The following is a 144,179-nucleotide window of genomic DNA, read 5'->3' as shown; positions in this document are numbered from 1 at the left end:
CATATTTTTATAATTGACATGACATTGATATGTCAGAGATTGAAATTATAATGCATTGAGTTTGGAAAATGTGATATTTTACCATGAATATTATTTCGGGTATGAACTGCCCAATGTTAAATTTTGATAATATACTTTGCCATGGATGGATCAAATAAAATAGACTGTATGCCCAAGTCAGTTATTGAGGGACAGGGTATAGTTGGCATGCCATAGAGTCCAGCAGCAGGCTGCATATTCGGGAATACACTAAAGGATACCTAGTGTATATGGTGGGCACGACCTTATGTGTCATATTCGGGACTGTACTTAAGGATACCTAGTACAGATTGTGGGCACGACCTTATGTGTCATATTCGGGATAGCACTACAGTACTTATATTTAACTCGTGTACCCAGGGTCCTCAGGGTTGTATATTAGGCTATTGTCTATAGTTTATTGGTTAATAAATGGTTAGTTTTGCAAATAAGCTTACGAGTTATTGGAATGAATGGCAAGTATTTTGGAAAGAATATTTTATATTCAATTATAATATGTTGATCATGGTAAAATAATGAATATGCTATTAGCATGGTTTTATGGCATTGGATTTGAAATCTAAATTCATGCATGAATTGTATTGCACTGTTAAATGTTTTAATTGCCTCACTAAGTTTATACTTAGCGTGTGATGATTTTCACGCGTAGGTAAAAAGCAAAGAATAAAAATAAAGAGTTCAGAACGACATCAAGCATCGAGAGGTATATTTCAATATAAGTAAGACATCCTATTGTGAAATTTGATTTTAGATAGTGGCATGTAATTTGAAAATGTTCAATTTATTTGTTGAATTAATTTTGGAAATTTTTATAGTGATGAAAGGTTAATTTTTATAAATTTATATGTAAATTTTAGGAAGTTACTGCAGCATGAACAGTAACCACGAATTATGAAAAATTTTCCAGAATACATTTGGGGTATCGATTCCCCTGCTACAGGGAATCGATTCCCCCACTGTTCACTGTTCATGAGTACTATTCACTATTCATATAAAAAAATCTTTTGAATTAAATTGGTTATAATGAAACTTACTTTTTATGATATGGTATTTTTACAATATTAGTTACCATTTTAAGGAAATAAATTTTAAATCGCTCTCAAATTATGAAATGGTTTTAGAAAATACGGGTGACATCTATAATATGTATAGGTATAATTATACGGGTTATGGGTGTTACACTCGCAACAATGTCAGACCTTCAAATTCACAAGAACATCCACCTTCACCAACATCATCAACTTCATCACATTACCTTACCATACCATCTGAAGAAGAGTTACGAGGCTACTTGGAATTGAATGACGATGAATGAATATGATTTAATAATATCCATAGTCGAAATTGTCAAGCTTGTAAGTACATTCCTACTTGTACAGGTTTCTTGGAAGATCAAATCGAATTAGAATTAGAAATTTCTAAATCCCTGTGAACCGACACCATTCTTCTCTATATTACTTTCTTAGCATAATTATTCAAGGAAAAAAAAGATTATTTATTTGACAATTACGACGCTTGTCAATCGTATTCCATTAAAAAAATCAAAATTAAGTCAACAATCTCTAGAGCAAGTGGTTAAAAGTTCTTGGTGGACACTTCTTTCTCCCCTATGTTTTGAGTTTAATACTCATTAGGAGCAAAAGCCTTAAAATGTTTTTCCCCAACTTAAGATCGGTCACCAATCGTCGGTATTTTTAATTTTTCCTTTATTTGTTATTTTTAAAAATATAAAAGATATTTATGTACTTAAAGTTCAGGTTCAAACTCGAGTATGAGCATGAACCAATTTCTTAAGTTTCAATCTAACTAAATCTAAAATGTTTTGAGTTTAATTTTTTAAGCTTGAATTTAACTTCAATTTTTAATTTAACTTCAATTTTTAATTTTTAAGTTGGGTAAAATTTAATAACTTTAAGCTCAAAAATTTTAGAATCAGAGTCGAAATCAACTTTAAATTTAATTTTTTTTTAGTAAAGTTGAATAATACTGGAATTCGACTCGCTTACAACCCTTCTAAACCATTAGTAATTCCCACATGCCAACCCCACCACCTGCTGATGCTGATCGAAGCAAGACACTTTAGCTCATAGTTTCGAGTGCAGGTTGTAATGCAAATGGCCCACTGGATCTGGCAACATGTGGACATCCCAACACAAACCAGCCAACAGCTTTAACCTATATCCAATGTTCCAATATAAAGTAAATGCACACATTTCACTTTCCCTATAAATTATCTGCCCTCCATTTCCTCTCAATCTCAGTCTATTCACTTCACCTACTACATAACAAAAAGGAACAAAGATGGGGGCATTTCAGTGTTGGGTTTCACAGCACAAGCTCACTGCCATTGGTAACTTTACATCTATTTCCTTTTTTGTTTAATGGGTTTTCTTCATTTGTCTTGACATGATGCACAATTTGGGTGTCTCAGGAGCAGTATGGGCATCAGCAATTGGGGCATCACTTGCTTATAACAGTGGTGGAAGAAGCTATCTTAAGCCAAGTCTGAGGCTTATTCATGCAAGGTTCTCTTCTCTCCATTTTCATTCTCAAAACCAAATTAAACTCATCTCAATTTGTTTCGTTTTTAATCAGTATTTCTGTGTGTGTGATTTGATTGGATGTAGGATGCACTCGCAAGCCTTAACACTAGATACCATTACTACGAAAAGAATGGCAGCAGTTAAGACAAGGTCACCACCATTGCCTAGAACAGAATCATAGCTCATATTTGAAATATTTTTTTTAGTTGTTAATGGTTTGATGAGGATGATAAAAATATTGGAATGAATGACATATCAGTTATAGTTCCTATTTCTCGTTCCCCTGGTCCCCTACTTCAATAATAGATGAAGCTGAGAAAAGTAATATTAAGCTGCTAAAAATGGAACTCACTGCCACCATTAACACTTGCTTGAACAAGTGTGTGAAGCTGCTGCAATATAGAAAACATCAAACATAACCCAAAAATTGAAGCAAAATGCTCGAGTGAAACCAGCTTTAACGTCGTATAACCATTCTGTTTTCGTTCCCTCTTTTGAAGCTTGCAAAACGAAAATGGAAAAAGGCTTGCGATGAACGTGAATCGAACACGTGACCTTCAGATCTTCAGTCTGATCCTCTCCCAACTGAGCTATCCTCACACTTGGAGTTTAATAGATTAATAATATTTTTATTAAGTATGTAATATATGGTTCTCATAACTGGGGAATTGAGAGAATAGAATACTGCCGACTGATGAAATACCCAAATCCCTTTTTTCCTGTTTGAATGAGACGATGAAAATACCCAATTCAGTTCCGACAATAAGAGAATGGAGTAGAAGAAGAAGTGGTGATGGTGAAAGACGATTTAGGGATGCCAACAGGGGAAGGAGCTTTAGGTATGCTTGTGCTTGGTGTTGGGGGAAGGAAATTGCGGACCCTCTGAGTTGCTCATCCGAAACAAGATTTTCTTTTGACCATTTTGTGCATTTCGTGTTGTTTTGATGCTTTATAGTCTTTGAATAACTTTGATCACTCTTGAAGGCAAAGGATACTTAAAAATTGTTAGCAAAATTAGAAGTGTAATCACCTAGTTGAAATCCGACAACTTTTGAGTTCTGACAGGTAACAACGTCAGTCTTATGCTGGTCACCAATAGTCAGTATTTTTAACTTTTCCTTTGTTTTCTTATATTGCATCTTCATTTTCCTTTACTTTTTCGGTTTGGTTATTTGGATTTTTTTTTCGTGTGCTTTTGGATGATTCTTCGTACTTAATTTATGGATTTGGATGATTTGGGTATTTATATGATTTTATGAATATTTATGCTAGCTTGATTGATTTATGATATTTGATAATTGTGACATGCCTAATTTTAAGTTATGACCATGCTTATTGTTTAAAGAATATTTATGTTTGTTGACTATCCTCATTTGGCTATTGATCTTCACAGTTTATATATATATATATATATATATATAGGTGTTTATCTTGTTTTTTTCTTCTTTTTTTTAACAAAAAGGGAGAGAAATATTAGAGTAAGGGGGAGTAAGTCTTAAAAATCTTAAAATTTTTCAAAGATTTTGTTATATCAAAAAGGGATATTGTTGAACCATGCTTTGTATTTTGATATACCAAAAATGAATATTATTTTAAAGAAATTTTAAGATTATTTTATATTCGATTTTCAAGTTTATATTTGATTAAATTGTTCGAATATTGAAATTCTTTTAAGGTCAAAAACTCCATTTTTATTTCCTACTCTTCTTGAAAATTAAAGTTATATAATGGAATAATTTTAAAACAATTTTACAAAGGGTTTCGGATTTTAATCGAGTCAAAAATCATTTTTAAACCTAGTAGTACAGATACTGCAAGAACAGTACTGATATTGTTCATGCAGTACCGTTACCAGTATTGATATTATTGTGTAAAAATAGGCAGTAGTATCGATACTCGATATGGGAGTATCGATACTCCCTCAATGGTTTTGACAAAAATGAACTCTAGTAGCCAATTTTGGTACTGATACCCCCCTTTTCTAACAGTCAAATTTTTTGTAATTAATGTTGGAAGTATCTATACTCCAAGCCCCAGTATCGATACTCAAGGCGTCTAGGCAACATTTATCGCGGGAAACTTCATCCCAATGACTCTATTAACTTCCACAATAACTCAAATGGCTAGAACTGAATGAAGAGGTATAAAAACAAGATTTCAAACCATATGAAGATAAGGAATCACAAAGAAAGCCAAAGCAAACACATTGAGCCAAAGTCAATATTCTTCAATTTTCTTTTTTGATTTCAAAGAACACTATTGTACTCATTTGTTTTATTTGTTGAATGTTCTTATTTGTTCTTGAATTGTGCAAACACATTCCTAGTGCGGTTTTCTAACTTTGTAAATTTATAATTTTCTCTTTGAGAGAGTATTCTCTAGAATTTGTGGTAAGTTCTTGAGGAGTTGTAAGGTTGCACCTTGTCCTCAAAGATTGATACAAATTAGTGAATTTGTGAAAATCCTTAGTGTGGATAGATAAGGTAGTGGATGTAGACTTTGATTTAGAAAGTCGAACCACTCTAAAATTCTTGTGTTCAATTTCCTATTTTTTTCTTTCAAGCTTCTGTCAAATTTTTTAATTGTCAATTCACCCCTCTTGGCTATTTCATCCTCTTGATTGACTCAATAATTTATAATATAATTGATCACTTAATTTATGTCATATTTTATGATAACAATATATATTAAAAAGTATGTGTTCATAATTATGGGTTTTAATCCAACATTAAATTCTTGCTATCATAATGTAAATCAACAAATGAAGTTCATTTATTTAGCTATCCACCACCTTATTATTATTTTTTTTACCTTTAGAAGGCACATCAAACTTTTTTAACTAATCAAACAAGTGTATAAAGTATTTATACACCAACAAAAGGTTAGGAGAAATAAAACAACATATTTATAACATAAAAAGATCTAATTATGCATTTAATTCATGTACTCCCTGAACTTTTGAACTTCAATCCTTTTTTTTTTTTTGCAAGAGGGATTAAATTGTAAAATTTCAAATAGAAGAAAAAACTAACACATTGCTATAATTATTTGTTGGGAAGGCGCGAGGCGTAAATAACTTGGATTAAGTGAGTGGGATTTGTAATTTTCTAGGTGGAGTCGGATTTTTCATCCTAAATTTAATCTAATTCGGTTTTATTCTTTAAACAATTGATTTGGTTTAAATATGATTTTTTAAGGTTAACTACACAGATGATCACTTATGTTTGTATTTTGTCCACTTTTGGTCACTGATTTAAAAAAATAAGATATAATCACTTTCGTTTTTATTTAATTAAGATGTGGTCACTCCAAGTTAACTACTGTTAACAGTAATTAAATATTTTGCTATAAGTATACATTTAGTCCTTTTTATTTACATATTCTCTCAATTTAGTCTTACTTTTAATAAATTAAAATAAATTTAATTATACAATTGAATAATGTCACATGTTACCATTTGGTTGGAGGGCTAACTTTATTTTAATTTAATATATTTATTTCATCCAATCAAAAAGTGACACGTGACCATATGATTGAAAGAAAACAAAGGAAAGTAAATTGGAGCAAAAAATCCAAACCTTGGTCACTTAGGAAAGTAAACATATATTCAACCATTAAGCCAAGACCATTGCTTGTCTAAAGTAGACAATATGGTGTATATATTTTGTATCTTAGTTTATAAATACTTGAATTGTAACCCCCTCAGACCAATGTGGATAGCCCGATCCGATCTGAAGTGTCACATTAGGCCACCGGAGCGACCCACTGTAAAAATAGCGAAAAAATTAAAACTTTTCTTAAAACATGTAAAATCATAAAATGATTTATTATTATTCATAAAATAAATAGGTTTTTCATACTCAGATATAAAACGAAATACAATCTACATGCCCCCTAATCACATGTATCATACTCTGCAAGCAACGCCGAAAGAACTCCCTTACTGATGTTGATAGCTATACTGGTACAATTCTTTTAACCTGCAATTGTAAGTAATAGAGTGAGCTTCGAAAAACTCAGTAACACAAAACTACCAGATGATGCTATAGGACATGCAAATAAATTGAAAGCCATAATTTCCTTATTCAATCAGATGTATACAAATTTTTGGAATAATCTGAGGTTTCATCGTAGTTCATCAAGTTGAAGCCAAGAATATCACAGCTCATAGGAATCATTCAAAGTATGACATTTTCAGGAGATCGAATAGGATGTCTAGTGTGTTCCAATAAAAACCAGTGAAAAGATATAAATCTTTTAAAACCATAGTTGAACCCCCAACCAAACTCTAGGAACTGCATCCATAGGGCTTGCCCTTAGCACACAACAAAAAAAGGAGCCAACCTAAGGATATACCTTGGATCTACCTAAGGACATCCTTAGATACGTAGGGTTACCTTAAGAACACAGCAAAGGGAACCAACCTAAGGATATACCTTGGGGCCTACCCAAGATATCCTTAGGTCCGTAGGGTTACCTTATGCACACAGCAAAGGGAACCAACCTAAGGATATACCTTGGGACCTACCCAAGATATCCTTAGGTCCGTAGGGTTACCTTATGCACACAGCAAAGGGAACCAACCTAAGGATATACCTTGGGACCTACCCAAGATATCCTTAGGTCCGTAGGGTTACCTTATGCACACAGCAAAGGGAACCAACCTAAGTATATGCCTTGGGGCTACCTAAGATATCCTTAGGTCCGTAAGGACTTACAGTCAGATCAGGGTTGTGCCTCAAAACTCCAGATTCCTATCCATATAAAAATCCAGTAGAAATCAGTTTTATCCGTAAATCGTAATACATGGATCATGATCCAGTAATATATCATAACTGAGATAATAAAATAAACCGTATAACCAATTTCCACCTGTACACCATAAGTAGTCAAATGATTAACCCAAAGGAGTGCCTTGGGGCCCGAAAGCCTACCCAAAGATCACCTTAGGTCCGTAATAAATTTCCAACTTGATCAGAGCTGTACCTCCAGTCTACCCATATAATATCCCAGAAAAAACAATTTGAGTATAACCAATGAAACCTAAAACCATAGTTCATAAAACAGAAATTTCTGTGATTCCATAAATCAGAATCAATTCACATTTCTCGATAAAAACCATATTCATAATCATATACCATGTTGCCATGGTTCATAAACCAGTAAATCAATACTTACGTTAAAACTCATTTCAAAACATATAAAAATCGTCATGTAGTATATATATGGAACACACTAGAGGATCCAAGTATCTCTCAGAGTCATTTTGTAATCATTATTATGGATAACAGGAAACTTATGCAATTTGATTGGATTCCAGGAACGAGGTTCTATTGAAGAGAATTGATTACTAACCGATCTAATTAGACCTTTAAGTTTGATACTTTAGAATCCCACTATGTTTTCATGTGCATCAGGAATAACCGGAGTGATTTGAGTTGATAAAGAAGAAACGAATATTCAGGGAAATTATCATATATGTCAATCAATCGGATTATCGAACAACTTGAGCTGAACAACTCTTAGAACTGATGCATGTCGGCTGGTCAATTCATTGCCCTTCCTATATTCACTCTATAATACCAACCATTATAATCCGTAGATCATCTTCATAATCATCGCTGAATAGATCTTTCAATGTTCTTTATTTTATTTCCATGTTTCAACGATATCAGGAAATACATACGTACTTGATTCATGGTTCGTGACCCATAAGGACAATTCATCATGTAAATTCAATAATGATTCCAGACTCATTTAATCACTTATTTAATCCTCAATCATTGAGGTTACTTCATTCATTTAGAAATCAAGTCTATCCCGGTTACTACAGAGTTTTCCAGAGTAATTCAGATGTTTCTGAATTTCCTATATATATTATACTTCCTTTCAGTTTAATATAGTTATATAATAAAGTCATTCTGATATTTGTGGTTGATTTATCATACGAATATCCATTTTTTTACTATCGAATGTGCTCTAACGTTGAGCTGAACTGAGTACTTCCAAAATTATCATCAATTCAAACTTGATGAAATGAACAAGCATTCAAGTGGTTCCTATGCCATTCAAGTACTGATACATCACTAACATTGGTTGATCGGCTTAAATTGTGTTCCTTAATCTTTAAGAGCAGTACAACATCCATATTTATTTGAATTTCTTAAATAATCCAAGACATTTACTTAGTCTAGGACATAAGGGTATTTTGGTCCTTTTTATGCTCAATGATCTTCCATTCATTTCAAAGCTTGAGGATATCCATTCATTCCTGGCTTGGTGATATTATTTAATCATTTTCATTACAGGGGTATTTGATCATTTCCTTCCGTCAGATCTTATTATTTAATTCAAACTTATCATTTATGTCAGTCCCTTCGAACTATTCCGACAAAATATCACCATCGATAAATTATTATTCTTCATGTACTTACTCAAGTCAGAGATTTCCAGGTTAAATGCCTTCTCAGATGTGACTAACGGATTATCAGGAATTTTCCATACAAAAATAGGATCTCAATAATCAAATTAGTAATTTATCAGTTTAAAAACAAATTCTCATGTTACTTCCTCATTCAGAGTCAACTTGAACTATTTTTACCTCTCAAGGGCATTTTTGTAATTTTTTAACTAGAGAATTTCGATATTAACTCTTAACAAAAATAATTATACTTTAGAGGTCCAATGGTTAATTCTTTTCCCAAACATTCTTTGATCTCGAAATGATTCTTTAACATACTTCTCATATCTTATACAAACCCTTTTGGGGTTAAAAACCAGTTATCCAAATTTTCTAAGCAAAACTAGCATTTCTTTTGTACATATGTAATTTTATCAGAGTTATTAACCAACTTCTAGGAATAATTATTGTCATCTTACAACATAAGGGTATTTTTGTAATTTTACCATACCGGAGTATTATCATAATTTCTCATCCAAGTACCTTTAACATTTAACCTTTGATTATATGCTACAAATCCATGATAATACCTTTATCACTAATCACAGAACTCATAATTTAATTCTAACAATCCATCCATTTATTATATCAGTCATCTGAGCCATATTCATTTACCAAATTTTTACTGAATTCGAATCATGTGTAGAACTTCATTAATTACACATATGAGATCAAACATTTCCATTCATGCATTTACCAATATCAACATGTTTAATAAAGTATAAAAATGTAGTAATGTATTACCTCGATTTCTTTGCCATACTGATCGACCATATAAATTCCATTCGAACACCCTCGATCTTGAAATCATCTTCCAATAATTCCTCAGATACATATCAACATAAATTATATAAAAAAACGGAGCTTAATTGCGATAAACGGATCGAATCGGGTGATAAATCAGTCAAATACAGCTTATCGGGTTCGAGTTTGGCAAAACGGGCCCCAAAAACAGATTCAGGACATTGAAAACATAAAATATGACTTTTCGAAAATTTGGAATTTTCGATCAAAATCAAAGTCAACGGGTTTGACTTGCAATTTCAAGGCCTTCGAGTCCGAATTTCGAAAAACAGACTGTGGAATTGGATTTGGATCGTCGAAAAATGCCAGGATAGGTATATTTGGTCAAAGTCAAAGGTCATTTAATGCCCGGTCAATGCCGGTCAAAGTTTTGGTCAATTGTGGTCAACGCTGGTCAACGGTCAATGAGGTCAACAGTCAACATTCGACCATTTTACACAAATATCACCCTAACATAAATTAATTACAAAATTAGCTACATTCTGTAAATATTAACGAAACTGACACCCGAATTTTACACAAATAGCACCCAAACAGAAATTAATTACAAAATTAATACCCAGATGATGCCCACTATCGGGGGTGGCGCGTGAACAGTAACACGGTGTTGAAAAATTCCCGGAAAATTTCCTAAAAATTATTTTAAGGCATTTTGAGACACTTACCAAGCTTGGTTCACAATTTTGAACGGCGGAGAGCCCGATTCTGAAACGTCAGAAACTTTTACGGTCTCACCCCTCCACACACCGGCGACGATGGAGAAACGGAAAACACCGGTTGACTCGGAATGATGCAAGGAACATGATGGTGCGGGAGGTATCGAAAACGGATGACCGGATCGTCGTGAATCGACGAAAACCCAACAAAAATTGAGTTAAAACCAACGATACTTCCGACTAAAATTAACGACGAACGACGATGATTCACGACAAAAGGCTTGAGGGGTTTTGTTCATCGAACAACAACGAACATGATGGTGGTTTTGGTTCGTCGATCGGAGGTCGGACAGCGAGTAGATCGGAGTTGAAAGTGAGTTGATTGTAAGAGAGAAACTGAAGTTTTTCTGTAGAAAAACATACGGGAATGGGTTATAATTCATCCCAAAAGAAAAATGGTCAAACCATGAGTTTAGCCATTAAATTTCCTAAACTTCTTAAAACAGTCTGCCAACTTTAAAATTTTACAATTTAATCCACCGCTTCTTACAAAATACCAATTAAATTCACCACTTTATAATTTTTGAAATTTAGCACCCAAATTGGGGTGTTACAATTCTCCCCTCCTTAAAAGAATTTCATCCTCAAAATTCATTCATGTCACATAATTAGATAAATGAAACTTCCATCAGTTCTTTCATATATTTCATGTAACTCTTATAGAAATACGGATCCTCCACTAATCCTTAACCAGTTGGGTATACATTATTATCACAACTCTCCCTCATTTCAATAAAAGAATCCGAACGAAAATTTCTTTGAGTAATCAATTCAGTGTTGGTTATGAGAATATGCTCATAAAGCAGTAGCATATCCAAATTTCATTTCCGGATTCGAGTCAGAATTTCTCAGATGAATAACTCTCACATGGCTCGTGAGGTACTTTACAGCGTTTAGACAGATGTTACTGGTATTCCCTTATGCAAAGGTAGAGTCTTAATGGATAAAGTTTAGGTTTTCTTATTACAAATAAGGACTCAACCTTGGAGTTCCGGCTCAGAGAGGTACGATTGCAATCTAGGGGCATGTACTGATCAGACATCTTTTGACATTCGACCGACCGATCTATCTTGAAAATTTGACTAAAACCAAAGCTCTGATACCACTAAATGTAACCCCCTCAGACCAATGTGGATAGCCCGATCCGATCTAGAATGTCACATTAGGTCACCGGAGCGACCCACTGTAAAAATAGCGAAAAATTTAAAACTTTTCATAAAACATGTAAAATCATAAAATGATTTATTATTATTCAGAAATTAAACAGGTTTTCCATACTCAGATATAAAGCGAAATACAATCTACATGCCCCATAATCACATGTATCATACTCTGCAAGCAACGCCGGAAGAACTCCCTTACTGATGTTGATAGTTATACTGGTACAATTCTTTTAACCTGCAATTGTAAGTAATAGAGTGAGCTTTGAAAAGCTCAGAAATACAAAACTACCAGATGATGCTATAGGACATGCAGATAAATTGAAAGCCATAATTTCCTTATTCAATCAGACGTATACAAATTTTTGGAATAATCTGAGGTTTCATCGTAGTTAATCAAGTTGAAGCCAAGAAGATCACAGTTCATAGGAATCATTCAAAGTATGACATTTTCAGGAGATCGAATAGGATGTCTAGTGTGTTCCAATAAAATCCAGTGAAAAGATATAAATCTTTTAAAACCATAGTTGAACCCCCAACCAAACTCCAGGAACTGCATCCATAGGGCTTGCCCTTAGCACACAACAAAAAAAGGAGCCAACCTAAGGATATACCTTGGATCTACCTAAGGACATCCTTAGATACGTAAGGTTACCTTAAGAACACAGCAAAGGGAACCAACCTAAGGATATACCTTGGGGCCTACCCAAGATATCCTTAGGTCCGTAGGGTTACCTTATGCACACAGCAAAGGGAACCAACCTAAGGATATACCTTGGGACCTACCCAATATATCCTTAGGTCCGTAGGGTTACCTTATGCACACAGCAAAGGGAACCAACCTAAGGATATACCTTGGGACCTACCCAAGATATCCTTAGGTCCGTAGGGTTACCTTATGCACACAGCAAAGGGAACCAACTTAAGGATATGCCTTGGGCCTACCTAAGATATCCTTAGGTCCGTAAGGACTTACAGTCGGATCAGGGTTGTGCCTCAAAACTCCAGATTCCTATCCATATAAAAATCCAGTAGAAATCAGTTTTATCCGTAAATCGTAATACATGGATCGTGATCCAGTAATATATCATAACTGAGATAATAAAATAAATCGTATAACCAATTTCCACTTGTACACCATAAGTAGTCAAATGATTAACCCAAGGGAGTGCCTTGGGGCCCGAGAGCCTACCCAAAGATCACCTTAGGTCCGTAATAAATTTCCAACTTGATCAGAGCTGTACCTCTAGTCTACCCATATAATATCCCAGAAAAAACAGTTTGAGTATAACCAGTGAAACCTAAAACTGTAGTTCATAAAACAGAAATTTCTGTGATTCCATAAATCAGAATCAATTCATATTTCTCGATAAAAATCATATTCATAATCATATACCCTGTTGCTATGGTTCATAAACCAGTAAATCAATACTTACGTTAAAACTCATTTCAAAACATATAAAAATCGTCATGTAGTATATATATGGAACACACTAGAGGATCCAAGTATCTCTCAGAGTCATTTTGTAATCATTATTATTGATAACAGGAAACTTATGTAATTTGATTGGATTCCAGGAACGAGGTTCTATTGAAGAGAATTGATTACTAACCGATCTAATTAGACCTTTAAGTTTGATACTTTAGAATCCCACTATGTTTTCATGTGCATCAGGAATAACCAGAGTGATTTGAGTTGATAAAGAAGAAACGAATATTCAGGGAAATTATCATCCATGTCAATCAATCAGATTATCGAACAACATGAGCTGAACAACTCTTAGAACTGATGCATGTCGGCTGGTCAATTCATTGCCCTTCCTATATTCACTCTATAATACCAACCATTCTAATCCGTAGATCATCTTCATAATCATCGTTGAATAGATCTTTCAATGTTCTTTATTTCATTTCCATGTTTCAACGATATCAGGAAATATATACGTACTTGATTCATGGTTCGTGACCCATAAGGATAATTTATCATGTAAATTCAACAGTGATTCCAGACTCATTCAATCACTTATTTAATCCTCAATCATTGAGGTTACTTTGTTCATTTAGAAATCAAGTCTATCTCGGTTACTACAGAGTTTTCCAGATTAATTCAGATGTTTATGAATTTCCTATACATATTATACTTCCTTTCAGTTTAATTTAGTTATATAATAAAGTCATTCTGATATTTATGGTTGATTTATCATACGAATATCCATTTTTTTACTATCAAATGTGTAACAACCTCAATACCGGGTTAGTGACTAAATTATAAAACTTCAAAATGTGGTGATTAAAATAGAATGATTGAATAGTGTTGAATTTGGTATATGGTTAAATTGCAAGGAAAAATGAAATTGAAGGATAGAATGGTCATTTGTAAGGGGAAATAATTAAGATTTCTTATATTTATATTAACTCCATGTGGAAGAGAGAAAAGAAAAACAAGGTTCCAGAGTTCTCTTCCTTTTTCTTCTTGTTCTTCACGTGTGAAGCTAAGCAAAGGTGAGATTTCTTTTAAGCTGATTATGTGCTGAAATTTAAGTTAGGTTTTGACTATTAGGTGATAAGTAAGATTAAGGAAAGCTTAATCTGTTTCAAAACAACAAAATGAAGAGGGTAGGAGGATTTAAAGATTTGGAGTGTGTGAATAAAATTTCGAAATAGAGTTCATAATTAGAATAAGAAGTTGAATTTGACTTGTCATCTACTTAATTAAAGGATATGAAGTGTCGAAATTAGATTTTGAACATGTTGGAATTGGGGTGAAATTCTTGAAGTTTATGTGGAAGATTGGATTTTAAGATTAAAGAAGTGATTATTGAGTAGTAATGAGTGTAAGTATATGTATGCAAGTTAGAAACAATAAAAGAAGTGAAATAAGAAGAATTGGGGAGAAAAATGGATGAATTTCGTGATAAAAATAACAATTTTGGGCTATGTGCATCGATGCACATTCAATATGCATCGATGCATCAGGGATAAATCCCAGAAATTGTTCAAGGTGTATCAATGCACATGAAGTGCATCGATGCACTCTGATAAAATAAAAACATCGAATGCCATTAGTGCATCGATGCATAAGGAGTGCATCGATGCACCCCATTAAATACAAACATCGAATGTGATTCATGAACTGATGCATAAGTAGTGCATCGATGCACCCGTTAAGGAATGCATCGATACACTGTAGAGTGCATCGATGCATACCCTCATTAAAGATAAAGTTATCTTTTCTTTTAGACTAAGAAGTGATAGTTTAGCATATATTAATTAGTATACTGATATGTATTAATGTATTACTATGTAGATATAGAACGTAAGTCTGTTTCGGAACAATAAAAAGGATTAGTAGTGAGTCAAAACAAGCAAGGCTAAGGTGAGTGCATTTTATGGTTTAATTGTATGGAGATAAGACTTGTGATAAGTCTATCTCTGATAGTTGAATTCATAATTTCATATTCATGTAAATGCATACATGCATTATTGTTATAGTGATTTTGTGCACAATTTATTATGCTTTAATATGATATTATGTGAATAAATGTCATTGCAAGGGTAATTGATACCGGTATGTGAATATTTAAAAGAATCATGTGTATATGAAATGGATTATGTGCTATATGAGAAGTGATAGTAGTGATATGTTAATGAGAATTTTAATTAAGCCCATGTTCTTTAATATGAAAAATGTAGGTATAATTGGCATGCCAAGAGTAAAGGGATATACAGTGGTCCTTCGGGACATAGTGGTTCTTCGGAACAATCAATAGTCCTTTGGGAAATAGTGGTCCTTCGGGACAAATACTGAACGAATGTTCGGTGCCCCATGAGGGAATTTATTGAGTTGTGGTGACAGCATTAGTGCACAACCTCAATGTACTCAAGTACCTTTGTTCTCATTAATATATATGGGCAATCTAAAGATAAATGGAATGGAAAACTGTATAAGAAGTAAAGTTCATACATGCATATCATGTTTACATATGTTATCATATAATATATATATGTTCATTGAAATATCATGATAAAAAGGTAAGAGTGCATATTCATGAATTTATTGTTACATGTTCATTTATTGCCTCACTAAGTATGTGGCTTAGCGTGTAAGTGATTTACACGTAGGTACCAAGAAGCAAGAAGATCATAATTAAGAGCTAAGTGGACAGTATACTTTACAGGAAGGATCAGATCAGGAGTAACTTGCAATGTAGGTATTTTGTTGTAAGTAGTGTGTTGGCATGTAAACAACTTGTGAGTTATAAATGCTCTGATCGGTTTTGTGTAGTATGGTCAATTTTTGTAAATTAACAGTTTTATTTGAATGAAAGTTTTAAATTTCCTTGTTTTTATATAAGTGTCAAAGTTTGAAAAGTCAATGTGACACCTCAGACTCGTACTCGGGTCGGATACGGGTTAGGGGTGTTACAGAATGTGCTCTAACGTTGAGCTGAACTGAGTACTTCCAAAATTATCATCAATTCAAACTTGATGAAACGAACAAGCATTCAAGTGGTTCTATGCCATTCAAGTACTGATACACACTAGCGCCGGTCTTATTATTTAATTCAAACTTATCATTTATGTCAGTCCCTTCGAACTATTCCGACAAAATATCACCATCGATAAATTATTATTCTTCATGTACTTACTCAAGTCGGAGATTTCCAGGTTAAATGCCTTCTCAGATGTTACTAACAGATTATCAGGAATTTTCCATACAAAAATAGGATCTCAACAATCAATTTAGTAATTTATCGGTTTAAAAACAAAGTCTCATGTTACTTCCTCATTCAGAGTCAACTTGAACTATTTTTACCTCTCAAGGGCATTTTTATAATTTCTTAACCAGAGAATTTTGATATTAACTCTTAACAAAAATAATTATACTTTAGAGGTCCAATGGTTAATTGCTTTCCCGAACATTCTTTGATCTCGAAATGATTCTTTAACATACTTCTCATATCTTATACAAACCCTTTTGGGGTTAAAAACCAGTTATCCAAATTTTCTAAGCAAAACTAGCATTTCTTTTGCACATATGTAATTTTATCGGATCAATATGTCTTTTCATAGTTATTAACCAACTTTCAGGAATAATTATTGTCATCTTACAACATAAGGGCATTTTTGTAATTTTACCCTACCGGAGTATTCTCATAATTTCCCATCCAAGTACCTTTAACATTTAACCTTTGATTATATGCTACAAATCCATAATAATACCTTTATCACTAATCACATAACTCATAATTTAATTCTAACAATCCATCTATTTCTTATATCAGTCATCTGAGCCATATTCATTTACCGAATTTTTATTGTATTCGAATCGTGTGTAGAACTTCATTAATTACACATATGAGACCAAATATTTCTATTCATGCATTTACCAATATCAACATGTTCCATAAAGTATAAAAAGTTAGTAATGTATTACCTCGATTTTCATACCATACTGATCGACCATACAAATTCCATTCGAACGCCCTCGATCTTGAAATCATCTTCCAATAATTCCTCAGATACATATGAATATAAATTATATAAAAACGAAGTTTAATTACGATAAACGGATCGAATCGGGTGATAAATCAAACAAATACAACTTACCGGGTTTGAGCTTGGTGAAACAGACCCCAAAAACAGATTCGAGACGTCGAAAACATAAAATATGACTTTTCAAAAATTTGGAATTTTCGATCAAAATCAAAGTTAACGGGTTTGACTGGCAATTTCAAGGCCTTCGGGTCCGAATTTCATAAGACAGACTGCGGAATCGGATTTGGAACATCGAAAAACGTCAGGATAGGTATACTCGGTCAAAGTCAAAGGTCGTTTAATGGCCGATCAATGCCGGTCAAAGTTTTGGTCAACTGTGGTCAACGCTGATCAACATTCGAGCATTTTACACAAATATCACCCTAACAGAAACTAATTACAAAATTAGCAATATTCTGCAAATATTTACGAAATTAACACCAGACTTTTACACAAATAGCACCCAAACAGAAATTAATTACAAAATTAACACCCAGACGACGCCCACTCTCGGAGGTGGCGCGGGTGGCGCGTGAACAGTAACACGGCGTCGGAAAATTCTCAAAAAAAATCCTAAAAATTATTTTAAGGCATTTTGAGACACTTACCAAGCTCGGTTCACAATTTTGAACGGCGGAGAGCCCGATTCCGAAACGTCAGAAACTTTGACGGTCTCACCCCTCCACGCGCCAACGACAACGGAGAAACGAAAAACACTGGTGGACTCGGAATGATGCAAGGAACACGATGGTGCGGGAGGTGTCGAAAACGGATGACCGGATCGTCGTGAATCGGCGAAAAACCAACGGAAATTGAGTTAAAACCAATGATACTTCTGACTGAAATTAACGACGAACGACGACGATTCATGACGAAAGGCTTGAGGGGTTTTTTTCATCGATCAACAATGAACACGATGGTGGTTTCGGTTCGTCGATCGGAGGTCGGACGGCGAGTAGATCGTAGTTGAAAGTGAGTTGACTAGAGGAGAGAAACTGAAGTTTTTCTACATAAAAACATACGGGAATGGGGTTATAATTCATCCCAAAAGAAAAATGGTCAAATCATGAGTTTAGCCATTGAATTTCCTGCACTTCTTAAAACAAACTACCAACTTTGAAATTTTACAATTTAATCTACCGCTTCTTACAAAATACCAATTAAATTCACCACTTTATAATTTCTAAAATTTAGCCCCTAAATTGGGGTGTTGCATGAATTCATAATATTTTATATATATTAAATTAAAAATATTTTTATATTAACTTATTAAATATATTTTATTGTTAACTTAATTTAAAAATATATATTTTATGTTAAATTTATTTAAAAGTATGACTATATTTAAAAAATATATAAATAACATGGACCAAATGTGTGATTATACCAACTATCACATCGCATATTTTGTTACTTGTTAACAACAATTAACCCATGATAACCACATTTTAATTAAATAAAAACAAAAGTGACCATATTTTAATTAAATAAAAACGAAAGTGATCATATCTTACGTTTTTTTAAAATCAGTGACCAAAAGTAGACAAAACACAAACGTAAGTGATCATCCGTGTAGTTAACCTTTTTGGAAAAAAAAAATAATCTTATTAAATTGAAGGTAAACTACAGAAATGACCACTTTCGTTTGAGTTTTATAAACGGTTCCTCATTGAATTCAGAAAATATAAGATTTAGTCACTTTCGATTCGTTTTAATTAAGATGTGGTCACTGAAAGTTAATGGTCGTTAAACTTTAACGGTTTACTAACGTGGAATGATAAATATATAAAATTAAAATTACATCATTTGCACATAGATAATACATGGATTAAGTTTTGATCAATTTGCTTTCAAAAGACATAAGTTTTTATCACTTATGTTATTGTTTTATTAAGTTTTGGTCACTTATATTATCATTTTATTAAGTTTGGGTCACTTGGACATATAATAACGTTAGTTTGATAATGTGACCCATTAGTAAAATGGTTTAATTTTTATTTTAACCCATAAACTTCAGACAAAATATTGATTATGTGTAACGCCTCAAATCTCTAGTTAGTAGTTTGGGTCAACCTGAGACACATAAAGTTGAGCCAAGTGACCTATTAGAATAGTTGGACCAGGTTTAGTGTTTGTTGGCTTGAGTTTGGGCCCAATAGTTTTATGTTGGGGGGGAGTGTTTTATGAAATAGAAAGTTAAGGGACTAAAAGTGTAATTTCCTTTTTTTAGTTTAAAAACTAAAAATCCTCTCCCTATAATATGATTTTTACATGAACCACCCCTTTATTTTAGCTCATCAAAAACTCATCTTCTTCTTCCATCATTTCTCCTTTCTTCTTCCATTTCAAGTTGAATGAACAAGGATTTCAAGTTAGTTTTGTAACACCCCCAACCCGGATCCGAGTCTGAGATGTCACATCAACTTTTAAACCTTTACTTGTTCAAAATAATAAAACATCCCCGTTAAAGAAAACTTCATATTATTTCAAAATAAAAGTTTTCACACTTATCAGAGCATATACAATTCAAATCGTTTATATTACATGCCAACTACATCTAAAAGAATAAAATACATATCAAATATTTCTTTTCTGATCTGAACTTTGTAAGGAAGATGCTAACCTGTCTTACTCCTCTCAGCTTCTATATTCACTTTCTGTAATATGCTTGTGAAAACTCACACGCTAAGTCGATGACTTAGTGAGGCATAAAACATATAATATAACTCTAATGCATGATCATGCATGAACAATTTCTACTAACATATTATATACAAGCATAATACACACACACACACACACACACACATATATATATATATATATACACACACACTTCATATCATCTCATATATTCTTTTATAAAACATTTACTTATATACCCATGTCATCATTTACGTATTTATCATACTCTTATATTATTATCCTTTATATCTCTTATCTCTTTACACCTATAGTCTCTTACATTCATAATTTATATCTCATAACATATTCTTATATCATCCTATAAGTCATTTATATTCATTCACATATACATTAACATACATTCATATATATCATGTAACATATGCAATCACCCATAACACACATATATCATATCATACAATTCATATTACACATCATATATATATATATATATATATATATATATATGTTGTATTCAAAGTTATCCCTTTATTAGCCCATGTACTCATGTGAGAACTATAGATATATGAGTCTATAGAGGTTATGTACTAATGTTGTCACCACAGCTCGTATAAATACACCGAAGTGCCACGTAGAATTGCACCGTAGTGCCATACAAGATTGTCCCTAAGGACTTAAGAATCATATATATATGCCAAGAATCAAGTATGTCTCAATAGACCTCACACATGTTCCAAAGAATACATATATGTCCCGAAGGACCGCGTAGACCCTCGACTCTTGGCATGCCAACTATACCTCTAGCTCTCATGTCACATAACATGGGCATTAATATTATGTTATCATACATTCACATATACACATAGTTCACTTACGCGTAGAACATTTTCATATGATTCACATATCACATAGCTTATCACATATAATTATATTTTTTTCATATAATCACATAGTCATATAATATTTCATATGATCTCGTAGGTCATATCACATAGATACGTATTCAATACTCATAGTCACATATCTTATCTTTTGTTCTAATAAGTTCATATTTATCATTTAACACATAGATTCTTATTACATATTTTATATCATATTCTTATACCACTAATTCATAATATAGTTTAGGTCAATGTCGCTTAACTTATTTTGCTCTTTCACTTATTCATATAATTTCATTACCCCAATTTTTATAATTTATTACAACATCATGTACTCCTTTTCCTATAATTGATACATTAATGTCATATAATTTATATTTCAAATTCCTATAACATCCTCACATGATTTCAAGTACTTTGATACTATACTTCATATCATATAAAAATCTAACAGTTTTAGATCATAGTTTCATTTAACATATCGACCTTCTTATATTACTTATCTAACATATTCATATACTCATATCACATAATCATTTCATCTGACTATATCTTATGTTCATTTCATGCTTAAATCATATAATATCTAATTTACCCATATATAGTTTACGCTGTATATTCAAATAATCTTATTTGAATCTTATAGGTAATTGCTACTTATCTTATCTCATTTTCCTTTTATCAATTTACATGATTTATAACACTAACCTTTACAATAACATATGACTTATATCACTTATCTCACAATATTTAAATACTAGATTATTCTATTTATTTAATTCAGTTCCATATAACTTCTATAATCCTTCTCATAGGGATTCCATAGTTCTTCATTTTATAACTCATATATCATAGTTTCTATAGTGTTTATCCTATAGGTTCGTATCACCATTATATAGTCATGCATACATACAAATCATGTAATACATATAATCACAAATAACACATATACTCATCTTACACCCATGATCATGCTCATGATTTCATGCATACTACCATAGGAAATAGACTCATCGCGATTCTTGTTTCCATTCATCATACATCACTAAAATGCACTCACCTTAGCCTTGCTTGCTTTGGCTCGATCCTAATCTTTTGATTGTTCTGGAACAATATTACATTCTGTATCTACATAGTAATACATTCATACATGTCAGTATACTAATTAATATATTCTAAACTATCATTTCTTAGTATAAAAGAAAGGCTATTTTCATCTCTTAATGAAGGTATGTATCGATGCACTACACAATGGATCGATGCATCCCTTAACGTGTGCATCGATGCAATGTCTATGCATCGGTACACAAATCCCATTCGATGTTTGTATTTTAGGGGGTGCATTGATGCACTAATTACATTCGATGTTCATTTATTTGAGAGTGCATCGGTACACCTTGAATGTGTTTCGATGCACACAACCCATAAATGTTATTTTGAGCACGAAAATCCCTTCATAATCCTCTCAATACTTCATATTTCACCTCTTTTTATATCCCTAACTTGCATACACCTTCTTAAACTAATTATGATCCATTCAATACCTCTAAAACTTAAAAATCCAATCGTCCATATAGAATTAAGAATCTCACTCAAATTCCAACATGTTCTAAATCTAATTCTAACATTTCATATCCCTTAATCAAGTTGGTGACAAGTCAAATTCAACTTCTAATTTCATTTAAACCCTCTTATTCAAATTTTCACTTGATCACCCCTTATATTAAATCTTCCAGAACTTCCTTATCTTTAGTTTTCTTTCTCCTTTAAAGTTCTCTTAATCTTTACTAATGATCCATCAATTAAAACCATTCTTTTAATTACAAGAAAATCAATTGAAAATCAAACTCACCTTAGCCATGAAGAGCTCACGTTGAGAAGAAGAAGAAACTGAAGAAGACTCTGGAAAATTATCTCATTCCCACGTGCTTATTACCCTTTATAAAGGGAAATAAAAATCTTCCCTGAAAAATGACCATAATATCCTTATTACTTTTAAACTTTGTTATTCAATCTATCATCAAAACTTTTCATTTAAGTCCCTAAACTTTCATTCTTTTCTAAAATTGGTCACTAAATTTACCAAAATTCTATTTTGGTCATTGTCCCGGATTTCGAGATGTTATAAGTTTGGGTCAAGCTAAGGTAAGATTATTAATCCTCATCCTTTTAGCTTCATTTTAAGTTCCATTTTTCAAGTTTTAGCCTTTGAAACCAAAAATGGGTTTTATGGAGAATTAAGAGAATAAAATGATCCAAGCTCTGGCTTAGTGGATTCAAATTATAGATAATGTCTTTAACTTAATCCAAGAAATTAGTTAAGATAGTAACATCTTTCCTTACATTTGTTTAGTAAATGAGGTGGGGGATAACTCAAAATCAAGAGGGAAAGAAAAGTTGACTTCGGGTTGATTGGGGGAAGAGTTCTAGCCATCAAAAGAAAAAAGGTAACCACACTTATAATTCTTTGATACTTTTTGTGGGTCATTAGAGATTTGACATTTGCTTAAGAGTTTAGTTTAAGAATGATGATTTAATTATATGTTAGATAGTATGTTTTAAAGTTATAACATGTTTAAAAGCCTTCTTTATGACCCTTATATCACACATAAAAGATTAATCATGATTGGGGACCTCACTAAGGCCTTTGGGTTACAAGAATAGGATTTTTCGTGATTATTTTGTGCACTCTGCAAATTGGGTCTCGATAGTGAATGGTCAATATCGAGATTGTTCTTTATTTTTTAGGAAAATTCATAAATTTCTGGGTAGTGGTATTGATACTCATTTAGAAGAATTAATACCGGGGTCACGATCTCGAGACTCTCATGAGTGGTATCGAGACCCATTTTCCATTAGCCTTTTTAGTATCGATACTTACATAAAGTATCAAAACTATTGTCATGAGTATCGATATTGAATGGTAAGTATCGATAGCAATAGTCTATTTTAAGCAAGAAAGTCCAAATTTTAAGGGATTTGACTCGAAGTACCCCAACACTTCAGTATATCATCAAATAAGACTATAAGTGAGAACATTAATGATGTTTAATTATATTTAGAAACGAGATCACTTAGGGGACATAAAACTAGTCTTGATTGATGCTCGGGAAATGATCAGGACACACAGTTCCTTTAGTAAGATTTTGGTGTCGAAGTATAGAATCAATCTGGATATCCTTAGGTAGTGCACGAGGCACTTTAAACCGAATAACTAGGGTTGAGGCCTGACACTCGCGAAGGGTGGTTAGTCAAGGGTGTTATGTCCGATGTAGAGATTTCGGGCCTCATCCTCGGTAGAGTAGAGGAGTGTGTGAGCTCCGATATACAAAACCCTCAACCGCACCATGATGTCTACCATAGAGTAAAGATTGTAGTATACAAGTATACTCACTATTACAGTTTATCATTTAGCTTGAGCATGACATGAACACTTTTAGTATGACTTAGTTGTTACTGTGGAACTAGGCTAGTTAGCTCAGTTTTTGGAATTTGTTTCTTTACGCAGGTTAGTCAAGGAGTAGTAAGAGGACCCTTTTTGCCAATAATGATACATACCAGACTAGTGCAAAGTACGTCTCGAGTTCATATTTAGAGGGCATATATATTCGTAAATTCGCTTTGTATATTCGAGTCATAACTTATTTTAAATTATGGTCCGCATGATTTGGATTATTATTTTGGGAGCTCCTGATGTAAACTATTTTATTAAATTGCGGTTGATTTATCTTGGCATAAGTATTTACGAATGATCATTTCAGATTTAAAAATTAAAGAAAAATTTTGGTTTGCCACTCCGGTTGTTCCGTGTGGCATTTAGATCAGTTGATTGTATGTCATATAGGTATAGGGTGTTACCTTATGGGTCTTTTTGTAAATTCAAATTAGTTTAGGAATAATATTTCAATTTACCCATTTTTAAGATTTTTTTCTCCTCAACCTCCAAATATTACTCATCTCTCCCCGCTTCTTCTCCAAATATCTCTGCTCCATTGCAATAGTCTTCTTGTTTATAATTATTAGTTGTAATTATTTGAAATCAAATTAGGTGGGTTCTAAGTTGTAAGAAAATATATAAAAATAAGTAATGAATATCGTGAAAAATGTAGAGATTTTTTCATTAAAACTCTGAAAAGATTCATTATCACGGTGATGCCACCGTCTCGCTCCGATGAAACAAGAGATTCTCCAATGGTGGCGTTATTGACGACACGGTACTAAGTTTTCATCTTAGATGTATTGTTGACCAACGAAATCCCCGTTATGTGAAAGATCATCGAGAACGTTTTGTCGTATCCGAATGTGATCAACCTCTATAATATTTACAAAGATCAAACTGACATTCACTTAGTACTAGAACTCTGCTCCAGTGGTGAGTTGTTAGATCGGGTTGTCAAAAAATGAGGTAATCAAAGGCTATTACAATGGTGGTGGTGCGACAAATCACTCAAGTGATAGGGGTTAATGATGATTCATAGGGATATAGAATTAAAAAATTATTTGTTCTTGGACAAAAACAAAGATCCGATGTTGAAGATCATGGATTTTGGATTGGGTTTAGCGGATGAATTCACATATCCAATTATCGGTTTGTTTGGATCCATTGATTATGTTTCACCGGATGCGCTTTCTCAAGGTAAAATCACCACGAATATTGATATTTAGTTATTGGGTTATTTGGATCCATTGATTTGTCTTCTTATTCCTTGTTGGATTTGGCATTCTGTAATCTCAATCTTTGCAAAATTGAATTTTAGTTTGTTTAACTTAGATTATCCAACTTCATTATCTCTAGATTCCTACCCTATCATTTTTCTCTAAATTTGTGGTGTTATTATTTGTTATTGGAAGTTAGAAATCTTTTATTGTTCTTTAAATACAACATGAGTCCTTGAAAAAAGGCAAATAGAGCAATGGGGAAAAGATGTCTGAAGAAAAAACAAGGAGAAGATGAGAAATATTAGGGGTTTGGAAGAAAAAATATTAAAAAATAGATAAATTGAAATGTTATCCCTAAACTAATTTGAATTTATAAAAAGATTCATAATCAATATTCTATTTAAAGTGTAAGGGTTAAAATAAAAATTAAACCATTTTACTAATGGGTCGGTTATCAACATAACGACACTCTACGTCCAAGTGACCAAAACCTAATAAAGCCAAAGTCCAAGTAACCAAAACTTAATAAAACAATAACTTAAGTGACCAAAATTTATGATTTTTTTAAGGAAAGTGACCAAAACTTAGTCTACAAATTATCTTCGTAGAAATGTTGAGAAAATAACCTCAGTGACCAAAAATACCTTATAATATACGATTTTAACCAACTTTTTTTGGATTTGCCAAAATGACCAACTAAATCGCAATGTGATCGATAATTCGCAACGCGATCTCTGGTATCGCAAATCAGTTTCCAGATTCGCAATGCGATTCTGACTATCGCATTGCGATTTTCCAAATTCGCGTTGCGATTTTCCTAATTCGCAATGCGAATACGTAAATCGCAATGCGAATACGTAAATCGCAATGCGAATACGTAAATCGCAATGCAAATACGTAAATCGCAATGTGAATACGTAAATCGCAATGCGAATATGTAAATCGTAACGCGAATCTGACTATCGCAATGCGATTTACATAGCGCCATTCGTATCGCAACGCGTTTTTTTTTTTCAAATTTCAAACACAAATATATTAATATATCGGAACACTGAACCATCCACAGTATATCCCGTAATCGCAACTCATAACCTAAAATCCTAAATCACAACTCAGCCTCATCTCCATCTCTCACTCTCTAAGGCGACATCCGTCCCCATCTCCGACGAAATCAGTCCCCATCTCTGACGATATCAGTCTCCATCTCCGGCGAAATCATTCACGGTCAAAAATGGAAAATCAACCAAATCAACCACCGAGGGTTAGTTTTTTTAATTATTTTTATTTTGAAAATTTTGCATTATTATTAGGTTTTTCATATTGAAATTGATGATAAGTTTACTGGTGTTTTCAATAATAGATTAACCATTTCACTTAGATTGCTTATTAAATTCATTCGATTGCTGCCAATATTGCTAAACTGTTTAGTCTTTAACCCTGTGAAGTTAGTATTTGTCTTTGTTTTGTCTTTTGGTTGGAGTAATGCAATCCATTCAAATTTCTTTCAATTTAAGTATTTGAAACCGAGAATGATTATCGCAATGCGATTATGTCGTTGCGATTTTCATTTCGCATTGCGATAGTCAAATTCGCGTTGCGATAGTCATTTTCGTGTTGTGATTTTCATTTCGCGTTGCGATAGTCAAATTCTCATTGCGATAGTCATTTTCGTGTTACGATTTTCATTTTCGTGTTGCGATTTTAAGTTTCAGAAACTATTCTTCTTCTGCAAATTGAAACTTGAATGAATTGCATTACTTCAACCAAAAAACAAAGACAAATACCAAATTCACAGTGTTGCAAATTTAAGTTTGAAGAATAAACTACTACTCTTTATGTTTATTGTTCTTGTTATATCTTCACAGTGTAGTTTTTGGTATATCTAACTTTGTATGTTTATTGTTTTTGCAGAACTTTTATTCGGCTCAATTGACCTTAAGAAATAAAGTAAGCCTGGCCAAAACAATTGCGTCGAAGCTTTCACCTGCACAAAGAAAAATATTTGAGGATACTTGCTTCGGGCCATGGCTGAAAGTACAACATCCGGGTGGAGATGCTATGTTGACCCATCTGTTTCTTCAAACCATGACTAGCGATCTACCAGAGACTATACAACATCGTGATGAAGAGATATGGTTTGATTTTCCACCGGCGTATACGTGTTTTGGGCGGGAGGAGTTTTGCTTAATCACCGGTCTACGCTTCGGACACGATGATGTAGATCGGTACACTAGACATATTACCCGCCTATCATGGTTTTCTCGGGTTTTTCCTGAGCTGTCAACGGAGAAGTCGAATTTACACGTGGAAGACTTGACGAGATTATTGAATAAGAAAGATGGTTTTACTCGGATGGATGACGTCGATGTTGTCCAAGTATGCCTTCTAATACTTTTACAAGCCGGCTTTTTAGGCAGAGAGGCCCGACAACCTATTCTTAATGATCTAATTAAATTGGTAGAGGACCTAAATGCATGGAACCTATTTCCGTGAGGTTTGTATCTATGGAAAGCTACATGAAATAAGTTGTCGTCTGCCTTTGATGATCGAAAAAGTTTGCGTGGCGATGGTTCCAAATACACTTTGTCAGGCTTTATTTGGGCCTTTAAGGTAATAATTTTTATATAATGTTTCCAAAATTATAATTAATTCTTTAACAATTACTAATGTTTGTTATTATATTGTTTGTAGATTTGGATATTTGAGGCCTTTCCCGCCATGCAGACATATGCATTAAAAACTTCTAATGATATTCCTAGAGCTATTTCCTGGAAGAGGAAACGGTCCTTGCAGCAATGAGAATATTTACTACCGTATACTACAATAAATAATGTAAGTTAACACAAATACTACCATATGTTTATAAACAAGTTATTACTAGTACACGTTTAACTTTGTTTGAGCTTTTATATTGTTGGGAGGCCAACACTCCATTACAGAGGCTGACACCCACGGAAGCTGAGCTTGCCACTGATTGGTGGAAAACTAGTAAGCGTTTTTTTGATGGCACGAATGATGAGCAGCCACCACTTCGAGAGCCATCGCCTCACCCAGAGCCATCACCTAATCGACCCGAATATACACCTCCACAATGAGAGTCATCACCTATTCTGTCACATCATCGAGCCTCTTCTCCACCATCACCTCATGATAGGCGACTGGCAAAGTTGCCACGACGTTTATCTCCCTGTTCTCCACCTCTACGTGATGAGTTAGGGGAGCTACGTAATGAGGTCAATGCCTTGCGTGAGGAGGTCGGTACTTTACGCGATGACAATGGTGCATGGCGTGTTGAGGTGTCTACTTTATGTGGTGAGGTAGCAGCTCTACGTGAGATTGTAGTATCGTTACAAAACGAGGTTCATACTCTACGCAACGAGGTAAGTTTAATATTTTTCATATTTAACTTGATGATAAATTTACTAATTTCACTTAGATTGCTTAGTAAATTCATTCCGGTTGCTGCCAATACTGTTTAACTGTTTATTCTTTAACCCTGTGAAGTTAGTATTTGTTTTGGTTGTCTTTTGGTTGAAGTAATGCAATCCATTCAAGTTTCAATTTGCAGAAGAAGAATAGTTTACTATCGCAATGCGAAAATGACTATCGCAACGCGAAAATGACTATCGCAACGAGAGAATCGCAATGCAAAATGAAAATCGCAACGCGAAAATGACTATCGCAATGCGAAAATGACTATTGCAATGCAAATTTGACTATCGCAACGAAAGAATCGCAATGCGAAATGAAAATCGCATTGCGATTCTCTCGTTGCGATAGTCAAATCCGCATTGCGATAGTCAAATTCGCATTGCGATAGTCAAATTTTGCATTGCGATAGTCAAATTCGCGTTGCGATAGTCATTTTCGCGTTGTGATTTTAAGTTTCAGATTCTATTCTTCTTCTGAAAATTGAAACTTGAATGAATTGCATTACTTCAACCATAAGACAAATACTAACTTCACAGTGTTGAAAATTTAAGTTTCAAGAATAAACTACAACTCTTTATGTTGTCATTGAACCTGCACTAAACCTATATGTTGTCCTTTTAAATGTTTATATAAGTGCTTACTTCTGGAATGTTATCTGATGCATTTTGTGAATAATGATATAATAATGACTTGGGTGAATACCGTGCAAGTTTGAAATATATTTGTCTTTGTTTTCACTGTTTAATATCATGTCTGTTTATTTACTGATTTATGTATTAATTTATTTTTAGCGGCCCGCTAAGGTGGATGCTCTACGTTGGGTTTTTCTTGCAAGACGGAGTTCACGCATCAGACGGCGTGCACGTGCCATTACATCTATGTTCACCCCAATAGTGCGAAGAATCCGTAAGAAAAAGCTCGACTCACCTGTCATCGTTCAAGAGGCCTCCCCTATCGTTCAAGAGGCCCCTATCATCCCTTAAGAGTCCCCTCCCACCGTTCAAGAGGCCATTGTTATCGTTGAAGAGGTCCCTCCCAACATTCTAGAGCTCGATTCACACGGCGTAATATATCAAATTATTGAGAAGCCCCCTCACGTGCCGGACATGATGGATGACTGTTGGCTTTCGTATAAGTTACCGGTCAGTACCATTCCGACAGATGAAGTGGAGAGGAAACAACTACCGGAAACAATTCTGGATAATACCCTTTGGGCTAAGACCGCAGTTGATTTTTATCTACATGAGCGGAGCCAAGGGTGTTACGCTGACATATACAAACTTAACGATGATATGCATTTGTTGATTGAACAGTCTTGGGGGGTGTATTATTAGGGGTTGAAGACAACGGCTATTTCGATGGGGGTAAGTCTTATATTTCTTCTTATATTTCAGTTTGATTAATTTTTTTTAAAATTTATGTAATTCACTAATATATGTCTTTTTTTGTAAAACAGCATATTGATGCATGGGTGACACGTCTTCTAATTGTAAGAAAATTGAAAAAAAATAATAAAAAAACGCGATATACAATTATGATGACGTCTTTTCACGTAGTTCACTTAAAGAATCAACGACAGGAATCATATGTGTTGGCTAATGGACAAGCTAAACTTTATCCTGCATGGTGGGAGGTCGATAAGGTTAGTATTTATTTGTTTAAATATTTTAAAGGTGTTCATAAATAAGTGCGCAATTTGAATTATTACATTTCGATGTAGGTGTTTATCCCTTTTTTGGAAAGTACTCATTGGCTTCTCGTCGAGCTTCAGCTCCCATCCCTAAAGACAATAGTATATAACAGCATGATAAATTACATATCATTGTCTGATTTGAGAGATATTATTAAGGGATGGAGCTCTCCTTTTGCTAAATTCTTGGATGCAATTAATTATTGGACTAATTCTGGAAACAAGAAGCCAAAGAAGTTCAATGTTACAGTTATCAGAGACGAGATCGCGCCACAACAAACGAAGGAAGCCAGAGGGGATTGTGGTCCTCTCGTATGCATGTGCTTGGAGCGTTTGACGATAGGAAGTACACAGTTTTTACCTCCCACCGATAGAGATAGAGGTGCAGTAGGCTTGTGGTTTCGGCATTTTATGGCTAGAGCGATATATGCGAGACGCTGCCTACCTGCATCCGCGTTATGAAAGTGTCCATAAACAATTTGCAAGTCAAATGCAAGTGTTGTTAAATATATATACTCTTTTTGGTTTGAAAATGTTTGGTTAAGTAGCTAGAATTCAATAATTTGTTGTTTGTAGGTTTTAGATGTGTAGAAAGTGTTGTTGATTCAATGTTTGGTTTCTGCAGGTTAATCCTGAAGTGAGCTGCGTGAAATGGATGTATGGGTGCAAAAGTTGATTCAATAATTGATGAGGAAATCATTCTTATTATTATTTTTTGATTGTTTAATTGATTTGTAAAAGATGATTTGTAAATGTTTATTTGTTTAATTGATGTGTACATAATTATTATTTGTGCTTGTTTAATTGATTGAAATGTAATAGTTAATTTGTTGATTTCAATTTGCATTATGTTGAATGTAAAACAGACTATCGCAACGCGGAAATGACTATCGCAATGAGAGAATCGCAATGCGAAATGAAAATCGCAACGAGAGAATCGCAATGCGAAAATGAAAATCGCAACGCGAAACCATTTTCGCGTTACGATAGTCATTTTCGCGTTGCGATAGTCATTTCCGTGTTGCGATAGTCATATTCGCGTTGCGATAGTCAAATGAATTTCTAATAAGTGATAACAACTGAATATATCATAGCAATGTTCAAACTCAAGTTACTAATACATGCCTAACTGAAAATGTTAAAAGTTCACACATAATATACACATAATACAACGTTTACATTTAAAAAATCACCTAAGTTAACAGTCCCAAAAGGTGAAGCCGGTTGTGATTGGGATTTTGATGAGGATCCATATTTTGGTAGAGGAAAAGATGATTGTGATGGCACTGGTGATCCACATGTCAACCTTGTATGACCACTTTCCTTGCACCGACTACATGTCGATCTCTTCTTCTCTTCACCCTTAGACGGTATACGATCGTGACTTTTTGGTCGGCCAGGTAGCCTTCTGTCCATGGCTGGTGGCAAAAATGTTTGTAAGTCATCTGGTATGTCCCACTCAGAAGGATGTGGAATAGGGTAGACAATCTCAACATAAGTCTGTCGATATACTTCTGTAGTGTAGCAATCCATAGCGTATGCGCTTGAATCATCTTGGTTTAGATGAAGAGCAACTTTTATAACATGGCCACACGGATAACCAGATGTTTGCCATTTCATACAACTACACGTCTTTGCATTTAGATCGACAAGCCCATTTAAGTTATTATCCAGTACTTCAAACAAAGTGTTTGAACATGGTTCAACTCTCCATGACGTTGACCCTCACAACACGTTTCGTTATCTTTTTTTCAGTCCATGGTGTAACACGATGTTCCAATGTTCCTGTAAATTTAAATAAATAATACTTAGTAAAATATATGATAAGTTACGAATTTAAAGAAATAATACCTGCATGGTTTCTTTTCTTGTAGTATCACTGTTGAATAGAGGCTCGAAAAAACTCCATTAACATAGTAATGGGTAATTTCCGGGAATGACGACTTTTGATTGATTCTGCGCTATTAGACATCATGAAACCATATCTTGCTCCAAGTTGATGTACTCTTGACCATCTTTCAAACCCGACATATTCTAGTGTTTGAGCACACTGAGGCAAAACACGTCTTAAACAGTTTATATGCTTATTAAAATCCACTTCCCGATAAGCTTTTATAACCTTCCAGTAAGTCCATTTGTGATTTTTTATACCAGCAGACCTTGATTTTAGATTTCTATACAAATGAACACCACAAAGTCCATGAAAAGCATCTGGGAAACACCTTCTAACAGCGTTGTCAATTGAGTTTGCCCTATCGGATATGATTGTCAGATTGCTAATAGGACCTATGCAATCCCTAAGATGCCCCATAAACCATGTCCATGAATCAGAGGTTTCAGATTTGCCAACCCCGTAAGCTATTGGCAGTATCCCATTGTTAGCATCCATGGCTACTGCTAATAAGTTTACTCCAAGGTATCGACCTTTTAAATGTGCTATGTCAACTATAATAACTGGGCGCATGCAAGTAATAAACGAACGAATCTACAAAATCATATACACAAGAAATATAATCATTTAAATGTGAAATGCATGTAACTAACAAAAATGAGTCAACAAAATTATATTGATTTACTAACCGCAGCACCAATGGTGATAAACAACAACTCAAAGCGTCCATCTCTATCTGTTTTGATATGAGTTATCGACCCAAGATTTTTCAGCTTTAAATTGTGACAATAAGCCGGCAGTTGGGCAAACGATGCTTCTGGCGACCCCCTCAACAATTCTAAGGCATAACATTTGGCTCTCCAAGCTTGAGAATATGAGATACTAATCTTGAACCGAGCATTCATGTCAGTCATAATTTCATGTCCCCGATATACCCTGCTATTCAAAAACATTAACTCAGCCAGAAAACCACCCAACACATTTTTGTTTGTCTGTCTATGGTGAGGAAAAACTTGGGTTCTTGAACATGTATGTTTATCAATAAAAGTCCTAACTTGAAACATTTCGCAATCTTTTATCCTCTTTGCAATCATACGCCACGTATAGTTTTTGTCAATCATACACCTTGTTTTGAAACGGTCTTTGCTTGATTTGTTAACTTTTAGTTGATAGCCATCTTCCACACATTTCGTATACAAAGCTATCTTCAAGTCTTCCTTTGTATCAAAACAATCATCTTTCTTGATACGAATAATTTTTTTGTAACAATCAACTGCTATCTTTACTAACTCTTCTTCCGTTATCTGAAGTAATTCTGGCATATTCCAGTTATACTCCCGTGGCATTTTCTTTGGGGACTTTTCTTTGGGGATTTCTTCTTCTTCTTTTTCTTCTTCAGGGTTATATGAATTACAGAATGGATGTTCAACATGTTCATTTACAGTCGTAACTTCCTCCTCATTATCATCAACAACATCTTCCTCGGCAACGGCTGTTTCATCATTAAAATTCGGGTATTGACCAATATCAAAATCATTACACGCAGGGTCTGTTTCTTCTTCTGAAAAAATCATCAAAATCCAAGTATTGACCAAGATCAAAGTCCGGGTATTGACCAAGATCAAATTTCGAAAACTGACTAGTACTCACAATTTTTTTTGTTGGCTCATCATCATCTAACTGGTCAATACGAAAACCGGAATTTGGTGCTGAAAGTTGATTGGGATTTGGATTAGGGAAAGGTTGTGGGTTTTGAGATTGTGTTTGGTATTGGAAATGTGGTGAAACAATATTTGCTTGGTGATGAAATTGTGGTGGAACCATTAAATTTTGAGCACCATAAACTGGGGTTGAAAAACTTAGTTGATTACTACCCTCTACTTACCCAACTTCACTACTTCTAGGTTCAACAACATACAATGTAACATCATCACTTGAAACAGTAATGTAAGCAATGAATCGTTCAACATCTTCATTGTCGGTTAACAAATAAACTTTACCATTTCTCTGATAAGATAGCCTAAATCCACTTAGGGGCTCTAAATTCAATTTATTTGCAACACGTAACATTAGAGTTTCATAAGTTAACTTTTTTAATGACAGTTTTAGTTGAAGATTCATGGGTAAAGGCATATATTGTAAAACACCATGAACATTCTCCCATGACCCTCCAAAACACAAATCTATCCAAACATGATCAACATTAGATGATTTCATTATTGTAAATTAATTTACTAAACAAACGAGCTGCGAAACTAAAACCTGTTGCCGGATGGGGAAGGATGTCGTTGGATATAGAAAAACAGATGTCGTCGGAGAGAGTTATAGATGGAGATGGAATGAGTTGCGATTTAGGGATTTAGGTTATGAGTTGATGCTGCTGCGTAGTTATATACCCAAAACATTTGTGTTGCGAAACTAAAACCTGTTGCGAATTCAGAATTCGAGTTGCGAATTTGAAATTCAGTATTGCGATAGTCAGAATCGCGTTGCGATAGTCAGAATCTCGTTGCGATAGTCAGAATCTCGTTGCGATAGTCATAATCGCGTTGCGATAGTCAGATTCGCATTGCGATTTACGTATTCGTATTGCGATTTACGTATTCGCATTGCGAATTACGTATTCGCATTGCGAATTAGGAAAATCGCAACGCGAATTTGAAAAATCGCAATGCGATAGTCAGAATCGCGTTGCGAATCTAGAAACTGATTTGCGATACCGGAGATCACGTTGCGAATTATCGATCGCATTACGATTTAGTTGGTCATTTTGGTAAATCTAAAAAAAGTTGGTTAAAATAGTATATCATAAGGCATTTTTGGTCACTGAGGTTATTTTCTCTTTTAATTTTAATTTTATATATATTTATCGTGTCACGTCAATAAACTATTAAAGGTTTAACGACTGTTAATTTTCGATGATCACATCTTAATTAAAACAAAACAAATATGACCAAATTTTTTTTTAATTCAACGAAGAAAAATTTATTAAATAAAAGTGACCTTTTATGTAGTTTATTAAATTAAATTGAGTCGAAATCTATTAAATTCAGGTTAAATAGGAGTAATTCGTTGGTCGATTTGTAATTATCCAGCCACGTATTAAGCAGCTCACATGCTTATTTTAACCACTCCACCGCTTGATCCGTTCTTAACGCTTCCCCTCTCTCTTTCTTTCTTTTCTTCCCCAAAACTGAAAATCTTTTAGCATTCACTACGATTTATAATTTTTTTTGAAAAAAAAAACCCAAAAATTTAACATAAAAAAGGCAAGAAGATCCCAACCATTGAAAGATGCTTTGTGGCATTCATCGTCACCGTCAAATCCAATGCCAGCAGCAATGGATGAACCGTAATCCTTTACAAGCCTGAAACCCCTCCCAAAAAAAGAAAAAGAAAAAGCACCAACCATGATCGCCTTTGATGAAATCAAGAGAATTTGAGATTTTAAAAGAAATAAAGAAACTGGGGTTTCCTTTTTCTTCATATTATCATGTCGGATTTGGTGGCCCGTACAGGCCGGCTTCAGCAAAGGTACGAGGCTGGGTTTCGCCTTGTCGCTGGGTATGTTTTTTTATGTTTATTTTTTGCTTAATCTGTGTAATGTAGATGTGGAGAATATATTTTGATTGATCTTTTTTTTATCTTCTTGAATGGTGATGTATTCTCTGTGATTGGAATGTGTTATTAAATTATTGTGTTTGAGATATTTATTGATTTATTTTGATTGATCAATTAGAAAGTGGGTTTGTTTTATTTTTTGTGTTAATGAATGCCAACGCTGCATTTTAAACTTCGAATTATTTAAATCATCTCAGGGATATTGGCAAAATGGGTATGTTTTTGTTTTTGTTGTATATTGTGGCCTATGTATTGGTTGCATTGCCATGTTAAATCATGTATGGGGGCATTTGAAGGTTGGAATGGCGCTTATTAAGAACATGCTTTATATGAATAGCAAATGTGATTGTTCTCAGATGAGGGTTTATTTTGTTTTATATGAAAATTTTGTAAAGCTTGTATATTTTTGGATTTTCGGTTTATCATTTTCTTTTTACATATGAATGTGATTTGAATGATTCACTACATTCTCAGATGAGAGTTTGTTCTCTCTTCTTCTTTTTGTCTCTCTTTTTGTGCCGGTTTTTGTGGGTGTGGGTTGAGATAGTACTTTTATGGGTTAAAGGTTTTATTACATTTTTCAGATGAAGATGGAAGACAGTCATCTTCTGTTTCTGTTTATAGGATTAGTTCATTTGAAATCTCAACGATTTTTCCATTCTTGGCATGAAAATAGAAAATGGATATATTTTGCTTTTGTTGCGTATAGATTGATTATGTCTTTTTTTAAGGGTCGAAAAGTGCACATTTTTCATTTTGAAATGGTTTATTACATTCTTGACATGAAAGTTGAAACTGCAAGTGGGAGTTTCCTGTTTTTTGTTTTTCTCTAGGACAAAACTTGGATGTTAGTAGGTGGGGGTTTTTTTTCTATGAGAAATGTCAATAATGCCTGCTTAATGGATAATGATTATTGCGTTGGAAGTAGGGTACATGTTGTAAATTACGAAGTGAAAAATATTCGTAGAATTATCTTCTTTATGTTGCCATATGAGCTTTCAGAACAAAAGGCATTGGATCATCTTCATGAATTTCAGTGTAATGGTAGTTGAAGCGTTTGGTTTGAGAAATGATATTTTCTCTTGGAGCTAATATAGGAATATCGAAATTTCATGAATGATTTGTGAGGTGGAACGGTTAGCATATCAACCTGACCTTGGGTGTGACTTTGGGTAGATATGACATATGACAAAAAGAGAGTGAGACCTTCTAGGAAATTTTGTGTGTTGCATATTAGCTATTTGTTTGATATTTTGGTATTGATGTTGATAGCTATGTTTCTCAGTAGTCAGGCAGTTATACTATCCTTTAAATTGTCTTTTTGATTTCTCAAAAAAGAAAAGGAAAGGGGAAAAATAAAGAAAGAAAAACCAGGGAAGATAAAGAACAATCTTAGAGAGAAATTTCCCAACATATTCTTTGTTTGCGGTAGATCAAGTTGCTTAATCTATGTAACTATGATTGACAGTTGAAGTTATGCTGACTTTAAGGTTGGAACTAAATCAAAAGAATTTGCCTTGTGGGTAGGACATCCTTTAATTTGTTACTGGGACTCAGAGTGCGAGAGTTAAATATGAGTACATTAAATCATAGAAGTTTTTCATGTATTTGTAGTGTCCTTAGGTCATATCCCATACCCATGTCCTGAATATTCATACATGCATTTTGGAAATGGTTACTTAGGGAAAAATGAAAAGGGCATGTTGAATTTTTCAAAAGGTCATATCCCATACCCACATCCAGAATATCTGCACATGGGTGTAGGAAATATTTACTTCAAGAAAAATGAAAAGTTACTGTAATGTAGTCCTTCAATATTGATGAGATGTGCTATTCAAGATGCCATTGAATTGATCCCCTCTATGTTTACGGTTTGTTTTTCTCTGCTTTGATGGTAATGTGACCGGATTTTTATACATACCTTTTGGAAGAATGTTTGGTCTTCAATCTTTCTTTTTCTTTTCCCTCTTTTCTTGCTATTTTGGATTGAGATTGAATTGTTTCATTCTGAATGTAATGAGATAGGCATCGACTAGTGGGAACTCTTCAATTTTGAAGTAATATGAAAATTCTATTCACCATTGAGCTTCATGTGCTAAATTTGCTCTTCCCTTTTGACAGATGTATTCCATTTAGGTATAGAAATTCAAACGAGGCAGATGATGTAAAATTTGGAAAGGTGGTTGAGGTACTGATGATTACCTCGACTAGTGGACCAGGTCTCTTGTTTCCAAAGGTACAAACTCATGTTTATTCAGGCATGCAATGTAACTCTTACTTTCTTTTCCGTGCTTCCTACCATTCTGAGCCTGATTAACTCCATTCTGCGGTAGAGAATTGTTGCATTTATTATTGCTCATATATACACTACTGTTGATAGAAATAAATATATTTTTTTTTGAAAAACACATGCATCCAGTCTTAGTTATGTCGCAGAGTATCCGTTAATATTGGATTGCATTTTGGATTACCCATTATTATTAGCCTTTACTTTTAGCTCCTATTTCATTTTCTTGCAGTTTTTTTATCTAACCAATCTGGTGTACACCATTCAAATTTCTTATTAACATTTACAACAAAATAATATGTTTACTTAGTAGTATCTGATAATACCTATGTTGCTCGCACTCCAGAGCAAGTGACGGGACTAAATGTGTACGGCATGGATATGTTCAATTTTCCTAAGGATTTTAACGTATTTGGAGATTCTTTTGAGGATTGTATCCTTATATCCATGTCAATATAGCTGTTGGACACTGGTACATAAAGAAAAGAAAAATGAAATGTTTGGAGTAACATACAATATACAACGAATAAGAATAAGTATGCTTTGCACTTGTCTCTTGGATAACAGGAGGTACTTTGGTAATCTATTAATTGGGTTGCAAGTAGTTATGACATTTTCATATTATATTAGATTGAAATGTTGTTTTAAGTTTAGAATAAAATTTTGATGATGTAACAATGTTACTTGGCCTCAGATGAATCAGACATGGGTATGATCAAATCTTATTCTAAGATTTTCATGTATTTGGTGGGTTCTTAGAGGATCATATCCCCATATCCATGTCCAAGTATGTGGCTGAAACAGTTTTAAAACACGGTACTTCAGAGAAAATGAAGATCTCGGAGTTACGTAGGAGGTAAATGTTTCATGGAAATTACTGAGGATCTTATTTGACTTTATTGAAATAGATCTTGCAAACTCATGAAAAAGTATGGCCATCTATGGGCAAGAGTTTGTTTTAGGAGAGTTAAGGTTTGAATGATTTAACTGGTCTTTGACAATTTTGTTATTACTTATTATCGTGAATGGGAATTTAAGTGATTATTCTTGGCTGAATTATTGATTAGAAACTCAACACTTGAGAAACATAACTAACGTTTGCTATGAAATTTCTATAAATAATCAATTGTGATTCATATATTTAAATCTGAAGGTTCATTTGACGGTAGAGTCTAAAATACGAGTCCCACGATATTTTTTTCTTACTGTGTTCTTGTCTACATACCGGGTGGTTTCTCTTGCAAACTCTTTTTCTTTACTTGGACATCGTTGAATTTTTGAACCAGCTTCCTTTTTTATTTTATTTTTCTTTGGAACTCCATACAAAGACATTCCTATTAATATGTTTTTTTTTCAGATCGTTGAGATTAAACTAGAGTTAGGAGTAATAAAAAATTAGTTCTAGCAAAATTTTAAGATTGATTTCCAATATTTATTCTTGAATTACCTGTGTTAGACATTCACTTCGATATACATTAAGATATGGGTGTATGTATATGACTTTTTAAAGAACACATAGAAAGACTAAGAAAAATTAATAATGCTAGTGTCAAAAACATCCATATCTAATACTCGAATCACAGTAACATAGTATTTTATGATTCTTTCCATTAAAGAATATGATAACTGCATATAAAATGTAGTGGACCTAAATGGAGTCAAAAATAGCTGTTTGGTTACCGTGTTTTCTTATTATCTACATTTTGAAGAAGAGAGTATTTTTAGAGTAACATCTTGTCATGAATATCTTTCTCTCTGATTCTAGGGAGGTTGGGAGAATGATGAAACAGTCGAGGAGGCTGCAGTGAGGGAAGCTATTGAAGAAGCTGCGGTGCGAGGGGATTTATTGGTGAATTTTCTTCCTCTTATATTTATGCGTTTTATATTGTTATCTTTCGAGTTTATGAAATGCTATAACATATTTTCTGACATCTGTTCATCCCTTGATGTATTTGATGTTTTCAGGATAGATATCTAAATATTATTCGTTATTTTGTCAACACGTGCTGCTTTCATTTTACCTTGAAATATCTCAATTTGACAGACACAAGCGCTAAGAACATACTTAAGTAAACCTATGCCGTACATATACGCTTATCCGATGATCACACTCTTGTTCAAGTAACAATGTAACATAGGTCGAGATTGTCATCAACTTTCGAGTAAGACTAAGAAAACACTAAGAAAATGGTCAAGTATACCTTAGTCGTTCATATACATGTATCTGATACTCACACCTGAGTTCAAGTGGAATGCTTTATAGTGCCATAGATCTGGTATATTTTCTACATGTCGTTGCTTTATCCTCATGAACGCATCTAACGGATGTTGCTCTAACCATTTATGTTCTTTCCAATACCCATGTCCGATATATATCTAGGCTTGGTATGGGATACGATCCTCCAAACGTGAAAAAGTTGAACAGATTCATTTCTATGATATAATATCTGATAGGTTATAGTTTTGAGCACTCTTATCTCTTTGTACAAGAAATTAGTAGCGTTATCCCTACTATTTCCATTAATTCCAGAATCTCTTAACACGGTCATCGTAAGATTTCAATTATGCCTCTGGTTGCCTTTACACCATGAGAATTGCACAAATTATTTTATCATGTGTAAGATTGTTGCATTCACCTCTTTACACTAGGTTGAAAGTGCTCTAACTTTTCTTATGGTATTTAGGATTTCATAGGATTTTATTCTTTCAAGAGCAAAACTCATCAAGATGAATTCAGTCCAGAAGGGTTATGTAAAGCTGCAATGTTCGCGTTGTTAGTGAAGGAGGAACTAAGTTCGTGGCCGGAGCAGAGCACTCGGATGAGAAACTGGCTTACGATTCCGAAAGCACTGCAGAGTTGCAGGCATGAATGGATGAAAGATGCTTTAGAGAATGGCTTTTGTAAGTGGCTTGCACAAAACAAGTGAAAAGTCCTCAAAGTTTCAATCAGCATTTTAACTTAAATGAAGCATTTGCATGAATAAAAAAAATAGAGATGTACACTCACTAGTGCTTACTCTGTGTTAACATCTCTCTCTTTTCTAAATTAGAAGACATTGGTATTTTGCGATTACATTTTTAATGCGTTTTGATTTATGCCACTCGGATTCGGATTTAGACTTGAGTGTTGGGTTTGGATTCAGATTTAAAGTTGAGTCTTAGGTTAGTAATCGGACTTAAAGTTGAGTGCCGGGTTCGGATTCGGACTTAAAGTTGAGTATTGGGTTTGGATTCAGAAAGTTGAGTATTGGGTTCGGATTCAGACTTAAAGTTGAGTTTCGGGTTTGGATTTAGGCTTAAAGTTGAGTTTCGGGTTCAATTATGTGTAACTAAATCTATGCTTACGCCTAGTATAAGAACGAAATGAGTTATTGTTCGAGTGGAGATCAAAATTTATGCAATTTTTTCACAATACTCATTGAACTAAATCTTATAAAATACTTGAAATTAATCAAACTGAGCCAAAGCTTCGAATAGCATCAAACTGCGATTGGTCACGGAACAAATTTGATGTAAACATACCCAAGAAACTCCCTTCCGACATAATTCCATCATCAAATGGACCAAACACTGATTGATCACTGTTGGAATCAAGGGAGGGCAGCTGACCAATAACACCATCATCGGCAATAGTCCTTGTCGTGTCGGAATTCGTCGGTGAATTCTCGGGTGTGGTGTCATTGTAGTTAGAGCTGTCCATGAACCAGTCAGCGACGTCGGAGTCTTTGCCGGTGAGTTCTTGGACCAAAGCTCGGAATTGCGAGGCACACGTCTGGACCTTCATGGGACTCGAGATATAAACGACTTTCAAACCTTTCTCGGAATTGCTCCTCTTCGAGTTCTTCTTGGTTCTCTTCACTTGATGAAGTGCATCCATGGAAGGAATTGAAAAGAAAAGAGATTTGAGTACCCTTTTGGAAAGGAATTAGAAGTGAAGAAGATAAGATTTGATGATGAACATGTGAAATAACTTTAATTAGGGTTTTTGGGTTTATATAGGGGGTGTGGGATTTGGATTCTTTTTCAAAGTAATCAATGGTGGTTTCGTGGAAAGAGAAAAGATATGGAAAAAATATATATTATTTGACAAGGGAAGAGGAAGGTTGCAAGAAAGAAAGGAATGGAAAATATTTACAAACAAATAGAAGATTCTCTAGAAAATATTAGATACCAAATTTATATGTAATCTACTTTAGTCTTTGACTCGAATTTTTTATATATTATAAATATTAAAAAATTATCTAATAAATATATCTTATAAAATTTATTTTTTCCCACTATCTGAATATGAAATCTATAATTTATAATTATAAACTTTAAATTCTAAATTCTAAAATTCTAAACTAAATCTTATATATAAAACTCTAAATCATTCATAAAAATAACATTTAAATATTATTATTATATTTAAATATAAATATTTAGTTATTAAACTATTATTTTGATATGTAATCGTATTTTTTATATGAATTTTGAATGAATAGAATGTAGTATTTGTTTAAAGATTCTTAATCATTTAACAATGAACGATTATACTCATACATACGAGATGCTCGAACTTAAGACCTCAAAAGATATAAATAGATCCCTTGACTATTTAGATCGTTTGGTTCGTGTTGTAATTGTATTGTTAAATAAGAATAATAATATAATTTAATATAAATATACGAATGAATTAAAAGCAATCACGTGAAAATAATTAGGTGAAGGATTGAAAGGGACGTATTTTGGTACATTGTAACTAACTAAATAAAGGGAAGAAATGGATAAAGAGCACGTGCGCAGACTCGTGTGACTAGGAAAACTTGGACTTTCTCGCTTTTGCCTTGGAAAACAAAACACTATCTTTTTGTGGCTAATATTCATTGGTCGACGAAACCTTCCTTTCTCATTTTTATATAGTTTCTTATTAGCTTTTCTTTATTCTCTCCCCTTAATTTTTTTAAGATAAAATACACAATTGATCTTCTCATTATAAGTTGATATTTTATTGAGTTATTTAATTATTAAAAATTGTAAAATAATTTTTAAGTGAAGGATGTTATTTTGTTGAGTTTCTTAATTTTTATAAATTATAAAATGGTCACTTGACTATCTATATATTATAAACTTATCTTTTTATGTTTAAAAATTAGAGGATGTTTGAGTTTGACGTTAATTGGGATATAATAAAATTTAATCTCAGAAATGTTTGAATTGTACTTTGTGGGTCGAATCTTCTTTTACATTATGTAGTTGAGCTAATACTTGAAATATTATGTCATCGAGACAGTACTTGAAAGCAACGACAGTGTCAGTATACATCATTAAAATATGATTTTTATCATGTATAGTCAACATGTTAACGTTCAACTCAGACTATTGCTATTTTTTAACGAAAAATGACAAGTTTAGAACATATGTATAGTCCGATGACTATTGTGTAACTTATAATAGTTGAGAGACCCAAAACAACACTTTATCATTAGGGGATCATTTTATAATTAATAATAAGAGATTCAACAAAATAATATCTTATAATCGGAAGATCAATTGTATATTTTACCATATTTTTTTAATATTTTATATTTTAAATGCGATTGTAGACTTATTTATAGATCAGATAAATTTTCTGATATGAATTTTCTGATTGAGCGTTTATTATTAAATGATTGATAGTATTTAGAACATATACTACTTTATAATCACTTTAGCTTAATAAAAATAAATAAATAAATAATGTTAGTCTCACATAATCTAATAAATATTGTTAGTGTTGTTTTTGTCCTACAATGGTTGGTACTTGGTGTAATGATTTTTGTTTGTATAACCACTGTATTCAATTTATTAATTGATTAATTTAAATTTATACCATAAAGGTGAGAGCGATCATTTCAATCTAATTTACTCCATTCGTAAACATTAGGATTCAAACTTCTGACCGGGATCTATTTTCTCATTTCACTACATCAACTGATTGTTTGAGGTGTAATAATTATTTAAATGAAATAATTGACACTGTTTTTTTATGGAATTTGGATCAACTATAAGTTAAAATTATAAAATAAATAAGGTTATATAAATTAAAATTTACATCGTTTGTATATTGAATAATTATATTTCATTTAATCTATGATATAAATTATTAAGTTCGGTTGAAAAAAATAAATAAATAAAAGAGTAAGCTATCTCCCCATGAATATCTTCAGATTGAAATATTTAATTATTTTTGTGTTTGTTATTTTATAGAGTTTTCTCGTGACTCAAAGTCAATCAAACACATCCCCAATTATGTGGTCTTCTTTGACATCTATGAGTTACAAAACTCGTGAGATCGGACCGAACTCGGGTGAATTTTTTAATATATTATCCATTTTGAGTCTCACTTAATTTCTAGAAATTTATCATAAGAAAGTTTTATGGATTGAAAATAATGATTTATAATTTTTCATAATACTTAAGAATTTAAAGGATGATTCCAATTTTAAATATAATTTTTTTAAATAAAGCGGTTAATTTTATTAATAAATAAAAAATTATCTAAAATTACAATAAAATTTACGATAAAAATCGTAAATTAGATACATAATTTAGATATTATCCTAAAATCATTTAAGAAACTAACCACTCAACATCATATCAGAACTATACCAGGAAAAGATGAAAATCTCATCCAGAAAAACTAGAACAATAGATAGATACGAACCTATCTGACTGCTACGGCAAACGAACCACAACATGGGATTTAAACTACTAAAAGACCACCAATAAAATACAAATTAGTGTCAATGTAACATCCTAATAATCGGGTCAATGATCAAAATGCAAGAACTAAAAAATTAAGTGGTTTAATTAGAATAATTTGAGAATTCAAGGATTTATTATGGAAATTTCTGGTCAAGACTTGATATTAAATTTGGATTAGTGGAAGGGCAATATGGTCTTTTCACCTGAAAGATTTTTATCTTCTCTCTTTTTAAGGATGGTTACACGTGGAATGAGAGAAAATTTATGGAAGCTCTTCTTTCTTTCTTCTTCTTGTTGTGCTCCTCTCCACTCCCCAAAGGTAAGATTTTGAAAGTGATAGTTTTACTTTAATTTTTGGTTTAGTAATGGTAGTTTGGATGGTATATAAGCTTAGGGAAAGCTTATATAACATTAAAACAACAATATGAGTGTTTTAAAGATGGATTTGTAAAGTGGTTTTTAGGTGAATTGTTATTATGGTGTAATTTTTTTAAGTTTTAATTGGATATTTGACTTGTCACTAGTCTAATTAAAAGGTTAGGAGTGTTAGAATTGGGTAATAACATGTTTGAATGTTGGGTACGATTTGAAGATTCAAGTGCTTAAATGAGATTATGGGTTGTTTAAGAGTTATAATTGTGTTTAAGAGAGTTTTTGGATGGATTTTAGGTGATTTTCGAGTTGGAAATGGCCATTCTGGGCCTAGTGTATCGGTACTCTTAGGAGATGTACCGATACCTCATGAGTTGAACACGCATAATTATTTGAGTGTGTATCGGTACACCGAGGAGTGTATCGATATCCTCTAAACATTGAATGCCATTTGTGTATCGGTACACTGATGAGTGTATCGGTACCCTCAAAACATCGAGTGTTATTTGTGTATCGGTACATTGAGGAGTGTATCGATACCCCCAAGTATGAAATAAAAAATAGGGTTCTTGTATTCCAAGTTATTTTGATTCGATATAATTGAGTTCAAGGACGATATTGATTTTAGATTTGTTTTGTGTAGTGATTGAACGTAAGTGACTTCCGGTCATCTTGGCATTTTGAATATTGATTCGAAAGGATTCGGATTAGACTTTAGTGAGGCAAAGGTGAGTGCTACTTGCATAATTTATTGATGTTTGACGAAAGGCTTGTGATAAGCCAACCTAAAGTATTTTGATTAAAATAAAATGGTATTATTATATGTGAAGATTTTATATATGAATATGTTTTATACAAGTAAATGAATTCGTTGATTTATGATATGTGATATTAAATAATCATGTAAAATAACTATGAAAATATGATATATGTGATTAAATAAAAATAACGATCAATATTTTGTGACACAAGATATTTCGAACCAATGTTTGATTGTAAATAAATAATAACATTTGATAATGTTATGTGATAAAGATTTATGTGAAAGATGATATGAATATGTGTTAAGTGAATATGTTCTACGGAACATAAATGATAGTGGAAATGTGAACTTTGAACAAGTGTTGTGAAAAGACTCTATGTGAGAAGAATTATGTGAATAAGAGACACTTTGAATAATGATTTAATATAATTATATGATTAATAGCCCAAAGTATATGTATGAGGATTAGATGTATAGTTGGTATGCCAAGAGTCGAGGGTCTATGTGATCATTCGGGACAAATATGTGGCACTTCGGTGCAAACCTATGTGGTCCTTCGGGATAATTATATGGCACTTCGGTGCAAATTACGAGCTGTGGTGACAATATTAGTGCACAATCTCAATGTACTCAAATACCTAGAATTCTCAGTATTATAAGTTTGGGCAAATTAAACAAATGACTATAAAGTAAAAATGTATCAGTTCTATGTAGTTTATATGAAACTAAAAGTCTATATAAGAAATGACTTGGAGATATAATCAAGAACAAAATAAGTATAAATTCTTTAGTAATTATTAAGAGAGGCTATAAGTTATAAAACTGGTGAATTTTGGTAACTTAACCTATCTTTTATAAAAATGTACACTTGTTTTGTATATTCATAGTACTTATAATGCCTCACTAAGTCATCGACTTAGCGTGTGAGTGTTTTCACACGTAGGTTCAAAGTTATGCAAGGAGTAATACATGTAAGGGGGGAACAAGACATCATACCTTTGAAGATTATCGGATCAGAGAGATTTTAAATTTTATGTTATTGTGGATGGTAAATGTTGTTGGCATGTACAATAAATATGTATTTTAATTTTGTTTTATCAAGTTTTGTTTTCATTGTAGAATTTTAATGGGATTTTTTTAAAGAGTCAAAGTGTTTTGAAAGTTAATGTGGCGCCTCGAATTCGTATCCAGGTCGGATACGGGTTAGGGGTGTTACATTTAATGGTATTAGAGCTTAGGTTTGAGTCAAGTTTTCGAAATAGACCGGCCGGTCGACTGTCAAATTTGTTTGATTTGTACATGCCAACGATATAACAAAAATCTCTGATTTGATAGTGGAAGGAGTATGTTGTCCTTGCTAATATAGTTAAATGATTATAGTTTAATAAATGTAAGACTAAGAAGTTCTTAGAAGTGAAATAAGAAATAGAGTTGAAAAGAGAGGTAGTAACTCGACAAAGTGAATAGCAGAAGCCTCAGGGAGTATTTTTCGGACATGTGACGCTATTATGAAGTGTTTTCAATCATCTACTTCCTTGTATTATTAGAATAAATGTTGTTATATATTTAAAAAGGGTTTAGGTAATTACGCTTAATCTTAAAGTTGCATCAGACAGATAAAAGTCATACGCGGTTTTGAATAAAAAAAGAAATTGAGTTTCAAGTAGGTGATAAAGTGTTTTTAAATGTATCATTTTGGAATAAAGTACTTCGTTTTGGACGTAAAAGAAAACTCAGTCTTAAGATTATTGGAATTTATGAAGTTTTGAAGAAAATTGGATATGTTGCATATCGGTTAGCGTTGCCACCAGAGATGGAAAAGATTCTTAATGTATTCCATGTGTCTATGCTTCAACGATATTGGTTAGATCCTACATGCATTATAACTTCAAATGTGATAGAAGTTCAATCTGGTCTGAATATGAGGAAGAACGGTGCAGATTCTATTATATTAAAACAAGCAGTTAAGGAATAAAACGTCTCTGTTAGTTAAGGTTCTTTAGAAGAAACCATAAAGTAGAATAAGATGCTTGGATCGTGAAGAAAATTTGTGAAAGCATTATCCCCGCCACTTTGTGTAATAAAAATTCGAGGATGAATTTTCTTAAGTGGAGAGATTTGTAACATCCCAATAATCAGGTCAGTGATCAAAATGTAAGAACTCAAAAATTTAGTGGGTTAATTAGAATAATTTGAGAATTCAAGGATTTATTATGGAAATTTCTGGTCAGGACTTGATATTAAATTTGGATTAGTGGAAGGGCAATATGGTCTTTTCACCTGAAAGATTTTTATCTTCTCTCTTTTTAAGGAAGGTTACATGTGGAATATGAGAAATTTTTAGAAGCTCTTCTTTCTTTCTTCTTCTTGTCGTGCTCCTATCCACTCCCCAAATGTAAGATTTTGAACGTGATAGTTTTACTTTAATTTTTAGTTTAGTAATGGTAGTTTGGACGGTATATAAGCTTAAGGAAAGCTTATATAACATTAAAACAACAATATGAGTGTTTTAAAGATGGATTTGTAAAGTGGGTTTTTAGGTGAATTGTTATTATGGTGTAATTTTTGAAGTTTTAATTGGATATTTGACTTGTCACTAGTCTAATTAAAAGGTTAGGAGTATTAGAATTGGGTAATAACATGTTTGAATGTTGGGTACGATTTGTAGATTCAAGTGTTTAAATGAGAATATGGGTTGTTTAAGAGTTATAAATGTGTACAAGGGGGTTTAGAAGTATAAAGGTAAGTTTATAAACTCAAAGTATGTGTTTAAGAGAGTTTTTGGATGGATTTTAGGTGATTTTCGAGTTGAAAATGGCCATTATGGGCCTAGTGTATAGGTACCCTTAGGAGATGTATCGATACCTCATGAGTTGAACATGCGTAATTGTTTGAGTGTGTATCGGTACACTGAGGAGTGTATCGATATCGTCAAAACATCGAATGTCATTTATGTATCAGTACACTGAGGAGTGTATCGATACCCTCAAAACATCGAGTGCTATTTGTGTATCGGTACATTGAGGAGTGTATCGATACCCCCAAGCATGAAATGAAAATAGGGTTCTTGTATTCCAAGTTATTTTGATTCGATATAATTGAGTTCAAGGATGATATTGATTTTAGATTTGTTTTGTGTAGTGATTGAACATAAGTGACTTCTGGTCAGCTTGGTATTTTGAATATTGATTTGAAAGGATTCGGATTAGACTTTAGTGAGACAAATATGAGTGATACTTGCATAATTTATTGATGTTTGACGGAAGGCTTGTGATAAGCCAACCTAAAGTATTTTGATTAAAATAAAATGGTATTATTATATGTGAAGATTTTATATATGAATTTTTTATACAAGTAAATGAATTCGTTGATTTATGATATGTGAAATTAAATAATCATGTAAAATCACTATGAAAATATGATATATGTGATTAAATGAAAATAACGATCAATACTTTGTGACACAAGATATTTGGAACCAATGTTTGATTGTGAATAAATAATAACATAGATAATGTTATGTGATAAAGATTTATGTGAAAGATGATCCGGATATGTGTTAAGTCAATATATTCTACGAAACATAAATGATAGTGGTAATGTGAACTTTGAACAAGTGTTGTGAAAAGACTCTATGTGAGAAGAACTATGTGAATAAGAGATACTTTGAATAATGATTTAATATAATTGTGATTAATAGCCCAAAGTATATGTATGAGGATTAGAGGTATAGTTGGCATGCCAAGAGTCGAGGGTCTATGTGGTCATTCGAGACAATTATGTGATCCTTCGGGACAAATATATGGCACTTCGGTGCAAACCTATGTGGCACTTTGATGAAAATTACGAGCTGTGGTGACAGCATTAGTGCACAACTTCAATGTACTCAAATACCTAGAGTTCTTAGTATTATACGTTTGGGCAAATTAAACAAATGATTATAAAGTGAAAATGTATCAGTTCTATATAGTTTATATGAAACTAAAAGTCTATATAAGAAATGACTTGAAGATATAATCAAGAACAAAATAAGTATAAATTCTTCAGTAATTATTAAAGAGGTTATAAGTTATAAAACTGGTGAATTTTGTAACTTAACCTATCTTTTATAAAAATGTACAATTGTTTTATATATTCATAGTACTTATAATGCATCACTAAGTCATCGACTTAGCGTGTGAGTGTTTTCACACGTAGGTTCAAAGTTTTGCGAGGAGTAATACATGTAAGCGGGAACAGGACATCATACCTTTGAAGATTATCGTATTAGAGAGATTTTAAATTGTATGTGATTGTGGATGGTAAATGTTGTTGGCATGTACAATAAATGTAAAGTTTAGATACTCTGATATGTATTTTAATTATGTTTTATCAAGTTTTGTTTTCATTATCAAATTTTAATGGGATTTTTTAAAAAAGAGTCAAAGTGTTTTGATAGTCAATGTGACGCCTTGAATTCGGATCCGGGTCGGATACCGGTTAGGGGTGTTACAACCAAGCATCACGTGATAATTATCTGCGATAGCAGGTTACGTATTCAAATTCAATTCAAGGGTCCAAAGGAGGGAATATCAAGGAGATAACAAATGAATGAAAAAAAACGATCAAAAAAGAAAAGAAAAAAGTGCTAAAAGACAGAAAAGTGTGCTATGAAAGCAGAGAAATTCATGTTATAAAGATAGAATTATTAAAAAAATGAAGATGCAAGATAAAAAAATATTGGCGACGACAACCAACACCGAGGCTGATGTCGCCGCCCGCTAAAGAAATAAAAAGATCAAGGCAAATAGAATAAGAATTGAAATATAATTAAATTATGAACAGATGTATACTTTTATTTCAGATGTCTGAGCTTGTAAAAAGCATATTAGAAATTTAAGAAGTGCAAAGTTATAAAAATTTAAAAAACAAAATTAGAATTTCATAGAAAATATAAAGAAAATTTCTAAACTATTCGAGAATTTGAAATTTCTAAACATATTTTTTCTAGCATTTTGATTCAAACGTTTTATTTTAGGACAAAAAGTACTATAATATTTATCTAGATAGTCGTTTTAGTCCTTATTTTATTTTTGAATCATTTTAGCATCTAAACGTTTTATTTTACGACAAAGATGATAAAAAAACAAATGAAAAGTCGAAGGTTATACATATTTTTTATTTTACTTAAATTAAATATGCTTCTTAATAAGAGAAAGGTGTAAAAATCATTTTATAATAAAACTCAAAACTAATGTCAACTCGATTAATTCTTTGATTTATTTTTATGATTATTACAAAATTTCTATTTATTGTCATTTTGACAAAATAGAACGCAAAGAAACGTACTCAAAAGAGAGTCTATTCAATCTTCCAAGTAAGTTATCGCTTGGGAATTAAACGTGGCACCGTATCGACCGTTGGATCTTGGGAATAGTCGTCAGTACAGTTCATGCTGACGTACGCAACGACGTCGTTGGCATTATGAAAGTCAAACGTTCTCGACCTTCCGGGGTGTAAAGCGACAAATGTGGGACCCCCTCCTTGTTTTTAAATTTTTTCAGTGAAACAAACTTTTATTATTAAGGGTAAAGTACATATATGGTCCTTTGATAATAGGACATTATTTTATTAAATCCTTTAACTATTAAAAGTTATAAAATGGTCTCTAAACTATAGGGAGTTGCTCTTTTAGTCCCTCAACTATTAAAAGTTACAAAATGGTCACTCAATTATTCATTATGTTCCAAACTCGTCATTTTTTGTTAAAAATTAACAATCAGTTGAGATGGATATTAGCGTGTTGATTGAGATATGATAGTTGTTTGAGATTTTGAGATCATATTTGATCACATCTCAGTCAAAAAGTTAACACACATCTCATGCCATCGTCAATTTTTTAACGGAAAATGATGAGTTTGAAACATAATGAATAGTTGGTGACCATTTTGTAACTTTTAATAGTCAAGAGACTCAAAAAACTAACTCCCTATAGTCAGAGGACTATCTTAATCAAGGGACCATTTATATACTTTACCCTATTATATTAATTTATTATTTACTTATTATCGATCATTGACACTATATTATTATTATTAGGGTAAATTACATATTTAATATCTTAATTATTATTTTTGTGCCATTTTATTCATTTAACTATTATTTTTTTAAAATCATATCTAACACTATATTCTAGTTTTATTTTGGTCATCCGTCATTAGGGGTCTTCATTGTTCAGCTAAAATTTAATTAACCGACCGAATCGAAATTTTGATCGGTTAATCCGTCAGTTAATTTTGGGTTCGGTCGGTTAATGGTTAATGGTTGTTTTTTCAAACTTTAGCTTCATTTAATTCGGTTCAAAATCGGTTAATTAACCGAATTAACTAAAATTATTAAATATTAAATATTATATATATATATAATTTAACTTTAGGGGTGTTTAAACTCGTTTTTTAACCGAATAAAACAAAAAATATTTAATATTTAATATATATTAATTAAATATTATTTATGAATTTCGGTTAGTTCGGTGAACCGATCAATTAATTGAACTTAATTCGATTCGGTTAACGGTTAAAGGAAAAAAATATGGTTAATGAAATTTGAGTAATTCGGTTCGATCGGTTAATCGAATTACCCGTTTGAACACCCCTATCCATCATTAAAGATCAACATAATTCTTGATGTGTGATATTTTTTTTTATTTTTTCCAATGATGACATGAAATTATCTTATGAGGATACGTTAATATTATCGTTAACTTTTTAACGGTAGATACTAAAATGAAACCAAAGCGTAACGTTAAATACGATTTTAAAACAAAAAATAGTTGGTGACAAAAATGGAACAAAAGTGATTGGGGTACTAAACTTGTAGTTTATCCTTATTATTAAACATTTTCTCCATGGTTTCTTAAGTAATATTTTTGGGTGAATTTCAAAATAGTTACTTTTGATTTATTTATATTCACTTTTACTCATTAATTCTAAAATTAACAATATTTTAATTACTTACGTTATCGATTTAAAACATTTTGATCATTGATATTAAAAGTTATTATTTAATGATATGACATGTTAAAAAAAGAGTTAATCTATATTTTGACCCCTAACTTTTAGATAGAATATTAATTTAACTAATAAACTTTATTTAGATAAAATATCAATTTTATCATTTAATTTTAAATGAAAGATCAATTTAAGCCCTAAATTCGACCAAAGTCCCTTGTCTTCGTCCGTTGCTCACCGTCATTACCGGTCATCATCTATCACCAACGTCAATGATCATTGTACCCCCAACATTTTGAGTTCGCTCCTTTTGGCCTCTTGAAAACGAATCCAATGTCTATTTCATTCAAAAATAATACGAATTCAACAAATTTAGGCAAAAACGTATTGAATTTCTTTAAAATTAAATTATTTAATAAAGTTATCATTAATATTTTTTAAAATTTAATGACACAAAAATTTCAAATCTATATCATTATCAAAATTATATATTTTTTTAAAGATTTTTTCTAAATATTTTATAAAAATTATTTGAATAATAATACTTTCCCCTAGTCTCGCCTATAAAAATGAAATCTTCATGACAGATGGTAAATAAATGAAGAATCATACAAATTCAAATGGAATTCGCAATAACGGACAACCTCTAATTAAGAAAAGGTGAAGGCTTCCATTTAAAAAGAACGAACGAATGAATTGTAGCCAAAGCTGTTCCCACGAAGGTATTAGAGCTGCGATGAAACCTGCCTTTCGATCCGAAGCTGTCTATGAAAATTAGCAATGAACGTCCTGGCTCTCTTACCATATTATCCTTCAGGGCCGGTCCAATGAGTTTTAATATCCTGGTCGAGATAATAAGTTTATGCCCCTATACTTGTACCGTATCATAGACAAAACATAAATAATTTTTTTAAAATAAAAATGTAATCGAAATTATAGTCAAACAATATCAATACTAATACAAACCAAAACCTACAAGGCTACAAATATCAACTAAAATGACGCCTTCGTGCATTTTTTGAAGCAAAAAACCTCTATTATTTTAGGATAATCAAGACTTTGTAAAAATTGACTTTCGATGCTTAGAATTTCTAATATGTTCAATCTATCTTGAGTCATCGTGCTTCGAAGATAGGATTTCAAGAGCTTCAATTTTAAAAACTTCTTTCTGTCGAAGCAACCGTAACCAGTACCATCAACAAAATTTTATATGCTATCAACACATTAGGGAACATATTCATTCTTCTTGCAAACTCTATTATTTTAATAGATTTCCATGGACTTTCACCTTTGTGTGCTTCATCCGACAACATTTTTTGCAAAATTTGTAACTCCATAAATAAATCTTTTTCATCAATATCAAATTCTTCACCATTTGTCAAATTGGACTCAAGATTTAAACAACATTTTTTTAGTTCGTCATCAAGTAATGAAATTAACTTTGAACCATCAAACAAAAAACCAAATATAGACTCGAAATGTTGCATTTGTTCAAATATATTTTTCAATTGAACAAGAGCCATATCTACAAGAATAATAAGTAATTCTTTCGAAATGCTTATTGAGAAGATTGTTGTTCTCTTTCAATATTTGGAATTTCATCAAATTGTTTTTTTCTATAAGAAATACGTTTTTTAGGAAATTGAAGTTCAACCCCAATATTATATGTTATTTCTTTAGCTTCATTAATAGCATTGTCAAACCCAATTTCCCTATATTCTTCAAAGTAATTAATTAATCCCTCTAAGTTTTTAACCGCAACATCAAGAAGCATATCTTTGGATTGTAATTTCTTACTAACCAAATTAATTCTAAACAAAATTTCATGTCATATAACTAAACTTAAAATAAATTCAAAACTAGAAAGTTCACCATTTACTAGTGATTCGGCATCTCGACACACTTTTCCATCATCACTAATTTCGGCTAATCTTATTAAAGCTTCTCTTATTTGAGAGAATTGAGTTTTTATTGCTTTAACACTTTCAATATGACTTTCCCAATGAGTAGCGAATAATGATTTAAGTGTTAGTTCATTTATATATTCAAGTAAAGCACTCCATCTTTTTGCGGAACTAGAAAAAACATTATAAATTATTTGACATGTACCAAAACAAGTTTTTTCCTTGTGGAAAGAATTTGCCATATCACACAAAACTAAATTTAAACTATGACACCCACAAGGCATATAAAAAGTTCTACGATTTATATCAAGCAACCGTTTTTGTACACCATTGTGTTTTCCTTTCATATTAGCTTTATTATCATACACTTGACCACGAACATAATTAATATCCAAATCAAGAGGTTTTAGAGCATCTTGTAAAATATTAAAAAGTTTTAGACCGGATATTTCTTCTATAATTAAAAACTTAAAAAAAATTCTTCTATTTTATTAGAACACTTGTCACATCCACGCATCTTATAATTAAAGTCATTTGTTCTTTGTGACTTGCATCCGGAGTGCAATCAAGAATTATAGAAAAATATTTTGTATATTTAATTTTTTTAATAATTGCATTTTTTACATCCGATGCCAACATTTCGATTAATTCATTTTGGATTTTATGACTAAGATAATGATTATGTGTTTCTTTGTCTTGAATTAATCGAAAATGTTATTTCATCACAAGATCAAACTCAGCAATCATTTCAAGTATACCTAAAAAATTACCATTTGAGTTTTCATAAATTTTTTCATTTGTGCCACGAAAGGCCAAATTATATTTTGCTAAACATTTCACAACAACAATAATTCTAACCATCACTTCTTTCCAATGTTCAATATCTTTTTTTTATCATTTCTTGTAACTCTTTATCAATTGTTTCATTTTTTAACCTAATTCGTGTTTCAGTCCAAGTTCTTAAATTAATCATATGATCAGAACTATTTTCATGTTGTTTTAATGTTTCGCCTAAATGTCTCCAATCATTTATTCCTTCAATTGCCAAATTACTTTTAGTCTGAGAGGTTTTAAATAACTTACAACAAAAACAAAAAACTTTATCAAGTTCTTTTGAATACACTAACCATTTTCTATTACAAGAATCACCATTTCTTAATATACGAATAAAAAAATTACAAGAAAAATGTCTACCATGTGCATCTTTTTGGAAAAATTGTATTAAGTTCAATTTCTCTATTAGGCCATTTTTCTATAAGTAAATCTTTCATTTTTGAATCTAAGTCATCCCACACTCTAGGATCAAAAATATTAAAATCACTTGATTTATCTTTATCAACAAATTCATTATTCTCGCAATCTTTAGAATTATCAACTGAGTCATTAGGTGAATCATTGGAATTTCCAATAGGATTATTAGAAGTATTAAGTGAATCATTGAAATTTCCAATAGAATTATTAGAAGTATTAGGTGAATCATTGGAATTTACAATCGGATTATTAGAAGGTTTAACCGGTCTAACAATAAATCTATCTAAAGACTCATGTAAAGAATTAGCCATTTGTTGTTCTTGTTTTTTTCGTTTTCTATTTTAGGGACTCGATGGTTGTTTTCAAGGTAACATATTTAAAAGTAATTAATAAAACAAATATAGTAGCAAGTAAACAATAAAACATATATATTAGCAAGGAAATATACAACATGACTGGTGACCGAAGTTTATGTTGTTGACTTGTTTTTTCTCACTTGTTATTTCTCACAATCAACTGATCTGGAAAATTAATGATGAAATCAAAATAATCAGAATGAATCACTCTAAAAAATGTCTTGAACGAAAATATTTAGCTACTGTTTTTTTCCATCAAACTAAGTTTGCCACTACACAATCAAAATTCAAATAATCAAACAAGCCCATGAACTCAATATTTAACCACTGTTTTTTTTTCATTAAACTAAGTTTGTCACTACACAATCAAAATAACACAAAAGTTGCATTTTGAAAAGCAATGGTTGAAAGAGGCTGATCTCCATGTGAAGCAACCACTTCAAGTGTTGCAAGAATTAATAGAATGGACAATAAAATCAAACACAATTCCGGAATTCCCTCATCCTACCAGATATCTGAAACCAAGCACCAAATCAAAAAAAAAAACACTTGCGTTTGAACAAGAAGTCAAGTAATGAAACATATCCCTAGGAAATAAATGGTTGTCCCTTTTTCCCATATGTATAGGGTAAGGGGGAGGTAAGATAGTAGACTACCCCCAACACCAGGTTGAGAGCAGCTTCCGTAAGAGACCTCCGAATTATGAAATGCCCTCCGTGGGACTCGATCCCACGACCTCAAGGTTAAGAACCTTGTGCTCTACCAACTGAGCTGGATGATCATTTCAAATAGATCCCTAGGAAGCCATGCATAAAGCAGATTAAAATAAACAAATAAAGTAACAAGTAATGGCCAACTTGTCATTATTCTATTGAGTTATATCCATGGTTTTCAGAACCGGATCGGTTAGCGAACCAGTCATGCTATCGATTCACTGGTTAAACAGGTTAAATAGGTCCGACTGGTTAGAAGAACCGGACGACGTCATAATTATTTAAAAAATTAAATAAAAATACCAAAAATATTTAATAAAAAATAATTTTTTATATCACAAGTCATATTCAAAGCAAGTCATAACATATATAAGTTAAAAATCATAAAATCAAGTGAAACAAAATGATTTAAATTAACTACAACATAATATTTAAGGTAAAACATATTAAATAATAAATATAATTATATAATTATAATTAAAAAATAAATTTGGGGTTAAAAAAATCATAACAAAATGATATTGTTTGGTTTAATTTTTTTTTTTTAAAAACAATCGCACATGGCTAAGAAACATAGAATAGCATCCCAAAAGTCTAAAGAGTAAAAATATGAGAACAAAACAATCTCACATTGCTAAGAAACATAGAAGCGCATAACAACTAACTTCTATAAATAATAGAGGTAATTTGGCATTCAAAATCATAGAGCATTTTGGTGAACATTAAGTGAACTATTCTTTCACTTCAATCAAGCTCGAATTTTAGGCTTCAATCGAACTTCTAATTTTTTTTTGAGTTCAAACCTTTTTGAGTTCAAGTTTCAATATTATATTTCGAGTTTAAGTTGAACTTGATAATTTTTAGCTTGTGAGTTTGAGTTGAGTTAAGCTTACTTTTAAAGTTTTCAAGTTCAAGTCGAGCTCACCAATACTCGAGTTCGACTTGGCTTGTTTAACAAACGACGTTATTTAATTTAAAATTTTTTATAAAAAAAACCAAAAATCCCGGTTTTTTTCGATTTTTTCCGGTTTTCAGCCGGTCTGGTTCGAACAGTTCAACGGTTCTGGCCGGCTCACTAATAACGGTTTAACCGATTTAAATTGAACCGAACTAAACAACGATTTCCGGTTGAACCGGCCGGTCCGGTCCTGTCTGATTTTCAAAACAGATGTTATATCTGAAACAAGACAAAGTATATCCCTTTATACAGAAGTTTCAATGGGGGTACCTTAAAATACACGACAGAGAAGAATAGAAGCTAAGACTGGACTCAACCTAAGTCAAAAGAATGGGACTTTAGCTTGCTGTTTGTAATGAATCAAAAGGACGAAGCAAGTGGAAGAGCAAAAGGTACGAAGAAGACAGAAGAGCACACAGAGGTCGGCAAACCAAGAGAAAAGGGTGGCTTTTTTTAAAGAAAATAAACATCGAATCTGTAACTGATGCCCCCTCAAACATGATGTCTTGGGCTAAGGCTCATCTGACACATGTATTGGGTCGGGTCTGTCATCCTCTCATGATAACTCGTTGTCCGAACCAATAGTGGATCTAAAAATATTTTTCAAGATAGATATACTAATATTAATAATATAAATTTTTTAAATGGAATGAGTACAAATAAAATTTGAAGGTGGGCATCATCAATAACATAAGTAACTAATCGAAGAAAATTTAAATTTCAGGATGAACACGTGTCCACTCTCACCAAGCTATGGTTCCGCCATTTGCCCGAACTAATCTTTCGGAGAAATAACCCAAATCATCAGTAGCATTGTTGTCGTCCATGCCCTTAACCCCGAAATATTCGTAAAGTATCATTGTTCATCGAAGAGATGAACCATCGGTTGAAATTCAACAAAAAAAAAATTTCCTTCTTCATGAAAAGAATATTAATGATAAGTTTATTATTATGGTATAATTTTTAAAAAAAGTATGGAGTTTTAGGTTATTGTGGAGTTTGAAACATTTTTCAATGAAATATACATTGAATATGTATTCACAAGATAAAAAAAAAGTGAATTAGAAATTTTAGGGTCCAAAGATCATCGACGATGACGGTCGATGGTGATCGACAATGACCAATGATGGTAGTGAGCGACGAAGGGTGGCGGGGGACTTTCATCAAATTCAGAGATGAAACTGATATTTTATCTAAAACTCATGTGTCGAATTGATATTTCATCTCAAACTTAAAATTAAATTAATATTTTATCTAAATTTCAAAATTCAAATTAAAAATCAACTCTTTTTACTGTCTTATCACATAATCAAACAAATGACATATAGCTTCTTAATGATTAAAATATTATAAATCAATAATATAAATAACTAAAACATTACCTATAATATTAGATTAAATAAAGATTTTGGTATGTCTAAATCCAAAAGGATGAATAAACTCTTGTTTCTACCTTGTTTGCTGTGATCTAGATGTAGTGCTTATGGGGTAAATGTCTTGCCTGTGATTTCCATCTCAAGATATGTGGGGAATGTTGGAGAAAAGACTGACCTGATACAGACCAAAGATAGTGTTTATGGGGTAAATACCTTGCCTATGGTTTCCATCTCAAGAGAGGTGGAGGATGTTGGTGGACAATCATCAAATCACACCGATGGTTGCAGTGAGCGTTCTGTAGAAAAAGCCACTGTCAGAAACCGCAAAAGCACTGATATTAAAGATGTAGTCGAACTCTCCATTGCCGCATCTGAAGTGTTGAATAAATCGGGTAAAGAAAACGGAAAGAACAAAAGAATTTTAACGAGGTTCATCAATGTGCTTACTTCAGGTTAAGCAAGCACGCTTGGAGAGCTCAGAATGTGCATTTGATTGCCCAACTGAGACAAGTGATGAGATGGACTTTCTTTCAGAGTCGGATGATTTCACCATGGCTGATGCATTCGAAGATGTTAGATTTTCTTTCAATTGCTTTAGTACTCTGCATGCTTGTGGTTCAGATGTATCTTTAGTCAAAGAAACTCCTGTATCCGGAGATTGTTTTGGGAGTGGGAACAGAACCGAAAATGCTGAAAAAATTTCTCCTCAGAATAAACATTCTTATGATCCAACTTCTAGCTTAAAGAGCTCTGATCCAATTTTGCTTGAGATGGTCCAGGATAGTTCACATGTTTGAGCAACAGAAGAGGTAAAAGACTTGAAATCTTATCGTCTACTGACTTCTCCATGCTAAATCAATAAAGAAGAAAAGGTGATATGTAAAACTATTTTCTTTCCCCAAATTAGTGGTTAAATTTAGTTAAGATGGGACCTTAGAATTTTTTAGAATCAGAGTGATTTTCTAGCATTTGTCTTCTGGATGACTAATTCTGGTATACTTTCAGAGAGTTGGCTTCTCAATGGAGGATGCTTCTTTTCCATCTCAGGCTGATTTAAATTGTCTCGATTTATGTAATCTGAAGAATGTTAGTGAGAATATCTATTTTTCCAAAGTTTAGCCTCTTTTCTTCTAAACATATAATCACTATGTTTAAAGGTCCTATATTTCCGTCCATTTTATCTTCTGCAGGGGAAGATAGTGCAAGTCCATTTGTCACTGATGAATTCAGGAGTCGTTGGTTTGGCGGTTGGACAGGGGAGGTACGTGCTTCATTTTCTTCTATTGATCTTTGAATCTCTCGGGCCCCTTCGTTATTGAGTTTTATTTTTAGTTTGTATTTGTTGTCCTATAAATGCCAAAGTTTGCTGTTTTAACGAACGGGGGGAAAACAACTGTAACTGTAGCCACTGTAATTATCTTAGTAATTTATGAAAATGAATATTCATGCTTTGGGGTAGCATTTTTCCAGTACATTCTGAAGTTTTCCTTGGTTTTATCACCGTATTTTCTGTTCAAATTGGTAGTAAGCTTGTTATACTTTCTCGTTTATTTCCGAATCTGTTGTCAAAGATTATTTTACTTTGCTCAGGTTGTTTCTTAATATTTGTGGCAAATACATGTATATTCATTACTCATTTGATGTCTCTCTCTTTTAATATTTAAAATCTCCTAATTTTGGCTTTCCTTTTTTGTTTCTTTGTTTATCTCATAAGCAGGAAGCTGATACTGAACAGCCAAAACCGAAAAACAAATATATCACAAAGTGTTTTGCTGCTGAGACTAGTTTCTTCTCTGAATCTGCAGATGTTGCACCTGATGAAAACTCATTGGTCAGGAAGTGTGAAAACAAGAGATCTAACATAGCTTCAGATCGAAGTGTACACTTTGAGGGTTTACCTCGCCGAGTTGACGAGGGTTTTATGTTTCCCAAGATGTGAGATGCTCTTATCCGTCCTTGGTGGATTCTCTTTGTTCCACTGTTCCTTGCAGCATTTCTTCGGAAAATACTGGCACTACATCAGGTCAGAATAAAAATTATGGAGAAGGTAGTGCGGGAAATTGTCCAGACTCGGTAGGACTTCGGAATGAGAATATGCATGTTGAATCTATCTTTGAGACCAGACAAGCTCTTTCCGAATTTGATGGTGCATATTCTGCAGCAAAAGTTCTGAGGCAGGCGACCTCACTTAAAACATACAGTAAAGTTTCGCATGAAAATGATTCTATTTTGTGAAGTCAAAGTCTTTGTGTTAATCAATTAACCTCTTTAGATTTGAGAGACAGAAGCAGTGGAATTAGATCTTGTGATAAAAGAGATTCTGAGATGTACTTGGCTCTATGCTCCATACCTGAGTGTACAAGTGGTCAAGATGCTGAAGAAACTATTGCAGTGAATAATCCAGATGGGGAAGGAATGAATGATAAGAACTATGAATATGCTAAGGATACCACTGAGGTGCAGGATCAGCCATCCATGGGAAAGAGCTCGCTTCTTGTTCTACGACAAAGGATGAGCCAGAGACTACAGGCAACCAAGCTTTTGGATTGTGATTTAAAGGCAAATGCTGAACAGGCTATTGCAGAAGATGTCTTAGTCTTTCGTAACTCGGACAATAATCGTCAAGGGATGCAAGCTGAGTGCCATAATGGTATGAGAAATCCATCAAGAAAAAAGGGTTGATTTCTCAGAAATTGAAGTCAATTTTCAGCAAAACAAAGAGCTCACCAAGCGACAATCTTTGTACCAAAAATGTAATACTTCTATATTTATAATAAGCATAGCATTTCACTACACTTTTGTTAATTTCTTGTATTTATTTTATTTGTAGCCTCTGCATCAAGACCTAGCAAAAGGGTTAAATCAGATGCTCAAATTCGAGACGGTCAGAAGAGCTCAACACTACACTTGAGGAATCAGAAGAGTTTGTTATTTCAGGATATAAAATTTCTGCTTACAGGGTTTTCTAGAGGGCAGGAAAAAGAAATTGAAGGATTGATATGGAAATACGGTGGTACTGTTCTGGTTGATATCCCATCTCCTTCAAACAGGGGGGAAAAGATGTTCAAGGAAGAAGTTTCAGCAGCTTCCTATCATTCTATGCCGAAAGAAGGTTGGTTGTTAAAATTTCCTTTCCTTTACTGATCTCTTGAGATATTACTGTCTGTTTACTTGTTTCAGCAGGAATCGAGTTGGTATGATTTCTGAGAACTGATAAGGGGTCTACCATGGTTTGGATTGTTTGTCTGGTATTTTTGTATTATATCTAGTATAGTACAAATAGAGCTGCCAATTCCGATACAAAACCCAAAAACCTGCCAAGCCCACTTGAACTAGAACTCGATGATCATGGAAAGTCAACAATTTGAACCCCAGTAAGTCCAACCTGAACCAACTTAGGTTGAATTGATCCAAATTTGAATAACCCAAACCCAAAATATCCAAACTTGAGTGATCTACAACATTAAATTTCAAAAAGAATTTGATTTGACCATATTTCCACCTAACAGTGCTGCAAGGATTCCTAAAGATAACATAACAGCTCACCATATTTCCACCTTTTAAATAGCATCGGGTAGTTTAACAACCTTGTTTCTTTCATGATTCCCTTCCCCGATGCTAAGACCTATGGTGTCAATCTCCAAAAGATCAAATAATTACTTAAAAATCGTGTAAAGAATCTTGCTGATATAGTGGTTTTTGAAGATAATAAATAGCTATAATTTGTTAATTTCATTACTTTTTTATGTTACATATATATATTGATCTGTTTCTGGTAACCATGAGTGAGGTAGTGCTATGAACTTATAAGGTATAATTTGATGAATTGATGTCAAGTCGATTAGAGACATTAGTCTATTGTAAGGCTGGCATTTTAAATGTCAGAAATCTTTTTTCTTTTTGGTCGCGGCTACAAACTATCAAATTCTTGTATGCATGTGCGGTGAAATCACTAATTCTAAAAGATAAGTGGCTTGCTGATTCAATTGCAGCCGGTTCTGCGTTATCACCTGCAAAGTAAGTTCTTTATTATCGTAGTTTTACTTGCCACTTGTTAATTTTAGGCTAGGTTTTATGTTAAAAAGACAGTTTCGTTACTGCAATTGCCTTTTTGAGATTTTAGCTTCATCTGGAACTTTAGAAATCAGGTTTAAATATGGTTTTAGTCTCTACTATACTGGAATTTGGGATATAATCCTTTAACTTTTCATATAATTTGGTCCCTCTACTTTTATAAAGTTATGAACATGTCCAAATTGATAACACCGTTAATTGCTACCATTAAATTGATGACGTGCATTCTTTTTTATCATTCTAAAATAGCCTTGAGCATTCCACTGACATAAATTTATCATAGGTTGCTATCGTGGTGTTCATGATAAGGTTGCTATCGTGGGTATAAACAAATATAATTTGCAGTAATCCATGATAAGAAGGTGGATTTGACAATTGATTCAAAGTTAAACTTCAAATGTGCCATTTTCTAGCCTTCTAATCAATATTCATGCCTTTTTTCTCTGCCGTCTATTCATTTTTCGGACTTTTATTGTCAAGTTCATTCCTCTATACTGTTTCTGATGGAAACTTCAATTTTTATTTATTTTTCCTGCAGGTACATGGTTCAACTCCATCAACCAGAAACTACACCTATCAGAATTAGGAAACCTGTACGTCATGATAACAGTGCCTATATTTTTAATGGAATAGGAGTTATGCTTCATGGGAAGCCTCATTTCTGCACCAAAATTGCAAAAGTAATCCAGGTAAATGTTATTTTCAGTTTCAGGTTTTAACGGACTAGTTAGTGCTGACACCTTGCTTCTATTTGATTATTCTTGTTGTAGCACATTATTTCTTTCTTTCTTTTTTTGGATAAGAATTGGAGGTTAAGCACATTATTTCAGTGGTTCCTACATATATTAACGCCTGTTCTCACAAGATTATCTGCTATTTGTTGATTCTTTATTGGACAACAGACGCGTAAAACAATTCTTCCAAACACCTTTTCTGTCGGTGCAAATTCATCTTCAAAGAATTGATTCATATTTACAAGCAATATTGGTTTTAATGATTAAATGCTGTTCGTCGGTTCGTATTTGAAGAACGATACTTTGCAGTTTACAATTTTTTTTAGTTTTTACACCTGTAAGGCATTTAGGCGTTCTTGTAGGAGGGTTCAGTTTATATAGCAGTTTTCTAGTCTTATTGGGAACTTGATAGATTCTTCAACACTTGGGTTAATGTAACCAAATTTATGTGTGCTTTTGGCTATTGTTTCATCCCGGTTTGAGTTATTCTTAAACATGCCGCTTTTAAAGATTTCAATTATATTTGATCGTATTGGTGTGCCATATTCCCATCTTTGTACATGCATCATTATGCTACTGCTTACATTTCATCTACATTCTATAATCCAAAAGCCATTCAAAGTTCCGTGAGTTGCAAAAGCTGCTTTATACTTGATGTGAGTATCATGTAGTAGTATTTGGGGTGCTGAAAATCTTGTTCCAACTGCAACTTATTTTCCACCTTTTTCTTTTTTTAGCTTCCGAGCTTGTAGATTTTAATATCCTTTTCTTTCACTTTCCTCAAAAGTCAAATACTATTACCATTTTCTTTTTGGGTTGGCTAGCATGGAGGTGGACGCGTTTTTGGAACTCTCCTTTGGTTAATTCAAAATCTTGATTCTGAGAAAATATCCTTGGCTGTGATCTTTTCTGAAGGTGAGAATAGGGCATCACGTCACCTACGACAATGTGCTTTAGAGAGAAAGATACCCACTGTGGTCAGTGTTTTTTTGCCCATTCCACCTTCATTGTAAATTTATAATCGTGTATGGGTCTATTATCAAGGGAGGCCGTTTTCGTAACCATGGACTGGTTCACCAATTATATTAATCTCTTACAGAGCAACATCTTTTGCAAAAGATATTTAGCCGTTCCATTCAACCTTTATTGCTCTGTTTTCTCCTCGTTTTAATTTTCAGTTTTATGTATTTATATATTGCAGCCAAGTAGCTGGATTGTAAGGAGCTTGTACTCAGGGAAGCTTCTTCCTTTCACCGAAAAGAAGCTAACCACTTTGCACGCTGTCGTTTCTCCAGACCTTCCGGTTTTCTGATAATTGGAGTCAAGAAATTTGATCTATGCCATCAGATTTTTACATCAGGAACAAACCTTCTCTTCGTAGCTCAAAATTTGAATTATTAAGGTGAAACCGTAATAGTGGTCTTGGTCTTTAAGAGTGAATGATTCCCCCTTTTTGAATCTTATTGCCCAACCCGAGATCCGAGTGCAAACAGAATTTCTTGGAAAGTAACTGTTTCATCACTATAGATGGCCTCGGTTTGATGTTGTGTTTCATCTTCTCTCTCTATGCTGCTCCGAGGCTTGATCTTAACCTAGTGCGAAGAACATGAATGTCAGAGCTCGATGATTGCACCATCCATCTCTTTGAAGTAGCAAAATATTAGGATTACCAGCACCATGTACGACGTCGAGTTAGGATTGAGGGTAAAGCTTCATTTTAGATGGCCTCCTGTATTCAAACCTAGTAGAAATTCAGACATGGTAAAAACACTGTCATCTCCTTTGATAAGAGAAGGGAAGCCATTAAATTTCAAAGAAGCAGCTAGTGTAGTTCTTCGTTCTTTCACGGTTTCATTAGACTGTTTTCTATCAAATTGCTCTTTGCTGGTTATCCTATAAGCTATTTCTCCCATTTCTCTTGTGGGATACATTATAAATAAGATGAAATCCCATAATAACTCTAATAGCAATGATCAACTATGCTTGCTGTCGTCTCTGTTTTGCAGGGGCCGAAACTGATCACCGGTTTGGAGAAGCATTTTGCAGCACGGGTTTCATCGTAAAAAAGAAGGATTGGTCCGGCAGATTGGAAATTGTGAGAAGATATCTATTTCGTTTATGGGATGGGATTACAGAGATCACCAAGAGACATACAGCATGGCCTAAAATTGATGCACAATTATGTAGTTCATTGTGGAATTCTCTTGAAACTAGGTTACTTGGTTTGTTTCAGTCTTGTAAAACGTGTTATAAGGTGTGAACAACCAATTTATATGAACAAAAAGAGGCTTCTGAAGTAACACCGGAAGTGTATAGGAAATGAAGGATGATAATTGATTAAATCGATTTTGTTTCGATTATTCGATTTCGACAATAAAATTATTTCGTTTATTCGATTGTTGATATATAAAAACTGAGGAAATGCGAAAAGAAATTCGGAATTTTATCATAAAAATTCCGAGTTCTAGACTAGAATTGTTTACCACAAGGAAAAACAATAACAAAAGCACAAGATTCAATTTCAAAGATCAGGTAGGCATCTGGAATCGACAAAGCGGACAGAGATTACTCTTCTCCAACCAGCTTAAGATGCAGAGTTGATGATATACATGGGAGCAAGGCATTTGATTAGCTTCAAACCCATCCGATATCTCTTCCAAACAAATAGCACACTGCATGTTGCCATCAACTTCAACATCCTTCAATGATCCAATGGCTCCCATGCTTGCACCCCTCGCTTCCTCGTCCTCCTCCGATGCCCATCTTTCCGGACCGAGAGTGACGATGATTGGTATGTTCTTGCGTTTCTTGTTACGCGTTTCGGTCATAGCCGAACGTGCACATTCGATGATCTTATGCATCACCGTGGCATGAAGGCTAAAAGGTACACCCATCTGCGAAAGCTTGCTACATATAGCGGACCACGATGTGCCGGCCTGTGTTAACTCGTCCTGTGGCAGGAACAGCCGTTGAACGGTGGTCGTGTTATGGCAAACGATGTTAGCAAAGATTTCGATCAAGAACACGGGACAGAGTGACGGATCATGTTCACCATCGTCTTCACCCTCAATCTGCCATGCCTCACATTGATAGTATGACATTGTCTGCTGGAGAAGAACCAGATGAAATATACTACAAGGCAAATTATAGACAACCCTTGGCTAAGAAACCAAAACCCTACAAAAGATTATATGATGGGTTCGAGGGGTACCGGTGCAGTCAATTTTCTAGAAATTTCAATTTCTTATATAGTTTATATATTGTTTTGTATTTTGTATTGATAATCTAATTTTATGCCTCTAAAATTTTATAATTTATACCCTTCGTTTCCAATATAACTCCCTTAAGTTTGTATCTCATAATATAAAATCTTGCGCTCGTAAATATTTCAATGATATTTTATTTAAATCTTTGTTGGTTGGTACTCATTAAGGTAGGTTTAAGTTACAAATCGCATAACCAACATTTGGAGAGGAGTGACTTGTAAGCTAAAAAATAGAAAGGTAGGTAGTAACTTTGCTCACCATTATTAGGTTTGGAATTGAAATGTATTGATTAAGGAGTTTGAAGAGGAGCACAGTAATTTTAAGATATGGTTGGAATTATAATGGTAATTAATAAATGTGATTAGGATATTGAGGTAAACATATTTTTCAAAAAGTTTTTTTAAAAAAAAAGTAAAATAGATGATTAATGTAAAAGTAATTACAAGTTAAAGGAAAAGTAATTACAATTTCATCTAGATATCTACAAATAATTTATGAAAAATATTTTTAGAAAATATAATTCATTTTATATTTTTTAAAAAATATTTTTAATATAACAAATATATTTTTATTTTCAAAATCTATTTCAGTAAAAACAAATGTACTTCTAAAATTATGTTTGTTCGATATTTTTTGGTTAAATAGTTAAAGGCAAATGTTAAGGCTTTCTAGCCTCTAACTATTTGCATTAGTTACAAGTGCAACAATAATGATAGTTTTTTCTAAGTGCAACAACAATGATAGCTTTTGTAGCCTTTGGGAACTCTTTATCGTCATTTGTTCGATGTTGTAAGGGATCAATTCTTCTCCTTCATCTTCTGCTCCAATGGAGACAAGTCGGAATTTTCAAAATGCGGATGGATATTGACCGAATCAGCATTCCCCAATTATAATAGAAAAAAAACGTTTAACACCTACTTTAAGCGGAAAATCCTTTAAACATCTAAAATTAACTTTAAATATAATTTAGACGTCTAAAGCCCTTCTATTATGTTTAAGTAATTCTATAATATTTTCAATTTTTCTCATATCTTAAGACTTGATGCATGATTTAGTCCCCAACCTATATTTTTTTTCACTTAGGTCTTTTTACTTTTGATGGGAGAATTGATGCAAAAAATTTTAGTAATAAGCATTTTTTTTATATATATCTTAGTTATTCTTAGAATATATATTATGATAGTTTTCAACTACAAATATCCTAAGCACTATGCCAGGGCCTTTTCATCCATAATATTACATATTGCACAAGCGTTGGATTTTGCTTTTATTTGTAACCATCCATTCATCCCTCCAAAGCAATCCCTCAAATTACAAAAATTATTGATTTTGGCCTTTGCAATGCACAATCTCATGTACCAAAAACACGTTTCCGAAAGGACGTCTTTCCTCGGGGTATTTGCCGGAGAACACTATTTGTTCGTTCCGAGTCCTTTCTGTGTTCCTTTGTTAACCTACAATATTTTTGTTGTTTCATGCCATATAACAACATAATTGGAACAGCATCATCACACTCAACTTGATGATTTACCTCTTAAAATCGGCATGCATCACGACGTCTGCAAACCTGTATTGTCGCGTAAAACCCGAAATTAGCTATAAAATGAAACGCAATCAACTGTTTGTGTGTGCACATTTTCAAGGAAATCCGAAGCCAAGAGATTAACTCTGTAGATAAAAGCAATAGTGGACGTCCATTTGTTTCATTGTAATACAAGTGTTGATGCCGACATATACAACAAAATATAATATCATCTGGTTTTGTTTTTAACCAGAGACGGGTCAGAGAGGGCAACATCATCGTCAAATCATTGTTGCCGAATATCACCCAAAAAAATTCCCACAATAGAAGAACGTATAAGCATTCATGAAACATGTCATAGGTATAGTGTATCCCAGGTGTTGATTGATAATATGTAGGTTCAGCAGTTGACATAAATGTTTTATGATAACGATTGAATTAAATTTAAAATTAAATTGATAGAATGTATAAATATTGAGGACCAAATGTATACTTATATCAAATTTTATGAACCTCATTACCTCCTCTATTAAATATTAATGGCTGGTGACTTAATTAGCAATACGTAAATAACTAAGTAACATGATTGAAACAATTGAAAGATCGGTTGTCAAAATGAAAAAGAGTAATAATTAAATGGTCATGGGTATAGTTTACCTAAAAATAATATCAAATTAGAAATTTTCAAACTTCATCTTTCTCATAGTCTATGATTGTTCCGATTCTTCTTAAATATATTATATTACACAAGTTATCCATGATATTAACACCATGAAGACCAAAAAAAATAGTATGCATAGATTATTTATGTTTAACTATTTTTTAATTTTTCAGTAACTTTAATAACTATATTACTAATACTTTACATAGTTAGATGATCAATAAGAAAATTAACACATAATTTGGTGCTTAAATGTGTAGTTAACCCAGAATTTATTTTTAAAAATTTCAAATAAAATATTCATAGTTTTATGATATCTAAATCCAGATTTAAATGGTTGCCTTAAAATTTAAATTCATTTATTACTTATACTAAATTTGATTTAATATTCAAATATTATTTTTAACGTAGATGATATTACTTTAGGAATCATTCAATATTTAGATTTAACATATCTAAAAAAATTTAAAATATATAATAGATTTGAATATTTGAATATAATCTTTTTTATTATCAAAATCAATATATTAAAAAAATTTAAATACATAAGTAGATTATTCCATAACAGCAGTATGTGCAACACGAATACATGATCACAGTGTATGTCCTTCATCACTCTCGTAGCATATGTACTTCCGCAGGGGCATCGATGTATTGAGGCTAATGAGATGACGATGACTTGAATGAGTTAAGCCAACACCAATCATCTGCCATTAGAGTTAAACAATGGAAAACTTCTGAGAGAGAAACCAAAATGATTAATATGACTGTGGTAATAGTGCTATTACGATCGTTACGGGCATTGTGATTGTAAAATAACAGTTTCGAATGATATCTTTACTATTACGTAACAGCTGTTATTTCGAGGACCGCTATTTAAATGTTTTGTTGTCGAGTTGAGCGGTTTGTGCACGCGATTCATCTTAGAACAATGACGACAAGGAGAAATCAGTGGGAAGCTATAATTCTTGAATCCAATAACAAAAGGGTGATAAATCTTTTCAAAAGTGAGAAAATGAGCTGCTTGAAAACTGTTGCCAGTGGATCACTATATGAATAGAGATGAATTCAGAGTATTACATAAGATGTACATTTGATTTGTATTTGATGAATTTTATTTTGATATTATTTTATAAGGTTGACTCTTTAAGAAAACCGATTCGGTTTAGATTAGATCTTTTTAAAGAGGTTGGATTAATCGAGTTCAAGTTTAGAGTGAATTTTTTTTACTCGATCTGAAATAATATTATAATTATTCTTTTAATTTTTTTCAATTAAATCTTTATTTTATTTAATAAAAACAATATATATATATATATTTATCGAATTGAATCGCTCTGGTATGAATTTTTACTCTAAAAATTAAATCAAACTTTAGATCAAATAAAGTCTTCCTAAACTCAAATCACATCAAGTGAAAATAAAGAGTTATAATAATTAAGTAGAGTTTGAAAAAAATCAAAAACCCAACCTTGTCATAATTGTCCCTAATGGTAGGGATGATAATTCATTCTAAAAAATTTAAATTTTTATGTAATTTAAATATTTTAAAGGTAAAGTATATAAATGGTTTTCAAACTATAGAGCGATGTTTTGTTGAGTCCATTGACTATTAAAAGTTATAAAATGATCATCTGACTATTCATATATTTTAAACTCGTCATTTTCTATTAAAAAAATTAGCGGTCGTCTTAGCTCGATACCTACTAATTGAAATATGATAAAATTTATTTCTACTAACACCTTCGTTGTTTTTAAGTATTGGTTCGACGACATAAGCACTAGCTCAAAACATAATGTAAAGAAAGACTAAATCCACAAAATACAACTCAAATAGTTATGAGATTAGATTTTATCATATCCTAATGAGTAGACTAACGTCCAGTTCAAACAATCGCTAATTTTTTTAACGAAAAATGATGAACTTGGAACATATGAATAGTTGAGTGACTATTTTGTAATTTTTAATAGTCGGGACTCAATAAAGCACTATCTTATAATTGAAAAGATCATTTTGTAACTTTCAATAGTCAAAGAACTCAACAAAGCATTACCTTATAATCGGGAGACCTTTTTATACTTTACCCTGTTTCTATTAATGACTTAATTTTTTTTATTAAACTAAGATGATTACAAAGTAGTATTTATTTTAAATTAATGACTTAATTCTATATCTTATTCTAAAAAATAGATTAATAAAAAATATAATTTCAACTTTATCCTAAAATAATGACAAGTTGTTAAAAAAGGGTTAAAAACTAGAACGTATTTTTAATATAAAAATTTATTTATTTTATACTTAAATATAAAATAAGTATTCAAAATATTCCTTATATATATATATGTGTGTCTAATGTATTTTTTTTTACTCATCCCAGTATCTAACGTTACAAACATTACCATTTTAGGTGTTCAAACCGTCAATAACATTAATTTTTTCCATTACGTGAAACATGTCATAATATGATGATTTTGAAATTTATTTATTTTTAAAAATATTACAAATATTATTATGTTTATAAAAAAACATTGATTTCTCTTGAATTATAAAAAAACTTAAAAAACTCATAAAATCCTCAAATTCTAACCTCAATCACCGTCATTTACCTTTTCGACCACGATCATCGTCGTCGACATGATCCCTACCATCCTCTTAGCATACGTTGTCGTAGTTGTCGTTGATTAACCATTGAAATCGTGTGAGATCACGATTTTCATAATAGGGTTCATGGGGTAAAACGTCGATTCACTGTCGATCAGTCACAATTTCACAGAGATTTTGATCGTCAAGGGGAGGTGAGGTCGGGTGAATCTTCATTGACTGCAAAGAGTGACGATCGACATAGATTTAGAGATTAAAATGACAGTTTTCAAAGTTTTGAGATTATTTTAATTTAAAAATATATATATATATATAATTATATTTTTTTAATTTTAAATAAATTTTTTAAAATTATCAAATTGCAAACACTTCCATTGATGAAAATCTAAAATGTTAGCGTTCATAGATAAATAAAAAAAAAATACTTTAATCACTTCTTCGTTTTGCACATTATTTTATATTTAAGCCTTATTTTATGGTATATATCCAAATTACATAATCATTGATTTCAACTGACACGTGTACTCACGATACACGTGTAAATCCTTGCGATCTGTCATTCCCTCGGGCCAAGCTTTAATCTAAAATCACTATAAAATTCCCCCAAATTCATCCGAAATCATTTTCAATTCACACCGAAATGCAAAATCCCAATTTTCTAATACCCCTTTTGTTTTCGATAGCAATCCCAATCCTCTTCCTCAGCAATTTCTCAGCTGAATCAACTTTCTGCTCTGACTCAATGGCGACAACCACCACTTTGGGCGGAGTCCGCCCTTCCCAGGAATCCCAAAACAGCGCCGAGCTGGAAAACCTCGCTCGCTTTGCCGTCGACGAGCACAACAAGAAAGGAAATGCGATGGTCGAGTTTGTGAGGCTCGTGAAAGCAAGCGAGCAAGTGGTGGCCGGGACGCTTCACCATTTGACGTTGGAGGCTATGGATGCCGGCAAAAAGAAGCTTTATGAGGCTAAAGTTTGGGTTAAGCCTTGGATGGACTTTAAAGAACTGCAGGAGTTCAAACATGCTGGTGACGCTGATGATTCCCGTTCTTTCACCGCTTCGGATCTGGGAGCCAATAAAGGTCGTTCATTCTCAGCTTTTTTTAATTACATTTTTTAGTAGTAGATTACTGGGTTTTCTTTGAAATGAAGATTCATTGATTGCTGAAAGCGGATTAAAATAGTGGAGATTTTTTTAGATGTGTTCTTTGTTGAAAAATTGTGGAATTTATGTTTTTGTGAATAGATTAAAGTATTTATAATATCCTTTAAAAACTAGGGTTCTTATTGATTGTATGTAAATATATAACACTGTTAGGGAATTAGATATGATTACTTTTAACAAGTAATTTAGTCTTATGTATAGTTTCATTTGTAACTTTATTGACAATTTGTATCTAAATTATAATCAGGTGTCCCTGAGCCAATGCTGCAAGCTGTGGCCACGGACGATCCTGTAGTTCGGGATGCTGCGGATCATGCTGTGAAGAGCATACAACAGAGATCCAATTCCATGCTGCCTTATGAACTTAAAGAAATCGTTCATGCCAATGCCGAAGTAAGCATCAAACAACTTTTCCTATTCCCTTGTTTCGTTGTCTTGTTTTGAATGTATGGTTGTTTAATGTGATCCAAAGTCGGAACTCGGAAGTAGATATTTACTGCATCCTGTTGAATGTGGTGTTTGAGAATCTTACAACTGTTGGAGCATATAATGTAATCATTCAAGGGCTCCAAATTCATGTATATTATTTTCGCTTCTGGAGAAGAATAGTTGTTGCAGGTTTGATGATTGAGAATGTGTTGTACGATGTTTTATAACCATCATTACATGCTTAATTCTTTGATATTTCATGAAGAATGGTTATATTAGTAAGTCTCTTCATATTTTGTTGAACGCCCGTGTACATCCTCTCTGTTCAACCAATATCGTGACATTCGTTTGATAATATGACCCTTCAGAGATTTTTCAGTTGCGTGGAAAAAGTTATCAATGAGCTTCTGATTCATCATCATTTTTTTTTTGTTGTACTCTAGATTCTGTTTGAAAATTTTGTTAACCTTTCAAGGTGTTCAGGGTTTAGTTCAACTATCAATTCTAGTTGACAATCAATCAAGCATTCGGTTGAAACAATCTTAAACTCAATTCTTTGTGAAAGCAATTGTGGTTTCGTTTGGGTGCTAAGTGTCTGAATTTGCAAATAGGTATTGGAAGATTCTGCTAAACTCAACATGCTTCTGAAGTTGAAGAGAGGAGACAAGGAAGAGAAGTTCAAGGTGGAGGTACACCAAAAGAGAGAAGGGACTTATCATTTAAACCACATGGAGCACGACCACTCTTGAAAGCTAATGTTATGGTAAATTGTTAGAGTTTGAATCTAAAAATTACTTAAAACCTATGTTTGTAAGAATGTTTTTCTTTATAGGGATGTTTCTAATCTTGAGAATAGTTAGGGTTTGATTGTAGAAATAGTTTGAATCTAGTATCATGTGCTCACCTTTACTCCTCTGTCAATCCTATGTCTGTAAGAATGCTTATCCTTTTATGAATGTCGCTAATCTTCGGATTATGTAACGACCTCTTGAAATATGGTGTTTTTCTTTGCAGTTTTTTTGGTGCCATGGACAATGTTTTTAAGAATCTAACATTTTATATAAATCCTCTAACCTTCTGCCGAGCTGATGGCGAGACAGATACATATGACCACTTAAATCTTTTTATATGAACGGAAAGGAGAAACAAGAAGGAATACAAGCATTCTCAAACAACCTCCTGGAAATAATTGGATCATCAGCTCTGTGCACAATGCAGTTTATTGGAATTTTGGTTGTTGGAATTGGGTCAATGCATAATACATTGGAAAGCATGTGTTCTTTTTTTTTTTTTTTTTTGTAAAATTTATCATCACTTTGGCACATTTTTCTATTCTACACCTAATTGAACTCATGAGAAAAATAACCAATTAAACCGTTGTATTAAGTGGAACGATAGTTAACTGGTAATCGAGGGTAACAGAAGGGGTAAATCAATTTTCCCCCCTTTAAGTTCTCAATTGAATGCACATTACTCATGAATCAATTTTGTAACATTTTACTAGTTTAGGTTTGGAATTGGACTAAAAAAGAAGCGTTGTATTAGGAAAAAGTGTCAAGCTGAGGTACTAAAATGCTCAAAAGAAAACAACCACATTAAGAAAATGTCGAATTCGTATATTCTTTTTTCTTTTTTAATTGATAGAAACTGTTAAAAATTGAAAATATCTAAAATTATAAGAGTTTACAAGTAACATTGTAAACAAAATACATATATTTAACATTTTCCTATAGCATTTAACTTGTCACTTTAGATCATATAAACACCATATATGAAAAAGGTTAAAAATTCAACTAAAAGACTCGAACAAAAAATAGATATCAACTAACTCGTGTATCCAAATTTAGTCTGATGGTCCATAGCAAGGGAGATAAATAAAATTTCAAACAAGTGTTATCTTGATTAGTTTGTGGTGTCATCAAATCCAACTCTAAGTAAATATAATAAAAACGATCAAATGACTGAGAAAGTAGACAAAAAATGTGCTACAAAGGTAGAAAAAACATGCTAAAAAATTATTCTTATTAAAAAACTAAAAGGAAATAAAGAAAAAAGAGAACCGACGGTTGACAACTAGTATCAATATCGTTACCTCCGCCGACTAAACAAAATTGAAGAAAACAAAATTGAAGAAAACAAAATTGAAGAAGAAAAAGTTTATTTGATATGTAAAAAAGACAAACTCTAAAGAAAAAAAAAGGAAGAGAGCGGCCAGGTTAATTTTATAGTAATATTTTATAGGATGAACTACATGTTTAGTGATAAATTATCACTTTTGTTTTACTTTAGTCACCTAACTATTTTTTAAACCATACTTAAAGTTATGTTTTGATTTTATTTTGGTCACCCATTGTTAAAACACTAACAAAATTGTTAATGTGTCATTATGATGAAATTTAAATAAAACTAAATCTAAATGTTAGGTATGGCTACAAAGTAGTATCTATTCTATATACTCTCAACCATTTGACAATGAACACTCAATCACCCTGCTGCAATCGCTGGTGCTCGAACTCGTTATCTTTGGGAATAACAATCATTCCTTTAATCACTGAGAAAATTTGATTCATGCCATAGCTAAATATAAATGGACAATCATTATAATGCATTATGAATTTGGACCATACAAGAGCCTATATTGTAAGGTTTTGAATTTCTTCTCGTAGTTAAAGGGAAATGTTATCTTTATAAGAGGTTTTGGATTCGAACAATTACATAAGTAAGATGTATGTGCGTTGTTAATGGTAAAAAAAATTCTAAGCATATATTATTTTATAATCATCTCAGACTATTTAAAACAACATCAATATATGAATCGAATTTGAACCCAAATAAAATTTGTTATTGGACGAGTGGCACGAATGATATATTTATTTAATTTCAGGGTTCATGTCTTACAGTTAAATTAAGGTTTAGAGTGTACTAACATAGGTATTGAATTCACGAAAGAAATCAGATTCCAGCTTCAATTAAATTTTGATTAAATTTGAGGAAGAACAGCTTGATGGCAACTAGGTTTTCAGACGAAATTGGGTAACATCTTAAATGTTGCTATAATTTACTTTTAACCACCTTCCTTCTTATCTTTAACGACAGTAAAATTAATTAATGACTTAAATCTCTATTCCCCTAATTTATACCTTCTAAACTCCTGTTTCCTTACTTGCGAATCACACAAATTAGAGGAACTTCATTGCCAAATTTAGATTAAAACTATATGTAGTATATACTTTATACTATACATTTTAGGATAAATCAACTTTTACATCGTGAATTTGACAACTGTTTTCGATTTGGTCCTTAATATTTTTTCTCCCGATCCACGTCAGTCTCTGGACTAGGGTTTTTTTGGTCGTTTTAATGATATAACAGCATCAGATACTGCTTATATCACAACCTTATGGTGTTGTTTTATCAAAAGGACTAAAATGTAAAAACAAGTTGTCAAGTTCAGAGAATGTGAAAAAAAATGAAGGATAAAGTTGAAAAATTACCAAATTTAGTGATTAAAAGTTGCTTTATCCTTATATTTTTCTTAAAACTCGTGTTTTAGTCTAACTAATTTACGTAGTAAAAGGTGGAATTGAGGAACACATCCTTGAAATTGAGATTTAATGCAATTGAACAAATTGATAACGTTTACATAACTTTTTGTTTAGTCTCAAATAAATCAAAAGAAAACCATGGATTTATTACTTTCAAATCAAAGCATATAGGAGTTTGATCACCATTCTTAAATGAGGTAAAATATACACGTGACCACCTAACTATGAGAGATTCTAATTTGATTATCGATCTTTTAATTATGTCAATCAAACTACATAATTATTTAAATAATATCAATCAAGCCCTTTGTCATTAACATTTGACATAAAAACCAACGTTTGAGTTAAATAATATCAATCAAGCCATTTGCCATTAATTTTATTGAATTAAAATAAAATTAGGATCAAGTTGATATAACGAGTATTGAAGATAAAATGTATGAATATATCAATTATATTAGTTGCCAAGTCAATCATTCTATCAAATATTAGCGACATGTGACTTGATTAAAATAATTCAAATAACTAAACAGTTTAATTAATAAATTTGAAAGAATAGTGATCGTATTAAAAGTAACTGGTTACGAGTATAATTTACCCTTTTAAATAATATCCACATTAAATTTTTATTATATTCTTTTTAATGAGGTCGAGTTTTAATCATAAATTTGAAGTTCAGTTATTAACCTCTACAAACATTTCAATTATCACCAAATTACACGACTCTTTAATAAAATCATGATATTTTTAAACAAAAAATCATGATTTTTATGGTAAGTTAGGGAAGATAGAAATTAGAAAGAGCAAATAGGGGAGTTGTTACTATATAAACTACATATATGGGAACTTCTCTGTTACATTCAAACAAAGTATACATAAATGCTAATTCATGATGTATATTTAAAATCATTAAATTTTACATATTATAATATATATTTTATTTACTATAAAAATGGTATAATTTCTAAGTAGAGGTAAATATCCTTGATTTTATATGTAAACATTAATTTGGTAAAAGATTCATGCATGAACGTTCACCAAATTTAATTTAATCGTTTTATAGAAATTCCACCTATTATTTAGGTAGTTGTGCTCATATATTACTTTGAACAATAACATTAATTAAGAAGAATTTTATGGAAATAATAATAATAATTCTCAAAGGTATCAAAATCTGAACAAGTGCTTAGTGTGTTTCTAAATCTTGTGTTAAAATGATGCAAGTAACAAAATAGTTTATATTTTAGATCACTAAACTTAATTTTAATTTTCATTAGATCATAAATCTTTAGTTTTAATTAAATTAAATTATTAATTTTTATTATTAATAAATTAAATCATTTATACTGATATCGTTAAATAATTATAACGAACAAAATGAAATTGACGCTGCATTTAATATATTTTCATGATTATCAAATAAAGTTTAATTAAAAATTTAAATAATTTTTTAAGTTTTATCAAACATCTTATTTCAGTAAATTCAAAAGAAAAAGAACTAATCTTTTTATAAATTATAACATAAAATTATTTAAACTCTTAATTAAACATTGTTTAATAATGATATATAAAAATATATTAGATAAAAGTCTCAATTCAGTTTCGTTAGAATTATCTAATGGTGTTAGTAAGAACTACTCAATTTATTGATAATAAAAATTAAATGATATAATTTAATTAAATTAAGAGTTTATGATCTAAAGAAAGTTAAAATTAAATTTAATGATGTAGAAGGTAAAATTACCTCACGTAAATAATTCATACTCGGATTTCTTTCCATAATTGCATGATATTACATAAATTAAGCCCTTGATGTATGAATATATATCATCACTCTCAGTATTTCACATAAAATCAAGAAATTTATAAGCTGGCAATGGTTACAATAGTTGAAGATCTTGCAGAACATTCAAGCATATCAGCAGACATGGAAGGATCGGTTTCACAGTCGAAAACGAGTACCGAAATTGAATCGAATCACGACGGTTTGCTTGATCTGAAGCTCTCGAGTCATGATGGCGGCAACGGAAGTGATTGCACCATGGAACGACGCGAATCAAAGATCGAACTCGATATTTTCGCCCAGAGGAACCCTCAGGGTGATGATCAGAAAAACAAGGGCTTCTCATGCAACTTTTGCAAGCGAGTTTTCTCGACATCTCAGGCATTAGGGGGACACCAAAACGCTCACAAGCAAGAACGTGCCTTGGCCAAGAGGCGTCGGCAAGGGCTGATCGAAGTGAACACATCTGGCACTTTCAGTCCCCCAAACTTTGCCTATCATTCATTTTCGTCCTATTCTTCCAACCCTTTTCACGGATCTTTCGACAGATCAGCCCTCGGGGTTCAATTCAACTCCATGATTCGTAAACCTTCGCACCCGTGGCCGACGTCGTTATCTCGACCGTATCATCTTCCCTATGGTTTATCGTCTCGGAAACCCCTAATGAGCTTTTTACAGCCAAGTTTAAGCTTTAACAACGGTGAACTTGGAATCTCAGGACCTTCAACCAGTGCAGTAAACAGGGCTGCTGCAAGTGCAAGTACTACTGTGAGAACTGATAATCAATACAAGGATGGTTCAGAAATTGATTTATCCCTGAAGCTTTAATTATTGTTTTATCGCTCTTTTTTTTATTTTAATTAATTTGGTTCATTGTTGTAATTGCGTGTGCCTACAGTCTAAATGTTTATGGTTGAAAAGAGGTAAGTGATTTGTGAAATTCAGAATATAATATTTGCATATTTATTAAAACTGTGCATGGTTTGGACAGTTAAATTTTATTTTATCCAAGTTCAAATGTTGTTATCATTATTCGAAAACTAATATTAAAATATAATTTATAAAATTGATAAAAATGTTATTGGTTGTAATGGAATGGGAAATTGGCTTTATGAAATATATTCTTTATTATTTTTTAGTGCGTAAAATGTTTTCTTTAGGTTATCAAACCCGAATTCTTCTCTTAACCTGATCAAACCGGACCTGGAAATCCCTCAAAAAATTTCTCTGGCATCCATTCAATCTCTAAATTTCAGCTAGCCAAAAATTGCTCTTCCAATCTCTAAAAATCTGACTCTTCCTCTTAATGATCAAGTCTTTCCCTATTTAAACTCAGTGAACTAACTACCGCCAACACACATTACAGCTACACAACAGAAAAGCACTACGCGAATGGGAGCCACGACTTCAAAAAGAGAAGTAAAAAATGAAAGAAAATTTTTGAGACTTTTTAAGGATCTAAAATGATCAATGATGAAACTATCCGCATGACAGATTTTTGAGGACCCAACAAAATCGAATTACCATAAAAAAAATTTTGACAACTCGACGACTTTACTGATGATCATTTTGAGAGTCGAGCCTCAAATTATAGAGATTATGTTGCCCCAAAAAGAGGTAAAGGCCAACAAGTAACCTTTAGAAATAAAAAAACTTTTGTAACAAAGTTATGGAGATTGTTTTATATGAAGTTATTCTTAGTGTCAACATCTTTTAAAAAGAAAATCATCCCTTACATTGGAAAAGAGTGTTGGTCCATAAATGGCCTCTAGAAATTAGCATGAACCGGAAGACTTTCTTGAAGAAACAACTTTTTTCGAGCCTCACACTCTAACTGCATATCGGTAAGAGCCTCGAGGGACACCAATTCTCTAGAAGCAATGACAATCACGGATTCAAATTCCATTGGCAGCCCAGCTAAAACCACACTCACCTGTTCTTGTTCCGGAACAGAGCTCCCAGAAAAATTAAGAATATCACAAATGAGCTTAATCTTATCTAGATATTCATTAATAGTAAGTCCACATTTCTTTTGCGTATGCAAACTATGCCGAAGTGCAGAGGACTTGGCACTAGTGCAGGCACCAAACATTCTGTTGACTGTATTCCAAAACACTTGGAGAAGCAGTGTGAATTGAACTGGTCAGAGTCGACTCGAACTGCTACAGTACAAAACAATCAAAGGAACAATGGAGGGGTACTACTTACAACAAAGCTAGACTATGCCCCAGTGAGTACAAAGGTCTAAATTTGTGCTATCTGTTCTGTTAGTATCTCTATTACTTAGAAGAGATCCAATTATATCCTTAATAGCATAGACAATTTCTGGTTCTGTTCTGCAACTTCCTCTGAAGGTCCTACGATTCCTTTCCTCTCAAATGGTGTAGTTAAAAGCGCACCATGAGAGCTTCAGAATACAAGAAATCAGTTATTTACCTTTCCATGATGCGGTCGCCCACTCCAGCAGATTGTTCCATGTTGAGAAATGCTTGTTCAAACCAGACATTTGAAGGATTGATCTCCAAATGGATGTAGTCTTCACACACTCAGCAAAAAGATGATTTCTAGTTTTCTTTGCATCCGAGCAGAAAATACAGAGATCGCTGGTAACAAGCCCAAATCTTTGTAGTCTGTCCCTAGTGGGGAGACGATCCAAAATAACCATCTAGGAAATTATGTTGTACTTCGGGACATGGAGAGGGTACCAGATCAATTTATGTAAAGGGACTTTAGTGTCTTTAGGACGTATCTCTTCCCAAATTTCTTTTGTACTTTTTGATGCTGAGATTAGAACTAATTTAGCAACACTTCTGATTTTCTGCATTTGCCTGAAGCACCAGCTTGCACTAGGATGTTCATCCATGGTCCAGAAATCTTGCTGTTTAATTATGTAATTATGGATCCACGCAACCCATAGTGAACCTTCCCCCGCGAGTAGCTTCCTGGTAAGATGAAATAGGCATGCCTTATTCCATGTCTTTATGTCCTTTAGTCCGAGGCCTCCTTCAGATTTAGGCTTACAGATTTTCCCCCAACTCACCCTTGCGCTAGTTGCAGGAATGTCCGAACCTTTCCAGAAAAATCTGGAACATAATTGTTCAATCTTCTTGATAATGGACTGAGGTAAGACAAGCTGTCTGCACCAAAAATTTGCAACACTATAGAGAACGGTTTTAATAAGCTCAATTCTACCTGCATAGCTCATCTTCTTCCTAGACCATTGATGGAGTCTGCTCTTGATATTGTCAAGAAGTGCTCGACAATCTTTTTCAGTTAGTTTTCTTGTGACAAGTGGAACCCCCAGGTAGCGAACAGGCAGTGTACCATGTTTAAAACCAGAATAATTGATGATAGAATCAAGATTATTAGCAGAGATACCAGTAGTGAAAATCTCGCATTTGTTTGCATTAAGCTTCAAACCTGAATACTCATAGAAACAGTCCAATGCAATAATAACAGCCATAACATACTCAAGGTTTCTTTTGCAAAAAATTAATAAATCATCAGCAAACGACAAGTGAGTAAGTCCAATTTTTTTGCATTTAGGATGAAAGGCAAAAATCCCTCTGATAGCAGCATTATCGAGAATATTAGAAAGGATGTTCATTACCAGAACGAACAACATAGGAGATAGAGGGTCTCCTTGTCTGATTCCCTTAGCTCCCTTGAAATATCCAACCAAGCTTTCATTGAGAGCAATGGAGTATCTATCGTCCGTATAGCAAGATACAATCCATTCAATGACTAAAGGAGGTAAATCCAAAGCTTTAAGAACAACATGAATGAAGTCCCAATTGATGGAGTAGAAAACTTTTTGAAGATCAATTTTAAGTGCACACCTCGGCGAAATGATCTTCCTCCCATATCCTTTAACAATTTCCTGAGCGAGAAGAGTATTGTCAACAATACTCCTGTCTTTGACAAAGGCAGATTGATTAGGAGCAATAATCCTTGGCAGCATATTTGTCATTCTATTGACAAGAATTTTTGTGATTGTCTTGTAAATAACTGAACAACATGAAATTGGACGGAAGTCAGATACTTTGCTAGGATTCGACTTTTTTGGAATCAAAGCAATAACTGTTGCATTAAAGGCTGGATAGATATAAGATTCTTGGAAGAAGTACTTAATAGCCTTAATAACTTCATTGCCCACCACTGACCAAGCTTTCTTAAAAAAGAGAAGTAAAACCGTCGGGGTCGGGGGCCTTGTCGTTGCCTTGACTGAAAATAACATCTTTGATCTCATCACTAGTAACTTCCTTGATAAGGTTTTCGGAATCTCCAAAGAAAGAAATAGGCTGCATCAACTCTTTAAGAAGTGTAGGAGGACATTCTTTAACATTAGGATCCTTGGAGCCTAAAAGATTTTTGAAATACTCTATTATTTCCGAGGAAATTTCATCAAATGATTCTAGTTTTTCCCCCGACTGTTGACAAGGGCCCTTATAGTTTGTCTCTTGTTCTTTGTAGCAATGATTGAGTGAAAGAACTTTGTGCATTTGTCACCCTCCTTAAGCCAATGCAATTTAGCCTTTTGTTTTAAAAACATGGACTCAACTTCTTGTAAAGAGTTGAGCTCTCTCTGCAACTCAAGTTCTTTTCCTATGGAATCAACACCTCTTAAAGTAAGAATTTGCTGCCTTTCGAGTTCTTCTCTTTTTTGTCTAACTCGAGCCGTGATGTCACTGAAGTAGTCTTTATTGAGCTGTTTAAGATTGACTTTGAGACGTTTAAGCTTTAAGAATAAAGACTTCATAGGATTGCCTTGTGCTGCCATACTCCATGATTGACTAACAATATTAATAAATTCAGGATGAAGAGTCCAACAATTGAAGAATTTGAAGGGTTCAGGATGACTAACACCTTTTAGCTTACACCTGTTGATGTCTCTTTTTTCTCTCCAAGTTTTAACATGAATTTTGAGTAAGGAGCCGTACTTTTCCCCATTTCTTGTACGAGAGCAGAGGAGAGTACGTTTCCTGTTCTATTTGGGTCTGATGCCGTAGACTCCAGTCCACCAATGAGTTGAAATAAATAGAACTTTTAATGTCTATCCATTTATATCTATTCTTGGCTTGCCTGTTTACTTCATTCCCCATGTGTACCTTCCCCAAACAGCCACAAAGGAAACCCATCTCAAGCTTCCATAGCTTGCACATTGTTTCTTGTGCTTCACAAACTGAAGCTACAACCACCAAAACTAATGGCGAAGACGTCGTCGTTCGATGATCCGCTGATTACCATCCTCCGATTTGGGATTATGAGTATCTTCAGTCACTTCAGAATGGTTATCTCGAGGTATGTATGCTTGTGTGTGAATGTATACGACTCATTTCTTCCCTATGTGCTCTTAGGATGAAGGAGCAAGTAAAGTCAAGGAAGAAGTGAGGATGATTGCTGATAATGCGGTGGATCCATCCATTGGAGAAACTTCAGCTTATTGATGCCTTTCCAAGACTAGGATTGTCCCATCACACTGAACATGAGATAACCACCACTTTCAAGAATATTATAAACACCGATGATCCAAGCATTCTTGCACGGAAGAAACACAATTTATATGCTACAGCTCTTGAATTTAGGCTGCTTATACAACATGGATACCAGGTCAACCAAGGTAAAATCAAGAAGCCATAATGTAAAATAAGTGTTAAATTTGATTAAATAGTAATTTTGGTATTTATTCTTTTTTCTTAAGAATATTTTGCTGCCAATGTTTCTTTTTAGGACAAAAAGACTTTTAACGTTTGATTAAATAAACACTTTAACCCTTATTCTTTTTGTTAGAGCATTTTGGCCCTTACTCCCTTTCTTTTGGAGTATTTTGGTCCTCAATCTTTTATTTAGTACAAAAAGACCCCTAACGACATCATTTTATTTTAGGACAAAAAATGCCCTATTTTAGAGCATTGACCACTTGTTAGCAAATAATTTCTATTCGCAGAGGGAGCATTTTTACCCCAAAATAAACGTTATAGCCAATTTTCGAAATGCTAAAAAAGAAGAGGCTAAAACGAATTTTAATCAAATTTTAGAGGTATTTTCCTTTTGTCATTATGTCAAACAACAAAGATTAATCAAACTCGGATGTCTTAGTTTACATAATAATTAAATTCATTTTACATGTAATAAATGTTTTCTCTAGTTTCATGGATGAGGAAGGAAACTTTAAAGCAAGTTATCCCACGACTGCAAGCGACTGCTCAACCTGCATGCAGGCCGGGTTAGGACGTTGGAGGACATGTGTAAATTCTTAAAAGGAATCCCTTAAATCTCAATTATTTTTAAAATTTTTATTGAATTTCTAGATCTTATAATTTTCTTAGTAAAAATTGCAAAGCTTGAATGCATATATATAGGGAGATTGGTGATATTATTAACTCAAATCCTAACGGTGTGGATAGGAGATCATGAAGATAAGCTCATTTCTCGTAAAGTGGAGTTAGACTCAAAAAAAAATGAGAATTTTATTGTAATAAATTTATTTTTTTGGGGCCCTTACTATTCTGGGACGCTGTTCTGTCGCACAAGTTGTGCTGCCTCTAGCCCCGCCTCTGCCTGCATGAGGCTTCATACCTGTTAGTAGAAGGTGAAAAAAACCTGGAGAATGCAAGAGAATCAGCAGCTAAACTTTTCAAACAATGTTCGAAGCCGGATGACGACGACCGGTATCTTTTTGATGCTTGCTTGGAGCTTCCTCTAAATTGGAGGATGAAAAGGTTGGAAATGGAAGCTAGATAGTTCACAGATGTGTATGGGCAAAACAAGGACAAAATTCCCATTATTTTAGAGCCTGCTGATTTCAACTTAGTCCAAGCCATGCACCAGGAAGAGCTAAGATGTGCTTCAGCGTAAGTATATAAGTTAATGCTAGTTGCAAATTTACTCGTATATGGATACGAGTGAGCAGAGATTTAAATTGCGGTTGTAGTTATGTTTTTTGTTTCATTGTGTTTATTGCAATTGCAAAAATAGCATATGTTATTACGATCATTGCAGGTATTATGTTGTGCAATAATTGTTTCGGATGGCACTTTTCCCATTATATATCGGTTGCTATTATTCCAACCATTGTCGTTATTTAAACCCCTGGAATTTAGTATTTGTTCAAGTCAAGTCTAATCAAATTAAAAAATTTAAGTTCATCGAATTGATTGTCTTATTTTATAATTTAAACTTTATTTGAATCTTTTCCAAATTGAATCGTTCAAATTTCTTATTTAATTTAAGTATTGAATTGATATGGCATGTATTAAGATATTTAATTTATATCATGCTATTACGATTCCATCAAATACAAACCCAAAATTATATTGCGATCTCAGATGGTCAAAAATTATGGTCATGATCAAAAATTATTTTAATTATGTTTTGATTAAACGCTTCACACTTCAATCTATTGATCATTAATTTTTAACGGAGAATATCTTAAAATTTATTAAGAGAATGACATCTCATATAACATTTTGAATAATTATATATTTGGTCCTTGTTACTTACATATGATGTCAAATTATCCTTGTTACTTCATATCAGATCTAATTAAATTGTGACACATGTCTGTCTCTAATTGATAGTTAAATTTATAAATAATTTATTTAATTATTATCTAGAAAAAATCCCAAAAATTATGACATGTATCATTTTTATAATTTATTTAAAAAACTTAAAAATATTATTATCTAGAAAAAAATCACAAAAATTACTAAAATGTCAAAAGGACCCCTAAAATCCCTAAACCCACAGTATCAACTCTGTCGCTGGTCTCCCCGCCAACCCCCTCCGTCGGCCGCCTATCAATCGTTCGTCGGATTCTACTGCCGGCCACCCCCTTCTTGTCGCCCGTAAATCTCCAAATTTACAGATTAATGGATTAGTGGAGAAAATAGAGAAAGTTCAAAGGGATAAAAAAAAGAGTGAAAACCAAACTTACAGTGAAAGAGATGACAAAAAAATCTGATGAAGAAATATGAATGAAAGAGATTCGAGAGATGGCAAAATTAGCAGGGAATGGATGGTCATAACTGCAATTTGAGAAACGATTGTCTTCTTTCTTTGAATCTTCACACAAAGTAAAAATTCCAAATTTTAACTTTAACATTCATACAAAGTAAAAACATTTGAATCTTCACTTTCTTTAAGAAAGAAAATCCTTGAATCTGTGTTTGGGGTTGCAATGGGTAAAGCAAGCGTAAAGAGAGATGCAACACGGGTGATGAGTAATTTAGAGCAATATGCAGCAACATTAATTCCTTAAGCATCCAAATGGATCATGTCGTAGTCTTTTGGATTCAAAAACTTTGTAATCCCAAACCTCTTAGCTTCTTCGAATCTTCTCGGATTCAGATCAACGATGATCCTAAATGCCTTACAAATCCTTGCATCTTCAGCAACAGCAAGGCCAACGGCACCCATTCCAAAAACTGAAACTACAAGGGCAACGGTCGGTCACTAGGTGGTCGGCGACGAGTGGGTGACCGTTTGGAGAAGGTGTCGACTATTACCTGCAACGGTAATGGGTGTTTGAAATTAGAGACTTGAAAAAGTTTGGAATATTTTTTTAGATTTTAGATAGATTTTTGGGTTATTTTGAAAAATAATAATAATTTAGAGTTTTTCAAAAAAAAAAAAAAATTAACCATCTAGTTAGAGACTGACATATGTCTCAATTTAATTAGAGGATCAATTTATTAAATTTAATTAAAATTAAGATCAAATTGACCTCTTAAATAAGTAACAATGACTAAATATATAATTAAATCAAAAAATTAATTGAGATGTCATTCCCTCAGTTAAATTATAACAGCCATTTCATTTTCTCCCTTAAAAGTTAACGGTCAGTGGATTGATTAAAGTATTTAAATAGTTAGATAGCCTAATTGATTAAATTAAAACATTGATGGTCAAAATGATTTTTTGACTATAGTTGAGTCCCTTTACAGCGAAGTGACTTTTTTTCCTTTTCCTTTAGGTATAATACCAAAAAATTATTATTATTTGATAAAAAAAATCATTTTGAATTTTTTTAGCATATTAGTTTCTAACATTTCATTTGGAGAAAAAATTCTTAATATTTGATTAAATAATTATTTTGAATCTTAATTATTTTCTTGAAACATTTTAATTATTAACATTTTATTTTAAAATTATTAGAAGAGTAGATTGAGAATGCCTGGATTTCAAAATCGGGTCCTGTACTCCTTGGTCATGCGTATTTGGCAACACATCATATAACAAAAGAGGCATGAAGGAATACTACCCTCGTATCATTCGTTGGTCTTCCAACGAACTTAGTCCTTTCCTTTCAATGTTAATAGGAATTGAGTCTCTTTTCTTTCAATTTCTGAAATTTAGTACTGACATTGATCTAACTAGAAAAACTATGGTAAACTATATCTATGACCACGGAACTATGGACATATTTTAATTTAACTATCGATCTTTTAATTTTATCAATTATCATTTAACTATTTAAATGATATCGATCAATCCACATGTTAACATTTGAAGGAGGAATTAACATGACAGTTAATAGAATTGGCTTAATTACACATTTGATCTTCCATACTTACACATTTTATTAATTTAACTCAATAAATTTAATCTTCTAATCAGATTGTGACGTATATTAATCTCTGATTGGAGTGTTGTATTTATTTAATTGGAGAAAAATAAATGAATCAAGAATAATAAAGGGGGAAGCAAACTTTGGAAAAAGATGAAGCTTGGAAAAAGATGAACGAAAATCAAAGGGATGTGTACTCAAACTGCTATGAACCTTGCAAGAGTTTCCATGTTGATATATTAGAATGACGACTATCATGGTACTGAAGATAAACTAATATGTACTTATATCGCCTGGAAAACAAAATCACAAATAAATTTAAAATAATAATGCCTTTATACTAATATATATCAATTTTGCTGACAATTGGGAAAAAAAGAATTTTAATATTTAAGAAAATAGTCTATCAAGGCATATGAAAACTCCTTTTCCATTATACTTCATAATTCATCCATGTTTACTAAAAATATAGTAATAATTTGAATGTAAAGAGTGTTATATTATTGAAATTGATAAGCATCATCTACGTCATCATCGTACATCTCGAATTCAATGAAATTGTTGAAGAAAACTCACCATATTTAAAAGGTAAGTTTTTATAAATAAAAAAATAAAATTCATCTTTGGCTGATACTGAGAAACAATATTCAGGACAAAAAATATACATTGGCCATGTGTATGATTCAACATGTCATTTAGTCACTCAAGCGTTTAATCGGTACATGGATAACATTACATATACATGCTATGAAGTACATGTTTTCAATGTATTATTCAGTCAGCAAATCCAACACTTAATTCAAAACCAAACCCTGCACCTACCAAGGTTATACATTGCTCACCTCTTCAGTCTTCACCAACCACCTACGCCACGGTGGTTACGTTTGTGGACGAATCGTCATCGTCAGTCATTGCCAAACACTCCCACTTCCACTTTCGGTTCCAGCACTACCACTCCAGCCACCAGGGAAAGCTTCCCTACCTGGAGAGTTTTGAACTTTAGCACCTGGGAAATTACCCCAGCTATCTTCTCCTCTCTTGTTAACTGAATCCCGTTTCGTAGTTTCGCTGTATGATGAATCCTGCCCCTCGTTATGACCTCTGCTGCTGTTGTATGAACCCCTACCACGTCCACGCCCACCATAGGGCCGTGGTACACCACTTGGATGCCCATCTCGGCTACTGCTATTTCTGTAATCGTTTCGGCCTTATAACAACAAATAAACGTGGTAAAGATTAGACAAAAAGGTGTAGACAAACAACCCAGGGACGGGAAAAACACCTGAATGTACAAAATGCATAACGTAAACGCAGCAGAATCTAGATGTTTGCACTTTTCATAGTTGTTCAACTCAAAGTTTGTCCATAGAACAAGCAGAACTTCACAATTATCCATGATTTTCTTGAGTAGGAGTGACCTTTTTATTAGTATTAAAAATTAATAGTTTTAAATAGACAACTTTTAAACAAATAATATTTTTAATATTTACCTCAATAATACTATTCAAAAAATGAAATTCCAACAATAATTCTCCAAAAAATAACCAAACAAGAAATATTTTATCAATTTGAATAATTGTATCACATCCAAAATTGTCATGTTGAAAGATTACCTGTTCTTGACCCTGGGGTGGAAGATTGACCCCTGTCAAAAGATTGGCCTCTCCAACCAACTTCATTGGTTGAACCACCCCAACTACCACCAGTAGATGCCCCTGCAGAACCTCCAGCAGCAGGGCTCCGCATTGGTACCATCGCTGCAACTGATCTAATTGATTGAGCCGACTCCTGTTGTGGATCATCAATATGCCTCTGGAAATATGCAACTAGACGATCAATGTCCTCAAACATCCTTTTCCTGAACTTGAATCCCTTGGGATATAAGCCGACATACTCATGATGCGGATTTGTACTCCGTATATAAGAAAGAATGAAAGTGCCTGGATGTTCATGAGAAATGCCGAAACAATACACAATCCTCATAGGATACTCTGATTTCTCAATCCTTAAAAGCTCATCAACCTCTGCTTTAGTTCCCCTCCTGAACTTACGATAACTCAGCATTGCCTTCAGATGAGAAACAAGGGGATCAACATACCGATCCATTACCTGCAATTTAAATTTAATCAACACACATTTCCATTACATGGATTTTGATGCCTCTACAACATAGTATCTCATATGCTAATCTCTCTAAGATTATAGTAAAAGTTTTATCAGTTTATTAGTAAAGGGGCCAACCATGACATTTTTCCTACTCGAGAACAATAATTAATTTCAAATTTAGAATTGTCTAATGGAACTCGAGATTTAAAGCATGTACAGGCAGATTTTTTTTTTTATAAGAGTAGGTGATCTCGTTAAAAAAAACCCCTTCATACTTTTCGGCACACGACAAGGTATGCCAAAAAGTAGAGGAAGGAGGAAAAGAGTACCTCGAAATTTATTAAAATTCAAAAGACAGGCAGATTTTTTGTATGGTGATACAATAAAATAACAATTAATTTTTTAACCCATGTGGTGAAATTCCAAAGTTCATCCTTCAGTTTATAATCAGTTAGTTTTACAACTAGAAAAGACTCCCACTGCAACCTAACTCTCATTCGGCACTATGCTTATTTGCTTATTTCCACTTAATTCACATCCCTTCAAAGTTTAAGGGCTATATCAGGGAAAAAAGCATTTTCAAGATAGACCTACCTCATCCAAGTCTTCGAAAGTGTCTTCCCCAAGTTTTAATGTCTTCCCAATGCGAAGCAGACTGGTGACGTCCTTGTGTTCTTTTCCACCTTCAACTATATCTTTGTGAGCATAAACACCGTCATAAACTTTGAGAGTTAAAGTCAAATAAGAAGGTCCACGAGAACTGGGACGGACAATACTTTCTCCAGGCTCCTTGTCAGATAAATACTGTCCAACATATTAAAAGCCAAAATAAGCATAAGTGTAAAAGGAAGAAAAGGAAGCATTGAGAATGATTCAATTGAAGCAATCAAAACTCAAAAGCAAGCTTGGATTATAAATTCATCCAAAAGGCTGCCTGATGTGCGACAGATTCACAAAAGATTTAAATCAATAGGGATGTGCAGTGTTGTCAAGGGTGCAAAGCACATCCTAGGTGCTAGAACATTAATATTACCAAGGCACAAGATGCAAAAAACAACACTCGTCTGACTCAAGGTGATTCAAGTATATTAGTCTGTATTTGTATGTCTCGTGTGTGTATATATATATATATATATATATGCTTTTAACAAAACAAGCTAGGTATCCTTTTCTTACATTGTCTAGTATGCATGGTTTCCTTATGATCCCATGTCTATGGTTGAATACTCAAGAAATGAGAAGTAGATTTTGATGTGCCCATTCTTACGAGTAGAATTAACAATGAAAGTTAAAAATAGAATAAATTGAAGAGCTTCAACGGTACAGGTTTTTTATGCCTGCCGTCTTCTATGCACCTCATGTACGCCTCATCAATGTGCCTTACCCGAATGGGTTTAGAGATGCTTATGGTGCATTGCATTAAGGCACAAATACATTGTCTTTGCACACACCCCTTGACAAAACTTGGGTGGGGGAGGGGTAGTTTTGTGTATTTATGGGTGTTTTTTTTTTCTTTATATAATAAATTCAATTCAACAGAATCTTCGCTAACTTAAGAGATTCATTACTTGTTACATACCGCCATAGCTTCATCAGCAGTAATATTTTGAAAGCGTGGATGGACAATCATCCTGGGCTTAAAATGCTTCTTTGCCAGCTCCTTCTTTTTACGAGCTTTCTCCTCCTCACTTTGTAGGCTACTTTGCTCCTCATGGTAGTAGGGATCCAGGTTCTGGACATGCTGGTGTCGATTGCTTCTCATCTCACTATCTTTGCAAACCAGGAACACCTGATACCTATTCTTCTGAATTGATTTAATCTTACAGGTCAGTATGTCACCTTCATGCAGCCTGTCAGATAACTCGACCATATCTCTCCAATCATCTGCATAGTCTTCTTTCATAATCATCCCAGTCAATCCAGATTCAAGTGCACATATAGCTCGCCCTCCTTGCACTCTGCGTACCGTAGCTTGCACAATTCGGCCTTCTGCAAGGGTATCCTCAGTTTCACCTGAAATCATGAAGAACTCCTCATCCTGATTTGGCTCCTTATACGGTTTACGCCAATCCTGGAAACCCTGAATTAATTCCCTTTTTATATCATAAAAGGTCTCCCTCTTACTTTGCCGCTCCTTGCTTTTGCTTTTAAGATAGTTATCAATTCGAAGCCTTCTCAACAAACCAGGCCGATCCCTAACATGTTCTATTGCCATCTCCAATGCATCCTCATCGTCATTGTCGCCCTTAAGATCCTCATCATAAACATCTTTGGCCAACTCTTGGGCAACAAGATAAGATTCCGGATGTATTCTAGAGTCATCCAACAAATCAATGAACTGGCTGCTGTTGGCAGCAAGCCCACTTCGTCTGACACGCAGAAAGGCTACCGCATTGACAAACACCCTCCTATCAAGTCCATGGGTAGACAGAAAGTCCTTCCTCGTAAAAATTGTTCCGACTCTTACCAGTGATCTCTGCAGTGATGCCGCCTTTCTAGGCCCAAGACCAGAAATGAATTGCAAAGGTGCAAACCACCACTCATGACTTGCAGCCAAATTAGCATCAAGGCCCACCTGGTTTGTGACATCAACCAAAACCTGTTCAACCAAATTATACTTCTCATCAGCTGTGAGAAAGTTTTCCAGAGGATTAAGCTTCCAGGAGAGTATCTCCTTCCCTGGTCCACACAAAGTGGCAACCATCGCTAACGGATTTTGGAGATAGCGCCCAAGCCCAACAGCCCGCCTAACAATGCCTGGCATCATTCATAATAAAAGACAAAACATCTTCAACAGACAAAGATGGATAAGAATTTTACTAGGAAAAAGTTCCACAAAGATGGGTATTATTTTGTGAATATGAGAATCTATTTTACCTGACTGACCAGGGAGCTGATCTGACGAAATCCTAGAATTTTCATAGAGCCGGGGTAGAGATTCATCCCCATACACAATGCTCAGCTCATCCATTTCATGCCCAACATCTCTAGGATTTTCCTCCACCATCTTAAAAATAATCTGGTAAAGAAGAAAACAACAAAATAAGCAACATTCAAAAATCGACCAACTATATGAGAAATATAGCAGAAAACAACAAAATAAGCAACATTAAAAAATCGACCAACCATATGAGAAATATATCACATTGATCACCGGACACTTGGCCAGCACAATGAAAGGTAATCTACCTCCTCAAAGCTTTAAGAAATTAGACTCAGAATCCGACTGAATCATCTTTAGTCAAAAACAATTATAAATTCTAAAATGATTCATGCACTTGATGAAGGATAATCTACCTCCTCAAGACTATATAGACTAAGGCATATTAAAGCAAAGATTAACAACCTAACAAGTAGAGACCAAAAACAAGAACTTTTGTCTATTACTAAAGAAAACAAAACTAAAAGATAAAGGCAAGAATCATTTTAGATGCAAGGCGATAATATCTAACATCACAACAATGATAAGCGTACCTCATAGATATCATCCTTCAAACGAGTACAAGACAAATTAACAGCTCCAAGAACAACAACATGTGGTTGATGATCAGTCATGAACTTTAAAACACGTTGCTGGTCATTTTTTTTGTGTTGCTGGTCATGCACATTTTGAGACCGCAATGTAAGATTAGCAGTATAAAGCACATCAAGCACCTCCCCAGATGAATCCAACATCACAAAAGTGGTTGCTGGCTTCCCGGGGCCCCAACAGCAAGCCATGACTCGCGGAGCAGTTTCCTCATCGGAATTAACATCATTTTCTTTCCTTTGATAAGGCCCCACAGAAACTTTATTCCACAAGTCCTTGCCATACTCCAAAAGTAACCAGTTCTTAGCTCGACTCGCCAACAAGGACCTTGCTTCTTTCTCCATTGAGGGCAAAAGAAAACCAAAAAGAGCATCATGTAGTATCAGCTTTCTCTGCTCATTCCATTGTTGAGCAGATTTGCTAACGCCATTACTAAGATAATTTTCGTTACATTCTTTAATCAAATTGTTAAGATTTTTTTCAGGCAGCTTAATAGTTACTTCAAGAAGCTTCTCCTCTTCAGCCTTCTGGATAAGGAGCCATTGAGCATCATCAAATCTGATCAAGGGTTTTTCACGCAACCACTTCACACCGCCAAACTGATGGAAAGAATCAATGGCTATTTTTCCATCAGGAGTAGGGCTGGTTGATACTACAGCATGATCCATAAAGATATTGCGAACACATCTCTTGACAGAAGGCTCACAGCTAATCTCAACCACAGCCTAGGAAATTAAAACCATAAATAACTATACATGGTACAAGATTTATGATCAACAAATAGTACAGTATTTGCTATAGAATAACCATGTATACCATATGCCTTGCTCCTTTAAGGACAGCTTGTGGAGTCTCAAACATAGCACATGTAAAGTTTGAAGCAATCTCCTCGGGTGTCTCTTTTGCATCTTCAAACTCATCTTCCTACAATTAAATGAAGCAAGATCATTAAATCTCAATACAATGTAACAGAAACTAAAAATCATACTCACCATCTTTTCCAGAGATAGATGCGCCCCAAGTTGCTCTGCGCTGTATCCAAACTTGCTTGCAACCTCCCACAGGCCAGCCTTATTGCAAATACTATATTGAGATCTCCTCTTGGGCCTCTTATATTGACCTTCATCAACACCAACCTCCCCAGGTGGGAAATGCAAGTTAAACTTGGCATCAACATCATCGACTTCCCTTTCTGACTCTGCACCCTTGAGATCTTTAAGAATTGACTCAAAAAGCTGTTGGTTCAAGTTAAGTCTTGTTTCATCATATATCCGACGAGATTCTTCTTCAAACCGCTTATTATAGTGTGACTGGAGACCACTCTTTCTCTTTTGAAGCAGCAGCCATTTTCGGTCAAGGTCCTGAATTGCCCAAAGTACCTAAACAGAAGCATTGTGGTTGTTATTCACAAAAGTAAACCTTCTCCTAAATTATGGCTTGATTAGATACACAATAAACATATTCATGGTTCCATGACATGTCCAGTTACCCTGTGCCACTTTATTGTAGGAGCTTTCTCACATTTATCCAGATCAATATCATTATCCTCGTGTTGCTCGGGATCTTGTAGCAGACTAAGGCACTGCTCCTTGCGATACATTGCAATAAAGGGAATCTGCAAGCAAGAAAGAATGCTAGAATACAAAGAAAATATAAACCAGAGTAACAGATTAGTCATTAATCAATCAAGTTAGTAAGTACTAACATCTAATTTCTGCACATGTGTGAGATCCAAAAATCTCATAATGTCATCCTTGTCTATAAAATGATCCTTCCTTTCTATACCAAATAATGGTACAGCACCATTTATAAGTTGGTTATATATCCAGGTGCTCTCTTCAATTATGCTGAGTTCATCTATTGGAGGAGGGCCGGTGCTTTCTTCCGAAATCTGGAAAAATAAATGTAAAGCCAATCACAACTTGTATTAGGAGTGATAAAGGAAAATATATATCTAGAACATTTTTAAAACCTTCTCAACAAACCTGCATTCTTTCTGGAATATCAGTCATTCGAATTTGGTCATCCTTTTCAGTCATGTACTTTTCAGAGAGAACAGTAGGTTCAAATTGATCTTCAAGTTTCCCTTCTTTCTGCTCAACAGAATCTAAGCCCTGTTTCCGTAGCAGCAGGAGTTCATCCACATCACCAAAGATATCTATAGCTTCCTTTAAAGCAGATGATGACACATCTGGTGCATGTCTCGACTTCTTATTCTTCATCTTCTTCCGTCTATAAAACAAGTTATTTAATAAAGTGAACTCCAAAGTCCAAAATTATATATAAAAAGGACAGCATAAGTACATATCATGCAGTACACAAGTTGTACCTAACAGAAGCTCCATGCTCCTCATCTTCTTCTACAATAAAGTCTGCCATTTCATCTTCTTCACCCATATCTCCATCTTCTTCCTCTTCTATGGGCTCTTCATCTTCAGCAATATCTTCAAGTGGTTGTCCTAAAACATTATGAATGCCAACCATTAACAGTTCTTCAAAACTGCATCCAAATATTAATGATCATGGACAATATGCTAAATGAACAAACCATCATCGTCACCAAATAGAGTACGCTTAAGCTTTTCTTCAGCAGTTGCACCCCCCTTCATGCTTCCATCAAACTCGTCATCGGATAGTCCAAACTGAGCCTCATCGAAATCTCTACGAGCCTTTTTCAAACGCTTAAATTTCTTGCTTCCCTGAAAGAAAAATACACCATAAACCTCAAATAAATAGTTAACCAATCCATGCAAGAAAACATCATTCGAACCATTATCTTCAGTTTAATTTTTTTTTATTGTTATAACGAAATTTATTCAACAGGTCATAAAACCAATCAGTAGAATTACCCCTAACATTATTTCAACAACAATGAAAATAACTTAAATGATGTAAAATTTTCCATTTGGAAACTTAGATGATTAGATAATTTAGAAATTAGCAATCATCATGTTTTCATCAAGGCAAGGGAACAAAATCTTACAACCTTTGGTACATTAACATCATTCTCCCGGAGCAGCTCATAGTCATCTTCATCAAGGTCCTCAGCTTCCCTGAAAGAATTGATACAAACATCAGAAATTTGTGATGCCCGGCTGTAGGACCTAACAGCATCGTATAAGTTTCTTTCAAAAAAAAAATGCAATAAATAACATTCATTCTTTCTTTCGGATAAATGTAGCAATCTCATATCGTAGGAAGGAAAAAATATTAACTTCTTCTTTCTTTTCTTCTTTTTCTTCCTCCTCTCCTCGTCGCTATCTTCCCTCTCTTCATCTTCATCTACCTCTTCATCCTCCACATCATCAACTATGAATCCATCATTCTCATACTCATCTTGACCTTCTTCTGCTCAAATAAAAAATAAATAAATAACTATGCAGAATTCAAGAAACATAAAAAAGAACAACAAAAAAATCCGAAAGTAACACCCGTCATGCCATTTAGCCCTAATTTTGATTTCCTTTTCCCTATTTCTCAAAAAAAATAAACAAAACAATAAGAACTCAGCGATTACAAAATTATTCCCAGTTCTGAAACGAAAAATTAGATCTACTAACTAAAACCAAAATAAATAAATAAATAACTACAATGAATTCAATAACCATTAGCAAAAACCTTATAAAAAACCCACATAGAATACCCATCATGCCATTTAGCCCTAATCTTCTTTGCCTTTTCATTATTTCTCTTAAAAAATTAGCTAGAAACAGCAGAAACCCAAAATTTAGAAAACCATTCTGCAGTTCATAAACAATAAATTAGATCCAAAAAACGAGGTAATACCATCATCCTCATCCTCCTCGTCAGGGTCACGTTCATTGAGACCTTCTCCTTCAATGGGCTCTCCTTCCTCGTCGACCTCCAACTCATCTGCAAGAATTGAACACATAAATAAAAATAAATAAACTTTTCGTTAGCGAAAATTAAAGGGGGGAAAGCTAGGGATTTGATATTGGATCAAAAAGCAAAAGGGAAACCTTCTTCATCTGAGACGACATTTCTTCCCATGCTTCCGATAGAATCAGCGCAACCAAAAACAAGAGAAAAAAAAAGGGGGAAATTGAAAGACTTGTCGATAGAAATTGTAACCAGTAACGCTATCTGCTCCACAAAAACCCTACTAAAATAATTGGGGAAACCCACACTTCTACTGTTCCAAACTACCGATTATAAAGAAACATTTTGTTGAAACGATTAAAATATATAGCGTCGATAAAAGGAAATTATAGTTGTAAGATACTTGGATTTTGTAAAGACAATGGCTTCTATATTTGACCTCAATTTTAGTAAATATATCGATTTGGTCATCAATTTATGATCGTCTTTTTACTTTAGTTATTAAACTATTTTTTATTTGTATTGTTAAAATTATGTATTTATTTTATTTCCATCATTCAATGTTAGTTTCAATCGTTAAGGAAGATTATGATAGGGTCAAAGATATATGATTCGATTCTTATAAATTTTGACTTGGTTTTATAAAATCATGTTTTTCTTTTCAATTAAAGGCTTTTTTATTGATGGGTTGAATTGGATTTAATTGTAGGATAAAAAAATTCAATTTGATTTGATTCAAGAAAAATAATTTAATTATTTTATATATTTGAGAATAATTGCATTAATTCACCTTTTTATATTTTAAATTAGATTATATTTTATCTGATAAAAGGGGGAAAGCTAGGGATTTGATTGGATCAAAAAGCAAAAGGGAACCTTCTTCATCTGAGACGACATTCTTCCCATGCTTCCGATAGAATCAGCGCAACCAAAAACAAGAAAAAAAAAGGGGAAATTGAAAGACTTGTCGATAGAAATTGTTAACCAGTAACGCTATCTGCTCCACAAAAACCCTACAAAAATAATTGGGGAAACCCACACTTCTACTGTTCCAAACTACCGATTATAAAGAAACATTTGTTGAAACGATTAAAATATATAGCGTCGATAAAAGGAAATTATAGTTGTAAGATACTTGGATTTTGTAAAGACAATGGCTTCTATATTTGACCTCAATTTTAGTAAATATATCGATTTGGTCATCAATTTATGATCGTCTTTTTACTTTAGTTATTAAACTTTTTATTTGTATTGTTAAAATTATGTAGTTATTTTATTTCCATCATTCAATGTTAGTTTCAATCGTTAAGGAAGATTATGATGGGGGTCAAAGATATATGATTCGATTCTGATAAATTTTGACTTGGTTTTATAAAATCATGTTTTTCTTTTCAATTAAAGGCTTTTTTATTGATGTGTTGAATTGGATTTAATTGTAGGATAAAAAAATTCAATTTGATTTGATTCAAGAAAAATAATTTAATTATTTTATATATTTGAGAATAATTGCATTAATTCACCTTTTTATATTTTAAATTAGATTATATTTTATCTGATAAAAATAAAAATTTTATAATATATATATCATGAGAGTCGGTCGGGTTTTTACCTCAAAATTGTGTTGAATTTCAAATCAAGTGAGGTCTCTCTAGAACCCGGTTCGAATAAACTAAAAACCTGATCCGATCAAAATCATTACCATTGTTAACATAACTTAGTACAATATTTATTTTAGTTTCAAAATTTATATATTTTTCCAATTTAATTTTAATTCAAAATATTTGACCTGTAATAATAAGAAGTCATACCAATTCGATTTTCTGGTACCCAAATCCTCCTATAGTCTTGTCGTCGTCCCTCAAGAGCACCTTTCAAGCTCTCTACTTCAGGGCATTTAACAGCTCACTTGTCAAACCCATTTGAGGGAAGGGTTGTGCTTTTTTAAAATTTAAACTTTTATATATTTTAACAGTTTTTATATTTTTTTTATAATAATCAATATTCATTTTTAAATATTTTAAATTTATTCTTAATATAAGATTATACGTATATTTTTAATTAGGCTGCCTCGTATCAGTAGGAAGGATTCCAGTTGAGAGACATGAAAGCTGTTGCAGGGTAATGAGTCGTATTTGCTGCATCAGTGGGGCTTGTATCAGCTTGTTTAGTGGAAGATGAACAAACTACTCGTATTTGTGATAGGAATGTAAAATCAGGTAATCGTTCAGATTTCAGTCGGATCTTGTCAGGTTAGGTCAAATCAATTCAGGTCATTTTCAGGTTGATTTTACCATCATACTCAGTTTAGATTCGGATCAGGTTAATTTCAGTTCAGATTGATGCTAGTTCAGGTCAAAACGGTTCAGGTCCAAATTAGCTAAATTCCATTTTAATTCAGGTTCGGATGAGATTCATGTAAGATCTCGTTCAGATCAGGTCATATCATTGACATGCCAAATTCAGGTCGGATTGTACATGGTACGAATTGACTTTAGGTCGGGTCATTTTCGAGTTAATAATTTTTCGTCTTTCATGAACGACAAATTATAATTTTTAATTGTATATGATTTGGAGTAAATTACAAAAAAAAATATAAATAATTGTGAGTCAGTTTTAATAAAAATATAACTTTAAGGACTAAATTGAACAAATAAGAAATTACATACAAAAATTTAAATAAATTAAACAATAAGAATGTATGAGGCATAAAATCAAAATATAAATAAGTATGGGACGATTTCATATACAAATATAACTTTAAGGATTAAATTGAACAAATATGAAATTACAAATTAAAATTTAAATAAACTACACAACATGTAGGGATCAAATCCAAAATAATTGTAAAATATGAAAATGAACTGAATTGCATTTATTTTAGAAGTTGAGGACAAATTATAATGCATATATATACTTATAAAAATATATAATATATATAACTATGCATTACACTTATAAGTATATATACTTATACCTATATATATAATTACACACATACACACATGTATATAAAAGTATCTATATATAGGTATGTATATAAATATATATAAGTATAAAGTATAATATATGTATATATATATCATTAAACATAAGTGACTAAAAATAAAATATTATAAAATTAATATTCACATTTAATAATTGTGCACTTTAAAGAAAGAATGGAAAATTAAAAGTAATTAGAATATATACACTACTAAATTGCATTGAATTAAAAAATTAAAGAAAAGATTTACAATTAGACCATGAATACAATGAAATAAATTAAAAACTAAATTATAAAATAGAAAACTACTAATTATTAGAGTATCACATTTCTAATTAACCCAAAAAAATCTATTGAGAATTAAAAAATACCCAAATTTTTTCAAAAAAAAAAATTTTCCTCTTATTTTTTTAAATTCCGAAAAATTTGTCAAAAAATTCCTTCTTTTTTCTAAATTCCCAAAATAAAAATCAAATTTTCTCTCTTATCTCTTCTAACTTCTCAAAAATTTAATTTTCCCCTCAAAAACAATATTTCTTTTTAAAAGTTATCCCACCACTCATGTTAATATATATATATATATATATATATATCTATATATATATATATATATATATATATATATATATATATATATATATAAAAGTTTATTGATTAAATTTTAAATTTTAAAATTTTCAAACTTAAGTAAATTAATCTTCTATATATATATTTCAAAATTTTAATTTATATTTAAATTATTAATTAATTAAAACATTTAAATAAATTCAACTTAAAAATATTTAAATTAATTTTATATAATCTAATAAAATCATGTTCAATAAATTAATTATTTAATGAAATTAATTTACTTATTATAATTTATAATATAAGGATTATAATTAATTAGAGAGTAAATTTATTAATTTAATTATCATAACTAACAATTTATATTAATTTTTAAAGAGAAACCATATTAATTATCATAGTTTATTTAATTGTCAAAAAAATTATCATAACTAACAATTTGTTTTAACTTCTAAAAAGTAATCATATCAATTATTATAGTTTATTATAAATTTAAAATATCACAACTTCATCAATTGTAACTTATAAGTAAAGTAAATATCAGTTCAAATTAATAATAGGTCAGATCATTTACAGGTTGAGTAAATTACATATCAGGTTTATTACAGGTCAACTCGATAACAGGTCGGGTAATATCAGTTATTTACCGGGTTAATATCGGGTTTAGGTTCATATCAGGTCAGGTTCGGTTATCACATTATCAGGTTTAATTTGGATTCAGGTCTTTCTCAGTTCGGGTACAGGTCAGGTGCATGTCGTAAATTTCCAGGCCCAACTTGAGTTCAGATCAACACCAGTTCGGACTCGAATCGATTTTGAATCACCACAACCTCATGTCATAAACAGTTTTAACTCAAGTCAGTTTTGAGTTCAGTTTTTTACATCCCTAATTTTTGATGCAGCAGACAGATAAGTGAAACAAAAAAACTGGCAAATACATAACAAAACTTGATGGAACAGGGATGGGCATAAGATCCGAATTAGACGAGTTCTAATTTGATCTGATAGTTTTTTTTTTAAAAAATCAGGTTTGGGTCAAGTCAGGTTTTTTAAAGGTTGTGTTTGGGTCGGGTCGGGTTCGATTTAGGGTGAAAAATATCTGACTCGTTCCGACCCGTAAAAATATAAATTTCCTTATATATTTAGGTATAATTACAATAATACCCCTCTATACAATATTTTTTTATTAAATCCCTATTTTTATTGAATAAAAAAATAATTGTTGAATAAAAATATTATTTTGGGTCGAGTCGAGTTTGAATTTTATCTCAAAAAGTCGGGTCGGATTCAAACCAAGTGGAGGATATAAAATTTTTGAGTCGAATCAGATCGGGTAGAAAATGTAAAATTTTCAAGTCGACCCAAACCCAACACATGTCCATCCCTAAGCATAGCTGATAAATGAAACTAAAACAGTGAGGGAAAAAATGAAGAGAAATATAAGAATTGAGGTGGAAATGCCATCGGTTGATTTTATTGACTTAAAAAGACGTCGGAGATAACATCAGACGATGATTAAAATAAGTGGCGGCTTAGAGTTTAGGGTATTGAAGTACCAAATTGATAGAATTTCTAAATATTGATAGTTAAATCTTTTGAATTGTAGAACTTTTGAATTATAACTAAACTGATAGTTATAACTAAACTGATAGAATGTATACATTTTGAGGACTCAAAATATTATTATACCAAGTTACGTAAAGTTTATGGCAAGTGACCAAAGTATATACATTATCATAGTTGGATGACCAAATAGGTAATTGACCCTAAATAAATTAATACACCAATTTTGGTGTCTGTGTGGTAAAATTGGGACAATATTCCAAGCGGATTAATTATTGAGCCAATAGGTCAACCCACATATTAATTTGCGAAATATGACATTTGCTACGGTAGGGCAAACTCGTCACGTTCATTTGGTGAGTTTATCTGGTTATTATTTTTAATAGACTCAAGTTTGTGGGCTCCATTGATCTTAATTATTTAACATATTTCTTGGAACTCGTCATGTAAACATGGCGGATTTCTTTAAAATATATTATTTTTTTAATATAAAATAATTATATTTTTTAAAATTTATCGAACTCTTCTGTGGGCGTGACGAGTTCCTTTTGGATTTAAAAATTATAGTCGTTAACTGAACGTTAGACAATGGGCATATTCCAACGACCATAAACAACTAATCCATATACCTCGTCATGTGGGCATGATGAGTTCCATGAATTAGTCGTTGATGACCGTTGGAATTAGAACTATAAATAGGGGTTTAAGGTTTGTACTGTGATTCATTGAGAAGAAAATCAATTTATTCAGAGAAAAATGTAATACCCCAAATTTTGGGCTAGTTTGGGGTCAACCTGAAAAAAATAGTTATGTTAATTTTTTAACGGTGTGTAACTAAAATAAAACAGAACCGTAACTTTATGTATGATTTTGAAAAAAATAGTTGGATGACTAAAATGAACGAAAGTAATAGTTGAGGTAGTAAAACATTTAAAGTAATAGTTGAGGTAGTAAACATTTAGTTTACCCAATTATAAATTTGAGTTGAGTTTTTGTACAATTGATCCATAATTTGGGTCGAGTTCGTTGAATTTCATTTTTATATTTAGCTCAAATATTTATGTTGAATCTTAAAGTATTAATTAGTAATAAATATATATTAACATCTTAAAATTTAAAGTTTCTACTAGATTCATAAATTAAACAAATTAATTATGAAAATATTTGAATTCGACTCGGTTAAACTATATAAGTTTTTTTTTATTACAAAGAAACTGTATAAGTTTGGCTCTATAATAATCAGTAGAATTTGATTTATTTTCTCAAATCGAATTTTAGTAATTGACCAGCACAAATTAATTTAAAATATATATATATACATATCGTTAAATGTTGAATTTATGGAAAATTTAATGTAGGGTTTCTTTTTCAAACTGCATTCATGTTTTCTGCAAGTACATTCTTTTATCCCAACTTATCGAAGTCCATCACCGGTTCACTATTTCAGTTATGAGATTTTGGCTTGGCAAGAACCCAACATGAAGGTTCAAATAAGTCATCGGAGACGATAACAAGAGTCGTCGGAACATCAGGATACTTGGCACCTGAATAAGCTGGATGTGGCAAAGTATCGACCAAGACAGATGTTTATTCCTTTGGAGTTGTGCTATTGCAGCTCATCACCGGAATGAAGACCACAGACAAAAGGCTTGGAAGGAAAAATCTTATTGGATGGGTAAAACTCTCGATACCTGAATAAATTCTTAACTACGTTTAAATATATATATTCGTATTCGACACTGATACGGATCCAAAAAAACGTAAACTCGGTCCAACTATTACGAGCTAAAGAGTTAACACCAAGAAAACGAGTAATACATAGAATGGTCACAATGTTATTCTATAACTGAAAATTTTGATTTTCATGCAGGCAAGACTACTACTGAAGGACAGGAACTACCCGGATTTGATCGACAGAAGGATAATATGCATGATGTTCATCAACTGTTTTGGATGGTTCGAGTAGCCGAGAAGTGTCTCACCAAGGATCCTCAGAAGAGATTATCAATGGATAAGGTAAGTTTTGAACAAGTTTCTTCAAAAATGAGGAGTCTTTAACAAATAAATAGCACTAACAGATAACAGTAACAGTTCAATCTTTTGGGATTAAAACAACTAAAACGAATCCTTATTATTCAGCAATAAGCATTGCAGGTTGTTTTCGCTTTGAGCTACATAACGAATCCTGAAAGCACTTGTAGCATCAAAGATTTCTCACCTGCACAGTAAGATACTGTGAGCAAGGGCTCATGTGATTCGCAACCGTAATCACGATCGCAATCTCCTGGTGATGAAGATTCGGTCTTCTCCATAGAAACTGCCCCCTGCAAGTAGCAATAGTCATTTTAATGTTAGGCTTCCACCATCACCAACGATTTGGAAAACATTGAGCGCTTCCGCCTTTTTCGGTGATTCTGCATCAGGCAGTGGGCTCGATCATGAAAGATACCAGTGATGATGATCCAATGTTTTAAACCATTGACTAACTTCCTGTTGATCTGTTTATCTTGAATTAGGAAACATGGAATCAAAAGATATCAAAATAATCATTCTCAATGGATATGAATACTTGGAGAAAAATGAAGAATTCGAGCAACATGATTGTTCGGGACTCCATGCTAAAAGTGCATAGTTATTCCAAAATTATAACAACAGCTTGAATACATTTGTATACCCGAAAGTTCCTGAATGGCATACAAGTATCCAATAGTTCAAGAAAAAACTCATCAAAAACAATACATCAAACATCCATGACTCACGTCATATTAGTCTCATCCCAAATGAACTTTGGTAAATCAGGTTCGCTCGACTACTTGAATCGAAAACAATTACTGAATGAAGGAAACAACAGCAGATCTCAAGGGAGTTTGGGCATTGGACAGACAAAAGGCATATCATTCCACGCACATGAACCAAGGTCCCATTCTGGACTTGAAAAAGATGTTCCAGCTGCCATATTCTTGTACTCGCTACTCAAATCATCACTAAGAAAGGTTGCTATGGTATCAGCCATGACTGTTTGGTCCGGATCGTAAAGAGGACCTTGTTCGAACCAATCAGAAGCTAGTAATGTATCAGAGCAACCATTGTCCAACTGAATATGAGCCTCTTTCTGTATCCCTGGGGTCAAGACATTGTCAGCTGGTTCGTATTTTTTTTGAGACTCTGAAAAAATCCAATTCAAGTTAAACAAATCCTAGAAAAATAATTGAGTTTTTTATCATGCATGATTCACTCTTTCACTAGACTTGAAATATTAGTTCAATGACTATCATAAACATCTGGTGAAAATGTAATCGATTTTGATTATATAAAAGATGGAGCAAAATGAAAATAAAGCATGGTGATAGTGTTGTAATACCAAGGTTTCTTACAAATGACTCGATAAGTGGGGCAAGAAATAGGGAAGCTTAGTTAAATTCTATGTCAATTCGAATAGTTTAAACATCACTAGAAGCTATGGGATATAAGTTGCTTGAGGCAAATGATCAACTTTTAATGCCGTTAAGGATGCTTCTTTTTCTGATAATGAATGAAAAGTGTGAATCAAGTCTCAGTTTTAACAAGTCCAGATCAGATAGATGCTCACCAGTAAAGGTTTCACCAGATGATGGTTCATCTGGCGAACTGCCGCTTGCGCTAATAGACTCACTGAAAAGAGAAGATGCTGAATGAACCAATGGAGAACGAGGCTCACCACAGTTTTCCCAAGCTGTCTTGCAAATGTTGAAATCAGAACCTTCGGTTATATCACCAGGAGTTGTTGAATTTGAACTCTGGTCAGATGCATGATTCTTTGCACTACTTAGAGTTTTTGACTCGTGAAAAATAGCATCCAGCAGACCACTATTATGGGGTGAAAGACTATCCGACTCCAGTCCACCGCTTGGTGGTGGTGACTGGATAAAAGCATCGACAGACTCGAGTAAAGGTGGTGAGCAAGACAAAGTGCCCCAGCTACCGAAATCAGTTTCTGGATCTTGGAATGAAGGGAGCTCTAACTTCACAGCCTCCAAAGTGGGCTCTGAAGCAGAGAGATTGCCATTTGGAAGGGAATGGCTTCCTTGGAATACACCAAATGACTGGGAGTTCTTAGCTGCAGGATCTGTTCCAATGGGAAAGGACGCCCCAAAGGACTGAGCAGCCTTGTTTAGCATACCATCTTCAAAATGCTCAAACAAGGGGCATTCACTTTTAACAGCACCAGTATAACCAGGGAAAAATGCTGTTGGTCCACGAAGACGCTTCTGGCAATAGATAGTTGGTGACATGAAACTATAATATTGAGAGGAACCTAGATCTTTTATTAGCATGCCGCTGGTTGATATACCAGGAAGTTTAGGGAAGTAAGGCAAGACATTTTGATTTGCCTTTAAGTTGTCAAATACAACATCAGGAATCTCATAGCTGTCGTTCTGCAAGATACCATGAGGTCCTTTAGCCCCATCATTAACTGCACTGGTATGGTGGCTCTCCTGCAATGCTTGCACGCACACTTCAGGAGGATACAGAGGTAACCCAGCACGTTGACGTCTCTTAATCCGTGTATTCCAATAGTTTTTTATTTCATTATCTGTACGACCAGGCAACTGCAGAAAATAACAAAGCACAGAGAAACTTACTTCAGACACCGAAGGTTGGAGCATTGGAAGGTATAAATTGATATTACTGCATCTAGCACAAAAAGACTACAGCATGATAAGAAGCTGGATTTTCATAATGTCGACCACTGCAACTGACCAAGAATAGCATTGCTCTTATGTATGAAGACACATTAAAACTCTTACTGAACTTTAATTCCTTACGACACTAAAAAATACATCTCCATTTCATATACCTGAAACCAAGGATACCAATCAAAAGCACTTTCAACATTCCACAATGAGAACATTACTAAACCTTAGATCTTTCAGTTAATTCATTGCTTATGAATAACAATGGACATATACTGCAACAGGAGTTCAGATAGAATGAAAAGGTGAAGTATAACCACATATACAAAGGCAGGGCAGTTCTACAGATATATCTAGCTTTAATACAAATTTTAGGTGTCCTTTTTCTCAATGTAATTCTTAACTTTAAATTATTTTAATAATTTTTTATTTAACCAATTAAGAGAATTACTAGATTCAAACTAAATGAACTGAAAACTTACGTGAGCAGCCATCCGAGCCCATTTATTTCCCATCTTTGCATGAAGTTCAATAATCAGTTGTTCCTCTTCTTGAGTAAATGCCCCTTTCTTCAAGTTCGGCCTCAAGTGATTTGCCCAACGTAACCGACAACTTTTTCCACAACGAAGTAGTCCAGACTGCTTCTGAACAGCATTCCAGTTGCCTTCCCCATGTTTCTTCACATAGTCGATCAAAATTGCATCTTCAGCAGCTGTCCATGGGCCTTTCTTCAATGCAACTCCCCCGTCTGTAGATGCCTCGAAGTCGCCATCATCGATTAACGGCGATAACATTTGATCCTTAGGGAACATTCCATTTTCCCTCTCATTTTTTGTGTGATCCATCTCTTTGCAATCACACGCAAATTGTTACTGACAGGTAACCGTCCAAAACCTAAAACCAGAAAAACGATTGAAAAGTCAAAAAATTAAAATAAATCGAATAATTAAAAGAAACAACTCATTTCTTACTTTTTATGCATCAAAGAATAACTAAAAAGCGATCAAGAACAACACTACTTCATTCAAATGTTGATATAAGAATTGCAAAAGCATACATGAACAGATTAAATCGATAAAAGGGAAACAAAAGTCGCCGAGATGATATAAGTGCAAACCTATCAATAAAAAATTTCTAAATGACAAAGAGAACTCATTATACAGAAAGATTAAAATCAAGTACTTAAAACAAAATCACCCCAAAAATCCAGCACACGGAGTCGTAAATTGCTTATCTCTTATCGAATACGAATTCTATTCTGAAAAGGGAAAAATCGTTCCGATCTTTGGAACTTAAATTAAACCCTTTTACCTTATATGGAAAGCAAAACATACCAAACAAACCAATTTACAGAAACAATGAAATAAATAAATTCATTGAAAAAGGAGAGTAAAATCAAAATGCATTTAATGCACTATAGTTCTCTCACAAATAACACCAATCATATATCAGTAATAAATAATTTTTGCAAATGAGTGACTTAGACTTCAAGCTTAGTTAACATTTTATTTATACCAGTGTATTCTTTCATTAAATACAGTAGTTAGTTGAACATTAATTTGCAAATTGAAACTGATTATCCAAAAAAACTAATTAAAAACTAAATTTAAAATAAATTAATCCAAATCCATCAACTTCATTCAAGAAGCACATAAAAAGAAATTAAAAGCAGTAGTAACTCAATTACCATGCCTTGACAATTTTTCTGGAAGAAACTTCCCAAAACTAAAATCCTTTGAATCAGTTCAATTATGATCCATGATTGAAGTGAGTGCTAAGACAAAAGCGGCAATGAAAACCCTGAAATCAACTCCCAAAAGAATCACAGTTAGAGAAAATTCGTTGATCTGTAAATAACAATAAGAAAGGAGCAAACATTGGATGAAATTATCTTTTTCTAACCGTAATTTCTGAGCTACAAGAACGAGGAGACGAAAAGAGCAAAACATCGAAAACTACCGAATAAGCAATTACAAAAAGTAAAGCTCTTTTTTTCTCCTTTCCCTGAAATTTAAGGTTTTCTGTTTGGGAGAGAGAAAATGGAAAAGAAAGAAATGAAATTAACAAAAGGAAACTAAAATGAAATTTTCTCTTTTAGACTAGAAGGGAAGATTTATCTAATTTGTGTAATTTCTATTAGATAAAATAATTTTAGTGATCGAAAATGCCTTATAATATACGATTTTAACTATTTTTTTTGGATTTACGAAAATGACCAACAAATTCGCAACGCGAACTCCAATTTCGCAACTCAGTTTTGAAATTCGCAACGCGAATATGTAAATCGCAACGCAAAAGTCAAATTCGTAACAAATAAGTCAAATTCGCAAAGCGCGTTTATTTTCGTAACGCGAATTTTATTTTCGAATTCGAAACACAATATTAATTTCGCAATACAAATGTAAACAGTATAATCGTAACTCATAACCTAAAACCCTAAATCGTAACTTAGTCTCATCTCCATCTCTCACTCTCCACGACGACATCCGTCCTCATCTCCAGTGACCCCCTCTATCTTAATCTCTCAGAGCCACTCTCACAACCATTCACGGCCACAAAATGAAAAATCTATCCCCGATGGTTAGTTTTTTTAATTATTTTTATTTTGAAATTTTTGTATTATTATTAGATTTTTCATGTTTAAATTGATGATAAATTTACTGGTAATTTCAATATATAGATTAACCATTTCACTTAGATTGCTTAGTAAATTCATTCGGTTGTTGCCACTACTGCTAAACTGTTTAGTCTTTAACCTTTGAAGTTAGTATTTGTCTTTTGGTTGAAGTAAAACAATTCATTCAAGTTTCAATTTGCAGAAGAATAGTTTTTGAAACTTAAATTCGCAACACGAAAATCGCAACGTGAAAATGAAAATCGCAACGCGATTTTAGTTTCGCGTTGTGATTTTCATTTTCGTGTTGCGATTTTTGCATTGCGATTTTCATTTTCGCGTTGCGATTTTCATTGTAGTGTTGCGAATTTAAGTTTCAAAAACTACTCTTCTTCTGTAAATTGAAACTCGAATGAATTGCATTACTTCAACCAAAAAACAAAGACAAATACTAAATTCACAGTGTTGCGAATTTAAGTTTCAAGAATAAACTACTACTCTTTATGTTGTCCTTGAACCTGCACTAAACCTATATGTTGTCCTTTTAAATGTGATATAAGTGCTTACTTCTGGAATGTTATCTGATGCATTTTGTGAACTATGATAGAATAATGACTTGGATGAATACCGTGCTAGTTTGAAACATATTTGGCTATATTTTCCCTGTTTAATATCATGTCTGTTTATAGTGTATAATTTGTAGTTTTTGGTATATCTAACTTGATATGTTTATTGTTTTTGTTAGGAATTTTTTTCGGCTTCATTGACTTTAAGGAATAAATTAAGCCTAGCCACTATAATTGCGTCGATACTTACACCTGTACAAAGAAATTTGTTTGAGAAAACTTGTTTCAGGCCATTGCTGAAAGTACAACATCCAGGTGGAGATGCTATGTTGACCCATTTGTTTCTTCAGACCATGACTAACGATCTACCCGAGAGGATACAACGTGGTGATGAAGAGATATGGTTTCATTTTCCACCGGTGTATACTTGTTTTGGGAGGGAGGAGTTTTGCTTAATCATTGGTCTACGTTTTGGACGACACGATGAAGTAGGTCGGTATACTAGTCATATCGCCCGCCCATCATGGTTATTTCGGGTTTTTCCTGAGCTAGCAAAGGCGAATCCCATTTTACATGTCGACGATTGTAAAAGATTACTTCTTAAAGATGGTTTTACTCGGATGGATGATCTTGATGTTGTCCGAGTATGCCTTTTATTACTTTTAAATGCCGACTTTTTAGGTAAAAAAGGCAGACAACCTATTTCTGAGGATTTAATATTATTGGTAGAGGACTTAGATGCATGGAACGTGTTTCCGTGGGGTTCATATCTATGGAAAGCTACCTGGAAAAAATTGTCAACTGCCTTTGAGGACCGTCGTAGTTTGCGTGGCCATGGTTCCAAATACACTTTGGTAGGCTTTATTTGGGCCTTTAAAGTAAGAATTTCTATATAATGTTTCCAAAATTATAAATAATTATTTAACAATTACTAAAATTAATGTTTGTGTATTATATTATTTGTAGATTTGAATATTTGAGGCTTTTCCCAGCATGCGGACATATGCCATCAAAAAGTCAAATGATATTCCTAGGGCTATTACCTGGAGGAGGATCCTACTGTTGGATTGGGAAGATTTAATACCATATACGACGATGAATGATGTAAGTTAACACAAATACTACCATATATAAACAAGTTATTACTAGTAGACGTTTGACTTTGTTTGAGCTTTTATATTGTTAGGAGGCAAACTATCTATTATAGAGGCTGACACCCATAGAGGCCGAGCTTGCCACTAATTGGTGGCAAGCTAGTAATCGTTTTTTTGATGGGACGGATGATGAGCACCCCCCACTTCGAGAGCCATCACCTAATCAAGCCGATTCTACAGCTCGACACCTAAAGGCATCACCTGATTGAGCTGATTATACATCTCCACAACGAGAGCCATCACCTATTCCATCACATCATCGAGCCTCTTCTCCACCATCACCTCATGATAGGCGACCGAAAAAGATGCCACGACATTTATCTCCCTGTTCTCCACCTCCAAGGGATGAGTTAGGGGAGTTACGTGATGAGGTTAGTGCTTTGCGTGATGAGGTCGGTACTTTACGCGACGACAATGGTGCATGACGTGATGAGGTACGGTCTTTATGTGGTGACAATGGTGCTTTACGTGGTGAGGTATTTACTTTACGTGATGAGGTAGCGCTCTACGTGAGATTGTTTTATCGTTGCAAAATAAGGTTCATACTCTACGCAATGAGGTAAGTTTGTTTAATACTATACTAAAAATGCTAATAATCTTTTTTCAGAATTATTTATTTATTTATTTACTGATTTATGTATTAATTTATTTTTAGCGGCCCGATAAGGTAGATGCTTTATGTCGGGTTTTTCTTGCATGACGGGGTTCACGCATCAGATGTCGTGCACGTGCCATTACGTCTCCTTTCACTCCAATAGTTCCAAGACTCCGTAAGAAGAAGCCCGATTCACCTGTCATCGTTCAAGAGGCCCACCTATCGTTCAAGAGGTCCCTCTCATTGTTCAAGAGGCCCCTCTCATCGTTCAAAAGACCCCTACCACCGTTCAAGAGCCCGATTCACATGGTATACTATGTCGACTTATTGATAAAGCCCCTCACGTGCCCGGTATGATGGACCAGAGTTAGCTTTCGTATCAGTTACCGACCAATATCATTCCTCAGCAGGAGAGGAGAACACTATCGGACACAATTATGGATAATACCCTTTGGGCTAAGACCGCAGTTGATTTTTATCTACATGAGCGGAGCCAGGGGTGTTACGCTGATATATACAAAATCGACGATGATATGCATTTGTTTCTTGATCGGTCTTGGTGGGGTGTTTCATTAGGGGTTGAAGAGAATGGCTATTTCGAATGGGGGGTAAGTCTTATATTCTTCTTATATTGCATTTTGATTATTTTTTTAAAAAATTTATTAAATTCACTAATATATGTATTTTTTTATAAAACAACATATTGATGCATGGGTGTCACGTCTTCTAATTATAAGGAAATTGAAGAAAATAAAAAAGACGCGATGGACTATTATGCCTTCGTATTTTCACATAGCTCACTTGAAGGATCAGAGAGACGCTTCATATGCGTTGGGTAATGGAAAAGCTATCATTTATTCTGCATGGTAGGAGGTCGATAAGATTAGTATTTTTTTTTGAATATTTTAAAGGTGTTCATAAATTTTATTTGATGTGCGCAATTGAATTATTATTTATGATTGCAGGTGTTTATCCCTGTTATGGAACGTCTTCATTGGCTTCTTGTCGAGTTTCAGCTCCCATCCATGAAGACGATAGTATATGACATCATGTCGAATTACATACCATTGTCTGATTTGAAAGATATTATTTATAAGGGATGGAGCGCTCATTTGGCTAAATTCTTGGATGCGATTGATTATTGGACTAATTCAGAAAACAAGAAGCTAAATAAGTTAAAATTTACAATGATAAGAGACGAGACAGCGCCACAACAAACAGCGGGATCCAGAGGGGATTGTGGTCCTCTTGTATACATGTGCTTGGAACGTATGACGACAGGAGGTAAACAATTTCTACCTTCCACATATAGAGATAGAGGTGTAGTAGGGTTGTGGTTTCGGCATTTTATGGCTAGAGCGATATATTCGAGACGTTGCCTACCTGCATCCGCGTGCTGAAAGTGTGTATAAATAACCATTTGTTATTAGTAAGTTTGAGCAAGTGTTGTTAACATATATACTCTTTGTTGGTTTGAAAATGTTTGTTTAAGTACTTAGAATTCAATAATTTTTTGTTTGTTGGTTTTAGATGTGTAGAAAATCTCATGGCCATAACGTTTCTGCAGGTTAATCCTGAAGTGAGCTGTGTGAACAAATTGATGTATTTGGATGTAAGCTCTCTATTGTTAGGAGCATTTGGATATACTATCTGGGGATGTCAAGTGTAAATAAGAATTGTTTTTTTTGTTTAATTGATTTGTTGTTTAATTTCAATCTGCATTATGGTGAAGGCAAAAAAGACCTGTTGAAGGTACACTTTCGCAACGCGAAAGTTAAATTCGTGTTACGAAAGTCAAATTCACGTTGCGATTTTTGCGAAAATCAAATTCGCAACGCGAAAATCGCAACGTGAATTTGACTTTTGCGTTGTGAATTCAAGGAAAACACCTTTAAAAAGATAACATACAACAATCTGATAAGTGATAACAACTGAACAGATCATAGCAATGTTCAAACTCAAGTTACTAATGCATGTCTAACTAAAAATGTATGCATTCACACATAAAATATACATAATACAACGTTTGCATTTAAAAATCACCTAAGTTAAAAAGTCCCAAAAGGTGAAGCCGATTGTGATTGTGATTTTGATTTCCTTTTGCTTGGCACCATATGAGCTTTGGCTTTTGATGAGGATCCATATTTTGGTAGAGGAAAAGATTATTGTGATGGCACTGGTGATCCACAGGTCAACCTTGTATGACCACTTTCCTTGCACCGACTACATGTCGATATCCTCTTCTCTTCACCCTTAGACGGTATACGATCATGATTTTTTGGTCGACCAGGTAGCCTGCTGTCCATGACTGGTGGAAAAACTGTTTGTAAGTCATCTGGTATGTCCCACTCAGAAGGATGTGGAATAAGGTAGACAATCTCAGCATAAGTCTGTCGATATACTTCTGTAGTGTAGCAATCCATAACGTATGTGCTTGAATCATCTTGGTTTAGATGAAGAGCAACTTTTATAACATGGCCACACAGATAACCAGATGTTTTCCATTTCATACAACTACACGTCTTTGCATTTAGATCGACAAGCCCATTTAAGTTATTATCCAATACTTCAAACAAAGTGTTTGAATATCGTTCAACTCTCCATGACGTTAAATTCACAACACGTTTTGTTATCTTTTTTTCAGTCCATGGTGTAACACGATATTCCAATGTTCCTGTAAATTTAAATAAATAATACTTAGTAAAATATATTAAATATATGATAAGTTATGAATTTAAAGAAATAATACATGCATGGTTTCTTTTCTTGTAGTACCACTGTTGAATAGAGACTCGAAAAAACTCCATTAACATAGTAATGGGTAATTTTCGGGAATGACGACTTAGAACGTTGATTGATTCTGCACTATTAGACGTCATGAAACCATATCTTGCTCCAAGTTGATGTACTCTTGACCATCTTTCAAACCCGACATCTTCTAGTGTTTGATCACATTGAGGCAAAACACGTCTTAAACAATTTATATGCTTATTAAAATCCACTTCTCGATAAGCTTTTACAGCCTTCCAGTATGTCCATTTGTGATTTTTTATACCAACATACCTTATTTTAGATTTATGTACAAATAAACACCACAAAGTCCATGAAAAGCATCTGGGAAACACCTTCTAACAGCGTTGTCAATTGAGTTTGCCCTATCAGATATGATTGTTAGATTGCTAATAGGACCTGTGCAATCCCTAAGATTCCCCATAAACCATATCCATGAATCAGAGGTTTCAGATTTCCCAACCCCGTAAGCTATTGGCAGTATCCCATTGTTAGCATCCATGGCTACTGCTAATAAGTTTACTCTAAGGTATCAACCTTTCAAATGTGCTCCGTCAACTATAATAATTGGGCGCATGCAAGTAATAAACGAACGAATCTACAAAATAATATACACAAGAAATATAATCATTTAAATGTGAAATGCATGCAACTAAAAAAAATGAGTCAACAAAATTATATCGATTTACTAACCGCAACACCAATGGCGATAAACAGCAACTCAAAGCGTCCATATCTATCTATTTTGATATGAGTTACTGACCCAAGATTTTTCAGCTTTAAATTATGACAATAAGCCGATAGTTGGGCAAACGATGCTTCTGGTGACCCCCTCATCAATTCCAAGGCATAACATTTGGCTCTCCAAGCTTGAGAATATGAGATACTAATCTTGAACCGAGCATTCATGTCAGTCATAATTTCATGTCCCCAATATACCTGCCATTCAAAAACATTAACTCAGCCAGAAAACCACCCAACACATTTTTGTTTGCCTGTCTATGGTGAGGAAAAACTTGGGTTCTTGAACATGTATGTTTATCAATAAAAGTCCTAACTTGAAACATTTCGCAATCTTTTATCCTCTTTGCAATCATATGCCACGTACAGTTTTTGTCAATCATACACTTTGTTTCGAAACGATCTTTGCTTGATTTGTTAACTTTTAGTTGATAGCCATCTTCCACACATTTCATATACAAAGCTATCTTCAAGTCTTCCTTTGTATCAAAACAATATTCTTTCTTGATACAAATAACTTTTGTGTAACAATCAACTGCTATCTTTACCAACTCTTTTTCCGGTATCTGAAGTAATTATGACATATTCAGTTATACTCCTGTGGCATTTTCTTCTTTTTCTTTTCTTCGGGGACTTCTTCTTCTTCTTATTCAGGGTTATATGAATTACAGAATGATGTTCAACATGTTCATTCACAGTTGTAACTTCCTCCTCATTATCATCAACAACATCTTCCTCGGCAGCGGCTGTTTCATCATCAAAATTCGGGTATTGACCAATATCAAAATCATTACACGCAGGGTCTGTTTCTTCTTCTGAAACATCATCAAAATCCAAGTATTGACCAAGATCAAAGTCCGGGTATTGACCAAGATCAAATTTCGAATACTGACTAGTACTCACAATTTTTTCTATTGGCTCATCATCGTCTAACTGGTCAATACGAAAACCGGAATTTGGTGCTAAAAGTTGATTGGGATTTGGATTAGGGAAAGGTTGTGGGTTTTGAGATAGTGTTTGATATCGTGTTTGGTATTGGAAATGTGGTGAAACAAAATTTTCTTGGTGATGAAATTGTGGTGGAACTATTAAATTTTGAGTTTGATAACAACGTTGTATATTGTGAACACCATAAACTGGGGTTGAAGAACTTAGTTGATTACTACCCGCTACTGACCCAACTTCACTACTTCTAGGTTCAACAACATACAATGTAACATCATCTTCTTATGAAACACTAATGTAAGCAATGAATTGTTCAACATCTTCATTGTTGGTTAACAAATAAACTTTACCTTTTCTCTGATAAGATAACCTAAATCCACTTAGGGGCTCTAAATTTAATTTGTTTGCAACACGTAACATTAGAGTTTCATAAGTTAACTTTTTTAATGATAGTTTTAGTTGAAGATTCATGGGTAAAGACATATATTGTAAAACACCATGAACATTCTCCCATGACCCTCCAAAACACAAATCTATCCAAACATGATCAACATTAGATGATTTCATTATACAAATTGTAAATTAATTTACTAAACAAACGAGCTATAAATTAGATATCATCACTAACTTAGAGAAAAACATACCTTTATTAAGTTGATAGTTGATAATTTGGGAGAGAAATCATTGAAAAAGTTATATAAAAATAAAATTATGTAAAAAATTGAGATGGGGAAGGATGTCATTGGATATAGGAACAGATGTCGCCGGAGAGAGTGATAGATGGAGATGGAATGAGTTAGTATTTAGGGAGTTAGGTTATGAGTTGTTGCTGCTGCGTAGTTTATATACCCAAAACATTTGTGTTGTGAAAATAAAAGTTGTTGCGAAATTAAAATTCGTGTTGCGAATTCAAAAATCGAGTTGCGAAAACAAAATTCGTGTTGCGATTTAGAAAATCTTGTTGCGAAAAGGAAACTTGTGTTACGAATTTAGAAATCGAGTTGCGAATTTGAAATTCCGTGTTGCGAATTTGGAAATCGCGTTGCGAGAAAGAATTCGCGTTACGAGAAAGAAATTTGTATTGCGAGAAAGAAACTGAGTTGTAAATTTGGGAAAATCACGTTGCGAATTTGGAAAATGTGTTGCGAAATTGGAGTTCTCGTTGCGAATTTGTTGGTCATTTTCGTAAATCCAAAAAAAAATAGTTAAAATCGTATATTATAAGGCATTTTCGGTCACTGAAGTTATTTTCTCTTTCTATTATAGTGTTCAGATTGTTATAGATTTTATATAAATTTTCAGATAATTAATAATTTAAATTTAATAAATTATATTAAAAATAAAATAAATTATAATATGTTCATGAAGTAATTATTTATTCATTTTATATTTTATGTTATGGAAATTTTTTTCTTTGTATCCATGTATAATTAAGGAATTTAACTAGAAAATTTATTAGATGGTTTCGGCTCACCATGTCATTCGTGGTCCAAATCAATAATATTTGTCCATATCATTTTTTTAAAGGTGAATCTTCTCCCATTTCCTACACGTAAATAAAAAATGAGTAATTATTTGAAAGTTATTTTAAAATTTATAGTTTTTATTTATTGACCACAAATGACATAGTGAGTCAGATTCATCAAATAATTTCTCATTTAACGGATGAAAAATTGGATTACACGGTTATGATATAATCAAGTTGAGTTTTTTCTTTTTTATATGAAATATTGAGCTAGATGAGTCAAATAAATTCTTTTAATTTAGATCAGATCATATCAAAATTAAATTTAGAAAGTGTTCATCCTAATTCTAGATAATTACAAAAATATAGTCTCTATTTACACATTAGTAGTTAAATTTTGATAAAATTATACGTACAAATTATTTAATATTTAAAGGTACTAAAATATGTTATTATAGTAACATTAACTTTAATTCTATAATTAAAATTGAACGATTTTTTCTTAGTTTTCGAATTTTATATATATAAAAAAACAAATTGATATTTCAATTACGTCTATATAATCTAATATTAACACCATTATAGTTCATGGAGTCAAATTATAATTTTAGTCTATATAATTTTGAAAGATGTCGTTAACAATGCATTTTTCATCATCATTCGTTTATTAAGTTGTTATTTATACAAGATTAAGACACATCTAATTAATTGTATTTTTGATTAACTACGTGATAGATTATTTTTGTTTATGTTTTGTGTTGAAAAGATTTTGATGTTTCGATATAACAAATTAAGTTACATGAATTTTAAGATTTTACAAATAATTTTCTAAGTATATTCGATTTAATTACTCGAATATCAAAATATTACTCCAAGTCTTTCAAAGTTCAATTTCAATCCTTACTAATGTGTAAAATTGTGTTTTATACTTAAAATATTTTTGAAACAATTTTCACAAAGTATTTCGAACAAAAAACGAACCAAAAATCAAAATTGAGAAGGGATGCACCGATGCACTCATTGATGCATCATTGCACTCACCATATCGAATGCATTTTATGCATCAATGCACAAACCATGCATCGATAAACTCAGGATTTATGAAAAACATCGAATGCATTTTATGCATCGATGCACATACCATGCATCAATGCACATACCATGCATCAATGCACTCAGGCTTGTTTAAAGCATCGAATGCATTTTATGCATGATGCACTAAGGGTCTAACGATCGAAATATTTGAATTTTACGCATAGTGTACGATGCACTAGCCCTATGCATCAATGCACCAGACGCTCCGAACTGTTTTATTAATTGTTTTCACACTTAAACGACTCCATTGACTCCACTAATCATCCCAATGTTCATAATCAATTGAAGGAGTATTTAAACAAGCTGAGAAGCTATTGATCAATAACAAGAAACAACAATCAACAGGAATCAAGAGAGAATCAAAGAGAAAGCATCAAACCTCAAGTTTAAGCATTTTCAAGCCTATTTCATTCAATATTCATTTTTGCTTTCAAGAACACTTATTGTACTCAATTGTATTATTCTTGAGTGTTCTTTCTTTGTTCTATAATTGTGCAAACATCTTGCCTTGTGAGGATTTTCTTGTAAGTTTGCAATATTTGTATTGTTCTCTTTGGGAGAGAGTGTTTTCAAGAATTTGGGGTATAATTCTTGAGGGATTTGTAAGGTTACTCTTTGTCCTCAAAAGAAAGACAAATTAGTGAATTTGTGGAAAATCCTTAGTATGGATAGCTAAGGTAGTGAACGTAGACTTTGGTTGAAAAGGTCGAACCACTCTAAATCGTTGTGCAAATATTTTCAATTTTCTGCAAAAGCTTCCACCGAAATTTTAATTGCCAATTCACCCCCTCTTGGTCAATTCCATCGATCGATTAACTCAACAATTGGTATCAGAGCCTCACTCATTTGAAGGTTTAATCGCCTCTTGAGTCGATTCAGGAAGAGTTACATCGATATTCAAGTCATCAATGGTCGGCACTTCAAACTCTGACTTCGGTCTTGATTCATTGCTCGTCAACAAGCCTCATTTCTTCAATGGAGATAATTATGCTTATTGGAAGAATAAGATGATGTATTTCATTCAAGCAAGTGACATGGGAGCATGGAATATCATAGAAGACGGATATATCAAACCTTATACTCATCCAAGGTTGTGGAGTGAAGGAGATACAAGAATGTTCCAGCTTAACTCCAAAGCCATCAATATCATTTTTTGTGCTCTTGGACCGGATGAATATGGAAGAGTTTCATATTGTACAACACCAAAGAAATATGGGACAAACTACAAGTCACTCATGGAGGCACAAATGAGGTAAAAGAATCTAAAATCAGTATTCTAACTCATAGCTATAAAACTTTTAGGATGAAACCGGATGAAGATGTTAAAGCTATGACAGATAAATTCTCCACGATTGTCAATAGTCTCAAATTATATGGAGAAATCATTCCAAATGACAAGCTTGTAAGGAAGTTAGTTTATTCTCTTTTAAAGGCTTGGCAATCAAAGAAGACGACGATCATCGAGGCTAAGAACTTAAAATCCTTGACTCTCGATGAGCTTATTGGCTCTCTCCTCACACATGAAATGATGCTTAAAGAAGAGGAAGACCTTGAGAAAAGAGACGAGCCAAAGAAGGAGACGGAGAAGAAGAAGAACGTGGGAGTTACTCTTAAATCAACAAAAGATGAAAGTGATTCGGATGAAGATGACGATGACGAGGAGATGACATTGTTTGCCAAACGGTTCAGAAAAATGATGAGGTCAAACTGAGAAGAAAATTCAAACAAAATGAAGGATTCAAGAATGAACCAAAAGAAAAGGACCCGATCATTTGCTATGAATGCAAAAAACTGGGGTTTGTCAATTATGATTGCCCACATTTGAAGAGAAATGGTCAATCAAAGAATAAGCACAAGGCTCACGTGGCTACATGGAGCGATGAAGAAGGTTCCGATGAAGAGAACAAGAAGTATAAACTGTGCTTGAAGGTATTGGGGGAAGATTCTGCGGTAACCTCTAACTCATTTGATTTAGATGATTTGTCTTATGATGAGTTATTAGAGGAATATAATGGGTTGGCTTCGGATTTTGAGAAATTATTTTTAAAATACAAAAATGATATTTCAAAATTGAAAAATGAAAATAATCTCATATCCAAGACCAACAATGATCTTGAAAGTAAAATCAAAGATTTACAAATCAAACTAGAAGAGTTTGAAAAGAAAAATTCTGATTTGCAAAATTTACTTCCAAGAGTCAATGATGATCATCAAAAGGAAATTAATGATCTTAAAACTTCTTTTGATAAAGTTGGATCAAAATGTTTTGAAAAATGAGAAAAATCAAAGACCAACTTTGTTAGAAAAAGTTTTAGAAACTACAATCATAGAAGTCCCCAAAGAACCTCTAATAAAAAAATATTAGAAGTATATGGGTTCCTAAAGAACTCATTACTACTAAAGACAATAATATCCTACACAAATGGATACCTAAGGGGACTAGGATTTTGGAAACTAATGAATATAGACCCAAAAGAATTTGGGTACCAAAAATAAAAAAATAATCTATGTTTGTAGGAAAATGAGCATTGCTACAAGGCACGGGAAACAAATTCAAACTCATGGTACCTTGATAGTGGATGCTCAAGACACATGACTGATGACAAAAGCCGGTTCATAGAGCTCAACGCCAAAAATAGAGGAGATGTGACTTTTGGTGATAATTCAAAAGGTCACATTGAAGGTATAGGCACTATAGGTAATACCTCTTCCATACAAATTAAGAATGTTTTATATGTGAATGGATTAAAGCATAATCTATTGAGTATTAGCCAATTGTGCTATAAAGAATTCAATGGCATGTTTGATATTAATGGTTGTAAAGTCATTGACATTGCATCTAATCGATTATGCTTGTTGGTCACAGAATAGGAAATATTTACATGGTGCATTTAGATTCTATAGATATGACTAATTTATGCCTAGTTGCTAAGGATGAGCATGATAGTTGGTTATGGCATAGGAGACTAGGACATGCTAGTATGAGTGTTCTGCAAAGGTTAATTCAAGGAGATTTAGTCCAAGGGTTGCCTAAACTAAAATTTGATAATGATAAAATCTGTGATGCTTGTGCTAAAGGAAAACAAAAGCGAATTTCTTTTAAATCCATTAACGACGTATGCACTAGTATAATATTACAATTGATCCATTTATATCTTTTTGGGCCATCTAGAACTACTAGCTTAGGTGGAAAAAAATATTCATTTGTATTGGTAGATGACTATTCTATATATACTTGGGTTCTACTCTTAAGTACTAAAGATGAAGCATTAGAAAAATTTATCACGTTTTCAAAATTAATCCAAAACGAAAAAGGTTACTATAACTAGTGTTAGGAGTGATCATGGAACTGAATTTGAAAATCTTGGATTTACTGAATTTTGTAATTCTAATGGTATTAGCCATAATTTTTCAGCACCTAGAACCCCTCAACAAAATGTAGTTGTTGAGAGGAAAAATCGAACTTTAGAATAAATGGCTAGAACAATGCTTTGTGAAAATAATTTGCCAAAATATTTTTGGGCGGAAGCCACAAATACCGCTTGTTATGTTATTAATCGAGTAATGATTATGCCTATTTTGAAGAAAACTCCATATGAACTTTTTAAAAATAAAAAGCCTAATATTAGCTATTTTTATCCTTTTGGATGTAAATGTTTTGTTTTAAACAACGGCAAAGACAATCTTGGCAAATTTGATGCTAAAAGTGATAAGGATTTTTCTGGGTTATTCCTTAAATTCTAAAGCTTATCGAGTATTTAATAAAAGAACTTTAGTTGTAGAAGAGTCTATACATGTTGTTTTCGATGAAAATCCCCTTCCGAGGAAGGATTCTTGTGAATGATGATGTAGGTATTATAAACATAAATAACGTTGGACATGACGTTGGAGAACCATCATCAAATGAAAAACGAAAGATGAGGAAACTCATGATCCTCTCGAGAGTCCAACCATTGAAGAAAGGGAAGTCTCTTATCAAGGGAATACAACTATGTCAAGGATGGTGAAATAATAGGTGATCCATCAAAAGGGGTAACAACTCGATCTTCTCTTAGAAATATTTGTAATTATGTTGCATTTATCTCATTCATAGAGCCTAAGAATATTAAAGAAGCATTAAATGATTAACATTGGATTATGGCTATGCAAGAAGAGTTAAATCAATTTGAGAGAAGTAAAGTATTGACATTAGTTGAAAAACCTAGTAATAAGTCTACTGTAGGCACTAGATGGGTATTTAGGAATAAGCTTGATGAAAATGGTAATATAGTGAGAAACAAGGCTAGACTTGTTGCTCAAGGGTATACTCAAGAAGAGGGCATAGACTATGATGAAACATACACTCCTGTTGCTAGGATGGAAGTAATTAGAATTTTATTAGTATTTGCATGTTTCAATGAATTTAAACTATATCAAATGGATGTTAAAAGTGCATTTTTAAATGGTTTTATAAAAGAAGAAGTGTATGTGGAACAACCTCCTGGTTTTGAAGATTCAAAATTTCCAAATCGTGTTCTTAAATTGACAAAAGCACTTTATGTTTAAAACAAGCTCCTAGAGCTTGGTATGAAAGATTGTCAAACTTTTTAATTAAAAAAGGTTTTTCAAAAGGGAATGTCGACACTACATTGTTTTTAAAGCATAAAGGTAAAGATTTATTAGTAGTTCAAATTTATGTTGATGCTATAATATTTGGTTCAACTAATGATGTTCTTTGCCAAGAATTTTCTAAGCTAATGCAAAGTGAATTCGAGATGAGCATGATGGGGGAGCTCTCATTTTTCTTGGGACTCCAAATCAAGCAAAGAAAAGACGACATCTTCATCAATCAAGCTAAGTACGTCAATGATATGCTCATGAAGTTTGGACTGGAAAATGGGAAACCTCATGACACTCCAATGAGCTCATCTACAAAGCTTGAAAAAGATGAAGAAGGTAAATGTGTGGATGTTAAACTATATAGGTCAATGATTGACTTTTGCTTTATTTAACCACAAGTAGACCGAACATTATGTTGAGCGTTTACTTATGTGCTAGATTTCAATCATATCCTAAGAATCACATTTACTAGCTGTTAAGAGAATCTTTAGATACCTTAAGGACACTCCTAGTTTAGAACTTTAGTATCTTAGAGACTCTAGCTTTTGCTTGCATGCTTTTTCTGATGTGGATTATGGAGGATGCAAATTAGATAGGAAAAACACATCCGGTACTTGCCAATTCCTTGGAAATATGTTGATTTCTTTGTTTTCAAAGAAACAAAATTGTGTTGTATTATCTACCACTGAAGCGTAATACATTTAAACCGGTAGTTGTTGTGCACAAGTTTTATGGATGAAACAAAAACTTTTTGATTATGAAATTGAAGTAGATACCATTCCTATCAAGTGTGACAATACTAGTGCTATTTGTCTCACTAAAAATCCCATCCAACACTCTAGAACTAAGCACATTGAAATTAGACATCACTTCATTAGAGATCATGTCACTAAGGAAGATGTAGTCCTAGAATTTGTTGATACTTTGCACCAATTAGCGGATATCTTTACAAAACCTTTAGACAAAGAGAGATTTTGGACACTTAGAAGAGAATTAGGTTTAACCGACCTATCTTCACTTAGTGTTTAAAATAATTTTAGAACTTTTATATTAAATTTGAAAATGCTTATAATAATAATATTGTTTGATTGCATTCTTTGCTAATAGTTAGGGGGAGTTTATGGTTCTTTGGAGAAAATTAATTATATGCTTAAATATAGTTTAAAGATAAAATTGATTGATTGGACTTGATTAATTTTCAATATATGAGTTGTCAATGCCACTAGAGCTAAATTATTTAGCATTTTAAGTGTTTAAAACGGATTTTTGTCATTTTTGTGCATAATGCATCGATAGACCGAATAGTGCATCGATACATCCCCTTCAATGTGCATCGATACATCATGAAGAAGCACCGATGCACTCCTTGAATGTGCATCGATGCACAAGGCCATGCATCAATGCATCCATCGGGTTTTTGGATAAAAACCCTGTTTTTCTTCATTTTCTCAAAACCCTTTCAAACACTCTTAGCCGCCGTTCATCCCTCTCTCTCTCTCTAAACTCTCCATTTGCTCAAAATCAATGGAAAATAGTCGAAATCCTCGAGTTTTACATCTCCAAGTCCTGCTAACATCATTAAATCATGCAAAACATCGTCACATTCCACTCAATCTGAATTTTTCAAGGTATATTTCCAAAAATCTCTATTTTATCAAATTTTGATTTTAGAACTAGTTTAGATTAGTTCTAGGATGAACATTATATCGGGCATTGATTATATTATGATTCTAAACTAGATTTTACAATCAATTTCGTCAAAAACAAACAATTTTTCAACATTGTCTTTGAATTTTCGAAATAAAAAAATTGTTATTTTTGAAAATTATTGATGTTTTTGATTTAATTGTATTGTTTTCATGAAAACTATATGTATTATGATATTTCCAATGTTATTTTCAAATAGTTTTCAAAATCATGCCCATTAGGATTCGGTTTAGAGAACCTTGAATTATTCCAGACTCAATTGAGTTTTGGGATTGATTATTTTGCATACATGTGTTTCAAAATTATAGGTTACATTCCTAATTCTGATTCCTTAAACCATGCCAAACCCTAAACACCCTAGGACCTCTTCTTGTCATTCTAACCGACCTCCTAATCCTATTACTCCCCAAGCTCCAAATCCAAACGATCCCAATATGACCATTCTAAACTCGTGTTTTAATATGCCTGAGCGTCGTAGAGAGGAACTCTACCATAGTACATGGATTCCTTCCAAACTTACAAAATCCGGGAAGAACGTATTCCCTCTGTTCAAGCCATGATAGATATCAACTTTCAATACTTACCGACTCTTAAGTCCTGGAAGTTTGATAAACCGTTTCACCTTAAACCTATTGTCTATCATCAGTTAGTCCACATTTTCTACTCTAATACAGTATGTATTCAAAACGAGAGTCAATGTGGGACTATAGGAATTAGATCCTACCTTTTAGGACAATTTATTCATTTTGACTTTGACACTATAGCTAAGCAATATGGGCTAGATGACAATGGTTTATATAATGAGAAAGAAACTGTGGCATATCCCTATCTTCCTAATGCTAGTGTTAGTACCTTACATACACATCACAATCGATTTCTATTTAATGATCTCTTGGTGGTTTTGACCATCTGGAGGTAGGTAATCCACTCTTCGTGTCAGGGATTTATGGTGGATGCATTGTATCCAGCATAATAGAAATATAAATTTGCCACAAATCATTTTTAGTGAACTAGTAGATACCATAAATATTGTCCATTCTAAACATGTTGAAACTTTAGTTTATGGATATCTACTTAGTAATCTTTTTATCAAACTTAGTCTTAGAGTTTCTCTTTACAATCCAATCCCTCTTCAAAATCAAATCAATCTCACTTCTTGAAAAAACCTGATTGGAAACAGGACGAGGAAACTGGTTAATGGGTCTTTTGACCCAATAAGCAAACTTTGGGAGCTAGTTCTTCACGTTTTTCTCCTAGCTATTCTCGTGCTCCTCATTCTCCTCCGGCACCGGCTGCTGACGACGATCTCGAGCTTCAACAGCTTATGCAAGATATTGACGATCACATACCAGATGATGAGCCTGCACTGGAACTAACACATTAAGAAGATCAAACGCCACCATATTTTTGATCTTTCTTATAGTCGTTTGATATGAGGTTTGCTTCCATGGAGTCTCAGATAATTGAATTTTAATGGGAGATGCGTGAACGTATGGACGCTCTCATTCTTGAAGTACGAGCACATTATCCTCCTCCTCCTGACTCTCTGATGGAGTAGATCTTTACTTGCCATACTTTCTAGAACTTAAAACTTGGATTGATAAACATTTTGTTGTTTTTGGATTGTTTTACTTTAGTTGTTGAATGTTTGAATTTGTTTGGATTTATGATTTGGATGATTGGATGTTTAAACTTATTATATATATATTTGGTTTGGTTTTAACTTTCTTTTTGAGCTTAATGTTTATTAATTTTTTCATCATTTACATATTAGTTGCATTATGACCAATTATGCCATTTCACATTTGATTATGAATATTGAATTATGAAACTAATAACTAACCGTTCTCTTGATCTTTAATCTTAGAAGCTTAAGCTATATTTATTTATAATCAATTGACTATGCTTTTCAAAACCTTGTTCAACGCGTTTTAAAGTTTTTTTGATTTAACAAAAAAAGGGAGAAGTGTTAAAGTAAGGGGGAGTAATTTTTCAAACTTGATTTCAAAACTTATTAGAAAATCTTAAAATTACTAAAATGTTTTGTTATATCAAAAAGGGGGAGATTGTTGAAAACATTTTGATGTTTCGATATAACAAATTAAGTTAAATGAATTTTAAGATTTTACAAATAATTTTCTAAGTATATTCGATTTAATTACTCGAATATCAAAATATTACTCCAAGTCTTTCAAAGTTCAATTTCAATCCTTACTAATGTGTAAAATTGTGTTTTATACTTAAAATATTTTTGAGACAATTTTCACAAAGTATTTCGAACAAAAAACGAGCTAAAAATCAAAATTGAGAAGGGATGCACCGATGCACTCATTGATGCATCGATGCACTCACCATATCGAATGCATTTTATGCATCGATGCACAAACCATGCATCGATGCACTCAGGTTTTATGAAAAACATCGAACGCATTTTATGCATCGATGCACAGACCATGCAGCGATGCACTCAGGCTTGTTTAAAACATCGAATGCATTTTATAGTGCATCGATGAACTAAGGGTTCAACGGTCGAAATATTTGAATTTTACACATAGTGTACCGATGCACTAGCCTCATGCATCGATGCACCAGACGCTCTCAACTTGTTGTCATACTTAAACGGCTCCATTGACTCCACTAATCATCTCCAACGTTCAGAATCAATTGAATGAGTATTTAAACAAGCTTAGAAGCCTTTGATCAATAACAAGAAACAACAATCAACAAGAATCAAGAGAGAATCAAAGAGAAAGCATCAAACCTCAAGTTTGAGCATTTTCAAGCCTATTTCATTCAATATTCATTTTGCTTTCAAGAACACTTATTGTATTCAATTGTATTATTCTTGAATATTCTTTCTTTGTTCTAGAATTGTGCAGACATGTTGCCTTGTGAGGATTTTCTTGTAAGTTTGCAAAATTTGTATTATTCTCTTTGAGAGAGAGTGTTCTCAAGAATTTGTGGTATACTTCTTGAGGAATTTGTAAGGTTACTCTTTGTCCTCAAAAGAAAGACAAATTAGTGAATTTGTGAAAAATCCTTAGTGTGAATAGTTAAGGTAGTGGACGTAGACTTTGGTTGAGAAAGTCGAACTACTCTAAATCGCTGTGCAAATATTTTCAATTTTCTGCAAAAACTTCCATCGAAATTTTATTGCCAATTCACCCCCTCTTGGCTGATTCCATCGATCGATTAACTCAACATTTTGTCTACTATTTTTTACTGAATTCAAAAAGTATAATATTTGATCATTTTTATTTTTATTTTAACTAAGATGTGATCACTTTCATTTTTATTTAATTAAGATGTGGTCACTGAGGGTTAACTGCCATTAGATTTTTAACAGATTAAAAAAGGTAAAGTACGCAAATGGTTACTAATGTTTAAGTAATTTTTTGTTTTCCCCTTTGAAATTTCAAAATTAACAAATTGCTCACTAATTTTTCTAATAGTTCCTTATGATTATTATATCTCTCTCCTCCATATATTAACCTAGAAAAGTGGGCTATAAAAATTTGATGAAGTATTTCATATCGATGAAGACGAGAATCCAAGGGTGGGAAAGTCCGAGAAATTTTCATTCCAAAGGTGTGAAGTAAGGGGATGAAGAAACCGCTTAGAGGACGTATATCACAAAATGGTATCAACCAATTTGTTATTTTATAAACTTCAGTAGATAAACAAAAATTATTCAAATATTAGTGACTATTTGTGTATTTTACTCATTTTAATTTTATATATTTATCATGTCATATCAATAATCTTTTAAAAATCTAACGACAACTAACTCTCAGTAGTTATATTTTAATTAAATAAAAACAAAGTTATTATATATTATATTTTCTAAATCAATAAAGAAATATAAAAAAACATAAATGTGATCAATCATGTAGTTAACCCTTTCAATAACGCATGTGACTAAAGGTGCATTTGCTTTAAGGATTTCATTTTAGAAATTAATTTTAAATAAATATTAATTTGAGAAATAAATTTGTAAATGGTGATATTTAAAGAAATATGCCAGTTAAGTAGGTGAAATCATAAATAGATTTAATGATGTTAGACTTATATTATCCAGAATTTAAATTTTCTTATATCTTATATATTTTTTATATTTTATTGATGATTTAATTTCACATTTCATAAATTTGTTCGATTTTGCATTTTTTTAAAATTTTAAAATTTTATGTATCTAAATTCATAATATAAATTCATACTATTAACATAAAATTTTATATCTCTCCTAAATTAAAATATAACTGATTACATCACATAATCTCACATCATTTTTTATTAAAAAAATCAATAAATATTCTACTATCTAAACTTAATCTGAATATTTAATTTGATATATGATATTTTTGATTCATTAAGTATCTGAATCTTGTTTTTTTTAATTAATATATGATTTAACTTATTTAATTCAATAAGTTTCTAAATTTAGTTTGTTGGTTCAGTCTAATTAAAAATATATAAATACTTTTTAAAATAAAAAAGGAAATACATATAATTAATTAAACTTTTAAATAATAAATTAAATCTTAAAATTAAATTTAAATAATATATATATTTAAGAACTTGTTTTTGATAAATTTTATATAGAAACTTTATTTACTAATTTGGGGTCGCAAACTTAGACCGGTATGTCCAATTCGATTGTAAACAAGCTACATTTTGCATCTCACAAGTAAGCATTATTTGAATTTATATCGATTAATAATAAATATTTATTAACAGGGTTAGTTCAAGCGGTAAGCAACTTAATATTACTTAATCAAGTCTCGAGTTTGAGTTATTGTATATGCAAAAATTCTCTTGGGAGACTCACTCACCAAAACCAGGTGTCCGACGTAAGTCGGTCCAAGTTAGTCATGACAAAGCCTTAAAAATTGGAACAAAAAAATAATAATAAACATTTTATTCAAATTTAATTATAACATTATTTTTTTCTTTTGTCAAAATTTGACTTAAAATTATAAAATTTATAGGGTAAATTACTTTATTAAATCACTCACTTATTTTTCTATTTTTTGTTTTGATCATTCAACTATTTTTTCTAGAAGCATATCTAATTTTACGTTTTATTTTTATTTTTATCACCCACCATTAAATTCGAAACTTAATAGAAGTGGTGATGCATCATGATAAAAAAAAATTAGTCTTCAAAATTTATGAGAATCTATCAAAGTGGTCCTAATTCAAAATAATTTTAAAAAATCCTTAAATTTGGCCCAATATAAAATCCAAAGTCTCTCTCCTAAATCCCAATCGTCATGGTTAGGGATGGGCATGAGACTCGAACCCAATGGGTTCCGACCCGACCCGATTGGGTCATTTTTATAAAAAAAATTCAGATTCAAGTCGGGTCGGGTCATGTTCGAGTTTATGGTGAAAAATACCCAACCCGACCCAGGAAAAAATATAATTTTACCTTATATATTTATGGATTATTATAATAATATCTCTCTATATATATTATTTTTTTCAATTAAATTATTGTTTTTATTGAATAAAAATAATTTTTTTTATTTTGAGTCAGGTTCGGGTCTGGTGGAGGGTATATATTTTTTGGGTCAGGTGGAGGATGTAAAATTTTTGAGTCGGGTTTGTCGAAACCCGACCCAAACCTATCCCTAATCTCACCAACGATCCATGTACGATGAAACCGAAATCGAGAGGAAGTGATACGATTACTTACATTGGGTTACTAAAAAAACAATATGGCAGTGATCACGAGCGGTTCGAATCGTAAAGCCTCCACGAAATCACTTATCGGCCTCTACTTAGTTCACCCGGTTGAGAGTAAAATTTTACTTTTCCCAAAATTGTTTTGAGAAAACGTGTAAAGTCTAAGGAGAAGAGAAATGGCTGCTAGGCCAATCTTTTCCTTTTATAATATTGTTGTCCTAACACTTAGGGTTTTATGAATTAATTAAAATCTTATTTAATTATTCTGAATTGAATATTCATTAAAAGAGTTGTAATCTGAATTATATTCTTTTAATGTTTACTTATTATATTCATGACAATTAAATTATATGTATATCAAATATACATATATTAATTCTAATTATATTCTTTAATTATTGTACAATAAGTTGTACAATAAAATCCGTTTAATATTTGGTCATTTCAACCCTAGGGTGTGACCCTGTAGGTTCTTGTAACGTTAGTAGTAATAATTAGAACCATTCTAATATTACAAATAATGAGTGACATCTAGCAATATATCATTGTTACCTAAGTTACAGGAAGTCATGATTTGACATAATATGCTCGTGACTAACTCTTTTAATGTATTATATCCTTTTGGCCTTGCATTTCTAGTATCACTCAATCAAGTGGCCTGTGATATATTTCCTATTATGTCGGAAGGACAAATCCTATCTCGATCATTCACACCTTACTACATATATCGTGATATGTTTAATATCAGTCTTTATAGTGCAACCATTTGCATAGCATGTTTAACTGTATCAAAACATACAACAATATATGTTGAGATACTAATTATCTCAAGTCTAAGGATCATACATATAGTTGTCACCATGAGCAATATCGTGACCGTCACATAATAATCCAAGACATATGCTCGTAGCGGATCAATCCAATACATTGTTCTCCAACAACATATTCATGCATCAATTCTGACATCTCTATGTCAATGACAACTCACTATTATCAATCAATAACATGTTAGTCTTAAGCGTATTATTATCCATGTCCATAATAATACTTGACTAAGGATCTTTTAATAACAATCATATTATTATATGGATTTTGTTATTTTTCAGTTTATTTGAGAATATAAATATAGCTGAAATAAATAATGGCAATGCCTTTATTCAAAAATTAGTAAATAAAAGTATCATTTCAATCATCTCATGATTGGTCTTTGGGCATACTCTAACATCCCGTTCTTTGGCATTTATAGCACACTGGGGTACTTTTCTTCTTACTCGATTCATGCTTATTGTCTTCTTTGGTTTTCATGAATCGTTTGAACTTCTTGAAGAGCTTGGTCATCTCTTCATTTTCATCCACCTCTTCACTTGAGTCTTGATTACTCTCATTGGTGGATTTAAAGTTGGAATATTCCAACCTCTTTTTTTTTTGTTCTTCTCTTCTTCTTTTTCCTTCTTTCTTTGGAGATTCGCCTCATGAGTGAGTAAAGAACCGATGAGCTCATTGAGGGTGTATAACTCCAAATCATTGGCTTCTTCAATGGTATTTGTTTTGCCTTCTCATGATATAAGTAAAGAGGCAAGCATCTTTCTCATCATCTCTTCATTGGGATAAACCTTCCCAAAGTTCTTTAAGTCATTGATGATCGTGGTAAATTGATTGGATATTGTCTTTATGTCTTCATCGGGTTTTATCTTGAAGTTCTCATAGTTGAGAATGAGAATGCCAATTTTTGACTTATTCACTTGGTTTGTTCCTTCATGAGTCACCTCCAATTTGTCCCAAATCTCCTTAGCATTAGACCATGAAGATATTATAATATACTCATCCGGGCCAAGAGCACAAAAGAATATATGCATGGCTTTAGCATTGAGTTGGGCAAGCTTCCTATCTTCACTTGTCCATTCCTTTCATTTTATTGGAGACACGGGAGAACAGTCGACGATAGATCCCAAACCTTAAGGTCAATAGATTGGATGAACATCATCTTATTTTTCCAATAGGAATAATTTGTTCTATTGAAGTATGGTAGCTTAGTTACGGAGTGCGAATCTTTAATATAGTATAAGTTGAAAGTTGATTATAGAAGATGATAAAACTCTTCAAGGATCTTCACAAGATTATTAAACCATTGATTGTGACCCGCTTTGATATCAATTGTTGATCTCTTAACAACCAAAATATGCCAAGAGGGGGTGAATTGGCCTTTTAAGAAAATAGGTGGAAGCAATCGAAAAATTGAAAGAATTTTGCACAATGATTTAGAGTGATTCGACTTCTAAACCAAGTTTACATACACTACCTTAGCTGTCCAAACTAATGATTTCTCAAATCCACTAGATTTGTAAACCTTTAAGGACAATGTGTAACCTTACAATGACACACAAGGTTTATACCCCAAAACCTTGATTACGCTCTTTCCCAAATATAAATTACAAATTTAGCAAACAAAAGAAAACCTCACAAAGGTAAATGGGTTTAGGCCAAATTTAGGAAGATTTAAAAATGAATTTTGGGCTTGGAAAAATGGTATGGCCGAATGGGATTATAGGGTGGTTTTAGATGGGAAATTTTATCGAACACTTTGTGGGTGTAGGACAAAAATTTGGGATTTTTCATAAATAATTGATGGGTAATGCTCCATGCAATAAAAAAATAATTTCAATAATGAATAAAGGTTCTATAACCACCAAATTCAACCTAATTCATCATCATAAGCATATAAGGCCATAAAATTGCAACTCGTGCAAAAACTAACTTCCCCTAACAAATTGCAGTTAAGCACTATATGGGGACATACAATCATGCATAAATTTTTTTAAATCATACGAAGCACAAAATCACATGAAATTAAAACTTTTTATCACTTGAATCAAAGTTGTCTCCCATTTTTCAAATGTCCATCCTTAGTGTGTTTTAGAGCTTCCAAATTTATTGTATTTGCTCACCATTGCTCCAAACACACCTACAAGAGACATTTACTGGATTTTTGGTGCCCAAATTACTTTGGGTCCTTGATTGTTAGTTTCAATGCCTCTAGTTCCCTTAGGAACCCATACTTGTCTTCTTTTATAAGATTTTCTTTTCTTTATGGGACAAGTATTGGAATTATGACCATGATAATGGCAATGTGAACATTTTGCCATTATTGACTTTGATGAATTATGAGAAATAATTTCTTTCTCTTTTATTAAGCTTAATTTTCAAGTCAAAATTTTCTTTTTCAAAATTTTCATTTTTCAATTTTGAAAGTTCCAAATCCTTTTTCAATATTTCATTTTTGCTTTCAAAATCCAATTTAATTTTCAAAAGAGAATCATTTTTGTTTTTAAATTTTAAAATTATTTTCTTGTATTTGGAATTCATTGTCTCAAATTCCAAAATCAATTCATCACAAGCATCTTGTAACTCATCAAAAGAATATGAATTTAATTCATTTGAGTTAGAAGATACCTTTGAATCTTCTTGGATGGCCATAAGCAAAGGTTGGCTACTTCATCCTCTTCATCATCGGTGATGTCCTCATCACTCCAAGTAACAACAAAATCCTTCTTCTTGCATGATCCCTTCATCTTTGGAAGATGACATTTATATTTGACATATCCCGTGTTGGGACCATCGGCGCACCCCATGGCATAGCGGAAATAAACACAACGGTCTCACCTATGGGCATGGGACCCGAACCCAACTGGTTCCGACCCGATCGGGTCGAGTTTTTTTTTTAAAAAATCGAATCCGGTCGGGTCATGTCAGGTTTTTTAAAGGTGATGTTTGGGTCATGTCAGGTTTTTTAAAGGTGAGGGTTGGGTTGGGTCGGGTTCGGGTTTAGGGTGAAAAATAACCGACCCGACCCGAAAAAAATATAAGTTTACCTTATATATTTAGAAATAATTACAATAATACCCTCTATATATTTTTCAATTAAATCACTGTTTTTATTGAATAAAAATAATTTTTTTATTATTTCGAGTCGAGCTTGAATTTTATCTCAAAAAACCGGTCGGGTTCAAGTCTGATGGAGGGTATATATATTTTCGGGTCGGGTCGGTTTGGCCGAAACCCAACCCATGCCCATCCCTAGTCATGGTTGACCGTATGCTCAAGTGATGTTGTCGCCTTTTCACGTCGGTTGCACACCCCTTGTTGACCCCTTACAATGTTCTTTAGGCCTTACAATCATTGGATTCAATTGCACCCCTACTGAGTTATTAGGTAGATTATAAAAATTAGGTTTTAAATGATTGAAAGCTAGGGCCAACTGACATTAAGGAAGAGCAACAAATGAGGAGAAAGAAAATCGGGAGGAACAACGAAAAGGTGGTGTCTGAAGGGTGTGTGTTCGGTAAAAGAACAAAGATAATGTCAAATGCATGAAGATGTTGCGACAGTGACAGTGAAAAATTATGTTGTAAGTTCGAAGGAATCGTCGAATGAGTGATGATGCTGTTACAATGATGAGGATGAACAAAGCTGCGATAAGATTCCGAAGAATCATCATACGATGAAGGGTGAACATTGGTGCAATGATGGTGGTAAGAGCTATAAAAATATTTGGACAGAGATAAAGTTAATAAAAAAAGATATTCACATAATGAATTCCTAAACTTTGACAATTTTAAAAGTAAACAATAAGTTAGACTAAATAAATTATTAAACGGTGGGGAAAAGTTTATGGAGATTCTGTTATTCGGCATCCACGATCTATTGCCCCTGTGCTCACTCTGATCAATTGGTCTTTGCAGGAAGATGGTTGGGTCTCAACACTGACGGTGCTCTATCTCCCTCGACCAATCTGGGTTCAGCCAGTGGTCTTATACGAACTCAAGGAGTGACTGTTTAACAGCTTTCTGCAGGTTTCTCGGCCATGTTACAGTGCTTGAAGCCAAACTTTGGGGCATCCTCCTCGAAGGTCTCCGATTGCATGATAAAATGGTTTTGAGAAGGTTACCGTTCAAACAAATAGTAGCGAAGCTTTTCTCCTGCTCTCTCCTCCGCCGGCAGACAGTCCTTTCGCGCTGGTGAGATCCATTGCACTTCTCTTTAATAGACCTTGGTTTATCAAGTTCAAGAAGATTTACCGCGAAGCCAATAACATGGCTTGTCCCTCGAGATGGTTCTGTTTCTATTTTTGATTCTTTTCCGACCCCACAGCTTAATATCCTTTATCGGGATATTCATGGTCCTCCTTACTCTCGTTTAAGAAGCCAGTGGGCTGAATTTCTCAATAATAATTTGGAAAAAATTATTTGCTCGAATAATACACTCAACAGATTATTTCGTGAAATATGATGAATGCTACAGTAAACACCGAACACGCATTGGAGTTCAAGCGTCTCTTCAAAAACATGAAAATCCATCCACCTCCCCTCATTTACCTTTATTTTATTTTGTATTCCCCACCGGGAGGATAATAGTAGTGAGGTGGGCCTTGCTTTTGTTTATTTTGTATTCTCACCGTTTATGTTAAATTCTAGAATAAAGGGTTGGATTTTAATATTATAAATCTACTATAATCAATAAAGTATTTAATATCACGTGAAATATAAGAATTGTAGCAATAATACTTGTGGCCCTTGCATGCATAGCAATAATGGAGTGTTTTACACGTGAATATGTAAGAGCAATAATGCTGCAACTATTGCAACAATATGGGCAATAATGATGAGAGTATGGATGGACAATTGGGGTTTGTGGTTAGAGGATTGGGGTTGATTTTTAAATATAAATATGAGGTGTAGGGAGGGAGAGATGATTACATCAGGAATGAAAAAGAGGAGAAGAAAGAAGAGAAAAGAGGAAAAATAAGAGAAAATAGAAAGAAATGAGAAGAAGAGAATATCGGTTCGTGCTACATTATTCGATAAATTTAACCCGATTAGTTAGTTAATTTTGTTTATAAAATCTATATTATTTATAAAATAATATGAATAATATAGACATAAATTTAAATTTGTTATGCTTGTTAATTTCGTTTCAATTAGTTGTATGTGTCATATGTTTGTTGAATAATTAGATGTAGTTAGTTAGTAGTATGTGTTATTAAATTATTAATGTTATTAAATTTCGTTGTGCAGGTTCGTCTCGTTGAAATGACAGAACAAAATCAATTACTTCATCTTAACGCTCAACATATTTCTAGCCATTTGGGAGCGATGGTGTTATTATTATTTAATAAAATATTATAATTTTTTTATTAAATATTATAAAATGTTTATTTTATGATTAATTGATATAAATTTTATGAATATTATAATTGTAGGCAGACGAGCAGTGAGTCATCCGTCATCGGATTAGTATTCCCGCTAAGCCACACCCTTTGATTGAAGATAACCTGGAAGAGGCTGGATTTTATCATGTTACTTTTGTACGGGAGTATAAGTTGGTCTCGGGTTTGATAAGTGCATTGCTTGAACGTTGGAGGCCAGAAACACATACATTTCATTTGCTATGTGGAGAATGCACAATAACCCTAGAAGATGCGCCTTCCAACTCGGGTTCCAACCAATGAGATGCCAGTGGTGATGAAAAATGATTATAATAACGTGGGAACACTTTGCAATGAGTTTCTTGAGCAGACGACATACGCCCAAATGTAAATGGGTGGCGTTTGAGGCTGTCTTGGTTGGAGGATCAATTTCAACTCAACAAAAATAGTACCGAAGAAGAAATTGTATATCCAACTCGAGCATGTATCTTGCAGTTGATTGGGGGAGTTTTTATGCCATACAAATATGGTAATCTGGTTCATACGCATTATCTCCCGTTTTTGAGAAATTTTGAGAATACACGTCAGTACAGTTGGGGATTGTGCTATTGGCGTTCTTGTACCGTGAGATGTGCAAGGCGTCAGTAATCGTCAATGATACTAATACCGTGGAAATCGGTGGATGTCTGATGTTGCTACAATCTTGGGCTTGGCACAGACTTCCATTTTTAACACCGATTAGTCGAACATCAATTGACTTTCCTCTTGCGGGGAGGTAATATAAATTTTATGTATTTTAATTTAAATTCTTAATTTAGAATTTATTTATTCTGATTAAAAATAAGTAACAACATTTTTTTGATTTACAGACGGAGGCATAAAATAGAAAAAACATGACTATTTCACAATAATATCAAAGAGTTTTAGTTAAAGATCGACGTTTATAGCAAAAAGAAGGTAAATTTTAGAATATGTAATATAATTATACAAATTAATTTAATTTAAATTAATTTATTTAACTTCATTTATTTATTTATATTTATTTCTTTATTTATAATTTTTTGTAATGAATTATTTTCATAAATGTTAATTTTACAGTTTGTTTGGATGTTGTACCTAGAGCAAGAAGTTTTAGCGTGTGTGCCACCATATGTTTTGTTGGGTTATGAAACGTGGGCTGCTGTTACACCATTATTCATTTTGCATTTGTTGAGATATTGTTTGCGAATCGAGTGTTGAGGCAGTTCAAGTGCCACCAACCTATTCCGTCAATTCCATTGGATCATTACCCCTTACACAATTAGATGGACGGGGTAAGCACAACGTGAATTGGGTTGCGAAGCACGCAAACTACATTCATGATTGGAACAACAGAGCTTCATCCGTGCTACCAATTGATCCAATGGAAGATGATGAGTTTAATCTTGAAACTTCGGCTTACCTTCAGTATTATTTCGAGCATGGAAAGCCGTACCTGATGACGTTGGGAGAAAGACAATAGTTTAAAAAATATAAGAGAAAATTTGGGAGAGCTGAGAAATTTATACGGAGTGAAAGTGGGAGCTCATCTCAACAACATGAAACGGAAACAACAGAACCGGAGTTGATGCCTCCTCATGCATCCAACTACACTCCCATGTTTGAATCGACGTATGGCTTTGAACAAATGACATCTATGATGCCAAATACCACTATTTGTCAGTCTATGTTTCCAAGAGGGATGGAAGATGAAACTGGTGGAATGGGAGAGCATAGTGGTGGGCGTATATTTACAAAAGTAGCTTATATGCCCCTAATGAATAAGGAGGATGACTATCATACTCCTGAGCAACTGCAACGACCACAACGCATTAGACGTCCGCCTCGACATTATCATTCGACAACACCCCTACATCGACAACAATTATAAACTCTATTGTTATTTTTTAAAATAGTAATATGTGAAAAATGTTATTATTATATGTTAAAGCTAAATATTTAAATTATACTAGTATTTTAAATCGTAAACATAAGTAATTTTTTTGAAATTTTTACCTTAACTTAAATTCAAAGATTTAATAATTATTACTTATAAATTGTTTATCTTACCAAATTGATTAAATTCGAAGATTATAATAAAATAAAATAACAATCGTAAACATGAGTAAATAATTGTTTTGAAATTTTTTACATTAACTTAAATTTGAAGATTTAATAAATAATAGTTATAAATTCCAAGATTTATAAATAACAATAAATTATTATAAATTTAAGTTAATTATTTTAAAATCAAAAATATATATACATAAATTATTATGCATAAATTATTATAAAATCAAATGAATTATTAAAAAAAAATTAAATATATATATGATTACTACTGAGGTCTATATCTTGGTAGATTAGGACATTTCTTTTTTGAATGACCTTCACCCTTACATAATCCGCATCTCTTTGGTTGACCTCTCTCTCTAGCATGAAAATCCATATTGGTATGAATACGAATGGACTCAGGTCGACCCTTTGGACTTCTACGAAGCATTGGATTTGGCAACCATTCGTCATGATCCTTTTTCGGCCAATATGATTCATTTGGGATCTGTATGAACTCATAGCTGTAGACATTTAATATCCTATGTAGGTGAAAACACTCATCAACATAACTGTATGCGTTTACACCAGCATACATACATGCAGCGAATGCATGAGTACATGGATATCTCCATGCTTGAAAGCAACCACAATCACACCATTTGAGTTGTAAATTAACTCTAAATGTTTGGCCTTCTCCTCCTTCATTGTGGCGTATGCATGACACAACAAAAGTATGACCAACTCGGTCAAAATTATGAACAAGATTGAGGTTGTCAATCTCTCATTTGCTTCCATTGCTTCCACCACTATAGAGCCCAAGTTTGACCTCTATTTATGAGACACTCAATCTCCTTGCCTTTATTGGACCAAACCTTAGCCAACCTAAAGTATGTCTCCTTCACTAAACTCGCTACTGGGAGATGACGTGTACCTTTTAGTATGAATTAATTGCCTCAGCAAGGTTTGTGTCATGTGTCCATATCGCCGACCCTCGTCGTATGCTTGTGACCATTTTTTCGCGGTATTTTCGAAGCCCACTTCCATACACGTTGATCATCATAAAATACCTTCAAATTGTCCAATCTTTTGTCAAAATTTGGTTGTCGTAGTTCGTATCCTGTTTCATAATATATATATTTGTTACAGCTCAATTAAAAAAACCACATAAATTAATACTCAAATGTTGAAAACAAAACTTACCCATGCTTATTATCTCCCTACAATGTGGGCGTTATGAAACTGATCGATACTATTCTTACCAATATGGCGGATACAAAATGTGGGATATGCATGCGAGGTATCCAACGACTTCCTGGTCATTCAATTACCGCCAAAATGCCTGTTCCTCAATCAGATATCAAGCAAACACCATCTTCTCGAGTGACATATTTACGTAGATTGGTCAAAAAGAAATCCCATGCTTCTGTTGTCTTTCCTTCAACAATGGTAAATGCAATGGGAAGATATTTTGTTCACTATCTTGCGCAACTGCATCAACAATACATGTTTATATTGACCATACAACCACATACCGTCTACTTGGACCATACGTTTGTAAAATGGAAATCCTTCTATGCATGACTTGAATGCCCAAAAGAGTCTATAAAATATCTTCTTCCCTGTAAAAAGTTGACCTTCTTCGTCATACACAGGCATGGTTTGAGACTTCACTATGGTTCCCGGGATGAATCGCTTCATTGCTTGTAACAAATGTGTAGCTTATTGTACGATGTATCCCAATCTCCATATGTCAACTTCATTGCCTTCATTTTCGCATTCCAAACCTTGCCATATTTTACTTGGTATCCAAATTGGCTTCGAATAGATGCAGCTAACACTGAACAAGGGATTCTTGGATCCTTCTCAACTAATACCTTAACGTAATCACAAATTACATAAGAGTCCAATAGTCGATGGTCTTGCTCGATTGAGTTCCGCAAACATGTGTGAGGGCCATTGTACCTTGTGATGACCCAAACATTGTGCCTTTGAATTTTGGACACTCTGATCTTCTAATTGCACTCTGGGCCATATTTAACACACTTCGCATATATGGTTTTTTGGTTGGACTTTGCAATATGGACATCAACATGGCCTTTGATGCAATACTCTTTAATCCAGAGCATAGTTTCATCTTTTCCTCTAAATTGCATCCTAACTGAAAATTCACCAGAAATTTTGAATGATTCAACCATATGGTATGGAGGTATATGTGTCATGTCTGGGAATTCTCGTGCCCTTATCGCATCATAATCGATCTCGCACATGTGAGGAGTTGATTGATACAGTGTCAGAACTTCATCAGTTGGTCCCAAGTTAGGTGCACCACCACAACCAAAATCATCATCGTCGGGTAAAACGGGTTCCTGAGTTTCTTCATCTTCGCTGGAATCATCATGGATTTCTCCCCATCGATTTTCAACATCAACATCAACAGTCAATTCCGAGTTATATATGTTTCTCTCCTCGTACTCTGCTAGTGCGGATATTCCACCGACTTCATTTCCACTTTCCAATAGCGCCATAAAATTGTTTATCGATCTGTATGCGGGTCCTCTAACTCACTTCCGAAAGCCATTTCAGATGAATTTCCAGCCACATTTCTTGATGACCCATGAACATCAGATATGTTACGCACATCATCAAATAACTCAATAACTGAAATATTTGTTGACTCATGTAATCCAATCATGGTTCCAATATCATCATCTTCTTCAACTGGTACTGCAACATATCTAACTGGATTGGGACATACCATGAACCTATACTTCAAACCATCAATTGCAGCTCGGATTTTTCTTTCTATCGTCTATTCATTTCTACAAATGTGATGTCCCTTTTGAACATCATATTTATAGGTCTTTCAGACTGGAAAATAACTCCGACCTCATTTTCCATAATATGTCCATTATAGTGGACAATCGTGAAAAAGTTGTTGCTCATTTTTTGTACAACATTAAATTTTGTATTTATAATAGATAAGATATAATATATAACAACAATATAAAAATAAACATAACAACAATCGTAACATTAACAAATATTTATAAAAATAATAATAAAATACCTTAAATAAAATTTCTTCAAATTTAGTTCACCTTCGTTCTTCCAAAAAAATTAACAAACTATTAGACTAATTTCTTATAAATTTATCGAATAATGTAGCACGAACCGATATTCTCTTCTTCTCATTTCTTTCGATTTTCTCTTATTTTTCATCTTTTCTCTTCTTTCTTCTCATCTTCTTGTTTTCATTCCCAGTAATCCTCTTTCTACACCTCATATTTATATTTAAAAAATCAATCCCAATTCTCAAACCACAACCCCAATCGTCAGTCCCTACTCCCACTATTATTGTTCCATTATTACTGAGCATTATTGCTCTTACATATTCACGTGGTAAAACACTATGCATGCATGGGCCACAAATATTATTGCTTACATTTTGACGTGGGGTAAACTTTTAGATAATGTGTTTGAATTTTTTATTGACTCCATTATTGCTGAGCATTATTATACCTTTTTTAAAATAATTATAAAATACCTTAAATAAAATTTCT

General features: G+C 33.0%; 8 protein-coding genes, 1 non-coding gene and 1 pseudogene across 11 annotated transcripts; 5 read left to right on the top strand and 5 right to left on the bottom strand.

Moving 5' to 3' along the window:
• Nucleotides 1–3,109: 3,109 nt before the first annotated feature.
• On the bottom strand, nt 3,110–3,182 carry TRNAF-GAA. The gene has a single exon. It is a non-coding gene; the product is annotated as a tRNA-Phe (tRNA).
• A 32,434-nt stretch (nt 3,183–35,616) lies between these two features.
• On the top strand, nt 35,617–41,348 carry LOC120172867 (nudix hydrolase 16, mitochondrial-like). 2 transcript variants are annotated; one of them, XM_039180219.1, is made up of 4 exons: nt 35,617–35,993; nt 38,202–38,316; nt 40,133–40,216; nt 41,052–41,348. In XM_039180219.1, the coding sequence occupies exons 1-4, from the start codon at nt 35,953–35,955 to the stop codon at nt 41,292–41,294; spliced, it is 483 nt and encodes a 160-aa protein (XP_039036150.1). In that variant the 5' UTR covers nt 35,617–35,952; the 3' UTR covers nt 41,295–41,348. The 2 variants fall into 2 exon arrangements, with proteins under 2 accessions (XP_039036150.1, XP_039036148.1); XM_039180217.1 differs by having other exon boundaries at nt 35,617–36,023.
• Nucleotides 41,349–41,806: 458 nt separating this feature from the next.
• Nucleotides 41,807–42,456, bottom strand: LOC120172825. The gene has a single exon (XM_039180186.1). The coding sequence runs from the start codon at nt 42,242–42,244 to the stop codon at nt 41,819–41,821; it is 426 nt and encodes a 141-aa protein (XP_039036117.1). The 5' UTR covers nt 42,245–42,456; the 3' UTR covers nt 41,807–41,818.
• Nucleotides 42,457–63,604: 21,148 nt separating this feature from the next.
• Nucleotides 63,605–65,678, top strand: LOC120172848. The gene is made up of 3 exons (XM_039180201.1): nt 63,605–63,792; nt 64,388–64,538; nt 65,408–65,678. Exons 1-3 carry the CDS (start codon nt 63,605–63,607, stop codon nt 65,594–65,596), a joined length of 528 nt encoding a protein of 175 aa, XP_039036132.1. The 3' UTR covers nt 65,597–65,678.
• Nucleotides 65,679–67,111: 1,433 nt separating this feature from the next.
• Nucleotides 67,112–67,684, bottom strand: LOC120172847 (uncharacterized RING finger protein C57A7.09-like). The gene has a single exon (XM_039180200.1). It carries the CDS (start codon nt 67,682–67,684, stop codon nt 67,112–67,114), a length of 573 nt encoding a protein of 190 aa, XP_039036131.1.
• Nucleotides 67,685–73,212: 5,528 nt separating this feature from the next.
• On the top strand, nt 73,213–75,362 carry LOC120172811 (cysteine proteinase inhibitor 6-like). 2 transcript variants are annotated; one of them, XM_039180176.1, is made up of 4 exons: nt 73,213–73,716; nt 74,047–74,192; nt 74,840–74,991; nt 75,243–75,362. In XM_039180176.1, exons 1-3 carry the CDS (start codon nt 73,275–73,277, stop codon nt 74,975–74,977), a joined length of 726 nt encoding a protein of 241 aa, XP_039036107.1. In that variant the 5' UTR covers nt 73,213–73,274; the 3' UTR covers nt 74,978–74,991; nt 75,243–75,362. The 2 variants fall into 2 exon arrangements, with proteins under 2 accessions (XP_039036107.1, XP_039036106.1); XM_039180175.1 differs by having other exon boundaries at nt 74,840–75,248.
• A 4,287-nt stretch (nt 75,363–79,649) lies between these two features.
• Nucleotides 79,650–80,384, top strand: LOC120172846 (zinc finger protein 1-like). The gene has a single exon (XM_039180198.1). The coding sequence runs from the start codon at nt 79,650–79,652 to the stop codon at nt 80,382–80,384; it is 735 nt and encodes a 244-aa protein (XP_039036129.1).
• A 4,221-nt stretch (nt 80,385–84,605) lies between these two features.
• On the top strand, nt 84,606–86,414 carry LOC120172845 (annotated as a pseudogene).
• A 3,391-nt stretch (nt 86,415–89,805) lies between these two features.
• On the bottom strand, nt 89,806–98,937 carry LOC120172822 (transcription elongation factor SPT6 homolog). The gene is made up of 17 exons (XM_039180184.1): nt 98,740–98,937; nt 98,546–98,632; nt 97,975–98,107; nt 97,746–97,812; nt 97,308–97,458; nt 97,089–97,218; nt 96,745–96,991; nt 96,465–96,650; nt 96,249–96,374; nt 95,752–96,138; nt 95,576–95,683; nt 94,705–95,484; nt 94,108–94,249; nt 92,810–93,987; nt 91,825–92,034; nt 90,738–91,233; nt 89,806–90,331 (listed from the first exon to the last, which is right to left on the bottom strand). Exons 1-17 carry the CDS (start codon nt 98,768–98,770, stop codon nt 90,033–90,035), a joined length of 4,758 nt encoding a protein of 1,585 aa, XP_039036115.1. The 5' UTR covers nt 98,771–98,937; the 3' UTR covers nt 89,806–90,032.
• A 7,349-nt stretch (nt 98,938–106,286) lies between these two features.
• On the bottom strand, nt 106,287–110,458 carry LOC120172865 (transcription factor MYB33-like). The gene is made up of 5 exons (XM_039180214.1): nt 110,288–110,458; nt 110,072–110,185; nt 108,868–109,277; nt 107,302–108,301; nt 106,287–106,877 (listed from the first exon to the last, which is right to left on the bottom strand). The coding sequence occupies exons 3-5, from the start codon at nt 109,228–109,230 to the stop codon at nt 106,570–106,572; spliced, it is 1,671 nt and encodes a 556-aa protein (XP_039036145.1). The 5' UTR covers nt 109,231–109,277; nt 110,072–110,185; nt 110,288–110,458; the 3' UTR covers nt 106,287–106,569.
• Nucleotides 110,459–144,179: the final 33,721 nt, after the last annotated feature.

This window comes from Hibiscus syriacus, unplaced genomic scaffold (genome assembly GCF_006381635.1).
Source record: "Hibiscus syriacus cultivar Baekdansim isolate YM2019G1 unplaced genomic scaffold, ASM638163v2 tig00111881_pilon, whole genome shotgun sequence".
In the NCBI taxonomy this organism is placed as follows: Eukaryota; Viridiplantae; Streptophyta; class Magnoliopsida; order Malvales; family Malvaceae; genus Hibiscus; species Hibiscus syriacus.
The sequence above is the reverse complement of the archived record's forward strand: the minus strand, read 5'-3'. Positions and strand labels throughout refer to the sequence as shown.

Coding starts and splice junctions, on each gene's coding strand:
- LOC120172867 (XM_039180217.1), top strand. CDS start 35,953: ATGTCGGATTTGGTGGCCCGTACAGGCCGGCTTCAGCAAAGGTACGAG. Junction 38,317..40,132: donor CAGGTCTCTTGTTTCCAAAG/GTACAAACTCAT, acceptor CTCTGATTCTAG/GGAGGTTGGGAGAATGATGA. Junction 40,217..41,051: donor CGGTGCGAGGGGATTTATTG/GTGAATTTTCTT, acceptor TATGGTATTTAG/GATTTCATAGGATTTTATTC.
- LOC120172846 (XM_039180198.1), top strand. CDS start 79,650: ATGGTTACAATAGTTGAAGATCTTGCAGAACATTCAAGCATATCAGCA.
- LOC120172848 (XM_039180201.1), top strand. CDS start 63,605: ATGTCAAGTCGATTAGAGACATTAGTCTATTGTAAGGCTGGCATTTTA. Junction 63,793..64,387: donor TCTGCGTTATCACCTGCAAA/GTAAGTTCTTTA, acceptor TTTTTCCTGCAG/GTACATGGTTCAACTCCATC. Junction 64,539..65,407: donor AAATTGCAAAAGTAATCCAG/GTAAATGTTATT, acceptor TGGGTTGGCTAG/CATGGAGGTGGACGCGTTTT.
- LOC120172865 (XM_039180214.1), bottom strand. CDS start 109,230: ATGGATCACACAAAAAATGAGAGGGAAAATGGAATGTTCCCTAAGGAT. Junction 108,302..108,867: donor GGGCTCGGATGGCTGCTCAC/GTAAGTTTTCAG, acceptor TATTTTCTGCAG/TTGCCTGGTCGTACAGATAA. Junction 106,878..107,301: donor ATCTGGTGAAACCTTTACTG/GTGAGCATCTAT, acceptor GGATTTTTTCAG/AGTCTCAAAAAAAATACGAA.
- LOC120172825 (XM_039180186.1), bottom strand. CDS start 42,244: ATGGATGCACTTCATCAAGTGAAGAGAACCAAGAAGAACTCGAAGAGG.
- LOC120172822 (XM_039180184.1), bottom strand. CDS start 98,770: ATGGGAAGAAATGTCGTCTCAGATGAAGAAG. Junction 96,651..96,744: donor ATATTCCAGAAAGAATGCAG/GTTTGTTGAGAA, acceptor TTATTTTTCCAG/ATTTCGGAAGAAAGCACCGG. Junction 92,035..92,809: donor CTGCTGATGAAGCTATGGCG/GTATGTAACAAG, acceptor TATGTTGGACAG/TATTTATCTGACAAGGAGCC.
- LOC120172811 (XM_039180176.1), top strand. CDS start 73,275: ATGCAAAATCCCAATTTTCTAATACCCCTTTTGTTTTCGATAGCAATC. Junction 73,717..74,046: donor GGATCTGGGAGCCAATAAAG/GTCGTTCATTCT, acceptor AATTATAATCAG/GTGTCCCTGAGCCAATGCTG. Junction 74,193..74,839: donor TCGTTCATGCCAATGCCGAA/GTAAGCATCAAA, acceptor ATTTGCAAATAG/GTATTGGAAGATTCTGCTAA.
- LOC120172847 (XM_039180200.1), bottom strand. CDS start 67,684: ATGTCATACTATCAATGTGAGGCATGGCAGATTGAGGGTGAAGACGAT.